The sequence below is a fragment of the Amblyraja radiata genome, chromosome 6, assembly GCF_010909765.2.
Source record: "Amblyraja radiata isolate CabotCenter1 chromosome 6, sAmbRad1.1.pri, whole genome shotgun sequence".
In the NCBI taxonomy this organism is placed as follows: domain Eukaryota; kingdom Metazoa; phylum Chordata; class Chondrichthyes; order Rajiformes; family Rajidae; genus Amblyraja; species Amblyraja radiata.
Window position 1 is genome coordinate 27,646,706 of NC_045961.1, and position 144,179 is coordinate 27,790,884.

Here is a 144,179-nt window from a genome sequence, read left to right on the forward strand (position 1 = left end):
CAAACCATCCGCAGTCAGGGCGATTGAAGCTCCCGCGTCAGGGCGGTCGAAGCTCCTGCGCCTTGGAGCTCCCAAAGTTGGTCCGTAACCTGGGACCACGAGCTCCACAATGTTAAAGTCCGCAGGCTCCCGTAGTTGGAGCATCAGATGTCGATCCCCGACAGGGACCGCCAGCTCCACGATGTTAAGTCCTGCCGGCTCCTACAGCTGGAGCTCCCGAAGTTGATCCCCAGCACGGGACCGCCAGCTCCTCGATGTTAGGTCGCAGTGCGGACGGAGATGCAATACGGGAATAAATAAATAAATAAAAATAAATCGCTTCTCCGTCGAGGTAAGAGATTAAAAAAAGTTTCCCCCAATCCCCTCCACCCCACATAAAACAAGCTAAAGAAAACTAAAACATTAAAAAAAATAACAAAGAAGGAAAAGGACGAGGCAGACTGTTGGCGAGGCAGCCACTACGGCGAACACCCGGTGAGAAAATCAACAATGAGTAAAGCTGCAATGTAATTACTCCAATTAACTTTAGCCCGTGGAGCGGGTGAAGTACTGGATAACTTCATGAAATTGAATTTAAAGTTTTAATCAAACATACAATTTATTTATGTGATTGTATAACAGAGGCTTTTTTCCATAAATCTTTGAAATATTAGGAATTTTACTTTTCCTGTGGAATTTAGTCTAGAAGGGTTAGTAATTGAAATAGATTAGTCTATTGAAAATCAAAAACTACAGATGCTGGAAATCTGTAATTTAAATGGAAAATAGTGGATACACTCAGCAGGCCAGGCAGCATCAATGGAAATGGAAACATTTGTTTCCAGTCAAAGACTTCACCAGAACTGACATTAGCAGAAAGAGAAACAGTTAACATTTCAGATCAAAGACCCTGCATCGGATCATCTCAGCTAATTCAACTTGAAATATGAACCTTTTTCATTCTATAGATGTGTTCTGAGGGATTCCAAAATATTTTGTTTGAATGCGTCAATAGCTCTCATTGTTAGCTATTTCACTTTTTAGATAGATTAACAGCTGAAAAGTTTACTTACTGGATTCCATATTTTACAAACATTTCAGTATAAATTACAAATTTAGCACTGATTGCTTTGCACGCTGTTTGTGATTGACTGTGTTGCATTCTTTGTCCTCAACTGAGATGCAACCTTGCAAAAGCTAAACTGTGTGTATATACACATAATAATAATAATAATATATTTTATTGTCATTGCACGTCAGTGCAACGAGATTTAGTATGCAGCTCCAACCGATGAAAAAGAAAAGTAAAATAAATAAAGAAGCTGTGTGTCGTGACCATCCAAGGGAGACAGTCCGGGGGGGGGGGGGGGGGTGGGGGGCACTCAGCAGGGCCGGTTCAGAGCCGCTATAGCTCTTGGAATAAAGCTGTTGCATAGATACATACACAATAGGTGCAGGAGTAGGCCATTCAGCCCTTCAACCCAGCACCGCCATTCAATGTGATCATGGCTGATCATCCACAATCAGTACCCCGTTCCTACCTTCTCCCCATATCCCTTGATTGCGCTAGCCCCAAGAGCTCTATCCAACTCTTTTGAATGCGTCGTCAATAAATGAAAAAATATGTAAATTACTTTTGTTTTTGCTTGAATTCAGTTGTCAATATACCCTCATTTAATGTACACCTTATTTATGACTGGAAAATATTCAAAATCTCAAAGTTTTATCTACAAAGTGCAGTGAAAAGAAACAGCGAAACATTTTAATGAGCTTGTAGTTTAAATATTTGACTGCGTAACTTGCATGTGCAGTGCCAATTCCATGTACACAATTGACCACAGTGGTTTGCATCTAATATCTGCTGATAAACTATGGTGGCTCAGTGGTTAAGTTACTGCGATAGATAAAGGTTTGAACTATTGACTAAAGGGCATGAATTTGAATAATATCAAAGCTGATAATTCAAATTCAATTCATTAAGTTCAGTTGGGTGACCAAAACAATGTATTCTTGGTATTGTTGAGCCACTGTTTTTGTTAAATTCTGGTTCACTAGCATCTTTCAGAGAGGCCAGCACTTGCAAAGATTTGTCTGTCTCCACCACAAATGCTTCCAAGATTAACTTTTCCAATCCCCACCTCTTTTTTCCATGTGCTTTAACTGGATGCACGCTCTGTCCCCTTACTCCTTTCCACTGACATCTATATTCCTTCCTCAGACTTCACATACCATGCCTCTTCTATACTGGCCTCCTTAACTCGCAATATATGTATTTTCATTTCTGGCCTTCGTCCAACCATCTACCAATCCAAACACCCCCTCACTTGTATCCATCCATCATTTGCCTGCCATTGTTCTGCCCCACCACTCTTTCAGCTTTTTTCTACCCCTCCTCCACGACAATCAGTCTGATGGAGGATCGCAACCCTAAACGTTGAATGGGAAAAGATAGGTTAGCCATGATTGAATGACGGAGGGGTAGACTTCTGCTCCTATGACTTATGAACTCATAAAACCTCACCTATCAATGTTCTCTAGAAATGCAGCCTGGCCCAGAGTTACTCCAGCACTTTGCGTCTTTTGCTACAGCCCGCCTACTCCACCCTGCCCCAGGTAGCAGCCCCCATGGCTTTACCTTGCACTTAACGTAATTCCCTAATCCTGTATCTGTATACTGCAAGTGGCTCGATTGTATATCTTTCCACTGGCTGGTTAGCAGGCAACAAAAGCCTTTCATTGTACCTCGGTACACATGACAATAAATTAAAACCACAGTCTGCTCTCACCATCCTGCCCCTGGGACCACCGCCCACGGCCTGCCCTTGCTATCCTGCCGGAGGGAGCAGTTGGTGCAGCGCCCAAGGCCTGTTCTGTACACCCTGCCCAGGGTAGAGCAGGTGCAGAGGCCATGGCCTGCTCTCGCCACCCTGCCTCTTGCACTCAACAGTATTCCCCTATCCTGAAGATAGACACAAAATGCTAGTAATTCAGTGGGACAGGCAGCATCTCGGGAGAGAAGGAATGGGTGATGTTTCGGGTCCAGACAATTCTTCAGATAAAACCTGAAACGTCACCTATTTGTTCTGTCCAGAGATGCTGCCTGTCCCGCTGAGTTACTGCAACATTTGTGTCTATCTTTGGTGTAAACCAGCATCTGCAGTTCCTTCCTGCACATTCCCTTATCCTGTATCTGTACACTGTGGATGGCTGGATTGTAATCATGTACTGTCTTTCTGCTGTCTGGTCAACTGAAACCACTACCTGCTCACACCTCCCTACCCCTGGGAGCATGACCCAAGGCCTCCCTGCCACAGAGAGCCGCCGGTACATCACCCACGGCCCACTCTCACCACCCTGCCCTGGGGAGCAGCACCAACGGCTTTACCTTGCACTAAACATTATTCCCTTATCCTGTATCTGTACACTGAATCGTTTAATCTTTCCGCTGACTGGCTGCACTCAACAAAAGCTTTTCACCGTACCTCGGTACACGAGACAATAAACTAAAACTGAAACCACAGCTTGCTCTCGTCACTGTCCCAGGAGCAGCACCCACAGCTTGCTCTCATCACCCTACCCCAGGAGCAGCACCCATAGCTTACTCTCATCACGCTGCCCCAGGAGCAGCACCCATAGCTTACTCTCAGCACCCTGCCCCAGGAGCAACACCCACAGCATGCTCTCAGCACCCTGCCCTAGGAGCAGCACCCAGCCCCAGGAGCAGCACCCATAGCTTACTCTCAGCACCCTGCCTGCCCCAGGAGCAGTACCCCCAGCTTGCTCTCAGCACCCTGCCCCAGGAGCAGCACCCATAGCTTACTCTCAGCACCCTGCCTGCCCCAGGAGCAACAACCACAGCTTGCTCTCAGCATCCTGCCCCAGGAGCAGCACCCATAGCTTACTCTCAGCACCCTGCCTGCCCCAGGAGCAGCACTCCCAGCTTGCTCTCAGCACCCTGCCCCAGGAGCAGCACCCATAGCTTACTCTCAGCACCCTGCCTGCCCCAGGAGCAACAACCACAGCTTGCTCTCAGCATCCTGCCCCAGGAGCAGCACCCATAGCTTACTCTCAGCACCCTGCCTGCCCCAGGAGCAGCACTCCCAGCTTGCTCTCAGCACCCTGCCCCAGGAGCAACACCCACAGCTTGCTCTCAGCACCCTGCCCCAAGAGCAGCACCCACAGCTTGCTCTCATCACCCTGCCCCAGGAGCAGCACCCATAGCTTACTCTCATCACCCTGCCCCAGGAGCAGCACCCATAGCTTACTCTCAGCACCCTGCCCCAGGAGCAACACCCACAGCTTGCTCTCAGCACCCTGCCCCAGGAGCAACACCCATAGCTTACTCTCAGCACCCTGCCTGCCCCAGGAGCAACACCCACAGCTTGCTCTCAGCACCCTGCCCCAGGAGCAGCACCCATAGCTTACTCTCAGCACCCTGCCTGCCTCAGGAGCAACACCCACAGCTTGCTCTCAGCACCCTGCCCCAGGAGCAGCACCCATAGCTTACTCTCAGCACCCTGCCTGCCCCAGGAGCAGCACCCAGCCCCAGGAGCAGCACCCATAGCTTACTCTCAGCACCCTGCCCCAGGAGCAACACCCATAGCTTACTCTCAGCACCCTGCCTGCCCCAGGAGCAACACCCACAGCTTGCTCTCAGCACCCTGCCCCAGGAGCAGCACCCATAGCTTACTCTCAGCACCCTGCCTGCCCCAGGAGCAGCACCCATAGCTTACTCTCAGCACCCTGCCTGCCCCAGGAGCAGCACCCATAGCTTACTCTCAGCACCCTGCCTGCCCCAGGAGCAGCACTCCCAGCTTGCTCTCAGCACCCTGCCCCAGGAGCAGCACCCATAGCTTACTCTCAGCACCCTGCCCCAGGAGCAGCACCCATAGCTTACTCTCAGCACCCTGCCTGCCCCAGGAGCAGCACCCATAGCTTACTCTCAGCACCCTGCCTGCCCCAGGAGCAACACCCACAGCTTCCTCTCAGCATCCTGCCCCAGGAAGCATCACCCACAGCTTGCTCTCAGCATCCTGCCCCAGGAAGCATCACCCATGGCTTTAACTTGTACTATCTGTACACGGTGAATCATGCATAGTCTAGCCGCTGTGTGGTTATTAGCACGCAACAAATGTTTTTCACTGTAACTGGCCACAGAACTCAACTGAAACTGAAACTACGGCTTGTTCTCCACAACCTGCCCCTGGGAGCAACAGCAACAGCAACAGTAACAGCCTCCCTGTCCCGGGGTGTAGTCGGTGCAGAGGCCTAGGCCTAGGCCCGCTCTCACCTCCCTGTCCCGGGCAGCAACGCCCACGGCGGCTTCACTTCATTTCACCGCCTCTGACTTCAAATTCAAAGTGGGCGTCAAGTTGTGATGATGACGGGCAGCGGCTCAGTGTTGACCCGGCGCTGAGAGCGGCGGCGGGAAAGAAGGAAGGAAGGAAGTCCTGGCCAAAGATCGCTCCTCTATGATCTTTGGTCCTGGCCCAGCGACCCCGAACAACAGCCGTCAGTCCGTCCGTCAGCCCGGTGAGTTCAGGCTGTTCCCGCCAACCAACAACTCAGCTTCTTAACTTTACTCAGTGACTGTCAGTGATCCCCCTCCCCTCCCGTAACACCGACCAGTTGCGTTATGCTCACCCCCGCCAACAACATCCACCTCATGAAGAGGAAAGGGATTGAGCAGAGTCAGAGTGCATCTATTAAAAAGGGAAATCACTTCCAACCAATCTATTTTTCTTTCGAGAATATTATCAATGCAGTTTACTCCTCGTCCTTATGTGCAACCTGTTGCCAATTTAGTTTAATCCCTCTTGCACCACACCAGGTGGATATTAGTCTGTAAGTAGCAATGTTACAAAATTTTGAGATTTAAAAAAATCAAGTCTGCAATTTATCCCACCAGATAATGCATAAAAAGAAGTTTAATTTGACACCTAATTCACTTTCATATCTTCAGTATTAAAAAAGTTATGGCCATTTTCATACTCGGAAATTAGCATCTTCCCTATTGCTTTTCCATTGACTTAACTCAAAAGCTGTGATCGAGGACAGTCAAAAAGCCTATAACTTTCTTAAAAATCAAGAGAACTGAATGACATTTTCATTTATTATAGATTGAAGCATTCTGAAACAAATATAAAACATCTTACTTGGATGACCTGAAATTAAAGCATATAATTAGTTAATTACCTAATTGTAGTTAATTACAAAATTGACCTTTGTGACGGAAAGAGTAATAAATACCCAGACTGCCGTGAAAATTCAAAAATGTGATATTCTCAAGATCAGAACTTTAATATTATTGTATTATGTGCTGTCAGTCCGTAACAGATAGGTAAATAAATTACAATTTCTAGCAATAGACCAAGTCTTTATGGAGAAGATCAGTTGCTAGCTGGTACATTGGCATATCATAATCTGTAGCATCATCATACTCCTCAGATTGTAACCAATAAGCATCTCTGTACACCTTGTTTTTCCTCAACTTTTCTATTTTAGCATTGTAAACTACGTTTTTGCTCATCAAACCACGAATTACATGCCTTTCTGCCCACTCCCATTAAGAATGTCCTGTAGATTCCATTTCTTAAGAAAATGATATATTTTTTAAATAGCCTAAGTATTCAAATAACAAACTAATCCCATTCACACAGGAATTCACAATATAACATGATTTTTAAATCTCTCTGTCATGAATTTATGTGCCCGATGGAAGGAATTTAATGTTTAATTCCCATAAATTAATCTAGAAACATCCACTCAATATAATTAAAATTATTATTTTTTTGCACAATACATGGGACTAAAACTGATATGTAGTATAAAAATATTGACTATGGATAGACAATAACACAAAATATAGACGATTTAGATGCTCTTATGACATGATTGTCCAAAAAAAAAGAGCATTTAAATAATCTTGCAAGTGGGTGTTTCTGGAACGTGATCAATTCAATTCAATTCAATTCAACTTTATTGTCATTGCACAAATACGAGTACAGGTACAACGAAATGCAGTTTAGCGTCTGGTCATAGTGCAAGATAGTAGAAATAAAAATACTGGTTAACAATGTGTGGACTGTGGATGAATTAAGCTGGTACATAGGCAGATAAATGTACACAAATGGGAGAGTCTAAAGATAGCTAGCGACGGGACTGTGAGTTCAGCAGTGTAATCGTGTTATTGAAAAAACTGTTCCTCAGCCTGCTTGTGCGAGACCTGAGGCTCCTGTACCGCCTCCCTGATGGGAGGAGGGCAAATAGTCCATGGTTAGGGTGAGAGGGGTCCTTGATGATTTTCCCGGCCCGTCTCAGACACCGTTTGCGGTGGAGGGCATCCATGGCAGGGAGCGGGGCACCGATGATGTGCTGAGCGGTTTGCACCACCCGTTGCAGTGCCTTCCTGTCAGCTGTGGTACAGCTGCTGTACCATACCGTGAAGCAGGTGGTCAGGATGCTTTTGATGGTACAGCGGTAGAAGTTGGACAGGATCTGGGGGGCAGGTGAGCTTTCTTAAGCCTCCTCAGAAAGTAAAGGCGCTGCTGCGCCTTTTTGATCAGTTTGGTGGTATTGAGGGACCAGGACAGATCCTCTAAGATGTGTACCCCGAGGAATTTGTAGTTGGAGACGCGCTCCACCTCAGTCCCGTTTATGTGGATGGGGGTATTTCTGCCACCTCTGGTCTTCCTGAAGTCAACAATGATTTCCTTCATCTTCTTAGAGTTGAGGACGAGGTTATTATTGGTACACCAGGCTGCCAGGTTCTGGACCTCCTCCCTATAGGCTGATTCGTTGTTGTCCCTGATCAGTCCTACCACCGTGGTGACGTCGGCAAATTTTATGATGGCGTTGGAGCCATACTTAGGGACGCAGTCATGGGTGAAGAGGGAGTAGAAGAAAGGGCTGAGCACACAGCCCTGTGGCACGCCGGTGTGTTCAGTGTTAGAGTGGAGGAGGTGAGGTTGTTGATCCTAACAGACTGTGGTCTGTTGGTGAGGAAATCCAGTGTCTAATTGCAGAGGGAGGTGGTGATGCCAAGTCCAGAACTATACTAAATCCAGAATATTGTCTCCTCTGGAAGGACAGGAGACATGTTGATGGAACCTGGGGAGTACAGTTTTAAGGTTGGAGTGGTTAAAATCACCCGCAACAATAAAAGCCCCCTCTGGGTGTGCAGTTAGTTGTTTGCTGATAGCAGCTTGCAGCTCTTCCATTGCTAGTCTGGCATTAGCGTCCGGAGGTACATAAACTGCAGTGATAACAATCAATGTAAATTCTCTGGGCAGATAGAAGGGCCTGCACTTTATCATCAGGTATTCCAGGTCAGCAGAGCAGTGACTACCAATTCTAACAACGTCCGTACACCATGAATTGTTCACATAAATGCACATCCCGCCGCCCTTGGTCTTACCGGAGTCCTCCGCTGTTCTGTCGGCCCTGAAGACAGTGCGCCCATCCAACTCGATGGCGTTGTCCGGGATGTTGTCGTTAAGCCATGTTTCGGTAAAGACCATGGCGTTGCAGTTAGCGATCCGTTTATGTGAGGTGATCTGCAGCTGTAGTTCATCGATTTTATTCACCAGGGACCGAACATTGGCGAGGAAAATGCTTGGCAGAGCTGGCTGGTGAGGGTTTAGCTTTAGCCTAGCCCGATAGCCTCCCCACTTCCCACGTCTTTGTTTGCGGTCTCTGTGCCGCCTCCGGGCACTTCCTGTCGGAGGAGCTGGCACACTAGACCGCGGTGTCCTGGTGATCTCCGGCGGTAGTTGGAAGTTGCTTGGTGTACTGGTTGTATAGAGAAGACCGAGATCCAGTAGTTCTTGACGGCCATAAGAAGTCTTCGCTCGACTGTTCCGAGCGAAAACTACGGTAATTATTAACCAGAAAATAACTAACTTGCAAAAACTGTGGAGACGCAGAGCCTCGCGTTGTGCACGCGACGCCATCTTGGATCCCATTGGAACGATTGGAACGTTGCATTTGGTGTGAATTTGAACCCCATATCGGCAGGAAAAACGCACGTAAATTTTCGCAACGTAAAATTTGATTAAAGCCATCCCAAGAAACAAGTTTATATGTAAAATAAACGACTTACATTTTGTTTTGTCCCGTTCATGCAATCCGTCACATTGTAGGCGTTGAGGGCGTTAGAAGTCGCGTTTTATTTTAATGTAATTATTAAATTGTCTTGCGTTTAATTAAAAAAATCGGGAACAGAAGTCCAATCGATTTTTCTTCAGCAGCTGGCAGCCCAAGGAAATCCCTCTCCGATAAGCAGTATGAAAACGGCATTTTAATCCCGCCCCACCCCCCTCAAAGGCGCCAAAGTCGCGCACACGGCCAGTGGCAGAACTGCAGCGCCGCTGAAGGTAAGTTTTGTAACATCGCTACTGTAAGGACATTGGTTCCAGTCCTGAGGAGATATTTACCTATCCCATTCAAATAGGTGTCTTATGCACTAAAACCAGTCCTAACACCGCAGTAATCGGAAGTCAACCCTTCCGCAACATGCTTCAAACCTCAATTATTATCCTAATTCCCCCCTCCTTGGCATAAAGCACTCTGAGTAATCTAGATATTACAGACTTGACTGGGAGGGAGGGAGGGAGGGGTGGTGGTGTACTTTTATCTTCTTTACATCCTTACATGTGGAATGCATTGACATTTTGGCCTATTAAACCATAGAATAAATGTTAAATATCGTAACAAAGTTACCTCTTTTAGGCATCCTGTTCTAGAATGTTTTGAAGCTATTGGTGACTTCTGATGTTGATGGAAGTTTTGTTTATTGTCATGTGTACCGAGGTACAGTGAAAAGCTTTTGTGTGCCAACCAGTCAGTAGAAAGGCAATACATGGAAGGTCTGACATCTATCTTCTAATTCTTGTCAAGAGGTAGGTATATACCTAGGTTGTCCCAGGTGAAAGGCCCATTACAGGAAATTTAGGTGCAAGGGATTCAGGTGCCTGTTGCTGGATTGGAGAAGCACACTACAGGTGTAATCTTTCCACCCTGAATGGAAATGAGCAGGAAAATCAACCTAGCAAATTCAAATTGTTTTTTTTATATGAGGGTAGTACATAAAATTCTAAAAAGAGGTAATCACAGAGGCTAAATAAAAATTTGGATCAATTATTATCGCGTTTGTGGAAGTCTTCACAAATTCATCATTGGCTAACTTCTAATCAATTTTCCCACTCTTGTTCCATCCATACAATTCTAATTTCAAGTTTTTTGTATTGAACTTATTGACCATGCGAGATAATAAAAAATATAGTGTTTTTTTTAATTTCCCATCGAATCAAGAGCATTGTCTATAATAATCCATAATTATCCATAATAATAGATATATATTTTATTGTACTGGTTCTAATAGATTGATAATTTAATGCCTTTCCTCTGTTATGTTCAATCAGATACAATGGCCGCTACAATCAGTAAGTACAGAACAAGAGCAAGAACAAACACATCTGAAGGTTTTTCTAAATCACGTATTGACCGAAAGCGCACACGGATGGATTCAGTTTCTCAGATGTATGATGCAGACGAGGATGAAGAGTCTTCAAGTGAAAAGAGTGAGAATGAAGAGTCAATGAGTAGTACCTCTGAGGATGAGGAAGAGCAAAACCCACTCAACAAAGCAACAGATAGTTCAGATGAAGAACCGGTTATTCAAAAGAAGCGTTTACGTTTTGATCCATTCATCGAGAGTGAGAGCAGCTCAGATAGTGAGATTTGCAGCAAGCCAATAAGGAAGATAAAATGCAATTCGCGCCATATTTGTGTACAGGATGAAGAAGAAGGAAGCGGTGAGGAAACAACTACGAACACTAATCTGCATGTAAAAATTGAAGAGGGCCCTCAGTTAGAGAAAGAACTAACAATTGCTCGAAAAAGGAAACGGCAATTGGAGCTTAAGCGTTTATCACAGAGGAGAAGAACCCAAATCTCAACTCGCAGTAGCTTTCAGTTAATTGAGGTTAGTTTCTTTCAATAATTAATTATTCAGATAATTCTGATCAATTTTTTTTATTCCCCATCATTTCCAAATATTTCATTCATCCACATAAATTTCATGCCGAGATTGTTCACACTCTTGAATTTCTGTTCAAAGTCAGGTTTTCCTTCAGACCTCATATCTTCACATATTACCAAAAATGTATAACACCAACTTCACAAGTATTTACCAAAACAAAATGTGTAAATAGGCTAAACCATCGTCTTCAGTAACTATTTTGCACAGAGTACACTTGGAACCTGAAGAAGGGTCTCGACTCGAAACGTCACCTATTCTTTCGCTCCATGGATGCTGCCTCACCCGCTGAGTTTCTCCAGCACTTTTGTCTACCTTTGATTTTTCTGGCATCTGCAGTTCTTTCTTAAACACTTGGAGTTCAGATACATTGTCATTTTTTTCTGGAAGAGACTGCCTGGTTGGCTCTATGAACACCATAAAAGGGTTGGATTGTTCTGCACTCAATCCAAAGGCCAAACCTGCCTACGGTGGTAACCACCTCGTTAACTAAGCTGTCAACAGCGGGTTAAATTGACCCGTCAATGGTTCCATGGCCTTAAGGGATGTAAGATGAAGCTCTGACCAAGAGTCTCCTATTGACAGCATTTCATTGAACTGTTTCTAAATATGTTTGATCATCATTACCAATAGATTTAAATTAAATTAAATATTTAATACATTTCAAAAAAGAAACATTTGTAATTAAAATACTTCACAGTATTAGAAGTTAGTTGAGATAAACTACGGTAATGAACATTTTTACTTGGTTTCTTTCGAATGAATGGGGTTGCATTTCTTAAATCAGCCATCCCTGGCATAAAGCTGAGAAGCCAGATAAAAGGTAGACCCAGCACTTATATCTATTAAATTTGGGCACTTCCACTGAACTCAGTGTTATTATTAGATCTTGGTGCAGAGCTGTAATGGCATTTTTTTCTTGTCATGTTCTTTCTGGAAAAGCCCACTTTTGGTTGGGGTACATTCCACCCACTACATATCCATTTTGTCAATCTGCAGCCAGGTACTATCATTCAAGGCAATGCTCAATCAAAAGTTAAAGTCAATTCTATTCATCACATGCACATCACATGCAGTGAAATGAATTTGCCAGCAACGATACACTTAAAAAAGAACACACAATACACAATAAAATTTAACACAAACATCCACCACAGCATTCTTCACTGGTAGAAGGCAACAAAGTTCAGCCAGTCTTCCTCCTTTGTTCACCCATGGTTGGGGCCATAGACCCTCTGTAGTTACCATTTACTCAATTTACTATGAGGCACAGCAATGTTGTCAACCTCAATCCAAAAAGATAAATCCTATGGATGGTTTATTGGCAATTAAAGCCATTCTTCAGTCCTTACAAAAGACCATCGCTGAGCTGGACTGTAAAGATAGATGAACAAATTGTGTTCTGCTTAAATTGTTTTAGCATCAGATGGATATTTTTCATTCCATTGGTATTACATATTGTTATAGCCCCATCTGACATTGTAGCCCCATCTGACAAGATATGACATTAATCTGTATCTGTTTCTCAGAATTCAGATGAAGAGTCTGAGGCAACATCTTTCTCCCAGGAGGAAAATAGCTCAGGAACCGAATGGGAAAATGACAGTTTAAAAGACTTCATTGTATCTGATGAAGAGGATCTGTATACAACATCAAACCACAGCGAATTATCACCATCTTTCCTGGCAAAACATCTTCCAAACTGTAAGTATTAATACGCTTTTAGATTGAAATTGTCTCTAGTAATCAAGCATAATTGGGATGCAGGAGGCAACTATTAACTAAAATTAACAGGTGCAAATGTAAATTTGAGTTTTTACCTCTATAACGATTAGAATTTTGGAAAATAAAATTAAATGAATAGTTCCACCCTCGATACTATTTTTTAAATGTTACTTTATGTAAAATTTATTTCATTAAAAGATTTGAGTAATCTGTTTTGCAGGAGACGACTTTAAAAAAAAAAAAAAAAATACAATTTTTTTAAATGGCGCGGCCCTGTCCAGTCGCCGTTGTGGCAGCTCCGCGAAAATTGTGTGTGTTTTTAACTTTTATGTTCCTTTTTAACATTTCTAAGTTCTAACTCCCTAGTACTAACAAAGTATGACAAGGAAACCCTCTTAAATCTAAACTCCAGGGCAAACGGAGACTTTTTAAACTCTGTACCTACTGATCCAGCATGGCCAGCAGAGATCAGCAGAAGCTGTTGCAGCAACAATGGGAGCTCGGCTGCAAGGAAAACCCGGAGAAAACATCGAGGGAAGCGGGGGGGGATTCGGAATAGGCTGAGAGCCCAAGCCTTTCGTCCCCCTCTGCCCAGCATTCTTCTGGCGAATGTCCAGTCCCTGGAAAACAAGCTGGATGACCTCAGGGCGAGGAACAGATTCCAGCGGGACATAAGGGACTGCAACATCCTCTGCCTGACTGAAACATGGCTGACCTCGCTGATTCCGGATCAGGTAATCTGCCCAACCGAGTCCTTCACTGTCCACCGTGCTGACAGAACAGAAGCATCTGGGAAATCCAAGGGTGGAGGAGTCTGCTTCATGACCAATAACAACTGGTGCAACCCTGGAAATATCAAGATGCTTTCCCGTTCCTGCTCGCCGGACCTGGAGCACCTGACGATCTCATGCCGCCCATTCTACCTTCCCCGGGAGTTCGGCGCAGTGCTCGTCACAGCCGTCTACATTCCACCGCAGGTGGACACCGATTTGGCACTATCGGCCCTACACGATGTGCTATGTCGACATCAAAACAAGTACCCGGATGCGGCTATGGTGGTGGCTGGAGATTTTAATAAATCAAATCTCAAGAAGGTCATGCCGAACTTCTACCAACACATCACGTGTGCCACCAGGGGGGAGAGAACTTTGGACCACTGCTACACGCCGTTCAGGAAAGGCTACAAGGCCGTTTCACTCCCTCCCCTAGGAAAATCTGACCACGCTGCCATTTTCCTGTTGCCGGAGTATAAACAGAGGATAGTTCGGGAAGCGGTAGAGACGAGGGACGTAAAGCGGTGGTCCGACCAGTCAGAGACCATGCTGCAAGATGCACTGAGCGATGTCGACTGGAATATGTTCGAAGCAAGTTCCAGTGACGTCAGTGAGTTCGCGGAAGCAGTCACGGACTTAATCGCAACAGTAACCGACAACATCGTCCCCACGGTAAGGGTAAGCACCTTTCCGAACCAAAAACCCTGGGTAGACAGGTCTGTTCGTGTGGCCTTGAATGCTCGCACCGCTGCCTACAACTCGGGCCTGGCATCAGGAAACATGGACGTCTACAAGGCAGAGTCCTACCGACTGCGAAGGGCGGTGAAGGACGCAAAGAGGAGGTACAGAGACAAGATGGAGTTACAGATGGAGCAGCAGGACACCAGAAGCCTGTGGCAGAGGCTACGGATTGTAACCAACTACCGGAGCACCCCTCCCTCATCCGCAATGCCGGCACCTCCCTAGCTGATGACCTGAACTCCTTTTACGCTCGTTTCGAGAGGGGCAACACCACCCCAGGTCTGCCGACTATCGACAATACCGCCAGCGGGCTGGCTACCGAAGCTGAAGGGAGGAATGTGCACACTCGCTGTCCGAGCACGACGTGAGGAGGGCTCTGACACGGGTGAACACGAGGAAAGCTGCAGGCCCCGATGGCATCTCGGGGCGAGTACTCAAGTCCTGTGCTACGCAGCTAGCTCCGGTGCTCGCTACATTATTCAACCTCTCCCTGGACAAGTCCGTGGTCCCTGCCTGCTTCAAAAAATCCATCATTGTACCGGTACCAAAAAATGCCTCCCCAGCCTGTCTGAATGACTACCGTCCGGTGGCCCTTACCTCGGTAGTCATGAAATGCTTTGAGAGGCTGGTGAAGAAACACATAATAATATATAATAATATATCTTTTATTGTCATTGCACGTCAGTGCAACGAGATTTAGTGTGCAGCTCCACTGATGTCCAGGAAAGGTAAATAAATACAATACATAAATAAACAAGCTGGATTGATTGACGTGACCATCTGAGGGAGACTGTCCAAAGGGGGTGGGTGGGGGGGCACTCATTAGGGCCGGTTCAGAGCCGCTATAGCTCTTGGGATGAAACTGTTCCTGAGTCTGGAGGTTCGGGCGTAGAAGGCCTTGTAACGTCTGCCGGAGGGAAGTAGTTGAAACAGACCGTGGCAGGGGTGTGATGAGTCCTTATGGATGCTGAGGGCCTTCCTGAGGCACCGCGTGTGGTAGATGCCCTCCAAGGCTGGTAGCTCTGTCCCGATGATCCTCTGCGCTCTGTTGACGACGCGCTGAAGAGCTCTCCTCTCCGCCTCCGTGCAGCTGAGATACCACACAGAGATGCCATACGTTAGTATGCTCTCTGTGGTGCAGCGGTAGAACGTTGTCAGCAGCTGTTGGGGCAGACCAGTCTTTTTTAATGTCCTCAGGAAGAACAGTCGTTGCTGTGCCTTCTTGACCAGCACGGCGGTGTTTGTGGACCATGTGAGGTCTTCTGAAATGTGAGTGCCCAGAAACTTAAAGCTGGACACTCTCTCCACACTTTCCCCATAAATGGAGATTGGGTCGTATTCTCCAGAATGGGACCTCCTGAAGTCAATGATCAGCTCCTTGGTCTTGGAGGTGTTTAGTGCCAAGTTGTTATTGGCGCACCAGTCCGCCAGGTTCTGCACCTCCGCTCTGTATTTTGTTTCATCACCGTTGGTGATCAGCCCAATCACTGTTGTGTCGTCTGCAAACTTCACGATGGTGTTGGTGTCGAATGCAGGGACACAGTCGTGAGTGAAGAGGGAATAGAGCATGGGGCTTAGTACACAACCCTGTGGTGTGCCGGTGCTCAGGGTGATGGTGGAGGACAGGTGCGGGCCCAGTCTCACTGCCTGCGGTCGCTCCGTGAGAAAGTTCAGGATCCAAGCGCATATAGGTGAGCTGAGGCCTAGCTGGTGAAGTTTGGTGGTGAGCTTGGTGGGGATGACCGTATTGAATGCAGAGCTATAGTCAATGAAGAGCATCCTCACATACGTGCCCTGTCTGTCCAGGTGAGTCAGGACAGTGTGAAGGGCCAGAGAGATGGCATCCTCTGTCGATCTATTTGCCCTGTATGCAAATTGATGGGAGTCCAGTGAGGCAGGGATGCTGGATTTAATATGGGAGAGGACCAGCCTTTCGAAGCACTTCATGGGGATTGGAGTCAGGGCAACCGGCCGGTAGTCGTTGAGGTTGGTGATTTTGGACTTTTTCGGCACCGGCACTATGGTGGCTGTTTTCAGGCACTTGGGGACCGTTGCCAGAGATAGAGAGAGATTGAAGATTCTCGTGAATACCTCCGCCAGCTGACCAGCACAGTCCTTTAATACTCTTCCCTGTACACCATCCGGGCCTGCAGCCTTGCGTGGATTGATCCTACGCAGAGCGCACTGTACCTCCTGAATGCTCAGTGTTAAGGCCTGTCCCTCCGCTATGGCCGGGGTTATTTCACACCTGGTGGTGTTGCCAGTATCGAACCGGGCAAAGAAGGTGTTTAGTTCGTTGGCCAGTGTGATATCACCGTGGGGGCAGGCGGGGCTGCTCTTGTAGTCAGTGATGTCCCTGACACCCTGCCACATGCTTCTGGTGTCCGCGGTATTGAAGTGGTCTTCCACCCTTTGCCTGTGGATGACTTTGGCCTTTTTTATGCCTCTGTTCAGGTTCGCCCTGGCCGCACTGTAAGCAGAAGTGTCCCTGGATTTAAAGGCGTTGTTGCGTGGATGTGTACTCCTCCAAGTCTGCCTCTGTGCCACTGGTAGCCTGTTGTGCAAACAGGTCCCAGTCGGTGCGATCAAAGCAGTCCTGGAGTTGTAGGGTTGCGTCCTCGGGCCATATTTTGACCGTCCTTATTGCAGGTTTGGTCTTGCGGATGAGGGGTCTGTATGCAGGCAGTAGAAACAGTGAGAGGTGATCGGATTGTCCCAGGGGAGAGCTCTGTATGCGTCCTTGATGTTGGTGTACACTTTATCCAACGTGTTTGAGCCCCTGGTAGGGCACTGCACATGCTGGTGGAATTTGCGGAGTGTGGCACGCAGGTCGACCTGGTTAAAGTCCCCTGCAACAATGAAGGCACCGTCGGGGTGAGCATCCTGCTGCTTACTGATGGCCGAGTGCAGCTGTGCTAGTGCTAGCTGGACATCTGGACAGTGTCCATCTGGACATCTGCGCCTTCCTCCCTCGGAACATGGATCCGTTGCAGTTCGCATACTGTCTGAACAGATCCACGGACAATGCGGTCTCCCAGGTCTTGCACACCGCTCTCTCCCATCTGGACAGCCAGAAGGGGGGCTACGTGAGGATGCTGTTCATAGACTACAGTTCAGCCTTCAACACGATAGTCCCCACCAGACTGGCCGGGAAGCTAATGGAATTGTGGCTCAACACCTCCCTGTGTGCCTGGGTCCTGGACTTTCTCACCGCCAGGCCCCAGGTAGTCAAGATGGGAGGGAATACATCGAAGTCCCTCACCCTGAGCACAGGATCGCCCCAGGGTTGCGTCCTCAGCCCCCTATTATACTCCCTGTACACACATGACTGTGTGGCTAGGTTCAGCTCCAACTCAATAATTAAGTTTGCTGATGACACTGTGGTGGTGGGCCTGATCTCAGACAACGACGAGAAGGCCTACCGGGAGGAGGTGGCTGATCTAGCACTCTGGTGCCAGGATAACAGCCTCCTCTTGAACATCAAAAAAACGAAGGAGCTGATCATGGACTTTAGGAGGGCACATCATCCGAAGACGTACACACCATTGAGGATAAATGGGGATCCTGTGGATAGGGTGAACTGTTTTAAATATCTGGGAGTCCACATCTCCGAGGATATGACATGGGCATCACACACCTCAGCACTCGTGAGTAAGGCAAGGCAGCGCCTTTACCACCTCAGGCAATTGAGGAAATTCAGAGTGTCTCCGAGGATCCTCCAGTGCTTCTACGCAGCGGCGGTGGAAAGCATCTTGTCCGGGAATATTACCATCTGGTTTGGGAATTGCTCTGCCAAGGACAAGAAGGCTCTGCAGAGAGTACTGCGTTCGGCCGAACACACAATGGGAACTTCACTTGCCCCCCTGCAGGAACTATACATCAGGAGGTGCAACTCCAGAGCCAACAATATCATGAGAGACCCCTTCCACCCCTGCAACGGACTGTTCCAGCTGCTACGGTCAGGCAAACGCCTCTGTTGCCATGCGGTGAGAACGGAGAGGTTGAGAAGGAGTTTCTTCCCAGAGGCCATTCGGACTGTAAACGCCTATCTCACCAGGGACTAACTCTACTGAACGTTTTTCCTTCCATTATTTATTATGTAAAAGAATATGTGTGTTTATGATTGTGGTTATAGTTTGTTTGGTTGTTTGGTTGTTTATCTTTTTGCACAAAAGTCCGCGAGCATTGCCACTTTCATTTCACTGCACATCTCGTATGTGTATGTGACAAATAAACTTGACTTGACTTGACTTTAGGCAAGGTGTAGAACAAATTCATTTGTTGTACTTGCAAACAAATTGTTTTAAAAAGTAGTTCACCTGATCCCATGTTAAAAATGCTATTTAAAAATATAACCTCTTGTTGCAAAGTCAATTAAATTATCTAAATCTTCCTGCAAAATCCCTCATTTTACTTTTCTGTTTTTCAGGTTATTCTTTACTCTCATTTTCTCTCATGAGCTCTCATCTTAAGAATTTAAGTGTCTATTTGTCATGTTCACTGGATATGAGCCAGAACAATGAAATGATTACTTGCTGCAACTTTATCAGCACATTAGATGCAACAACACCATAATAAATATGCAATAAATGATCAGTTATTCTAAATGTGGAGCTTTTGTGTTTGCATTGGAATTGCAATGTTGTGACAGGTGCACAAAGAAATTCCACGTAGAAATACTGGCATTTGTGTTCAAAAAGATCCAGTTGAAAGATATCAGTTTGTCTTCCATTCTCCTGGGCCCCACCATTACAAATCTGTTACTATGCATCAACACATTTAGTGAGTTCCCTAGTCTTTGTAACCACCATCCCTAATGCACCAAATACTGAAGAGAGAATCCAGCACTCACCTCTCCATCCATCTCTTCTACGCATTTCCTGCAATTCTTGACTTTGCAAGCTGTGTAACATTTGCGGATACCGAGATAACATTCTGTTCTATCCCAGAACTAACCCAATACTTTTTTATCCTGGTCCTAAATCCAGACTCGTGATTTACGATATTGTGCCTGGAGTATCTGATTGCAAAGTTTGAATGCTTGCCATTATCATTACTCACAGGAATCCATGCATGCTGTACCTCTATTCAAACTCTTAAACTCTTCTTGAATCTCTGGGGCCTTTTGCAAAACTACTCGAATCGGTATCCAGGGATTACACAGGTCAAGAGATTTTTCCAGTGTTCTTACATTAATCCATCTACTTAGCCTAATAATGTTCTTCCTAGTCTACTTGAAATCTGTCGGCACTAAAGTAAGGTTAGAAAATACAGAACAATGTAAATATATCTTTCTATTTATATTTGCAGTTCTCATCCGTGACCTCCACTCACATTTCCAAAGCGTTGTTAAAGCTTTGTTGATCAATGCATTTGATGTCGCTTTCCTTAAATCCTTATATGGTGAGTATAGCTATATAATGAAAAGAGGAAGTGCCTCAATATTTCAATGGATAACAGAGCTGTGTAGTATGGTAAGACAACAAATTTGGGCCAACTTATGCTCGCCCTCATTTTTAGAAAGTATGTAATCATTCTTCCTTGTTTTACTCACTTCCACTGTTGCACTGAAGTCGACAGGTGTATTGACATGGCGGGGTGTTTGCTCTCTTTATGCAATACTGTGAACAAAAAGAGCAAATAAATATATGGAGTCTTAATCCTATGTTTTAAATTCAAAACAATTTGAATTATGTGTAGACACAATAAACTGCAGATGCTGGAATCTTGAGCAAAAAAACAAAAGACTGGAGGAACTCAGATTGAAGAAGTGTCCTAACCTGAAAAGTTGTCTCTCCATTCCTTTTACAGATGCTACCTGACCTGCTGAGTTCCTCTAGCCTTTTATTTTTTACTCTTGCATTCTGTGTTATCCATCCATCCGTCCGTCCGTCCGTCCGTCCGTCCGTCCGTCCATCCATCCATCCATCCGTCCATCTGCTCTTGACTGGTTTTGGCCATCTGTGCTGCGATTTCCGAGAGAACGCCGCCACCTACGGCCGTCATTTTTGGCCACCTTGCTCAGAGCCCCCCTCCGCCGCATGTGTGCCGAGGATTTTTCCCGTCGATTAAAAATGACAGAGATATTAATGTTTTTACAAAATTCCCCATTCTCTCTGCTGCCCCCGCTGGCGGCAGGGGGGAGAGACTATAAAACCAGGAAGTGGTGTGCCACACAGTCTCTTCAAGATGGAGGAAGGCAGAGGGTCACGTTTCTCTGAGCTGTGAATAACACTGAACACATGTCTACTCAAATGTAAGTGCCCTTAGTGGTTCTAAAATGCTTGCAGAATGTGTCTATTGGTTCTAAAGCTTGCAAAAAAATGTCTATTGGTTCTAAAGCTTGCAAAAAAAAGTCTATTGGTTCAAAAGCTTGCAAAATGTGTCTCTATTGGTTCTAAAGCTTGCAAAAAGTGTCTGTATTCTAAAGCTTGCAAAAGGTGTCTACTGGTTCTAAAGCTTGCAAAAAAATGACTATTGGTTCTAAAGCTTGCAAAAAAATGTATATTGGCTCTCAAGCTTGCAAAAAAAATGTCTATTGGTTCTCAAGCTTGCAAAAAAAATGTCTATTGGTTCTAAAGCTTGCAAAAAAAATGTCTATTGGTTCTCAAGCTTGCAAAAAAAATGTCTATTGGTTCTCAAGCTTGCAAAAAAATGTCTATTGGTTCTAAAGCTTGCAAAAAATGTCTATTGGTTCTAAAGCTTGCAAAAAAAATGTCTATTGGTTCTAAAATGGTTCATACTAGCGCTCCAGAAAGCGCCCCCCCTCCCCTCCCCTCCTCTGGTCGGCTTGGCTTGGGTGTGTCTTGAAATTGAAAGGCACTACTTACTGCAAATGGTGGCATGAAGTTGAAAGGCACTACTTACTGCAAATGGTGGCTTGGGAGCTTTGGCTTGAAGTTGAAAGGCACTATTACTGCAAATGGTGGCATGAAGTTGAAAGGCACTACTTACTGCAAATGGTGGCATGATGTTGAAAGGCACTACTTACTGCAAATGGTGGATTGGTTGCTTTGGCTTGAAGTTGAAAGGCACTATTTACTGCAAATGGTGGCTTGGGAGCTTTGACGAAGTTGAAACGCACTACTTCCTGCAAATGATGGCGTGGGTGTGGCTTGAAGTTGAAAGGCACTACTTACTGCAAATGGTGGCATGAAGTTGAAAGGCACTACTTACTGCAAATGGTGGCTTGTGTGCTTTGGCTTGCAGTTGAAAGGCAGTACTTACTGCAAATGGTGGCTTGGGTGCAATGGCTTGAAGTTGAAAGGCATTTCTTACTGCAAATGGTGGCATGAAGTTGAAAGGCACTACTTACGGCAAATGGTGGCATGAAGTTGAAATGCACTACTTACTGCAAATGGAGGCTTGGGAGCTTTGGCTTGAAGTTGAAAGGCACTATTACTGCGAATGGTGGCTTGGTTGCTTTGGCTTGAAGTTGAAAGGCACTACTTACTGCAAATGATGGCTTGGGTGTGGCTTGAAGTTGAAAGGCACTACTTACTGCAAATGATGGCTTAGGTGTGGCTTGGTTGTGGCTTGAGGTTGAAATGCACTACTTATTGCAAATGGTGGCATGAAGTTGAAAGGCCCTACTTACTGCAAATGGTGGCTTGGGTGCAATGGCTTGAAGTTGAAAGGCATTACTTACTGCAAATGGAGGCTTGGGAGCTTTGGCTTGAAGTTGAAAGGCACTACTTATTGCAAATGGTGGCATGAAGTTGAAAGGCACTACTTACTGCAAATGATGGCTTGGGTGTGGCTTGAAGTTGAAAGGCACCACTTACTGCAAATGGTGGCATGAAGTTGAAATGCACTACTTACTGCAAATGGTGGCTTGGGTGATTTGGCTTGAAGTTAAAAGGCACTACTGTAAATGCACTTACTTCCTGTTTGCACTGTATATTGATTTTAGATAAAACGCTACCACTTACGGCTGTGATTTTGGCCATCTTACTCAGTCCCCCTCCGCTGAGCAGGTGCAGAGAATTCTTCCCATCAATGAAAAATAAAAGTGTTATTAGTTTTTTTTTAAATGTTGAGAATCTCTCTCCTGTCAATCACTCCATGAAAGCCACGCCTTTTCCGGTGGGGGGGGAGGGGTTATAAAACCCGGAAATGTGGGTGTGGCTCAGTCTCTGCAAGATGGAGGAGGGAGAGGTCACGACTCGCTGTCTTTAGTGGCTTTGCACCTTACTTCAAATGGTATGAAACTGCACTTGAATTTGGTGGCCTTGCACCCTGCTAGAAGTGGTAAGGAACTGCACTTGAATTTGGTGGCCTTATACCCTGCTTGAAATAGAATTTCAAGGATTGGCCGTGAGTCAACTACCAGCCCACCAGCCTTGAGTGAGTGAGTTGCCAGCACAACAAGCTTGATTGAATGAGACGCCAGCCCAAGAATCCATTTGGCGCACAATTTGCATACTAGCCCTCTCGAAACCAGACCCTTCAGCCCACAACACCCATACTAGCGCTCCAGAAAGCCACCCCCCCCCCCCCCCCCCCCCCCAACTGGCCACCAATATTAGAATTGGTGGAGAGGTGGAATATTGCGTTGGATGACCAGCCCTCCTGTGTGATGCTGGGACCCAACAGAATGTTGCCTGGGTTTCAGCAACTAAGTTACAGAGAAAGGTTGAACAAGTTAGGGCTTTATTCTTTGGAGCGCAGAAGGTTAAGGGGGGACATGATAGAGGTCTTTAAAATGATGAGAGGGATAGACAGAGTTGACGTGGATAAGCTTTTCCCACTGAGAGTAGGGAAGCTTCAAACAAGGGGACATGACTTGAGAATTAAGGGACAGAAGTTTTGGGGTAACATGAGGGGGAACTTCTTTACTCAGAGAGTGGTGGCTGTGTGGAATGAGCTTCCAGTGAAGGTGGTGGAGGCAGGTTTGTTTTATCATTTAAAAATAAATTGATAGTTATATGGACGGGAAAGGAATGGAGGGTTATGGTCTGAGCGCAGGTATATGGGACTAGGGGAGAATACGTGTTCGGCACGGACTAGAATGATCGAGATGGCCTGTTTCCGTGCTGTAATTGTTATATGGTTATATGGGTCCCACTTAGTCTAGTTCTATATATAAATGAGTCGGAGAGAGGTTGCACAAGGCACAGTTAAGTCATCAAATATGATATCCTTGTCATCTGGTGGTGGCTTAATTGAACAGAAGATGTGATGAATAAATTAATAAAGATTCAGCAGTGCCTTATGTTAATTGTTGGCCAAATAACTGGTGTTGTTTGGTTGTCCTTATAGTTCCACCAAACCAACTTACAAATAATTGTAATGTAGAACATGCTAGGAACAGTTATGTTTTCAGGCAAAAGAGCAAGAGTTAACATTTCAAGTCACAAATAGCTGAATGTACTTATTTCAAGGACTTCTATCCGACTTGAAATGTGCTCCCACCTTTCTGTTATCATTAAGTTAAAGCACTGACATTCTTTGCCTGAACCATTATCGGGGTACTATCAGCACAAGAACTACACACGGATTGAGTAGCAGCTCTCATCATTATCTTATCAGAGGAACAAGGGATGGGTGATAAATGGGGCTCTGCTATCATCCAAGTCCTATGAATCTTTCTTTGAAAACGATCCACCGTGCCAATACATAGTGGTGGTGAAGTTCTCACTGATAGTCCATTAGCTCTATCCCATTTGGACATTAGGTTACTAGGATAATGGGAATTGAATAAGATGAATCCCAATTCCTAATGCAGGGCTCGAAATTAGCGGTTTCCCGGGTGCCATTGACCACCCAAAGTGCCGCCGGGCAACCTAAATGCCAAGTCATTTTGCCCGGCATGGCACTGCAGATACTGGTTTATACCGATAGACACAAAAAACGGAAGAAACTCAGCAGGTCAGGCAGCATCACTGGAGAATAGGAACGTGACGTTTCGTGTCGGCGGTGGCTGTATTGCGGGGCAAAGATACTAAGTGAGTGGCGACGAAGGGTCGGAGCGAATGACGGGCCCCGAACAGCGGCAGCAGCGGCTGTGATAACGGCTCCACCGCCTCCTCCCGCACCCCGCCCGCCCTGACAGTGCTTGCAAATCCGCCAACGGCGTTTTCAAAACAAACCCTCAGCACGCCGAGGCTGGGAGGAGGGAGGGAGGGGGAGGCCTCCTTCCGCCGTCTGAAGCAGCTGCACCAAAGATCCTATAGCTATAGCTATAGGATCTTTGAGCTGCACCGCTCGGCCCCCACCTGTCGGCTGGCAGAGGAGGGGAGGCGGTGGCGAGGAGATCCCAACTACCTCCCCCTTTGGCGGCGGCACTTGGCGTTGGACAGGGACGGCCAAGGCAGCGGGGCGCTGTTGTCCGAGTAGCGCTGACCTTCCTTTCTCCACACCTCCTCTGCCCCTTCCCCTCTCTCTCTCTCTCTTTTGTACACCCCGCTCCACCCTCCTTATCCTGAGACCCCTCCTCTCCATCCCGCACTGATCCCCATTCCTGCCTCTATTCAGTTCTCACTGACATCCCCTGTGCTCCCCTCCCCATCTACCCCCCCCCCCCAATCAATTCATCACCCTCCCACCTCGCATTGATTCTCCTGCCACCCCCCCATCCATCCTACACCGGTCCACCAATTCATCCTGTACTGACCCCCCTTCCCATCCATCCTGCACTTCTCCCCCCATTCATACTGCACTGATCCTCCCATTCATCCCATACTGACCCACCCTCCATTTACCCCACACCGATTCCCCCATCCATCCTGTAGTGATCTCCCCATTCATCTTTTACTGATCCTCCATTCATCCTGTACTGATCCCCTCATTCATCCTGTACTGATCCCCTCATTCATCCCGTATTGATCACCCATTCATCCTATACTGATCCCCTCATTCATACTGTAGTGATCCCCCATTCATCCCGTACTGATACTCCATTCATCCAGTACTGATCACCCCAGTGGCATGAACATTGCCTTCTCTAACTTCAAGTAACCCTTGCTTTCCCTCTCGCTCCATCCCCTCCCCTTTCCCAGTTCCCTGATCAGTCTGACTGTCTAAAACTACATTTTATCTCAGTTTGCTTTGTTGTTACCGTCTCCCAACCATCAATGATCTGTTCTACAATTTCCTTGATCTACATTCCCTTTGTCATGTTTTCACACCTTACACTTCCTTATATATACACTTCCTTATCGATGTACCCTCCACTGCCCTGACATCAGTCTGAAGAAGGGTCTCGACCCGAAACGTCACCGATTCCTTCTCTCAAGAGATGCTGCCTGTCCCGCTGTGTTACTCCAGCATTTTGTAACTATCTTAGGTATTTATAAACATCTGGCAACTTCATAATCATTATTACCAACACTAGTTTAATAATTCCAGATTTATTTAATGAGCTGAATATATTATTAATCGCTATGGTGGGATTTGAGCTAATGTCTTTGAATTAGGATGTGAGGTTTCAGGATTTCTAGTCCAGTAACTTAACTTCTGCTATACTCTAATGAGCCTGTCCCACTTATGCGACTTTTTCAGCGACTACTGCCACCCGTCATAGGTCGTTGCAGGTCGTCAAAATTTTTCAACATGTTGAAAATCCAGCGGCGACCAGAACAAGGTACGACTCTTTGGGCAACTACTCATGACCATATAGGCTTCACCCCGCGACATAGAAAATAGGTGCAGGAGGAGGCCATTCGGCCCTTTCGAGCCAGCACCACAACATGTCGCCTGTATGATCGTGAGCAGTCTCCTCAGTCGCCCAAAGAGTCGTAGCGTCTTTCTGGACGCCGCTGGATTTTCAACATGTTGAACATTTTCGGCGACCTGCAACGACCTATGACGGGTGCCGGCAGTCGCCGAAAAAGTCGCGTAAGTGGGACAGGTCCATCACTTTGATGGTTCGTCAACAACTAACTGCACATTTGCCTTGTTCCAAAATTTCATATTTTATCACTATTTTCTTCTCCTTATGTGGATTCCAACAGAAGGAAGCAGGGAGAAAAAATATGCAAAAGAAATGTTGAACTCTCTAAAGCATGTAGATGAACGCCATATTCAGATGCGTCTTACAAATTTAAGGACAACAAGTCGGTGGAGAGATCGCTACAAGGTGAGTTTTATGAATGTGATTCTGTTACTTATTTCTTATTGGAAGTGAGGTGAGGGCAAGATTCATCTTGAATGTGCTATCAAATTACCCATCTCAGACTGTCTTCCTGTTCAAACTGCTTACTGAAATAGTTTGCAGTTGGAACAGGAAGATAGTCAGATCATCACTAACTGCAGAAATTTGTGCTAATAAGCACGAGTCCTGAAATATTGTGAGGGCACAAGAGATTGTAGTTGCTTAAGTCTGGAATAGAAAACATGGCACTGAGTTCCTTCAGCAGTTTGTCTTTTGCTTGAAATATTGTGCCTATTGTTGCCTTACAGGGAACAGAGATAACGAGACACAAATAGAGTGCATTTCCCCTGTCCCAAATATAACATTTATCATCAGAATTTGTTGTATTCCCATTTTGCAGGTTCTAGTTCACCCTAGTCTTAACAAATTGACAGAACAAAGTGCCTTATTTATAAAACCTGGCCAGTTGATAGTGGTATTAGGACTATGAGGCAGCTTGACAGCAGCTAAATGATAATTCTGTCAAAGGAAAGTAGAAATATCATCAATAGCATTAGCGCGGTATTCTGTTGCTTAGCAACCCAGAGAGCATTGAAGTCTTCATTCAAAGGCTTTCAATTTAAATGCATGGTTCCAGGGTATCATTGAGAACATCATCAAGATAGGGTGCACCTGGTGGAGAATTGTGAATTCTACATTCTGTGTTGTTCTACAACTAATGACATATTTGTGTAGTGTTTATGTTGTTGAACTCTGAGAGTTATATTCTGGAACAGGTATTATTCAACATATTTAACATTTGAAAGAGAAAGTGAATTTAATATCGGATGGTCTGTGAAATCTGGACTAGAATGGCACCACCAAAGTCGTAAATGTGTCAGATTGATGGTTTCTTACTGCAGTGGGTGGATTTTGTTGAAAAGGTAGCTGCTTGTGAACAGCACACACAACTATTAGTGTGCAAATCCACCTGTGATTTGTGGAAAGAAGAGATATCATAAACATTGTGAATTGCTTCGAACTGCTGTTCTGTTAGCCTGCAAAAGCATCTGTACACTTCAAACTTATCATGAATTTATAATGCAGGCAAGTTAATAATATTATTCTCACACCAGAAAGCTGTTTAGCTATTAATTACACAAGTCCTCTGATACCCCTGTTGATAACCACTAATCAACATCTCCCTTAGCCTCGAAAGAGAATAATTAAAACTGCTGAAGATTCATTTCCTCATATTCTGAATTGCTGCTGATGATTGTTTAAATGTTAAAACTTGTTCTCATTGTTACAAACAATAGTTTTTTTTTCCTACTCTCTTTCGTATTGCACTGTGGGCTTTTTGCGTAAGTTTCTGTCAAGGGTTCAACCCGTGCAGCATTCTCATTCAGACATCTGCGACTATTGTTTTTAATGAGATGTCCAGTCTAAACTTAGAAAGTGTCTACCAAAGTAATGAATTCAAGATCAAATCAGAAACAGAAAACTGAATAAAGGGAATAAAGAGAGCATATTTAAAAATAGAAAAATAAATGAGACTGAGGATAATAGTAAAACCATTTTTTTTTTTTGACATTTCCAATGAAGGAGACTACACATTTGTACAAGCTGATTATCAGTGCCAGGCAGGTTGGCAATATTTGAGCTTTACCTGCTATTAAAAGTGCAGGTAGTCTGGAATGTTTATATGCTTATATTATTGAAGATTTCTTTCTTAGCGTTGAGGTAAGTACTACATACAATTCTTTATATTTGAATGGTGCAAAATGCAATTCAACTTTCGTGAGAGCAGAAAATCTCAGACAGTGAAGCTTAAGTTTCTGAATCTAGCTGCACATGTGCAATCATTGGACATTGCTATTCTATTTACACCTAAGTAATAGTGAATGTGAAAAATAGGCACAGTGCTGGAGTAACTCAGACAGCTTCCCAAAAAAACATGGATAGGTCAAAAGATGAGCATGGATAGGTCTGAAGAAGGGTCTCAACCCAAAATGTCGTCCATTCCTTCCATTCAGGGATGCTTCCTGTCCCATACAGTTTGGTAAAGGCTATTTGTTTTTACAGCCAAATCCAGCTGTTAGTGTAGGAAGCGATGATGTGAGCCTAACTGTTCGCTTAGGTTTTGAATGCTCTGATGCCTTGTTTATACAATTAACGATTTGAAACTCCTAACTAAAAGAATAAAAGTATTTAAGTGAATGTAATCAGGGGGAAGTCTGACCAGACTTGCTCCAAATTGTCCTACTGCATCGAACTTTCCTCCAAGTATACGCTTTCCTCACACATACTGTAAAACATGCAGGTCGTAGGTTAACTGGCCACTGTAAATTGTGTTGTAGCAGTTCATTGAGTGGATGAATGTGCCAAAAAAATGACTCGTGCAGAGTTAGAGTAAGTGGATGCTTTATGATCAGCAAGGTTGTGGTGAGTAAAGGACATGGTTCTGTACTGTATGATTGTGATTCCGTGACCCTAAATTCTGGCTTTTATTTCTTATTCATATGTCTTACATAAACAGAATAATTTCTTTATTCAGAGTATGAGTTTCAATTTGATGAGAACAATTCTGAAAACAGCAGCTTCATCAACCAGTATGTGAAATAATCTAATAGACACTGAACTCATCCATGTTTCTTGCCGTTTTCTCATTCTGATTTATTTTTGGTTAATATAATGTTGGAATGGACCCTGATCTCTTTGAAATAATTGCTTAAATATCTTAGTACTTTTATGCTATTTTTACAGGAACGTGTGGATTGTTATCCTGATCTTTGTGTGAAAGGGCATCAACCAATCGAAACCTCTTGTCAAGCCTGTGAGCTGAAACGCACCTGTAGGTTCACAGTTATCCTGTCGGGGCAGCTGTATGACTCCAAGAGCTTGGAACAAGACAGCTTCATGTCGAATGACAAGCAGGTAAAGCAAAGTAAACCAGAATACAGACACAAAAAGCTGGAGTAACTCAGTGGGACAGGCAGCATCTCTGGAGAGAAGGAATGGTTCACACTAATGGGTCAAACCAGAATACAGGGCCCAGGCTTTCTCAGGGTTGGAGTGAGAGGAGGAGGCGGCATTTGATAATGCACACAGGGATTAGGAACACATGACTGAATCGAACAAAAGTGTTGAATAAATCTACGTTCAATCACCTTCATCAGCCACAAAGCAAAACATTTTCTGGGTAATTTTGGCTTTATGTAACAGGCCAGAACACACAATGACATATCAGCGATCGACACGAAATGCTGGAGTAACTCAGCAGGACATGCAGCATCTTTGAAGAAAAGGAATAGGTGACGTTTCGTGTCGAGACCATTCTTCAGTATGAACCAGTATCACCTTTTCCTTCTCTCCAGAGATGCTGCCTGGCCCGCTGAGTTACTCTAGCATTTTGTGTCTATCTTCAGTTTAAACCAGCATCTGCAGTTCTTTGCTACACAATAACAAATAAACACTCTATTTGGCATCTTTCATTGGTTATTTTCAATAAAACCACAGATTTAGATGCTTAAAAGAAACTTTAAGCAATTAGTATCATCATATGTTTCTTTGCATAATCACCTTGTCTCACAAAATTCTTCAACGTACCACAACTTGCGGCAGTTATCTCATTCTCCTCTAAAAATAATTTCCGTCACTGTGTTAAATGTGACAGAAACATTGCTGCTGCCATTTGGCAATTTCTCAATTCCAATTGAATCCCATTATTTTGCCGAAGGATCTCGCCCTTGAAACATTAACTGTTTCATGTTCCGTAGGGGCTGCCTGACCTGCTGAGTGTCCAGCGTTTCCTTGTTTCATTTCAGATTTCCAGCATCTGCATTTTTGTTTTGATTTTAATTTACTGTTGCTTCCCATTGCGCTGAAAAAAATTGTGTAATACACTCCAATATTTAGTCTAATGCATTGATCGAACTAGTAGGAGAAAACTAAACTCTAGACCCAGGTTGAACTACATTACTGTACAATAAATAACAAGTAACCGTAATAATGGCATTTCAATTCTTAAGCTCCATTTCAAATTGAAGTCTGAAGAAGGGTCTCGACCCGAAACATCACACATTCCTTCACTCCAGAGATGCTGCCTGGCCTGCTGTTACTCCAGCATTTTGTGTCTATCTTCTGATTAATCCAGCATCTGCAGTTCCTTCCTACACATTCAGCATAGTTGGTTCACTCTGACATTTAATAGCGGACCTGTTACACTCATATTATCTTCCAGACAGGATTTATTTCTTTTGCTAATTTTTTTTTTTTGCTGGAGATAATTCTACAGTCCTTTTCAGCTTCAAGACAGTAAGTTGTGTCTGGTTTAATAGAAAGAAAACAAGGCTTCCATTTGTAATGCTTTATCACACACTCTGGAATGTCTCAAAATATTTGACAAGCAATTTGACAAGTACCTTGAAATGCCTAGAATAGTTATGTTGCTGATGTGCTGGACATATTACACAAGGCCCCAAAACAAAATGAGATAAATGACAAATTAGTCTTGGAATGTAACCCAATAAAGCTAAAGAAAAATGTGCAGATACTGGAAATCTGAAATAAATCAGAAAGTTCTGAAAGTACTCAGCAGATGGAGTAGCTTTTACAGAGAGAAACATGGTTAACGCTTCATGTTCATGTCCCTTCATCGGAGCAAGGAAAAGTTAGAATTCGAACATATTTTAACTTACAGAGTGGAAAGATCAAAGGAAGTATCCTGTGATTGTGTGGAGATCAAGGTAGACTGAATAATCAAATTTGTACTCTGGGTTGAGAAGGCTTGTTTATTGATGCTGATCTGTCTGAAGGAGGTATAAATAAAAGTGGATGGAAGAGAACAAAACGAGATAAAAAGTAAACTGTGAGGTACTAAGGTTGGGATGGAGCGATTTGTTGCATCAATACCACCCGACTTCACTTTGCAGCTTGTTACAGCATGCAAACCTTGCCGCAGTCTACGGGTGTCCGTGCCTTTGCTTCAAGACTCCATATTGGACCAGACTTCCCTTTTGGCATCCTAATGGCTTTGCGAAGATCTAGATTTATTTGACTGCTCGGGATTACTATCGCGGAGCGGGCCGATCCCTTGCCAGGGATTGCCGGAGAAGAGCTCCGATCGCCGGCCTGCGGCCTATAACATACTGAAGCAGCGGTCTCGGGTAAGGAAGTGGCCGATTCGGGAGCACCAAGCCGCGAGTGTGTTCGAGCTGTCCCGACGTCGGAGCTTCGATCATCCCGACGAGAGGGCTTGCACATTGGGCTGTCCGTAGTGGCGACTACAGAGGGTCAAGGTCCCTGACCACTTGTGAACAAAGGAGGAAGACTGACTGAACTTTATTGCCTTCCATTACAGTGAAGAATGCTGTGGTGGATGTTTATGTTAAATTCTATTGTGTATTGTGTTCTTTTTAATTGTATGGCTGCATGGTACCTCATTTCACTGTACCATAATTGGTGCATGTGAAAAAGAAATGTGAACCTTGAACCTTGAACGCTGCAGACTCGGAGATCACTTGGGAATGAAACAATGGTTCATCCATGGTTTCTAGTTTGGGAACACACGTATCATCTTCTTTGGTACACAGTCCTTTGTATAGTTGCTGATGAAGTCTGTGACAGCAGTGGTCCACACAATTTAGGTCAGTCCTTAAATATGGACTGGTCCACTGACTCAAAGCAGTCAGAAGAAGGGTTTCGGCCCGAAACGTTGCCTATTTCCTTCGCTCCATGGATGCTGCCTCACCCGCTGAGTTTCTCCAGCATTTTTGTCTACCTTCGATTTTCCAGCATCTGCAGTTCCTTCTTAAACAAAGGATCTCATCTGTTTCCTCAGACAGCAGAGAAAAATGTTGAGTTAATATAGCAGGTTAGCGTTCATACATCAGAAATTACCACTTTCAATTTGAGCAGAGTTAAAGATATTTTTCAACATGAGCATAAGTTTGGTCCAAAGAATGATGCTGGCATTGAAGCAAGACTAGTTGGAGGTGTGCTTAAGATGGGAATGGCCTTTAGGCCTTCCCAGTATAGGATGGAGGTGTAAGGGATTAAACATCTCCGGTGAGAAGGAGCCAGCATCTCGTCCTCAGCGAGATAGATCGTAGCCCGCAGGATTCAACACTGAATTATTAATAGCTCGATAACTAGCCTTTCCAGTTTGTATCACTACTGGCCACTTCCAGTGAGAGGTCATCAACTTGTAATGTTGATTTTCCTCTCTCCACAGTTGCTGCCTAGTCTGCAGTATATATCCAGCTTTTTTCTTTCAGGTTGCCAGCATCATGAGGGGATTGTATCTCACAGTCCTGATGTTTTTTTTTTCTTTCTCCGAGAACACATTGCATCTCCTCCAGGCAAACAACTCTGAACAAGCCTTCAACACCCATTCCTAGCCAGCACACTATTATTTTGTGTCATTCAGTCACTTTGGAACCTTCACCCGATCGCATACATTCATACTACATATATCAGCGGATAGGTATTTAATGAAAGTGGTGTTGCTTGGTGCAGGACGTACCCAAGGTATCTCTCAGGACCTTAGCACGTGCAGTTTACCATGGAGGGAGTGGTAATGTCTAACAATATTACTGACTAGTTCTCACAAAGAGACTCTGTCACCTCGCATTGCAGCTACTATCTGAGTTCAGTTGCACTTGGACCCTTGCGTTCAAATAGTTACATTTGGACCCTTTTCACCGCATACTGACTGGTGGTGGAGTTGGCAAATTTCTGTGTCTCACATATTTCCCACAGTGTGTTTTCGAACGGATTAGGAGTGATATTCTCAGGTATTGCCGCTGTTGCATTGAGAGGGAAGGGGTGTTGATCTCATTCAAGTTGTCAGAATGTCTGCACACTTGCACCCCTCCACCCTTATCCCCAGCCCCACCATTCAGTATCCATCATGATTCCAGCAAATTAATTGCTCCAAATATTCACAGTAGCAGCAAAAGTCAAACTGTCTCATAGACTCAAAATCCCAGAAGTTATTTCTGCACTAAACCTCCCAAGTATCTTGAAGTAAACAATGATAGCCTCCTTTAGCCTGGCCAAACTCAAGCGAGATCACCTTCTCGGAGCACTTACATGAAAGGCATTATGTTTTGACAATCAGTGGTAAATAAAGTGAAATCATGTTGCAAATTAATCAGTGTTAACACATTTGGTAATTTGGTCTACGTTGTGGTTTGGCAACAGTTTCTGACTCTGCATAATCAGTCTGTCACTGATGTACAAGACTTACAGATTTCACAGATCTTTGAGGCATGATTAATTGAATGCTGGGGGAGAAATAGAATATTGGCACAGAGGGAGTAAATTTGTATGGGAGGGAAATGAGCAAGTCTTTTGAACCAGTGAGCAGCTAACTTACCCTTGTGTCTCTTGTGGCAAGGTTTAAAAATACCCCTTCCTGTACATTGTATAACCTTTTCTCTGGTTGTCTAGATCAGAACAGGTGGTCTGTGTTCACTTAATACATTGTGGGAACGGTGCCAAAAAATCGCCTGCCATGTTTTACCACAAATAATAGTAATTGTTTAGAAAGCGGCTTGGGACATTTTCAGGTTAATTTAAAAAAAAACACAATTTAAATGTAATTATTTATTTACAATAAGAATGGAGATTTAAAAGAATGGAATGACTGTGTTAGACTGAGGTAGTACATCCTCTTCTGGGACCAGTACACAAAGAATTGTCACACATCATGTTGCACACTAGATTAATTTATTTATTACCTTTCGCTCTACAATCATCCTGCTAATCCTCTACAAAAAGGATTATCTGTTGTTTTAGTGGAGCGGCTGGTAGGTTGGCACGAGCAGAATCTTTGCATTTTTGAGTTAAAATATCCTTCGAGTCCTTATTGCATCCCAGCAGACTAATTTCACCGTGTTCATAGGCCCCACTAGCTTCTGACAGGCGATTAAGTCAACTTTCTAAACTGTGGTTAAAATAGCAAACAATAACAATGTCACTGGGAGAGATTAGTAATTATTTTCATCCATTTTAATTCCCTGCTCTATTGAAATGGGCCTTGTGCCTCAGAGCAATTAACATAATAGGACAATATAATTCAATATCCACAAATTTTGCAAGTTTGCTATTTTGTCCAAAAAATGCAAGGTGGGCTGAAAAATAAATCTGTGCTTAGAGTTTCCTATTGTTCACTCTATGCAAAGTGGAGGCAATAATGAAGTTATTATATTAAGCCTCTTTTAGAATATCTATGTTATTTGCATGAGGAAAGTGAATAACATAAGTGAAATAAGTGAAACGTAAATCAACTGTCAGATATAAGAATGATAACAGACAATGACATTATTTTAATCTTACTCTGCTGATTGGTGTTTCAAAAATTAACATGCATTATAATCTTTGATTATACTATTATGATTGTTACCTGTAATGGTCGATAGAAAAACTAATATTATGTTCTCGAGTCGTTGTGTCTCCAAAGCTCCATCAGATGGCAATATCGTACCTTGGTGCATTTGCTCAGTCATTTCACCATTAGAATCACTTTAATATTCAACTGGTGAAAGATAATTAAGATTAAATGTGTCAAGCTTTTGCTCTTTACAATTACAGTGTTTTACTGTAAGGACTGAGCTCACTAATTTAGGATCACCTTTGAGCAGGGTCTGAAACCAGTAACATGGTAAACAAAAGATAGACACAAAGTGCTGGAGTAACTCAGGGATCAGGCAAAATCAATGGAGAAAAAGGATAGGTGACATTTCAGGACGGGGTCTTTCTTCGGACATGGTAAACACCTTTGGTCTAAATCAGTAGACATTTCATAAACTATGTGAAAATATTGGAAATCAGCATGAGATGCAATGCAAAATGGCAGTTGCTTTATAGCCAGGAGGTACTTTAGACATGGTTGAATGGATTGCATTGAGTAACAGCTCTGCTTTAAAATCAACTTAAATTCTACCTTGACCTTTTCATCTAGTTCCAATATTTATGTGGCTGGTCCAGTTGAATTTCTGGTCAAAGATGACATCATCATCCTGGAGCCCAGAAACTCAATGGCACCAACCACATAAATACTGTGTCTGAAAGAGTGTGTTAGAGGGTGGGCATTCTGCAATTAATAACTCACCTCCTGGCTCCCAAAGCCTTTCCACCATCCACCAGGCACAAGACAGGAGCATGATAGGATACTCGTTACATACATGAATGAGTGCAACTCTAACAACACTACAGCAGTGAAAATTATCCAGCACATACCTTGAATGCCAACCTGAATATATACTTCACCAATATAACACCATAAGCATGGTGTATATCACTTGCAAAATACATTGCTGCTCGAACAGCAATTCCCAAGTTTGTGACCTCTACCACCAAGGGCAAGGGCAAGAGACACAAAGTAAAGCTACACCTTGCTTATTCCCATTAAGTTGCTTCTTAACCTGAAATATATAGCCATCCCTTTGACATCACTAGGTCTCATACCTGGAGCTTCCTAATTTCCCAACTGATTGTGAACGAACCTTCGCCCTGTAGCACGGCAGTAATTCAAACTCGCCTCCAGCTCCTGTTGGACAGTTGTGGATGACTTTAGGATGACATCAGCATCCTGAAAAGATAATGAAAAGTCCAGCATAAGGAAACAGACTATTTTGGCCAGTGTTCATGAATAGCACTTACGGCCACTCTATGTAGTCTACACTGAAATGTACAGATACTCACCCCACAGCAGTCTAATAGAGCAGAATTAACATAGATGCAGCTCCTGTATTGGCACCATGTCAGCTGCCTGCGTGAGTTCTTGAGGCGAACAGCAATGTCAGTTTGATCAATTGTTTCCCCTTCCGTTAAGTTGCCCAAACTCTTCAGCCCTGCCTCCCCGACCCTCCAATCCAAACACTCTGCTTTATCCAGTATGGTACTTTTAGAGACACCATCGACACACTATCTCCTTCACCTAAAATATCTCTTTATTGTTTAAACCGTGATGATGAGTTGGATAATCAGCCATGATCATATTGAATGGCGGTGCAGGCTCGTAGGGCCGAATGGCCTACTCCTGCACCTATTTTCTATGTTTCTATCACAGTGTTTGGCTAAAGAGCTGATAGAGCTCTCTGCTGTCTTTACACAACATTCACTTGGAAACACAGTCCAACACTTACGGGTGAGGAGGAGGCTGATGTTTTATCTCCCAGCCCAGGGGTACCATAGTCATCCTAATACTTCAAGACTCAAGAAAACTTAATTCTCATATGCACAGGGCCAATTATAAAATATACAATAAATTATCAGTTATATGCCATAAACCAGTAGAATAGCGCAAGCCAAAGTATGTAGTGCTACTTTAACAAGGTCCATAATAGTTTGGTGTTGAAATACGTTAGTAGTTAGGGTTGGGCAGGATGAATCTAGAAGCTGATGGTTGATGGAAAGAAAATGTACTTGAAATTGGAGGTAATGGCCTTCGGCTCCTGTAACTTCTTCCCGGTGGCAGCAGCAAAATTAGAGCTTGGGCACAGTGGTGTAAGCCTTTGATGATATTGTTGCCTATATAGATCCTGTGCCATCGTATGATGGTGAGGAGGCCAATACCCCTGATCGAGAACACCCAACACTTTTTGCAGCCTCCTTTGTTTTCGGACTTAAAATCACCGAACAAGCCCAATGCAACCAATCCGTCTGCTCTACACTGTACACTTGTGGAAGCTCGATAGAATATTCAGAAACAAAAATCAGTTTTCAACCCAGGACCCTCTTTCCTGTATGGATTATCAACCCCCACCCTTTACCACAATATCCTCAAGAAAAACTTCTCTTTTTTTGTTTAAGCAATATCATTTAAGCTTTTTAAAAAAGAATCAAGCAAATTAATCAGATTTCTTACTGCAGTTTGAATTTGAAAGGGCCGCTGATGTAAATCTCATAGATTAATGCCCCTGTCCCACTTAGGCGATTTTCTAGGCGTCTACAGGCGACTAGGCTGTCGCCACATGGTCGCCGGGGTGTCGCCTGTATAGTCTCCTCAGTTTTTCTGGTCACCGCTGGATTTTGAAATGTTTAAAACTTTTCGGCGACACTTGGCTTACCGCCAATGAGCGTAGCTTGACTTCTCCTGATGTCAATCAATCAATCAGTTTTATTCGTCACATTGCACATAAAGTGCAAGAGAAATGAATTTGCCAGCAGCGGTACAATGAGAAAGAACACACAAAAACACAATAAAATTTTTAACACAAACAATTTGTAGGTGCTGTCGTAGGTTGTCGCCAGGTGACGTAGGTTGTCGCCGGTGCTGACTTCGGTGAATTCCATTGGTGACTACCTACATCAACTGGCGACAGGTACCGATGACTGAATTGTCTTACCTTGTCGTAGCTTGTCGCTGGTGGACGTAGGTTGACATAGGTTGGCGTAGGTGTGGTCGTAGGTAGACGTCCTAATGGGTCGCCGGTTGTAGGTTGTCGGTAGCTGGACGTCGACTAGGTGGTGGGTTGTTGTAGACATTGTCGTAGACATTGTTCAGTCACCGGTTTTTCGGCGACATGCTACGACCATGGCAGTCGCCGAAAAAATCGTCTAAGTGGGACAGGCCCATGACAAATTATAAATTCATTGAAGTAACGTGGTTTGGATCTGTTCAATTTGTCTCATCTTCTTTTGAATTACTGTAGACGATGTCAATTGGTCGTGTTTGTGCAGAGAGGACGAAAGTGTACCACCGTTTAAAGCACTTTAAATATTGGTTGTATCAGGAGTGCTGTTCCATGGTGCAAAGTGAAGATATTCGTGATGAAGATGTCAAGGACGCTGTCAATCGGATCTACAAGCGCTTAGAAGAACAAAACTGGATAGAGGAGGTAAATCTTTAGCAGATATATAGCTTGTCATTTCCATGTTCTTGCCATTATCTGAGATGTGCTCCATTATCAGTAGCATACCGTTCAAAATAGAGTGATAACAGAAGTCAGAGAGGCTGGACGTGTCAGAATGTCTCTATTGTGTGCAAGTAAGTCCCGTATCCGATTCCTCCCCTTTCCTCCATGCCCAGAGGCACCTTCTGCATTCACATCATACTTCAGATGTACTAGAATTTGCAACCCATTGTTCCTTAAGTAGTAGATCTGACTTTGTATACCAATAAAAAACAAACTTCGATCTAATGCAGGATGCATTGTGAGAATGGTTCATGGCACAACTGAGTTCCCTTGACTGCTCTTGTTGAGAAGGTGTACTAAATTACTGATAGAACTTCACGATTCCCACATTAAATTATGCCAGCACCGAAATCACACTGCTGCTGTCAATTTCATGGTGTAATATAATGATCACCAATGGTTTGTCATTGGTCTGTATTTTACTTTGCTAACAATGTGTTTTATAGTGATATTGGTCAAGTCTCCGCTCCTCAATAGTGCCATAGGGCATTGGTTTGGTCTTTTTGCACTATTTTTGAGTCGGTGTAGAAAGTGTGGAAACAGGCCCTTTGGCCCTTTAGAGTCCAGTGTGGAAACAGGCCCTTCGGCCCAACTCACCCACACCGGCCAACAATGTCCCAGCTACACTAGCCCCACTTGCCTGCATTTGGACAATATCCCTCCTAACCTGTCCTATCCATGTACCTGTTTAACTGTTTCTTAAAAGATGGGATAGTCCCAGCCTCAACCATCTCCTCTTGTTCTTGTGGCAGCTTCTCAGGATCTTTTGCACCTCCATAAGATCACCCATTATCCTCCAGCACTCCATGGAATAGAGACCTAGCCGACTCAACGTCTCCTATAGCTCACACCCTCTAGTCCTGGCAGCATCCTCGTAAATCTTTTCTGAACCCTTTCAAGCTTGACAATATCTTTCTTATAACATGGTGCCCAGAACTGAACACAATATTCTAAATGCGGTCTCATCAACGTCTTATACAACTACAACATGAACTCCCAACTTTTATACTCAATACTCTGACTGATGAAGGCCAAAGTGCCAAAAGCCTTTTTGACCACCTTGTCTACCTGCGACTCGACCTTCAAGGAACCATGCACCTGCACTCCTAGATCCCTCTGCTCTACAACACTACCCAGAGGCCTAGCATTTACTGTGTATCTGCCCTTGTTCGACTTCCCAAAATGCAACACCTCACACTTCTCTGCATTCAATTCCATCAACCATTCCTCCCTCCACCTGGCCAATCGATCCAGATCCTGCTGCAATCGTTCACAACCATCTTCACTATCTGCAAAACCACTAACTTTTGTATCATCAGCAAACTTGCTAATCTTGCCCCGTATGTTCTCATCCAAATCATTGATGTAGATGACAAACAGTAACGGGCCCAGCACTGAATCCTGAGGCATACCTCTAGTCACAGGCATCCAGTCTGAGAAGCAACCTTCCACCACTACACTCTGCTTCCTTCTATGAAGCCAATTTGCTATCCATTCAGCTATCTCTCCTTGGATTCCATGCGATCTAACTTTCCAGAGCAGCCTACCATGCGGAACCTTGACGAATGCCTTACTGAAGTCCATGTCCATGTACACAACATCTACAGCTCTGCCTTCATCAACCTTTTTGGTTATGTCTTAAAAAAAAAATCAATCAGATTTGTGAGACATGACCATCCACGTACAAAACCATGCGGACTATCCCTAATCAGCCCTTGCCCATCCAAATACCTGTATATCCTTTGGGCGGTCACGGTAGAGTTGCTGCCTTACAGCCAATGCAGCGTCAGAGACCCAGGTATGATCCCGACTACGGGTGCTGTCTGTACGGAGTTTGTGAATTCTCCCCGTGGGTTCTCTCCGAGATCTTTGGTTTCCTCCCATACTGCAAAGACGTACAAGTTTGTAGGTTAATTGGCTTGGGAAATGTAAAAATTGTCCCTAGTGGGTGTAGGATAGTGTTAATGTGCGGGGATCGCTGGTCGGCGCGGACCCGGTGGGCTGAAGGGTCTGTTTCCGCGCCGTATCTCTAAACTAAAAAAAATGCTATCCCTCAGAATACTGTCCAGTAACTTATCAACTACAGATGTTAAGCTCACCGGCCTATATATAGTTCCCAGCATTTTCCCTGCAATCCTTCTTGAAAAGAACAACAACATTTGCCACCCTCCAGTCTTCCGGCACCTGTCTTGTATTTAAGGACGATTCATAAAATTTAAACCTGGGCCTCCGCAATTTCCTCTTTAGTTTCCCACAATGTCCTCGGATATATCAGATCAGGCCCTGGAGATTTGTCTACCTTCAAACACGACAATACCTTCAGTACTTCTTCGACAGTAACCCTGCCTACTCTCAAGACACTTCCAGTGACTGCTCAAATTTCCTCGGTCCTTTTCCGGAAATTTCCGGAATATAAAATGTCATTATTTGCGGATGATGTTATGCTGTATGTGAGCAATCCTATTTCCTCAGTGCCTCGCCTAATGCAAGTTTTAAAGGAATATGTAGTAGTATCTGGTTATAAAATAAATGATTCAAAATCGGAAGCAATGATACTGTCAGGTAGATGGCCTTCGCAACTAAATTATCAGGTTAGGTTTCATTGGTCTAGGGAGGGTATCAGATACCTAGGCATGGTTTCAGATACCTAGGCATTGTCATCACCCCCTCCATTTCAACACTGTATGAAGCTAACTATGGAAAGCTACTAAAGGGGATAAAGGCAGATATGCTCAGATGGGAGATTCTCCCTCTATCTCTAATTGGTAGAATTGAAGTTGTTCGAATGAATATTTTGCCCCGACTGCTTTTTTTATTTCAATCTTTGCCAGTAGGGGTCCCTGGGGTGGCATTTAAAGCGTTGGACAAAGAGCTATCAAGATTTGTGTGGCAAAAGAAGAAACCTAGTTAGACTCAAGATACTGTTACTACCAAAACAAAAAGGGGGCCTAAATTTGCCCAACATTAAATACTATTACTGGGCAGCGCAGCTGAGGACCCTGATAGCATGGATAACAAATGATAAGGAAACGGGGTGGGTGAGAATCGAGCAAAATTCATGTCCCAGTACTGCCCTGGTAGGACTCCCATTCCCAAGTCAAGCAAACTGGAAGAAATTAAAAACAGATAATGAATGGATTAAATTCACAATGAAAACTTGGCTGGTTATAAGAATGCAACTAAATCTCTTCAATTCTATATCTAGAGTACTGAAGATAGCTGCTATTCCTGATTTTTTACCCAGTTAAATTGTGGATCGGCTTTTTTGTGGGGGAGTTTTGAAATCATATGAGCATCTTCAGAAAGAATTTAGTTTGTCAGGGACGGCCTTTTTTTAAATTTCTCCAAATACGGCATTACCTGCAGACACACGTAGATTGGGAGCAGATATGTAAATTACCTTCTAATTTGGAAAAGATCTTCCTGTTTACTATGGAGGGAGCGATAAAAAATAATCTGCTATCCCACTTATATAAAGGACTTTAAGATTATGTAAAAGGAAACACTATAGAAACAAAACAGAAATGGGAATTGGAAATGAATATTATTATTACTGATGAAACGTGGGAAAAGACATGTCTTTTGGGTCATAAGTTAACAAACAGCCCCGCCTGCAGGGAGTTTGAATGGAAAACTAGAATGAGAGTATTTAAGACTCCTGTTATGTTAGCAAGATACAGCAACACCTCAGATTTATGCTGGAGACAATGCGGGAAGATTGGCGATCATACCCATATTTTTTGGGATTATCCCAAATTGTATCAATATTGGAGAGATATTCAAGCTAATTTTGGGGGTGGATCTACCTCTGGAGCCGGCATGCTTCATACTAGGAGAGACTCCAGAAAATATAACCAAAAATTAGACATACTTGCTTGGGGTGTTGCTGTTGATTGCAAAGAAGATGATTACAGTGTCATGGAGAAATGTAAAGCCACCAAATGTTCAACAGTGGAGAGAAAGACTGAAAAGTATATATTGATGGAAAGTATAACAGCTAAACTCCAGTTAAGGACTGATGCTTTCAACATCATGTGGACACCGGTATTACTACAACTGCCAAGACTGATTAAGGACACGATTTCTCTATAGCCCCAGTGGAAGGGAGGAGTTCGATTGGTACTTTATACGCGTATTTAGAACTATAAGCACAGACATGATTGTGACTGTGTATAAATCCATACATAGGGGCGATCAATGACAAAATAAGTCCTTTACGAGGCATACAAGTGTTTGGTTTAACATAACGGGTGACTATATATTAAGTAGGATTATATATGATGAGCTTGCGTGTGAATGTGATGCTTCTGCGACAGAACTCTAGGATGATCTGATGTGATGCTGACAGCTGCTGTGTGATTTGTATATTTTGTTTGTATGTGTACTTTGTCTTGTTAATAAATGTTGAGTGCAAGAAAAAAAAAATAACCTAATCGAAATGTGGTCACTGGTCCCACAAGGCTCCTCCACACACACTTCATTAACTTGCCTTTCCCAATTTCCTAATACTAGATCCAGCGTTGCCCTTTCACATGTGGGGGCCTCCACATACTGCTGAAGAAATCTCCTGAACACTTTTGAGGAATTGCACCCCATCTGAACCCATCACGCTATAATTTTCCCAGTCTATATTGGGACAGTTAAATCCCCTACTACAACAACCTTATTTGACCTGCATCTGTCTGCAATCTCCTGGCACGTTTGTTCTTCTAATTCCAGTTGACTATTCGGAGGTCTGCAGTTCACACCCAACAAGGTGATCATTCCTATCTTGTTCCTCAGCTCCACCCATATAGCCTCACAAGTCGAACCGTCCGTAATGTCACCTCTGAACACAGCCGTGACATCCTCCTTAACGAACGATGCAACCCCCCCTCCTCTTTTTCCCCACCCCTGTCTCTCCGGAACCTCCTGTACCCTGGAACATTGAGCTGCCAGTCCTGCCCCTCCCTTAACCAGATTTCAGTCATGGCTACAACATCCCAGTCACTCGTACCTATCCATGCCCTGAGCTCATCTGCCTTACCCGTCAGGCCCCTTGCATTAAAATACGTGCAGTTTAAACCAACCCTCCTTCTTCACTCTCCGCCTTTCACCTGCCTATTCTGTCCACTAACCTTTTGCACACCATCCTCCATACCAACTTCTATCCTCTCACCTGCTCTGTCCTGCACGAGATCCCACAATATATACACAATTATATACATAAACCAACAAACAATAATAGTGTGTGTGTGTGTGTATATATGTGTGTGTGTGTGTGTGTGTTCTATGTGCGTTCTATGTGCGTGTATATATATATACACACATACACACACACTAAACTTTTTTTTGTTCATTATATTGTTTACAGTGTACTATATTTACATATTCAGTTGTGCTGCTGCAAGTAAGAATTTCAATGTTCTGTCTGGGACATATGCCAATAAGGCATTCCTGACTCTTGACTCTTGATAGGGCAGCTGGTGCCTTTAACATTAATGGAAGAAATGTGCAATGCAAAAATGGAATAAATGATATGCCTGTGTCATTTTTGTGCCAGCATTGAAATGCCGCAGGTGAAAATGCATTGAAGGAGAGGGCACAAAAACGACAAATACATTTGTTTTGAATTTAGAAATACACTAGCAGGTACTTGTGGCCATATTTTAAAATCAACATATATTGCTGCATATACTCTTTGAACAACCAACCATTACAATAAATACATGCATTGTTCCAATAAGTGAGAAATGTATTGGCTAAAACACTGACAATATTTATTATTCAGCAGCTGTTGTCCCACATCTCCGCAAATGTTCTAAAATGTAGCTATTATCACTCATGTAGCCATTATCTTAAAAGACGTAACTTCCACTGTTACGCCATCTGTTTGGCTTCCTTCTTCCTGTAGTCAGACTGCAGTATTGTCATTTGTTGGAACTGTGCCATATATTTGAAATTCTCTTCAGTTTCAGCGTTTTCTCTTTTCATTTTGTTTTAAGAGGCAAAATTGCCAGTGCAGAAGTCTCACAAGTCAGTTTAAATGACTGCTTCATTATCTAGTGGGTGAAATGCTAACAGTACTGTATTAAAGGATACCAGTTTACTAATATAACATCAATGTAGTTTTCTGCATTGTAAGTGTTTTTATATTGTAGCTTTAATGTATGATGCAGCAACTTTTGGAATAGACGTGAGGATTGTCAAGGTGTCGGGCGGGGGGTTTAGGGGGGGGGGGGGGGGGGGGGGGGGGGGGGGGTTATTAGTGAGTGGCTGTTAAAGGAGTTGAAGCTGCTCAAAGTTCTCATTAATAACATTGTCAAAGCTGTGGTTTGTTGACTCCTGTTGTGGCTGCTTTGTTAATTGGTGCCATGCACAAGCATGTAGCATGTTGAAATGATTCCAGCGCTCGGCATATTGCGTCTCTCAATGCATTTTACACTTGTCAGTAATTTGAAGAATACATTATTTATATTAATAAGACATTATCAGAGGAAAGAAGAGTCAGAGTTGTGTTACTACCATTGTTGATATGCTTTGAATTTTATATTTTTCATTGCCCATTTTTCAAAGGGGAAATGCTGAACCAGGTTTACTGGTTTAAAAGAGAGTGCACTTCCTCCCCTTTGTTCTTTTTCCATTGCCCGACGCAGATTGAAGGACAGGCATCATTATGCCTATTACTCTTCATCACTCTGATTGAAGCAACCATGAGAGGTAACATTTCATTTAAGAAAGCAAGAGCAAAAGAAATCGAAACAGGCTCCATCAATCAATAAGATCATGACTGGTACTACATTCATTCATTTTCTCACCTGTCCCATACCTTTTGATTGCTTGAGAGATGGGCGATATAGTGGCACACCCGGTAGAGCTGCTGCCGCACCGCACCAGAAACCTAGGCTCGATCCTGAACTCAGGTGCTGTCTGTGTGGAGCTTGCACGTTCTCCCTGTGACTGGGTGTGTTTTTTCTGGGTGCCCCGGTCTCCACCCACACCCTGAAGATGTGCGGATTTGTAGGTTAATTGGCCTCTGTATAATTGTCCCTAATACAGGTGAGGAGGGATTTTTGATAGGCAGATGGTTGGAGAAAGGCCAGCGATGAAAAGAACCAAAAGGATTGATTTGCCAGTTGTGCAGATTAGAGGAAGGAATGAAAATGTGAGGAGGGATAGACGAAAATAGGCACAAGTCCAGGTGGGGCCCAGGGGAGGGGGGGGGGGTGGGGCAGAGGTATGTGGGGGAAGAAAAAGAAGGGTTACGTAGTTTCCTAAGATTGTAGAATTCAATGTTCATACCATTGGGTTGTTAGCTACTCAAGCGGGATATGAGTTGTTCCTCCAGTTTGCGCATGGTCTGACTCTGGCAATAGAAGAAATTGCCCCCAGTGTGTAGAGAGTGGATGGAAAAGCAAGATACATAGAACATCAACGGTCGGTGTGGAGACAGTGGGCCGAAGGGCCTGTTTTCATGCTGTACTTTTAAACCAAAGTAAACTGATCTAAAAGACTATTTATCTCGGCCGTAGGAAATCTTGGTCACCCACGATATTACACCGTTATGCAAAGCCAAAGCTTTGCCTCCAGCAAGATCCTGAATGATTTGGGTTTGAATTAGGAATGGTGTGACTCACTTCCAGAAGAACCAGCCTTTATTTTTGCCAAAGGCTTTAATTGAATGACAGCCAACCACATCTCTCCTGTATTCTTTGGCAGAGTTTTATACAGCTCTGGCAAACAAATCTTGACCAGACTGATCCAAACCGGGTTCCCAATTGCCACTGATAGGTACAAAAAGCTGGAGAAACTCAACGGGTCAGACAGCATCTCTGGTGAAAAGGAATATGTGACATTTTGGGTTGAGACCCTTCTTCAGACGCAAGAATTCGTCACATATTCCTTTTCACCAGAGATGCTGTCTGACCCGCTGAGTTACTCCAGCTCTTTGTGTCTATCTTTGGTTTAAACTAGCATCTGCAGTTCCTTCCTCTATACTCCCAATCATCACTTCCTGGGTGGCTTCAGCAAGAACCTCCTCAACAATAAGCATCCAGAAATACCAATTTAAAAGACCTTGCAAATAAAGAAGTTCATAAGACATCAGAGACACTGTAAACCCTTCCATGTTTCCTCTCAGCCATGATCTTAGGAAGTGGCTATTAAAAGGTCAACCCCATCATGCAATCAGCTATTGGGGATGTCTGCTATCAGTGTGTGCCTGCTGCAAGATGGAAATCCTCCAAGGGGTGTGGGCTTCTGAAAAAACTCTGTACAGGTGCCAAATTCTACATGATAGAAAGTTGTGAGTGCCCTTTATGAGAGCTCACATTGCATGCAGTTCAGCCAAATACCATCTGGGTTTTATTGCAAAAATGACATTAACCATAATCAAAGGTTTCACATTGCCAGTTGAGAGTCCTAGATACAACACATAACAGACCCTTCGGCCTACCAAGTCTGTGCCAACCTTCTACACATTAACAGCAATCCTACATTGATTGCATTTTTAATTCTCCCCACACACTCTCCCTCCCAGATTATACCACACACCTGCATACTTGGGGCAATTTTACAGTGGCCAATTAACCTGCCAACCCACACGCCGTTGGGATGTAAGAAGAAACCAATGCATTCTCGGGGAGAACATGCAAACTCCAAGCAGACATCTCCCAATGGCAGAATTTAACCCAGATCTCTGGCTCTCCTAGTTTTGCCACCATGTTGAATTTTTCTCTCCCTTAGGGAGAGATCTCCCTTGGGAGACCAGCAAAATGGCAAATCTTTGGAGTTTGGCTGAGAACAGTGCGAGCATCTGAATTAGTTTGTGACCTCTGAAAGGCACAGGCATAAGGTCGTGCAAGTCCCTGCACTGCTCTCAAAGTCAAAATCAGTCGATCTCACCATACCTCATGAACATTGCAGTTTGTCTCTGGTGGCCTATGCCCATCTGACCATTTCAACGTCTGCGTGACTTCAGTGACCATTCCTTTACATGCATCTTTTTTAATAAAGAGACTGTCTCTAGAGTGTGCTGTTCTTCAGAAACCTGTGCAGGCTTCCCTGTCGTCTTTAGGCAACTCTGTCCCCCAGCACACAACATTGTAGCTTGCATTCAATCTTTGTCAACACTCCTCAATCATTTAGTTTAGTGGAAACAAGCCCTTCGGCCCACTGAGTGGTGAATTTGTGAAATTCTCTGCCACAGAAGGCAGTGGAGGCCAATTCACTGGATGAATTTAAAAGAGCGTTAGATAGAGCTCTAGGGGCTAGCGGAATCAAGGGATATGGGGAGAAGGCAGGCACGGGTAATTGTTTGTGGTTGATCAGCCATGATCACAATGAATGGCAGCGCTGGCTCGAAGGGTCAAATGGCTTCCTCCTGCACCTATTTTCTATGTTTCTAATTGTTACCCGTACACTAGTTCTATCCTACATACTAGGGGCCAATTAACCTACAAACCTGTGGGAGGCAACCAGTGCGCCCCAGAAAACCCACACAGTCACAGGGAGAACATGCAAACTCCGTACAGACAGCACTTGAGGAAGGATCGAACCTGGGTCTCTGATGTGTTAGGCAGCAGCTCTACCACTGCGTCACTATAACCGAAGGTCTGCTAGTTGTATTGTGGTTTGAACCTTTCTGTGGATAGAGCTGTGAGGAAAATGATCCCAATGCAGGATAGTAAGCCACTAACACCTGTTGTTCCTGAATCACAATGGAATTATGGAAAGGATTCCATCAATGCTTTCTGGAACCGGCGTTATTGATTTTCGTGAGATTTTTAAAAATAGTTTCCAAACTGTGTTAGGGAGATTGTTAACATCGGATAATGCCAGAAAAAAATCAGTACCTAAGTTTCTGGGCTTTGTTTTGTTTAGAAAGTAAATCCAGAAATAAAATATTGAGATTCCAGGAGAAGAAAGTTTTTAGACTATATTATTATTTGTTATTTGCACTATATTTGTTATTTATTGAACTTTTTCTTTTTTTCTCTTCCCCCGTTATATACTATATTTACACATTCACATATTCTGTTGTGCTGCAGCAAGTAAGAATTGTATTGTCCCATCTGGGACATATGGCAATAAAACTCTCTTGACTCTTGACTTGACTCTTGAGAATTGGTAGTGATTCATGGGTTTAGGTGAGAATAAGACAAGTTATATTTAGAAAAGTACAGGCTTGACGATAGATTAAAAGATTACATTCTAATTGGGGATTTACTTCTTTGGTACACTAAAATATAATGTAGAGATTAATGTTTGTTCAGGAGTCAGAAGTCAGAATATTCTAAACATAAACCAAGCAGGAAGAAAGGCAAAATATTGTAACTTTTAAAGGATGATCTCTGCCACTCATTGTAGTTTATGAACCAAGAAAAACAATGTTTGTGAGATGCTTTATAGCCCTGTCCCACGGTATGAGTTCATTGAGTTCATGAGTTCTCCCGTGTTTGCCCTGATTCGAACTCGGACATTTACGGTAATGGCCACTCGTCGGTACTCGGGGCTCTCGTGGACATTTTTCATCATGTTGAAAAATCTTCACGAGTCTTCCCGGGCTTACCTGCCGTTAGCGAGTCTCCCCAAGTACCTGCCGTTAGCGCTAAGAGACGTCCCCAAGCTCCGACGTACCCGCTACGTTCATTCTCAGTGCTCAGCATGAGTCTGATTTTTTTTAAACTCGGGAGAGCTCTTGGAATTAACTCGTACAGTGGGACAGGGCTATTAGTCAAATAACATGATCTTCTATAAGGTTACAAACAGCAGTTGTTTCCAATACCTCAGTACAATTCTTCTTCTTATCGAGTCCACACACAGGATTAGAAGTTGTTCAGCCAGAGCTGAACACACCTCTCGGCATCTGCATACAATGGTGTCTGTCTTGTCGCTTCTTGTGCTTCTTGTGCGTGGTGGTGGAAAGATTGGTGGAAACATGGCCGCGACGTGAACGCTCTTTCCTTGACCCCTCGGTACAATTGAACAGGTATTAGACAGTAAACCAAAGGAGTCTGAAGAAGGGTCTTGACCTGAAACGTCACCCATTCCTTCTCTCCAGAGATGCTGCCTGTCTCGCTGAGTTACTCCAGCATTTTGTATCTATCTTGGTTTAAACCAACATCTGCACTTCCTTCCTACAACAAGCCAAACAAAATGATGTGTGTCTAAATCATTCAGTTCCACTGAAACATTGAAAGATCACCTTAGAAAAATACTAATCCTGTCAGCAATGAAATGATTATTCACAGGTATTAGTCCAAAGGTTTTGAAGATCTTTACCTGAGGGTCAAAGAGTTAATCAGATTATGAAGAGAGGTCTGGTAATACGCACATTCTCGTTAACTGTTTGAGATGACAGCAAATTTACCTGACTATTTTCCTTTCTTATTGAACAAATGCTGTGTAAGTTGACAATCATTGCTTGAATAGCAAAGTATATTTTACGTAAGCACAGTAAGTAATTTTAAGCTTTTTCTGTCAAGTTTGGAGTCTGAAACTTGCTCTGATTTACCTTTGAATGTAATTGCTGGGTTTTTCATTTCTATGCTGGTCACCCTGTGATTTGTTCACTTTAATGAGCAGACAGACTAGCAAATGTAAAAGGAGAAAATCTCAGACAGTTTGATAAGCAGTGCTTTCATCTGAGTGCCATATCTGTAAAGCAAGACTGTGTAGAAACATTAATCAATCTGCACCTTGAATATTAACTAATTGTTATACAACCTAGTTGGTCAATTCCAATGCCAGATCTTGTCATAAGGAATAGGAGTAGAATTAGGCCATTCGGCCCATCAAGTCTACTCCGCCATTCAATCATGTCTGATCTATCTTTCCCTCCCAACCCCATTCTCCTGCCTTCTCCCCATAATCTCTGACACCTGTACTAACCAAGAATCTATCTATCCCTGCCTTAAAAATATCCGCTGATGGCCTCCACAGCCTTCTGTGGTGAAGATTTCCACAGATTCACCACCCTCTGACTAAATACATTTCTCTTCATCTCCTTCCTAGTCTTTAATTCTGAGGCTATGACCTCTAGTCCTAGACTCTCCCACTAGTGGAAACATCCTCTCCACATCCACTCTATCCAGGCCTTTCACTATTCTGCAGTTTACAATGAGGTCCCACCTCTTTCTTCTCAACTCCAGCGAGTACAGGCCCAGTGCCGACAAATGCACCTTTCCTAGAAGGATTGCAGGTGTTCACTAAGATGAATCACTACCCTCATCTCAAGAATGGCAATAAATGCTGGCCTAGTCAGTGACACCTGCAGCCTGGAAAATGAGTAATAAAAGTTTCAAAGGTCTTATATTGTCACATGTACCTATTAAGGTGCAGTGATATGCAAATTACCATACAGCCATACAAAAAAAAAAGCAACAAGACACACAAATACATAAAAGTTAACATAAACATCCACCGCAGCGCATTTCTCACTGTGATGGAAGGCAAAAAAGTCCAACCTTCTTCCTCTTTATTTTCCCATGGTCGGGGCAGTCGAACCATCTGTGGGAGCAATCAAAGCTCCCGCAGCCAGTGGTCAAAACTCCCGCGTGGGGGCGGCTTGGAGTTCCCGATGTCGTTCTCTGACCAAAGACTGCGGGCTCCGCGCTGTTAAAGTCCCGTAGGCACCCGCGGTGGAGCTCTCAAACGTCAGTCTCCAGCAAAGGCCACCAACTCCTCAATGTTAGGCCGCAGTGCGGACGGAGATATGATATGGAAAAACAATTGCATCTCCATCGAGGTAAGAGATTAGAAAAAGTTTCCCCAACCCCCCACATAAAATAAGCTAAAGAACACTAAAAACATACATTTAACACATACTATTTAAGAATAAAGAAGGAAAGGACAGACAGATTGTTGGCGAGGCAGCCTTTGCTGGCGCCGCCCGGTAATAATAAAACCAAATAAAATGTTCTGACAATTGGATAGGATTTGCCAGACACTGGACAAACAAGCACTGTGAATAGTGTAGCAAGACCTCAAAAACTAAATTGAAATGTGTTCCATAATATGTTAGAGGATATTTCTGCATGAGAAGAGACCCAGTGTAAGTTTCATGTTCTTAATGGTTTACAAAGGGAAGAATGGGGTTGAATAAAGGCTGTGCACTTTCAAAGTAAAGTCAATTCTCTGCACTGACAATCATAATCATAATTATCATATCATAATAGTGCTTTATTAGCCAAGTTTTGCAACATACGAGGAATTTGATTTGCCATATGGTCATACCAATAAAGAGCAACATGACACCCATATAAATGTTTAACATGAATATCCACCACAGCGACTCCACATTCCTCACTGTGATGGAAGGCCAAAAAAAGTTCAAACTTCTTCCCTTCTTGTTCTCCCGCGATCGGGGCCTCGAACCTTGCGTTGACGGGACGATCTTTGCTCCTGCAGCCGGCGGTCGAGCCCTCCGCTTCGGGGGGGATCTCAGCTCTCCCGCACCAGGCGATCGGACCCCGGCTCGGGGCTGGTCGAACCTCCTGCAACTTTGGAGCTTCCCGACATTAGTCTCTACCCGAGACTGAGAGCTCCTTGATGGTGAAATCTGCAGGCCGCGGTTGGAGCATCGATCCCAGGCAAGGGATCGCAGGCTCCGATGGTCAGCCCACGGCCCCGCGGTGGGGCTCAAAGTCAGTCTCGAGCAAGGCCGCCAGCTCCATGATGTTAGGCTGCAGAGCGACCGGAGATACGATCCGGAAAAAAATCGCATCTCCGGCAAGGTCAGTTGGACAGTGTGGGCAGGTTGGGCTGAAGGGTTTCCACTATGTGACTAGAACTACTATTGGATTTGTGGAAGAGTGATTAATGCCATAAATCTCTCAAGCTATGCAACTGTGTGGAAATGAGTAGGAAAGAATGGTAGATGCTGATTTAAATTGAAGGTAGACACAGAATGCCGGAGTAACTCAGCGGGACAGGCAGCATCACTGGAAAGAAGGAATGGGTGACGTTTCGGGTCGAATCCCTTCTTTAGTTCCTTCTTACACATACTGCACTTTTTGTAAATGCATTGTGCATTTTTATTTCAGCAAACCTTTAAAACTAACATGTTCATTTGCCATTACATTAATCACCTGTTACATCAACAATGCTATGTTAATTGACATTAATCCAGGGTGCTGGAAGAATTCCTATGCTCTTCTTGAATAACTCCCTTGAGACTTTATACATCCACCTTCAGACCAATAAAATCATGCCAGTAGAATAACTGAATCTACTGAAGCAGTGCAAGAAAGAACTGCAGATGCTGGCTTAAATCGAAGGTAGACACAAAATGCTGGAGTAACTTCTTCAGTCTGAAGAAGGGTCTCGACCCAAAACGTTGCCCATTCATTCCTTCTCTCCAGAGATGCTGCCTGTCCCGCTGAGTTACTCCAGCTTTTTGTGTCTATCGTCGGTTTAAACCAGCATCTGCAGTTCCTTCCACACAGTAACTCTGAGGGTCAGGCAGCATCTCTGGATTAGGTTTATCTACTGATATCCCAGGTGCTACTAGTTTAAGACTGTGTTCCATTTTGTGTCCTTGGACAAAGTTGTCCATGTTCGTCTGCACCATTCCTTTTAGAGCAGTGCGTGAGGAATGATGTCACCACAAGTGTCCCTGATGCAGACGGTGCTTGGAGTTGCCATAGTGGTCCAACACCCGAAGAGCCTGACGAAATTTCACAATGGTGTGGTTTGACCCAGAGGTCATCACACGGTTTACGTCAGTTCAATTCAACTTTTAATTACGTCATGCGGATAAAAGTAGTGATATGTGATCAAATTACTTGGCATTATAAATTTGAGATACCCACAAGTAATTGTTTTGAATATCTTCCCATTGCAAATTGACAGCAGAATGCAAAGATTTTCATCACAATCAATAACTTCAGGACATTAACCTGTGTGGAAGTTGGCTACATTTTTGATCAGGAAAGCTGCAAATTAATTTATTGTCGGTGAAACTCCTTGGATTGCCTAATAGCGGAACAATTTTAAAAATAAGTACAGTTCTTATCTCTGATCTCCATGGGGAATAACCTCACTGAAATCCACCAACTAGTTAAGTCACAACTGTAAACCTAGAACTGCTCAAAGACTGAATTGCTAATATCTGTCAAGGTGCCAGCAGTGGTATGTCTGTGTCCTTTAGGCTGGAGATGGCTATATTGGCAATATTATGCATTATTCAGTATTTATACAGGGTATCAAACCTCTTGCACCATTGCATCCACATTCCAGGGGTTGACCACAGATTCCCGCAGCTCACTACTACCACTATTTTCTCAGGACCATTCTGAAGACCTCGTGACCCTACGAGAACGTAGATGTTTTCTCACCTGCTCAATCAAAGCTTCCAGTAACACATCTAGAAAACTGGGGCCTGCAGTCACCTGAAATGTGCCATTTCCCCTGATCATTTTCCATTGTAGAACAGTCACTGTAAGTGTTGCAGGCTGACTGTAAGTACTGGAGATTAATTTCAACTGCCTCTTTAACAACATTAGCCCCCCCTGATAATGTGTTTAAACAATCAATAGTGGTTGATGCTGGTGGACGATGAAATCTTTCTAATCAGCAGGCAGCATGAAGTTGCCAGGCTGCCTACCTTGCAATCAACAACACAGGTTAATCAGACATTACAATCCCCCTGCTTACTATCAGAGCTCTTCCCCCACCCCCATACCCACAGCCATCGAACTGAAGATAATATGATCAGTCAATATTAAAATTAACTTTAAACTGGGAGGCAGTGCGCAATTCAGTCTAACAAACAAGTCATACCACAACTGCACCTGTACGACAAGGTTACTTAGCAATGCAAATCTTTTAAACAAAAATCATTCACCAGAAACAAAATACCACTAAAAGGGGAAAAGAAAAACTGACTGCTCTTTGCAGAGAAAAAGCATGTCTTGAAATTCCCTATACTAGTAAACCACGGGACTAAATCAATTCTTGACAAAGAAGTTTGTGTGGAAATAGACCCTGGTCTCAAGAAACATTGCAGCAGGTCAAATTATCAATGCTTCGTCACGAACCAAAGTAAGAAATAATATGCCTTTCAGCAATGGCTGCCTGATAAATTGTTATAACAGGTTGTAAAAGTGAAATTACAGCAGCAGTTTAATCAAGATGGAGATTATTCCTGATGTTAGATGGTAAATTAAGAAAGTTTGTGGCATCTGGAGAATATGAATGCAATGAAAGAGGCAGTAGGTAATAAACAGTTAATCAGAATTAGATATGCATCACTCCTAAAGTTTTAAAATGCCATCATTTATAAAGAACACTACAAATGCTAACTATTATCGTTGACTTCTCCCAGCCTTGTTGCTGTTATGTATATAATATCCCAGCCCCTCGAGCCAATCTACACCCTGTGTTCATCCACTTCACCTGTTAAATCTCTTGGATTTAAATAATTGCAGTTTAAACTCCCAGTCATTGCTCTCATTTCGTTTGTACATTCCGGTCCTGTCTGCTAATCTTGCTCTCTTTGATTACAGTAATTGAGTCCAATTTCTCATCTGCTCTAGGGCCCTGTTCTCACCTCACTAGTTAAACTCTCCCAAGTAGCACTAACAGATCTCACTCCCAGGATATTGTCCCCGAGATCCCAGTGACCCAAGAACCTGAATCCCTTTCAACTGAACCAGCTGCTCAGCATTGATATGACCTAGTTCTGTCCTCACTACCATGTGGCACTGGGAATAATCTCGAGACTGCTACCCTTGAGGGCCTGCTTTTAAATCTCTTTCCTAACTTCCTGCAGTCACCCACGGAACCCCATCCCCTCTTATCCCCACGTCTCACTGATCCCTAGGACTCGATGGCTGCTCACCCTGCCCCCGGAGAATGTTCTGCAACTGCTCAGAAACATCCTTGATCCTGGCACCAGGGAGACTACACACCATCTATGAATCTCGTTTATGGCCATAGAACCACCTTTTATCAGAAACCCCTGTTCTGTCTGCAAGCATAACCCATCGTCTGTCACTTTAACACTACTTCTCAGTCTCACTCTGACCTCTCAGCCCTTGGACTCCTGCACTGTTCTGAAGAAGGTCAAACAGTTCAAGAATCAACATTGTCCCACCAGGTATCTCACAGCATTCCATATTCCACATGAAGTTTAACAATGTCAGATAATCACATTTATAATTCAGATTTCCAGCATACCTTCCACTTTGCTTTGGTTTATGTATCTGCATTTAGACTGCCTCTGCACTATGAGCAGTTTGCATTATCTCTTTTATCATTTAATCACTCATCTTTCTACCTAATCCTAGACCATCCCCCGTTCTCGAACCTGCCCTATTCCGTTCTTTGAATATTACAATATATTTATCTCTCGCTTTTCGGATGAAACATTGCCATTTCTCCCCATACAGATGCTGCCTTCCAGTATCCCCAGTGTTTTGCTCTTACGTTTGATGAAATCAGGCAGCAACAGGTCTATTTATTATGAAACTAGTTTAGTTTAGTTTAGAGATACAGCGCGGAAACAGGCCCTTCGGCCCACCGCGTCCGTGCCAACCACCGAACCTTAATCACATTAACACGCACTAGTGACAATTTACACCTATACTAAGTAGACAAACGCAAGCCAATCAACCTACAAACCTGTACGCCCTTGGAGTGTGGGAGGAAACTGAAGATCTCGGAGAAAATCCACGCTGTCACGGAGAGAAAGTACAAACTCCGTACAGACAGCACCTGTAGTTGGGACCGAACCTGGATCCCTGGCGCTACAAGCTCTATAAGACAGTTACTCTACCGCTGCGCCACTGTGCCGTCTGGTTTGATGAACTATTATTTTATTATTTGATAAAGTTCCCTTGTAAAAAAATCTGGGCATTTCCTTTTGTTGTGTTTTGTGCACTCAACCCCATTGCGTGGGTCATTGAATTGCGAGTACCATGACTCCCAGGTGGCCGAAGTCGAATGATCGGGGAAAACCATGCTGTGGGTTGGGAATGCAGATTTGGCAGCGACTGATAGCATTGTTTCCCAGGATCCTGCTCTTCTCAGCTATTCTGGAATCAACAGCTATACCCCCTTTCCTTTTGCCTTATCAACATTCCAGAGTGATTTGGTTTCAAGCTGAGTTGAAGCCTGTGCAGTTTAATGAGAAGCATTTACTGGTACCAGAGCTGCCTTGTCTAATTTCACTTGGAAACTTGAAAGCCAGCTTCAATCTCTTGTCTCCCAGTAAATACCAGATCTGGAGTTTTGGCCATCAACCACTCGCCAATAACTTGCTCATGTTACTAGTTCTGGGACAGTGAGTGTGGGAGATTCATCTGTTCATTTACGAGCATTTCAATTGCTCAGAATTTAATTCTCATCCACTGCTCACATGCATGTTAACAGTGAGGGGGCAGGCACCTGAGATTAACGTTTTCCCTCTTGCTAACACAAGAGCTGAAGGAAATTGTAGAACCGTATAGCATTTCAAATGTGACACCTTGTGGACAATATGGTTTGGGCTTTAGCCACCATCTTATCTGGGAACAAAGGGCTCTCAGCCAAGTAAGAAAATGTGCTAATTCACTCTGACAGCTGATCTTTACAATGAGCTTCAATGCTAGGAAAATACTGTCTTAATGCTCTATCGGATATCAAGCTTGTATCGATTAAACCTGGGTTTATTGTGCATGTTTTATCGGTTAAACCTGAGTTTATTGTGCATGTGGTGAGCTCCTAATCTCAATGTTACTAATAGGAAAGATGCCAGGTTCATGCCAAATATTTACCCAGTGGGAAGGAGGGGAAATCAGTGTTCAATCACCCAAAGCCATCTTGAGTGTTTCCTTTAACAGCTGTTTAAAAGAGGGAAATTCTGAGCATGTTTACCTGCTTGGCCCACTCAGCCAGATGGAAGTATCAAGCTTGTCATCTCTCTTTAATCTGAAAATCTCCACTGGTAACAACTGCAATATCATGATTACTTTGTACTGTCTGTTTTATCCACAACCTAACTCACACTATGCCATTTGAGTTCTCCTCACTTTTGTAGCATTGAGGAAATTTGCAGTAAGTCGTCACCTATACTTGTTGACAGAGTATTTTGCTAAGTTTGGGCAATGACAGAAATGTTCTTGCTTTTATCTATGATAATATCAAATGTACATGAACATATATATCCAGGCCTATGTAATTGGTTCCATGTGTAAAACGTAATAACATGTCTTTTTAGACTTGCAACTGTGCTTGTGCTAGCAGGTGATACTGCGATCATTAGTTCTCAGAACAATTATTGGCTTAGTTGTTCAAAGCTATCTAGGGCAAGTATGCAGTGAACTTCCTTATTAATCATGTTCTTCCCCTGATTTTGAATATAAAGCCTATTTTAATGTAACTTCCTTTTCTTGCTTTTCAGCAATATAAGCATCTTGAAACAATTCTCAATGATGCTGACAAATTCTGCGAAGAGAAGCATTATGACTAAGAGAAAAAGAAGAAAATGAAAAAAGGATGTTATATTTTATGTTACACTTTCCAGCACTTGCATTCCCTCTCCGTTTTGGATTTTTGGACCAATCCATGCCACATGCTGCTCCATCGCTTTGCTAAAAGCAATTGGCCGATTAAAAGGTCATCTGCGGGACATAACTTCACCATTGCCTTGTTATGAAACAGAGTCCTCGTGGCAGTGTTTCTGACCTATTTTGTAATATAATGCAGATATGCTTTTTCTTTTCAAAACGAACACATAGACCTTTGACTGGTTTAATCTGAGTGTTCAGTAGATGCGGTTGAAGACAATTATGTGTGTGGTATACATTGCAATCACAGAAAAAGATTCTATGTCAATCATTTGTAGTTATTGAGAAATACATCTACAGTTAAAATAAAAACCTTTTAAGTCAACAATCAACAGTTTTCTGCATTCAGCACAGACCTCCTCTTAGGTGTGGGAATCATAATCAGCAGCTGTGTTCAAGGAAAGAGCTACAGAGTCAATGGTAGATAATTCCCCAACTGCAAAAGAGACATTCTGAGGGCTAATCACCTACCACTATGTAATTTCTACAGTGTGTGCAGGGACTTGTAGGTGTAATTCCTTGCAAAATGGGACAGATATTCTGAAGAGGATGAGATAAATGGCCATTGTTCCCGGGAGAGGAAGCCCGAAGACCAGGGACTCGCCCGCTGGGAGTGAGAACCCACCCTGTGGGCCCAGCTCATCTGCCGCCGACCGAGGACTCGCCTGCCACGGACAGAGGACTTGCCCCGCATACCGTAACCTATCCGGAAGCCCCAGCTCACCTACCGCAGACTGGGGACGTGGGACACACCCGGTAGTCCTGCCGCATCCACCGCAGATCGTGGACCCGCTCCACGGACTGAGAACCCGCCTAGAAGGCCCAGCTCGCCCGCCCAGTGGAAAGAGTCAGATGGAGGGCCGGTAAGCAGACTGCGGGAGGCAGCACAGTACATCGGCAGTGGAATGGGTCCCTCAACAGCCTGGGGCTTGGCCAGACCAGGTGTCTTTCCAAGATGCTGAACACATGGACCGGACGTGGCCTACAGCAGCGGAGGACACCACGGCTACGCTTGGCCAGGCCAACCCTGCAAAGCCACCAGGACAACAGGCCTTCATGGTCAGGTCAAGAACCCTGCACGTACAACAACTGGGACTTAAAAATGGTGCCAAACTGGCGACTCTGTATGCTGTGTCAGTGTGCTACTGCAAAACATAGAAACATAGAAATTAGGTGCAGGAGTAGGCCATTCGGCCCTTCGAGCCTGCACCGCCATTCAATATGATCATGGCTGATCATCCAACTCAGTATCCTGTACCTGCCTTCTCTCCATACCCTCTGATCCCCTTAGCCACAAGGGCCACATCTAACTCCCTCTTAAATATAGCCAATGAACTGGCCTCGACTACCCTCTGTGGCAGGGAGTTCCAGAGATTCACCACTCTCTGTGTGAAAAAAGTTCTTCTCATCTCGGTTTTAAAGGATTTCCCCCTTATCCTTAAGCTGTGACCCCTTGTCCTGGACTTCCCCAACATCGGGAGCAATCTTCCTGCATCTAGCCTGTCCAACCCCTTAAGAATTTTGTAAGTTTCTATAAGATCCCCTCTCAATCTCCTAAATTCTAGAGAGTATAAACCAAGTCTATCCAGTCTTTCTTCATAAGACAGTCCTGCTATCCCAGGAATCAGTCTGGTGAACCTTCTCTGCACTCCCTCTATGGCAATAATGTCCTTCCTCAGATTTGGAGACCAAAACTGTACGCAATACTCCAGGTGTGGTCTCACCAAGACCCTGTACAACTGCAGTAGAACCTCCCTGCTCCTATACTCAAATCCTTTTGCTATGAAAACACTTGTACTGTATCGGAGATGCTTATCTAATATGTATCGAAGTACTTATGTATAATGATACTTGTACTGAACTGTATACAAAAATGAATTTCACTGTACCTCAGTACATGTGACAATATACCATACCATATTAAGATTTTTTAAATCTGTACTAAAATTCTGGACTGATTACATTTGCTTCATATAACTAGCTGCACTGAGATAATGGTGGTAGGATTACCCTTTGAACCGCTGTGGTCCTTGTGGTGATGGTCTCACAGAATGTACAAGTGAACAATTCAAGGCTCGTCACCCAGCGGCAGTGGAAGAACGATGACATCATGTGCAAGAAAGAACTGCAAACGCTGGTTTACATCGAAGGTAGACACAAAATGCTGGAGTAACTCAGCGGGTCAGGTAGCAACTCTGAAGAGAAGGCATGGGGTAACGTTTCTTTAGAAATGTCGACCTGAAATGTCACCCATTCCTTCTCTACAGAGATGCTGCCTGTCCCATTGAATCACCCCAGCATTTAGTGTCTAGGTTTAAACCAGCGTCTGCAGTTCCTTCCTGCACAAAATGCACTGTCGGTGGAGGAGATGAATAATAAGCCCAGAGGCTGAGATGTCAAATAGTTGTCCTGAATCAAATTACGTTTCATCACTGTTGTTGCGGTTGCACTAATCTCGTTGAGTGGTATGTATCGTATCATCCTCTCCAAGATTTCAGTGGGGTACATACAATATGGAAACTTAGCAATGGTAGAACTTTAATCAAGTGAAATATTATGACATTGTCTTATTCAGGCTGGTCACTGATAACTATTAGGCACAAATGTTTCCTGTGTCCCGTTTTGTCTGGCATGACCAGGATAAATAATGAATGGATCTGAATACTGTGGAATCATTGTTAAATGACCACAGACCTGTAGCCTTAAGGACCTGCCCCACTTAGGAGACCTCCACCGCGACCTTAAGAGACTTTTAAAAAAAAATCAAGGTTGCAGTGACCTATGACCTCCTTCAACCTTCCACGACTATATGTACGATCTCCTACGACTATGTTGAAGACCTCCCTCGACTATGAAGAAGACCTGCTTCAACTATGTTGAAGACTGGCTTCGACCATGTGCGTTTTACTCGAGGATGGTCTGGCAAATTAGTCCGTGAATGAGCACGACCCCCTTCCACCTCAGAGGACCACACCGAAAACCACCAACGACCAGTGACTAGTGTCTACAGCTCAAATGATCACCTGATAAAATGATGTCATGTCTGCATTTTTTTCTCACTAAAAAAATGCCTCCCAGGTTTTTTTTTTTAATCATTCTGAACCATGCATGCAAGGAAGGAAATAGTTTGGAGGATGTTAGTAAAAATACAACTACTGCTGTTTGCAGTAGCCTTTTTGCTTCAGCAGCCTTTTAAGAAAGGCAGAAGGGGAAGAACAAGGGTGAAGAGGAAGCACAAGAAGAGGTCTCAATGGGTGAATGGAGATGATGTGATGGACTGTCGCAGTACACCAGATGACTGGAGAGTGGCTCTGGACTTTGACAAAAGATGGAACTTTAAGCACACATGTGGGGCAGTGGATGGCAAGCATGCCATTCTTGTCCCTGTCCCCATCCCCCTCATTTTCCTTTTCGTACAGGATGGCATTCTGCTGGAACCATTCCTCAAGGTCCCCCTCCTGCTGCCTGGTGAAGGTGTAGGGCATAAACTTCCTCCAGCCCTCCTCCTAGCTGAAGCCTCGACTACGCGGAGGCCACTCTCGACCATGAAGGAGAGTGACGAAGATCTCCTACGACCTCGTGGCGACCTTGCCGTGACTATGGGTCGCGGGCAAACTCGCCAGAGGTCGCGGTGGAGGTCACCCGTGGGACAGGGGCTTAACAGGCTACACAATGCCAAATGCATCCCTTCGAGTTTCTTTTATCCATACATTAAATCACTAGCTTTATGAAATTTGTTGCTGGGTTATTTTGTGTAGAGGTGAAAAACCTGTTATTAAGTTGAACAATGTGAATGTTTATAATGTAAAGACAACCGATCTTGACGTATCTTCTTTATTTTTGTTGTTAAAAATCTGAAAATAACTTTAAATTCCTAATGTATTTTTTTATAATAACTGCTAAACCTATTGCTAGATTAGCAGCATTTGATAGCAAGTCCATTGGATAGGCTAATTTGCATATGCTATTTGTTTCCTGAATTTGTACAACTTTGTCTTTAGGAACTTGTGCAACATTGAGATGGCAGGTCCTCTATGTGTCTGTACAATTGGATTGCCTGGTCTGGTTTCATTCGCTTCACTCGGAAGTGATCATTTCTGAGCTAGATGGCTTAACTTTTCCCTTCACTGATCTCAAACAACTTGTAAAAGTAAGCAATACATTTATCTCAGTTACTGATTTCAAAGACATAGAATTTGACTTCCATAACCCTTACTGCTTGGAATAAGCCTTATACTGGTCAAAGCAGTGTTTTACATTTGCTGGGTAAAGATTATTGCATAGGATCGTATAAATAAATCTCACAAAACAAGATTTTTTTTCTCTGAACAAAATATGTTTACTTATGTATGCCTAGCAACCACTTTTCTCAAATAATATATCAATCTTATTCACTGATGTGCATATAGTAAGTTTATTTCCAGAATCCTCAGTCTTTTGTTGAACAAAGGATCTTACTAATGACTCAATAAACCTTGATATATTTATATCTGATGGGTGACAAAATAAGCTTTCTGTGATGAGTCATGTACATTATATTTGTATACATCAGTTTTAGAAATCTCCATTAACCCTGCAGTCATTTCCTCTGTGATTTGTTTGTCCCTCCATTTTTGACATAATAAAGACAAAACTCAGTTGTGAGAGTAAGTTCTGAGATATTGTGGTTGTTTTTGCCTCAAGGTATCATTAATATTTAAAAAACTATATTCAGATAGTGTACCTACAATTAGATCATAAGAAATTAGGTACACAACAGAAACAGGTCAGACACAAAGTGCTGGAGTAACTCAGCGGGTCAGACAGTATCTCTGGTGCAAAAGGATAGGCGATGTTTCGGGTCGGGGCCATTTTTCAGACCATTTCTAGTAACTGTAACAGGAGTTACGTCCCATTATAGTCCCATAGGCCTGCTCCAGTATTCTCAAAGACTGGCCAAAACCGCTCCATTCCATTAAGCAAAATAGCATTTCTGTGCAAGGAAAGGTGGAATCATATTTCTACACTCCAAATTTGAGAGCATCTCTGTATTTCTATATAATTGAACCAGATCTATAATTATTATCCAAAACACTGATTTCAATGTCATGCGAATGAATAATTTGAAGGAAGAAATGTCTTCATCGGGAATAATGGAAAAGCCATTGAAATTATTGTCATCTAGTGTAAGGCATATATGGAATGCAAGATAGCTGGTAGAGAGCTTTATCATTGTAGCTTAATATTTCTGATAACAGTCTATGAAAGGGAAGCCTGAGAATGTACAAAATTGAATTAGTGATGTTTGCCGTCGGCTCCGTTTTCTTAAATGATGTCTGATTTTGTGCCTGATCTGTACATGATCTGCTTCATACATTTAAGGTGACGTGATTGCTGAGTCATAAAGATGTGAATGATGTCAAAGTGTTCATTACTTGACAGCATGATCCAGTCCGCATCATAGTAGCCAACTGTTGCTGGTGATGCACCAAGGTAAAGCACCAGCAATGCATGAAAATAAAATATAGAACAAGCTGATGGTGTGATGGCCAATGCTGTACCATATACTGAACCAGCTGTCGACGATCTGCATCAGAGGTTTTGCTATTTGGCCTGAAATGTTAACAATTTCTCTTTGTACTGATGCTGCCTGGCCGACTGGGTGCCTCCAGCATTTTCTGTTTCAGTTTGTAAAGGGCCTGTCCCACCAGCATGCGATCATGCGGCGAGCGCGACCAAACCAGAAGCGGGGGCCGCGCGGAGGTCGAGTGAGTGACGTGAAGCTCGACCGAAGTCCGCGGGAAGTTCGCGTGTGACATACGGCGCCAAGACGCAGCGTATGGCGTCAAGTACGCCCGTCGAGGCAGTGCGTACGGCCTCAATGCGGCTGCGGACCAACAGGCCGTTGCCGCGCGGAATTTTTGAACACTCAGTTTTCCGAAGCCCCGTGCGATGTCGGGACCAGCTCCGCACAACTCCATACGGCTCCGGCGATCGAAGTGGGACCGGCCCCGCGTGGCCGTACGGCTCAAGCGACCACGTTAGGTCGCGCTTGCCGCATGCAGTCGCATGCTCGTGGGACAGGCCCTTTATTCTGCCTACATTTTGAAGGCTTTCCTTTGCACCACATATGTTGACACAGTATATTATTCCTCCTTCTCCCCCCCCCTTTCTAGGAACAATAGTAATACTCAACAAGGAAAAACAAGGATAATACAAAAAAAAATGTAATGCATCAGGAAGAATAAAAATGATGGATTTTATTTAGGTAGAGGGAGCCAAATGTCATAACATGGGTTAAAGTGTATTGTAGATTAGTGCATGTTAGAGTGCCGTGCTGAGGATAAGCAATGAGTCCATTTTATTAGGCAGGTGTAGACTTAACTATATTGAGTTAACAATAACTATTATTAACAATAATATAAATATATATTCTGAACTGAAAATATTTCAGTAGTTAGAGGGGGTTGTCTTCTGCTACTGGGAACAGCAGGTAAACCTCCTGGCATAGTATGTCCTGGATCACACACAACAATGACCTTTGTGATATTTTTGAGATAATCTCTTGAAATAAAGCTATGACAAATTGTGATACCCAGCACTTTGTTTATTTTCCCATCGATTTCCCTCTCTCTGGTTTAGTTCCCATTTCCCCAAGTCCCCCATAAGCAGGAAGATTAATTTATTTTTAATCCCCTTTACTATTTTAAGAATCTTCATCAGATCACCTCTTAACATCTTCAAAATCAGAAAGTGCAGCTTCTAAGTTTAAACTATTTTATGGGTGACGTTTCGGGTCAAGCCCCTTCTTCAGACTCTCGACTTGAAAGGTCACCCATTCCTTCTCTCCAGAGATGCTGCCTGCCCCGCTGAGTTACTCCAGCATATTGTGTCTACCTTTGATTTAAACCAGCATCTGCAGTTCTTTCCTACACATTAAACCATTTTATATCAGCTTATAACTCAAACTACCCATGATTAGGAACCAATTAGAAACCTTATCCAGAGTGATTGCAGCATATCTGGTTTGGGAGGCAGGATAAAAATTTGGTGCTCTTCTGTGATTTGAGTGAGAAGGATGGGGTGGAAGATTGCAACCTTCACGTGGTCCGCCCTGTTTCGACGAATGCAATCAACCCGGCGTGCACAATCAAATAGAACAAGTTGTCCTACAACTTTAGGCTGTGCACGCCATACGCAAGAAGAAGAAGAAGTGCGAAGGATGCTGTAAATTCTTGGATACGATGATTAACTGTGTCAGGAATTGTTTTAAGATAATTCCCTCTGGTTGCAAATCAGCCAAAAATACAGTCTCCTGAAGAAGGGTCTCGACCCAATACGTCACCTACTACTTTTCTCCCGAGATGCTGCCTGACCTGCTGAGTTACTCCAGCATTTTGTGTCTATCTTCGGCCAAAAATAAAAGCCGGTTCCAAAGCTCTTGGCAGTCCAATTTCTTTATCAAAACAATAAGAGCAAGGCTAATGGAACTAGCCATTATTCAAGTGCAAATGTCACAATAACTACTAAACATGGATATCTAGTTGTGGTTGGAAATGTGCCATTCTGTCAATAAAACGGTATATCTCTGGTTATCTATTCAAAAGGAGCATAAAGTTCCTGCACATTTTACAATAGTACTTTGGAAGTAAATTCAGCAGAGATATTTAGTTAATTTAAGCCTTCATACCCGTAAAGAAAGAGTGAAAGGCTTACAACTTTATAATGTCTTTCATGTCCTGTTCAATAAGAGTCAAACAACTCTACAGCCAACAAAGTACCTTGACTGAAGTTTTTAAGAAGGAACTGCATATGCTGGAAAATCGAAGGTAGACAAAAATGCTGGAGAAACTCAGTGGGTGAGGCAGCATCTATGGAGGGAAGGAAATAGGTGACGTTTTGGGTCGAGACCTTTCTTCAGACTGATGTGAGTGTGTGTGGGGGGGGGGGGGGTGGGAAGAAGAAAGGAAGAGGCAGACACAGTCGGCTGTAGGAGAGCTGGGAAGGGGAAGGGAAAGAAGGAGAAACCAGGGACTACATGAAATTGGAGAAGTCAATGTTAATACGCTGAGGTGTAAACTACCCAAGCGATATAAGAGGTGCTGCTCCTCCAATGTAAGGTGGGCCTCACTCTGGCCATGGAGGAGGCCCAGGACAGAAAGGTTGGATTCGGAATGGGAGGCAGATTTGAAGTGCTGAGCCACTGTGAGATCAGATTGGTTATTGCGAACCAATCGGAGGTGTTGGGCGAAGCGAGCCCCAAGCCGACGCTTGGTCTCACCGATGTAGAGCAGCTGACACCTAGAGCAGCGGATGCAATAGATGAGGTTGGAGGAGGTGCAGGTGAACCTCTGCCGCACCTGGAAAGACTGCTTGGGTCCTTGGATGGAGTCAAGGGGGGAGGTAAAGCGGCAAGTGTAGCATTTCTTGCGGTTGCAAGGGAAAGTGCCAGGAGAGGGGGTGGTTTGGGTGGGAAGGGACGACTTGACCAGGGAGTTACGGAAGGAGCGGTTTCTGTGGAAAGCCGAAAGGGGAGGAGATGGGAAGATGTGGCCAGTGGTGGGATCCCGTTGGAGGTGGCTAAAATGTCAGAGGATTATTTGTTGTATGTGACTGGGGGCTCTGCCCTTGTTACGAGTGGGGGATGGGGAGTGAGAGCAGAGTTACAGGGTATGGAAGAGACCCTGGTGAGAGCCTCATCTATAGTATGGGGAACTTCCGTTCCCTGAAGAATGAGGACATCTCCGATGCCCTGGTGTGGAACATCTCATCCTGGGTGCAGATGTAGCGCAGACGGAGGAGTTGGGAGTAGGGGATGGAGTTCCTACAGGAAGCAGGGTGGAAAGAAGTGTAGTCCAGATAGCCATGGGAGTCAGTAGGTTTATAGTAGATGCCGGTCAGTAGTCTGTCACCTGCAATGGAGATAGTGAGGTCTAGAAATGGTAGAGATATGTCGGAAATGGTCCAGGTGTATTTGAGTGCCGGATGGAAGTTAGTGGTGAAATGGATGAAGTCAGTGAGTTCTGTATAAGTGCAGGAGGTAGCACCAATGCAATCATCTATGTAGCGGAGGTAGAGTTCGGAAATAGGGCCATGGTACGTGTTGAACAAGGATTCGAACAACGTGTCGAACGTGTCAACAGAGGGGAGGAGCCATCTTGGTGAACGGCTGCTAGCCAGCAGCCGTCCGTTTTAATTCGTTTTTTTATAGTTTTTAATGAGTCCTGTTTTTTGTTTGTAGGGGATATGGACTTTTTAATGTGGGGGGTAGGTGTCAACTTTATTTCTAGGTCCCTACCTGGTCGGTGTGGCAGCCTTTTCTCCAGGCTGCCCGTCGACCCGTCCTCGTGGCCTACCAGCGGGCTTGGAGCGCCGTTTCCTGGCGGGGACCGCCCAGCACCTCAGCCTCGGTGGCGGCACAGCGCTGGAGCGCTATCGCGGAGCGGAGTGGAGCGGGCGATGCCTTGCCTGGGTCGCCGCGCTGGAGCGACGCGCTGGAGCTCTGGTGAGCTGGACTGCCGAGAGCAACATCTCCGGGCTGCGGGTCTGTGGAGCGGAGAGGCGGCAGTGCGGAGAGGCGGCGGTGCGGAGAGGCGGCAGTGCGGAGAGGCGGCGCCGACTTTATCATCGGGAGCCTGGGAGCTCCTAACCGGCGCGGCCTTGTCGGCTTCGGTAGCCGCGGTCTCCAACCAGGAAGCGGCCGTTCCAGGTGGCCCAGCCGCCGAGAGGACTCTCCCGACGCCGGGGCAAGACCACCCGGTGAGAACGGCCAGGGACATCGGGCCTCCGTAGAGGCAATTGCGGTGGCCTCAATAGGCCTGACTTTGGGGTGAACTTGGGGTGGGGACTGGACATTGTGCCTTCCTCCACAGTGGTGTTCATTGTGGGGGGATGATTTTTTTTTGTCTAATTGTAATCCTGTAAGTCTATGTCGAAGATGGCTGCCGTGAAGAGAGAGTGGACGCTGGCGTGCTTTGGCTGCCGCTGCTCTCTCTTCACACTGTGTTTTTGATTTTCTGTTTTTGGATTGAATTATGTTTTTAATTTGTGTCTCTGTGATGTCTTTATTACTTATTTTATTCCGATTATATGTTTTTATTCCGATTATCTATGTAAGGTGTCCTTGAGATGTCTGAAAGGCGCCCATTAAATAAAATGTATTATTATTATTATACCCTACAAAGAGGCAGGCATAGCTGGGGCCCAGGCACTTGCCCATTGCAACACCTTGGATTTGGAGGAAATGGGAGGAGTCAAACGAAAAGTTGTTAAGAGTAAGGACCAGCTCCGCTAGGTGGAGGAGAGTATCTGTAGACGGGGATTGGTTGGTTCTGCGGTCGAGGAAGAAACGGAGGGCTTTGAGACCTTCCTGATGGGGGATGGAGGTGTAGAGTAACTGGACATCCATGGTGAAGATGAGGGAATGGGGGCCTGGAAAATGGAAGTCATGGAGTAGACAAAGTGTGTGAGGTATCTTGAACATAGGCAGGTAGGGATTTAACCAGGATGGAGTCGAGGTATGTGGAAATAAGTCGGTGGGACACGGACAGGCAGAAACAATGGGTCTGCCAGGACAGTCAGGTTTGTGGATTTTGGGGAGAAGGTAAAATCGGGCCGTGCGAGGCTGGGGAACGATGAGGTTGGAGGCTTGGGAGGGCAGGGAGCCGGAAGTGATGAAGCCAGTGATAGTGTTAGAGATAGTGGCCTGGTGCTCGTCTGAGGGGTCATGGTCCAAGGATAAGTAGGAGGAGGTGTCTGAGAGTTGGCGCGTGGCCTCAGACTTGTAGCGATCAGCGCGCCGGTCTACCACTGCATCTCCCTTGTCGGCAGGTTTGATCACCCAGTCTGGGTTGTTGCAGAGTGAGTGGAGGGCTGTATGTTCGGGGGGGGAGAGGTTAGAGTGAGACAGGGGAGTGGAGAGTGGAGACGGTTGATGTCCCGCTGGCAGTTTAAAATAAAAAGGTCTACAGCCGGTAGATGGCCATGAGGGGGAGTCTAAGAGGAGGAGGTCATTGGAGACGGGAGAAGGGATCATCACTGACTCCTTCCCATGGAAAACGGTTTGATGCGGAGGTGACGGAAGAAGCGCTCCACATCGTGGCGGACGCGGAACTCATTGAGATGGAGACGGAGGGGAACAAAGATGAGGCCTCTGCTGAGGACAGACCATTCGGAATCTGAGAGGGGGAAGTCGGAAGGGATGGTGAGCACACGGCAAGGATGGGGGTTGGGGTCAGAGGAAGGCAGGTGAGTGGACGGAGGCCGAGGCGATGTCTGGTAGGGGGTGGTGGGTGGTCAGGGAGGAGGGGGGTGAAGTATTCTCATTCACGCAAACTGTACCAATATGAAAAACACAACAACTAATTTGCACACGGCTGTCTCCCTCAAACGGGCAATGTTATAATGATCAGGTACCGACATGATAAATGTCAGTTATAGCCACTAGACCGATTGGCAACTAAATACGACGAATGTAGATTCCCCAATCTTGAGGTTCAATTTGTGAGAAAGATGGAAATTGTAGAGGTATTGTCTACAGTATTCAAATTCTCCTTCAATGTGGGGAATGGTGCCAGTACTTGCTCATCAAAAGGAGAGAGGATAAACCCGATCATCAACCTTGCCAGGCAAATTTCTAGAAATGATTATTCAGGAAAAATGTTTGAGGGTAGAAAACTAAAGGAAAGCCAGCATAGATGTATTAAAGTCAAATATAGTTTAACTAACCTGATTAAGTGTTCCAATATGTTAATGGCTGATCAGTCAGCTACCTGTGCTACATGACAATGTGGGAAATAGATAGGATCATTATGAGATCAGCTTATGCAGCAGAGGGAATGAGTGAATAATTGCTTTTCAAACTGTAGGAAGTGGTGTTGTTCATCGTTCAATATTGGGATCTTTTTTTATATATTAATGACTGGTAGCGCAGTGGTTTAGAGTTGTGGCCTTATATCATCAGAGACCTGTTCATTAGCGACTATGGGAGCTATCTGTACAGTGCTTGTACGTTCTCCCCGTGACCGCGTGGGTTTTCCCCGGGTGCCCCGGTTTCCTCTCACACTCCAAAGACGTACAGGTTTGTAGGTTAATTGACCGGAAAAGATTGCAAATTGTCCCTAGTGTGAATGATAGTGTTAGTGTACGGGGATCACTAGTCAGCACAAACTCAGTGAGCTGAAGGGCCTGTTTCCGCGCTGTATCTCTAACACTTAAACTAAAAGAAAGATTTAGATTTAGTCATATGGAGCACAATTAAAAAAATCTGTTCAAGTTTCAAAATTGGAAGTGTGGAAACCAGTGGAAAGGTTGTTGATAGACATCAGAAGGAAGCATACAAGTTGCCATAAACTAATGTAGCCATGTTCAAAGTTTTGATGCATTTTGATAGGATAAATGAGGTGACTATAGAACACACACACACAAAGAATCGAGACATCTGGGGTAAATATATTGGAAAATAGCACAGTTGGCGCAGTGGTCGCTACAGCACATGGATCCTGGATTTTTTCCCCCACACGTAGAGAACAAAAGCAAGTTGAAGCTTTATAAAATACTGGGTCATTCATAAACAATGCATTTCATCATTTCTGCGCACAAATTCAATAGGAATAATGTGAATTTTTAGACAAGTTATGGAAAAGATGGTGCCAGAGATGAGGTTCCACTGGATAAGTCGTGATTGTTCTTCTTTGAGCAGAGAAGATTGAGAAAAGTGTTCAAAATCATGAATGACCTATACAAAGAGAAACCGTCAATTGGTGGAAGAATGAAAATCAGGGGACACAAACTGAAAGTGACTGGTAAAAGAACCAAAGCAAAAACCTTTACACAAGAACATAGATAGGAGCTAAATGCCCCTTTGATTGTACTCCACTGTTCATCAGAATGCTGCCGATCTTCTCACTCTTCACCATTTTCCTGCACCATCCCCCCAAAACGTGATTCTCTTAATGTCCAGAAGTCTATTGATCTTGTTTTCAATTAACACAATGACCAAATGTCACAGGGGTAGAGAGTTCCAAAGGTTCACAATTCAAGATGAAGAATCTTCTCCTCTGGTCAGGCATGAAGTCGTTGGATCATACAGCATAGAAACAGGTCCTTCAGCCCATCAAGTGCCATAATAATCAGCTGTTGATCCATTGGGTTTTATTCCACACCTTAAATCTATGCCCTTTAGTTTAATCATCTCCGTCATGGGGAAAAGTTGTCCTTCCATCTACCCTATCAGTGTCACAATGTCACTCACAATTCTGCTCAGCTCTATAAGGTAACTCTTCACCTTCCGTCACTCCAAGGACAACAAACCCACACCTATCCAATCTATCTTCATAATGGAAATATTCTCTCCTTTGCACCAACTATATCTTTCCTATACTGTAGTGTGCTGACTAGAACTGCACACACAACTTCAGTTGTGGCCTTTCCATAGTTTTTCTTTTCTTCTATACCACCCTTACTTCATTAACTTAGTTGCCTTGAAACTTCAAGAGTTATGATTATCATCCCCAAAATACCTCAATCTCAGACACTTCAACTGCTTGCCTTATTTAATTCCCTCAGATTTGATCCAGTACTTTCCATTGTATTGTTAGACTATCTGCATACCGACTCAAAAAACTGCCTTGGAAGCATTTGGAAAAATTGCACCCCACCTATGCTTTTCACACAAAAATGACCCCATTTAGAATCCCTTGTTACTATAACCCATTTCTCCAACACAGCTCTGTCAACTAAACTTACACCATTATTTCCCACTGATTGTTGGCAGGCACGTGATATAACCCCGGCAGAATGATTTCCCCTTGTTTTTAAGCTCTACCCGTATTGACTCATTGGAAGAGCCTTGTAGGAAATTTTCCCTCAAGTCAAACATGATTTTCTTTCATTAATCTGTGTTGGCTGTGCTCAATTCAGCTACTCTTTTCAAGCTATTCTTGTACTTTTTCCTTCATTGTGGATTCGAGCATTTTCCCTTCCATTGATGTCAGCCTAACAGGCAAGTAATTCCTTTCCTTACATAAACAGTGTGACCATAGGTTCTGCCCTCCAATCCTCAGGACAAGATATGACCTGGAATGTAATCTCTGCAATTAAAGTGGGTATAGTTCAATCATGGCTTTCAAAATAATTGGATTATTACCTGAAACAAGTAAAACATACAGTTTGGCAGGAGGAGTTGAACAGAATGCAACAGTCCAGGTGAACCAGTAAAGGTAAGAGGCAGGTACACAAAAATGCTGGAGAAACTCAGCGTGTGCAGCAGCATCTATGGAGCGAAGGAAATAGTCAATGTTTCGGGCCGAAACCCTTCTCCAGACTTCGCTCCATAGATGCTGCTGCACCCACTGAGTTTCTCCAGCATTTTTGTGTACCTTCGATTTTCCAGCATCTGCAGTTCCTTCTTAAACAAAAGGTAAGAGGCAGGCCAATTTAAAGCAAATAAAGGCATTTTAAGGGTAACCATTGGACTGGTTGCAGCATCAAATTAGTTAATTGAGTCGTAAATTAAAATAAGTTGAGGTAATGTAGAGAAGCTTATTGGGAGTGAGGTTGTGAAGTGCTGTGGAGAGATAAAGTGTGAGTCTTTGGTGAATAGGCTGAGGCAAGATGGCTATCAGCAGTAGATAGGAGTATAAGGTTCAATCAGCTCTGTGAGTGAGTCTTGTTATTTAATTATTGATTTGGCCGCAGTGGTAATGGCAGGCAAGTTGTTGCAGTGTGTCCATTACAGGGTGTGGGAAATCAGGGAAACTGATGACTACACCTGTGGGAATTGTGTCCAGGTGTAAGTCCTTGATTACTGAGTTAGGGAACTGGAGCAGTAGCTGGATGATCTCAGGACTATCTGGATAAATGAGAGTGTCTTGGTTGCACTGAAGGTCCAGGAGAAGGTGGGTGACTGTGAGGAAGAGAATTAAATGTGGAGTGCAGGTGACCCTTGGTGGTTGTACCTCTTTGAAACAGGTACACACTCTTGGGAGCTGTTGGGGGAGACGATACTTCAAAGTTGACTTCAAGCACGCAGGGATGTGACACCAACTCTGACACCAAATTCGGGTTTGGTGCTGGGCCCGTTGCTATTTGTCATCTATATCAATGATTTGGATGAGAACATACATGGCATGATTAGCAAGTTTGCAGATGACACAAAAGAGGGTGGTATTATAGATAGTGAAGATGGTTGTCAAAAATTGCAGCAGATCCTGATTGCTTTGACAGGTGGGCTGAGGAATGGTTGATGGAATTTAATGCAGAGAAATGTGAAGTGTTGCACTTTTTGGGAGTACTAACATGGGCAGCACCTACATAGTGAATGGTAGGGCTCTGGGGAGTGTTGTAGTACAGAGGGATCTAGGAATACAGGTACATAGTTAATTGAAAGTGGCATTACAGATAGATAGGGTGGTTACAAAGGCTTTTGGTGCATTGGCCTTCATCTGTCACAGCATTGTGTATAGAAGTTGGGAGGTTATGTTGCAGTTGTATAACATTTTTGTAAGGCAGCATTTAGTTTGGGCACCATATTATAGAAAAGATGGTGTCATGCTAGAAAGGGAGCAGAGAGGATTACAAGCATACTGCCAGGACTTGAGAGCCTGAGCTATATGGTTGAGCAGTCTGGGACGCTATTCCTTGGAGTACAGGGGGATGAGGGGTGATCTTTGAGGTGTACAAAATCATGTGAGGAATAGATCGGGTAAACGCACAGCGCCTCTTGCCCCGAGTAAGAGAATCAAAAACCAGAGGACATAGGTTTAAGGTGAGGGAGGGAAACTTTAATAGGAACCTCAGATGTAACATTTTCATGCAAAGGGTGGTAGGTGTATGGAATGAGCTGCAGGATGAGGTAGTTGAAACTAGTACTATCCTAATGTTTAAGAAACATTTAGACAGGTATATGGATAGGACTGGTTTAGAGGGATATGGGTCAAATGCAGGAAAGGACCAATTGGTGACAAAAAATTAACGTGTGAGATAGTGGGTAAAGTTTTTAATGAATACTTGGCAACTATCATCAAAGTAGGGAATAAAGCCAGTTTTAATTCAAGAAAATGAGTGTGAAATATTGGATGGTATAAATATTGGATGGTATAAACAAACCACTTTTTAAGTGGTTTAAAATCTTTGAAAGTGGATGAATCAACATGCGTAGATGAAATATATCCCAGGCTATTAAAAGGGGGAAATTGCAGAAGTTGTAATAATTATACATCAATCCATCATGGCTGTCCAAGTGGTTTTGGAGGATTGCTAACTTTGTGCCACTGTTTAAAAAGAGGGGTAGGGACAACCCAAGTAGTTGGTTTCATTTAAATTTTATTCAGATTATTGACTTTCATTCTAAGAGACAGCATGCACCATCATTAGCAAGATGCAAATTAAGTAAGGACAGTCAGACCATACCTGTTTAATGACTGAATATTTTGACAAAGTAACGGGGGATCAGTAAGGACAGTGTAGGGACACAAAAAATCTGGAGAAACTCAGCGGGTGCAGCAGCATCTATGGAGTGAAGGAAAAAGGCAATGTTTTGGGCCGAAACCCTTCTTCTACAGAGTAAGGACAGTGTGTTGGTTGTAATCGATACATTTACCCCCTCTGAAATCTCTCTGTGGCAAGTCCCTTAGAGTTGTGGTTGATGGGCATATTTATGAATGGAAGACTATTACCGGAGAGGTTCTAGAGATTTCAGTTTGTAATCTATAAAAATTATTTAGACTGAAATGTAAGGATATGATAAAGTCGCTGCCTCAAAAAGGCTGGCAGTATCATCAAAGACCCACACCATCCTGGCCACACACTCATCTCCCTGCTACCTTCAGGTAGAAGGTACAGGAGCCTGAAGACTGCAACAACCAGGTTCAGGAATAGCTACTTCCCCACAGCCATCAGGCTATTAAACCTGGCTCGGACAAAACTCTGATTATTATGAATCAATTTTCTGTTATTTGCACTTTATCAGTATTTATTCATGTGTGTATATATTTATATTATGGTATATGGACACACTTATCCGTTTTGTAGTAAATGCCTACTATGTTCTGTGTGCTTAAGCAAAGCAAGAATTTAATTGTCCTATACAGGGACACATGACAATAAACTCACTTGAACTTGAACTTAAAGAAATTAACAGATGTGAAAATTAACCATGTGATTAAAATGAAGAAGAAATACTAGACACGACTTTACAAGGATGTTGCCAGGATTTGAGGGCCTGAGCTATAGGAAGAGGATGGGCAGGCTAGGACTTTATCCTCTGGAATGCAGGAGTCTGAGGGGTGATCTTATAGTGTATAAGATCATGAATGGAAAAGATAGGGTAAATGCAGTCTTTTACCGAGAGTTGGGAATCCAGAACCAGAGGATGTAGGTTTAAGTTGATAGGGGAAAGTTTTAAAAATAATCCGAATGGCAACTTTTTCACACACTATGGAAAAGTTGCCTGAGGAAGTTGTTGAGGCAGGTACTATAACAACATGAAAATGACATTTGGAAGGGTGCATGGATAGGAAATGTTTAGAGGGATCTGGGCCAAACACAAGCAGATGGGATGAGTGCAGATGGGGCACTTTGGTTGGCACGGGCAAGTTAGGCTGAAGGGCCTGTTTCTATGCTGTATGACTTTATGACTCTGTGTCTATGACTCTAAATTATTAAATCGCAGGATCATACAGTCAGTTGGACTGAGAAGTGACAAGTGGCATTCAACCCAGAGAAATATGAGATGGTGCACCGTCTACAGGAAATGGGTTCATACTGAGAGGTATGGATAAATCATTGAAGTGTATATCACAGATTCTTCAAGGTCATGGTATAACATAATAATGTGATTAAAAAGGCACACAGAATGCTTTATTTTATTAGCTAGAGCAGGAAGGTTATGCCAGAACTATATACAACATCAGTAACAGATTGATGAAATTCAGTCACAAATATACAGGAAAGATATGATGGCATTGGAGTGCAAAGGAGGATGCTACCATGATTGGCAAATGTTAGTTAGAAAAAAAGATCAGATGCACGTCTGTGGGCAAAGGAAGAGGGCAAAAGTGGGACAAATTTTCCACCGTAGAAGGAGGAAAATAAATTGCATTATTAGTAGGATTAGATGGGGGGGGGGGGGGGGGAGGGGGGGGACTGTTTTTCTCAAAGTGGTGGCATGTATCTGAAATTCATTGTGGTAGAGGTTATTAAAGTCCATGGATGTGTACCTGAAGATCCATACGGACCCAGTTGTGGAAGTTTGAATATGGATCTTCAATGACTGGCAGGGACCCAAAGGGCCAAATTGTCTCCTTCTGGGTTATACATTTTCTGTGATTCTGTGATTCTGCAACCCATTTCGCAAAGGAACAACTAGCTGAGGTGACATATGTAAAATGTTCCACGCTAAGAATGGAAAAAATGTACTTGTGGGTAGTTTTCGAACAACCATTCATCTACATTAGTATTTGGCAGATTTGGAGATTTAAGTTAAAACCACATTGAACAACTCAGAAAAAAATGTATAAAGATAAAGGTTGGGATTTCCATATTAGTTCCTGTTCTTTAGTAACCTTAATATGTGGATTTTTAATTTGTAAACTGTTAAAACACATTCACGATAGGATGTTTCGAGAAAGCTGCTGGCCATGTGCAAGCACATTCTCTGCATTCTCTGGCAGCTGCTTTAGTGAAGTTGGGAGACTGCACATTTGTTGAAATAATTCTGGTTTTACTGCCAGTTCCATGTTTTTGGTGGGCCAGTGCTTTCCAGGTGCAGAAAGTGGCTGGCAGTGCTAATAAAGCTCTGTTGCAAACTCTAAAGTAACAAAATATGGCAGGTTTTCATTCCACCAGCCAGACATTACATTCACAAACCAGTTTCTGTAATGTGATTCCAAAACTTCTAGGGCTGTTCTTATAGTGCAAAAATGAAAATGAATTTTGTGTCAATAAATCTTGTCTTCTGACTATGGTGGAGTGAATTATTTTGTGTGGGTTTTAAGGAAAACTTTTTGTGTTAAACCTGTTGCATACAAGCGATACTTTAACATTGATAATTATAGTCATTTACAGTATATGCATGCTAAGGTAAAATAAAGCTTTGAAGCAGATGCTTCACATTTCAGTTTAATTTGGAAGTCTCTTCCTTCTGACAAAAATTCCTTCTGTCTGAAAACTAAGATTTTTATTTTGCAAATATTGTAATGTTTGATGTTAATAATTACGTTTTCAATATTTTGATTTGAGGTGCATTGTTATGTATAAATGGTGCTGATCCTGGTATCTTGTGCAAATATTTGCCATGCAGGTGCATGTGGTGCAGCTGCTAGAGTCACTGCCTCACAATGCAAGAGACATGGGTTCAATCCTTACCTCGGGTGCTGTCTGTGTCTGTCGAGTTCACTTGTTCTTGCTGTTGGGTTTCCTCCCTCATCCCAAAGATGTGTGTGTCGGTAGATTCAACGATTAATATGTTTGAACACATTTTAACATGCGATAAGCACAACATAGTGGACAATTGTCCAATTGTGTAGTGATTGTTAATTTATTGTATTGTTGATTATATATTTATTTGTTGGATTTTTACATTAATAAGCCTGTAAAGCTGCAGTGAGTAAGAATTTAATTGTTGCGTTCTTGGTGCAGATAAAAATTAAACACTTTTGACTCATCTCTTACTCAATACAAAAGATTTTGGATGAACTGTTGCCTTTTTTTTTCGAACATGGGAGCAGCATTGCCATTAGGGTGTTAAATACCAGTATTTTCTGCCTCTTTATCAGTTTGTGAATCTCTCGGGGTCCTCGACTAAAAAGAAAGCCAGGTAATACTTAATTGAATCATGCCTTCCTAAAGGATTTAACAACTAAAAATGGTTCAGTGCTTTTGCAAGAATTCTTAACCAAGGTGCAAAAACAGTAAGTAGCTCTGGTCACCTCAAGTTTCCTTTTGGCGTGAAGGAATGTTCAATTCCAAGCAGGAAATCCACTCATTTGTTCCACGTACAATCTTTTAAAGGCTTGCCGATTCCCATATCCTAATGCTCTAAACTTCCCGTCATAACCCCAGAATAATGGTCACTTGAGTTCGACGAGGCTGCAACCATTTCTGCACAGTCCTAAAGATGAATTCAAATATAATTTATTTCCTTCAGGACCCTTTGCTCTGTCCCATTTGATTTTCACCAAGGCCTCAATTACATGATCTCTATCCATTCTTGATCCAACTCTGCCATAGATTTTTCTATTGGCAAAATCTACCCTTTAAAAAGCATTAATGACTAACTTTATTCCATCTGCAGAGCGTGCAAGGACTGCATTTTGAATAGTGTTTCCTAGTGTAATTAAACAGTTCCCTGATTGTACTTTGGATTGTTTTCCTCTGTTAGCTCAGAGTTGGAGTCGTATCGAAGAGCTTCAGCACCTGACCCCTGATCTTCTAAAGTGCCAAAATCTTTGGCTGCTTCTCAATTTGATGATGACCAATGGAATTACATTGCTTTATTTTCAAATTCTATTAACAATGTTTGAGAAATGCATGTGATGTTTCGAGTTGGGACCCTTCTTCAGGCAGATTGTGGAGGGGAGGGAAACGAGAAGTGGAATAGGTGCATTCAGGTGAGGGGGATTTTTGAGAGGCAGATGGTTGGTCAAAGACCGGAGATAAAAGGCAAAAGATGTGGGATAAGGATAGAAGGGGTACAAATAGTGAACCCAGAGGATGGAAAATGGGTGAAGGAGAAAAGGAGAGAAATGGGTGCATGTCCATTTGGGCACAAGGAAGAGCGAGGGTAGGGGAAAATATGTGTGGAGGGGGTGGTTTGGGTAGGAAAGGATGAGTGAGCCAAGGTGTTGCCTTATTATAATAGAGACACAGCGCGGAAACAGGCCCTTCGGCCCACATTGACCAGCGATCCCCGCACATTAACCCTATCCTACACACACTAGGGACAATTTGCACTTATACCAAACCAATTTACCTAGATACCTGTACATCTTTGGAGTGTGGGAGGAAACCAAAGATCTTGGAGAAAACCCACGCGGTCACGTGGAGAACTTACGAACTCCGTCCAGACAGCACCCGTAGTCGGGATCGAACCTGGGTCTCCGGTGCTGCATGTGCTTTAAGGCAGCACCTCTACCGCTGTATCACCATGCTGCCCTTTCTGCTCTCGAAATGCCTGACTATAAACCTAGCCGACGTTATAACAGACAGCGTGGAATTATCAGTGAACCTCATGATGTACGTCTTGTATGTTCCCATTTTCTACCAGAAATGTCTTCCCCCTTACATTTACAAAACAATTGGCAGCTTAGGTACCAAATGGTATTGTTACTTGGTTCTTCAAGTCATTTTGTACGTATTCCTTTGCTGTTTCTCTTTTCCTCATTAACACTATCCCCATATCAAAACAAATTGTCACAATAACACATTACTGACCATTAACTCTGCTTGGACACTGCTACTCCAGCATCCCTGTGAGACTTTAAGTACAAACACCAAATATCCTGTCCTATATCTCTGGTGGCTGATCCTCACCTACTGTTAAGTTCTTCCCATTTTCCCTGCAGATCCATCTTTGCTGCAAGCAGCATGAAAAGAGGAAAGTGTCAGGACTGGGGAAGGGTGTGATCGACCACCGCTCATTGTGAAAAGCACTGGCCACCCCTTCCCCGAGCACTAATCCTGTGGACAGTGGGAATAAACGCCCGGCTGCCAAGGAGCGAGTGGATATAGGACAAGTGCTGCAGGCTTTTCACAGACTCTACAGCCAGCTCTCTCCCAAGATCCTGGATTTCAGCTAACACACGAGTAGGTTTCCATCAGGAATCCCCACTGAAGAGGCCTTGAAGTGAATATAAATAATTATTTAGCTGAGCGTGAAAATCTACCGGTGGTCTGGCCTTGTGAAAAGCAATGGAAATAAGTCGGGATAATAGCAGTGGAAAAAAAACACTTTTTTAAAAATAAATTTCTTTCCATTGATATTTGAATTTTGAAGATATCCATTTCAAGAGCTCATCACTTCTGCCTTGAGCAGCTGATGCTGACAGCTGCAGTTCCTCGCTGCGCTGTGGCAGGCTGACCGCAGGCAGAGCGGGAGTCCATCTTGAGGCAACTCGGAGGTGTTTCACCACCGGCCCTCACTGACATTTTGAAATGCAGCCAGTGGTGTTTCTGTGAGCTGAAGGCAGCCAAGCGGCAGGGTTGTGAGGAAAATCATGTAATAAAAAAAAAAAAAGCTTAAACACAGACTGGGTGGAAACCTTTCCACCTAACCTTCTTTGCACAAAAGGTTTCCAGCACCACTCTTGTGCAGTAAATGCACCGGAACCTGTAGGAGGCTTACCCTTGAAATCTTTCCACCATGTGCCATTGTGAGCCTCTGATCCAAAACGCTGCACCTCCCCACTGTTAGTGAGCGCAGGCTTTTGTTCATGGAATTAATAATTCAACACATTTTAATTCAGCTAATATGTCAATGGTAGATAATGCGATGGTTTACTGCTTTCCACTTTTAACAAATGCCATAGAGTGGGAGGATGTGGCTTTGTGTTCGTTATTTCCCAAATTACAAGTTGCAGGTTCTGATCTGCCATCTGGCGAAGTAGAAAATAGTGACTGGGTATTTCCGCACAGCGAGAAAGTAATGAAAGATAATTGAGCCACTGGTGCACACCTTCTTGTGCCCAGGAAACGAAAAGGGGAAAGAAAAGCCCTTTACAAAAATTATAACATTTCCAACAATAATGCAAATGTTAGTTACTTTTGTCTTTCTGAATTTCATTGGTGTAACGGATTAATTCAAGAAAGTAATTCTTCAGTAACCAGGGCATTGTTTCCAAACTGCCTTTCAAAAATCTATTTAATAATGAATAAAAATCATCCATGAAGAACAACTGACTACCAGCCTTCTTTCCAATTTTTATATTATATAACGAGAGAATAAAGGAGTTCATTCATTCTTTGTTCTCATTTCCTGTTTAAATTTCAACCAGTGGTTTGATCACACTGTTCCAAGATTTGTGGGCATGGTTTTGGATCCGATTCTTCTCCGATGTGGTGTTTCCAGTTCAGATTGTTGCATAATGGTAAGGACAGGAGATTCCCCACTGAGTGAAAAGCTAACAGCCAGTATTACCTTAGACTGTTCCATGGTACCAGCCAAAATGTGTAGGAAGGAACTGCAGATGCTGGATTAAACCGAAGATAGACACAAAGCTGCAGTAACTCAGTGGGACAGGCAGCATCTCCGGAGAGAAGAAATGGATGACGTTTCGGGTCGAGACCCTTTTTCAGATTGGTTAGGGATAAGGGAAACGAGAGATATAGATGATGATGTAGAGAGATAATGAGCAATGAATGAAAGATATGCAAAAAAGTAACGATGAAGGAAACAGGCCATTGTTAGCTGTTTGTATGGTGAAAACGAGAAGCTAGTGCGACTTGGGTAGGGGACAGATGGAGAGAGGGGGAATGCCGGGGTTACTTGAAGTGAGAGAAATCAATATTCATACCACTAGGCTATAAGCTGCCCAAGCGAAATATGAGGTGCTGTTCATCCAATTTGCATGTAGTCTCACTCTGACAGTCGAGGAGACCGAGGACACAAAGGTCTGTGTGGGAATGGGAAGGAGAACCAGTTTACTGACATACTCACTGCCATGTCTTGGAAACTGTGAGAATTGGTAATTACTAGCCCTATCAATATTTGTGCTATGTGAAAAAATCCTCATTCATAATGGAAAAGAGAAACAAAATTTGCAGCATTTGTTTTATGGAGTTATTGTATGAGCTTTATGGATGTATTGGTTTATTATTGCCACGTACTGGTCTGCCACTGATTTTCCGGCACCCTTTGTTCCAGAACCTTTCTGGATTATCCATTTTGCTGGAACAACAGGTCATGCCCTCTGAAAGGAGTCCAACGGGACTGGAAGGTACTGCCTAACCAATGAGGTTGAGATCAGCTGCTTTATCTGTCCTAGGCGTCACATTTACTGGGGGGGGGTAATTTTGTCCATATTAAAAAAGGTGCTAGATCACCAGTTGCCAAAATGCAATGAAAACTGTTTCCAAGCTGTTTGTTCCAATCATACCATACTTGAATATAATTAAGCTATTACTTAACTATAACAAAGAATAGTTGCAGTTGCAGAGAAAGCGCAGATAAAAAAAACATACAAGGGTCGCAATGAGATACATTAGAAGATTCAAAGTACACACTTGGCTTATAAGAGCAGGGAAAGAACTGTTCCTGAATCAGGTGGTAGGTGCCGAGGTTGACAATTGAGTGCCCAAGTCACACATGCAAAGATGGAACATAGGTTGTATGAGACAATGTGTTGCAAGCAGCTAAAACAGATAGTGCTCACACCCACTAGAAAGATGCAATGTGGGTAAATGGGGATGTCCATCAGCTGATTAGATTCTAGTGCTGGCAACTTAAAGGACCTGTCCCACCAGCATGCGATAGCATGCGTCTAGCAAGACCAAACGTGGTCGCTTAGGGCGTACGGCCTCGCGGGGCCGGTCCCACTTTGATTGAGGGAGGCTTGTGTAGTTGTGCGGGGCTGGTCCCGACATCGCGCGAGGCTCCAAAAATCTTGCACTGTCCGAAAATCCCGCACGACAACGGCCTGTCGGCCCGCAGGCGCATTGAGGCCATATGCAGCGTCTTGACGTCGTACGCAGCGTCTTGACATTGTAAGCAGCGTCTTGACGGCGTACGCCTAGTGCGTGGTGTTGCACGATGACGTCACCGCCCGGCGTGCCGTTGCGTGATGACATCACCGCCCGACGCCGTGCGACGTCCAAATTCAGTCGGCCCGCCTCCTGCCCAGCTGATTGGTGAGTATGATGTCGGAACCAGCCCCGCACAACTCCATGCGCCTCCACGGTTCGAATTGGGACCGGCCCCGCGTGGCCGTATGCCTCAAGCGACCACATTTGGTCGCGCTAGACGCCTGCAATCGCATGCTGGTGGGACAGGCCCTTAAAGCTCACAATATATGCATTAAATTCATGCAATGGTAACCTTGTACAGCATCTGTCCTCTCTTCCATTTGAGCATCATTACCAAATGAAAGGATTGTTATGAGGTGGCAAGTTTTATCCAATTGCTAAATGGGCATTGGTTCCGTTTCACAATCCATACAAATGAGGCGACTACAGGCGACTAGGCTGTCGCCACATGGTTGCCGGGGTGTCGCCTGTATTGTCGTGAGTAGCCTCCTCAGTCGCCCAAAGAACTATGGCGTCTTTCTGGTCGCCCCTGGATGTTGAAATGTTCAAACCTTTTTGGCGACAGTTGGCTTGACGCCAATGAGCGTAGCTTGACTTCTCCTGATGTAGGTACTGTCATAGGTTGTTGCCAGGATGACGTAGGTTGTCGCCGGTGCTGACTTCGTTATTTTTGTTGTTGTTAAAGTAATGATTCTATTTCAAATTTTATGTCGTAAGGGTGTCCAGTCGCCGGTTTTTCGGCGACCTACTACGACTAGAGGGAGTGCAGAGAACCCTAGAGGGAGTGCAGAGAAGGTTCACCAGACTGATTCCTGGGATGTCAGGACTGTCTTATGAAGAAAGACTGGATAGACTTGGTTTATACTCTCTAGAATTTAGGAGATTGAGAGGGGATCTTATAGAAACTTATAAAATTCTTAAGGGGTTGGACAGGCTAGATGCAGGAAAATTGCTCCCGATGTTGGGGAAGTCCAGGACAAGGGGTCACAGCTTAATGATAAGGGGGAAATCCTTTATAACCGAGATGAGAAGAACTTTTTTCGCACAGAAAGTGGTGAATCTCTGGAACTCTCTGCCACAGAGGGTAGTCGAGGCCAGTTCATTGGCTATATTTAAGAGGGAGTTAGATGTGGTTCTTGTGGCTAAGGGGATCAGAGGGTATGGAGAGAAGGCAGGTACGGGATACTGAGTTGAATGATCAGCCATGATCATATTGAATGGCGGTGCAGGCTCGAAGGGCCGAATGGCCTACTCCTGCACTTAATTTCTATGTTTCTATGACTATGACAGTCGCCTAAAAATAGCCTAAGTGGGACGGGCCCATTACAATTCATGCCACCACAAGGACAGCCCAAAGCAAAACCTATAATTTGTTTCAGTCTCTTCTATGTTGAAGGGCTCAATAATCAGGAGTGCTTAGCCCTTTTCATTACAAGGGAAGCAACGGTGGTGCAGTGGTAGAGTTGCTGCCTTACAGCATTTGCAGCGCCGGAGACCCAGGTTCAATCCCGACAATGGGTGCTGTCCGTATGGAGTTTGTACGTTCTCCCCGTAACCGCGTGGGTTTTCTCCCAGATCTTCGGTTTCCTCCCACATTCCAAAGACCTACAGGTTTGTAGGTTAATTGGCTTGGGTTTGTATACTTGGAATAAGTGTAAATTGTCCCTAGTGTGTGTATAGGCTTGTGTTAATGTGCAGGGACCACTGGTCGGTGTGGGCTGAAGGGCCTGTTTCTGCGCTGTTCCTCTAAACTAAACTAAAACAATTAAGCAGGATGAGAAGGGTGAAAAGATTGAGGAGGTATTGTTAAATTTGGTTCCAGGTAATAAATGAGTTGGGTCAAGCAGACCACATATTAGTGGGCGAAAACTGAGGGGACAATGATAATAAGAATCACAAGGTCTAGGTTAATAATGGAGAGGAGAAAGTGGAAATCAATGCAGAACTTTGACAATGGAAAAGAGCACACTTCAATGAGAGGTAAACAACCCTTGACAGGATAAATGGAACTAAATATTGAAAGGTGACTAGGACTGGAACAATGTGTGACTTTTAAACTGCAGCTGTTTCGAGTAAGGCAGGTTACATAGAAACATAGAAAATAGGTGCATGAGTAGGCCATTTGGCCCTTTGAGCCAATTCAATATGATCATATCAAATCAGTACCCCGTTCCTTCTTTCTCCCCTAATCCCTTGATTCTGTTAGCCCAAAGACCTATACATAACTCTTTAATACATCCAGTGAATTGGCCTCCACTGCCTTTTGTGGCAGAGAATTCTCTGGGTGAAAATGTTTTTTCTTGGTGAAGATTCACAATTCTCTGGGTGAAAATGTTTTTTCCTCATCTCAGTCCTAAGTGGCCTACCCCTTATTCTTAAACTGTGATCCCTGGTTCTGGACTCCCCCAACATCGGGAACATTTGTCTTGCCTGTCCAATCCTTTAAGAATTGTATATGTTTCTATAAGATCCCCTCTCATTCTCCAATAAATATAAGCCCAGTCGATCCACTCTATACGTACTCGAAATGAGGATATGTAAGGACACCCCACCTAAAGCAGAGCAAGAAGATAATAAAATAATAAAGGGTGATGTAGGATGTAGGTCAAGTGAAGTTGGGAAGAGCCAGGTGAATCTAATAAACTACGTGCAGAAGTGAAAGGAAATATGAAATAAAGAGATAGTATGAGAAGGAGATGAAGATACTGGGGTACAAATAAATCTGTAGACTAGTAATTAGTAGGTAGGCAGTAAGAGGAAAAGTGGTAAAGATTAAGGATAATCGGTGCTGGGACCGCAGCTATTTACAATATACATTAATGATTTAGATGAAGGGATTAAAAGTAACATTAGCAAATTTGCAGATGACACAAAGCTGCTGTGAGGAGGATGTAATGAGGATGCAGGGTGACTTGGACATTTTGGGTGACTGGGCAGATGCATGGTAGATGCAGTTTAATGTGGATAAATGTGAGGTTATCCACTTTGATGGCAAAAACAGGAAGGCAGATTATTATCTGATTGGTGTCAAGTTGGGAAGAGTGGAAGTACAATGAGATCTGGGGGTCCTTGTTCATCAGTCACTGAAAGTAAGCATGCAGGTACAGCAGGCATTGAAGAAAGCGAATGGCATGGTGGCCTTCATAACAAGAGGAGTTGAGTATAGGAGCAGAGAGGTCCTTCTGCAGTTGTACAGAGCCCTAGTGAGACCACACCTGGAGTATTGTGTGCAGTTTTTGTCCCCAAATTTGAGAAAGGACATTCTTGCTATTGAGGGAGTGCAACGTAGGTTCACAAAGTTAATTCCCGGGATGTCGTGACTGTCATATGTTGATGGAATGGAGTGGCTGCGCTTGCATACCCTGGAATTTAGAAGGATGAGAGGTTTTTATTGAAACATATAAGATTATTAAGGGTTTGGAAACGCTAGAGGCAGGAAACATGTTCCCGATGTTGGGGGAGTCCAGAACCAGAGGCCACACTTTAAGAATAAGGGGCAAGCTATTTAGAATGGAGATGAGGATAAACGTTTTCACACAGAGGGTTGCGAATCTGTGGAATTCTCTGCCTCAGAAGGCAGTGGAGGTTAATTCTCCGGATGCTTTCAAGAGAGAGTTAGATAGAGCTCTTAATGATGGCTGAGTCGGGGGATATGGGGAGAAGGCAGGAACGGGTTACTGATTGTGAATGATCAGCCATGATCACAGTGAACGGCGCTGCTGGCTCAAAGGGCCAAATGGCCTACTCCTGCACCGATTGTCGATTGTCGATTGTCTATTGATAAAGAAGGTAACCTGTGCAGAGGCAGAAAACATGGTTGGAATATGAAATGAGTACTCTACATCCGTCTTTGCTAAACATGCAGCCAAAATCTAAGTAGAAAGATAAGTGTTAGAAATAATGGATGGGGTGAAAATTGATAAAATGTTGGAAAGGTTAGCTAGGTTTAAAGTAAACAATTTGCCACATCCAGATGGAATACATCTTAGGCTGCTGTTGAGGTGGGTGGGCATGGAGATTTCAGAAGAACTTGGCATCATTTTCCAGTGCCACTGTAAACAACAGAGGTGCCAGAGGACTGGAACAAGGCAAATGTAACACAGGTTTTCAAAAATAAATGTCAATACAGCACATGCCTCTAACATCAGGCCAATCAGTTTAACCCACAATGTGGGCATTCTTTTAGAAACAACAATTAGAGATAACATTTGGAGATGTTTGATCTAGATTTTTTTTTTTTGGCGGCGCGACCGACGTTGCAGCGGCCTCTGCAGTCCGTCTGTCTTTTTAAATGTTTTTTGTCTCGTTAAGTGTAGTTTGTAGTGTTTTTTTAAAAATTGTTTTTAACTGTGTATGTGTGGGGGGGGGGGGGGGGGGGGGGGGCGGGGGGGGGGGGAAACTTTTAAATCTCTTCCCAGTACGGGGGACCCGACCTCCAACCGGAACGACCTGGGGTCTCCAGTCGCGGAGCCTGCTGACCTACCATCGTGCAGCTGGCCGGCTTCGGAGTGTGGGGAGCTGTGGTGACACGCTGCTGCGGCCCGACATCGGAGCTCCAGCCGCAGGCCCCGTGGACGGTGACATCGGGAGCTCGCGTGTCCCTGGTGGGAGACCGCTTTTCGGAGCTCCCGCAACTTCTCCCGCCCGAATTGCGGGTTTGAAAATGACCTGGAGCGGGGCCTTACATCGCCCCGCATGGCTTTAACGGCCGCGGGACTTGCTAGCGCCCGCCGGTGGTTCCAACATCAAGACTCGGAGCGAGGCCTTGCATCGCACGGCGCGGCCTTAATGGTCGCGGGACTTACCATCGCTGCCGGGGGCTTTGACATCGGGAGAAGAATGGAGAGCAGGGGAGAGACAAGACTTTACTTTCCATCACAGTGAGGAGGAGATTCACTGTGATGGATGTTTGTGTAAATTGTGTTGGTTGTGTGTCTTGGTTCTTTTCTTGTTGTATGACTGCAGAAACCAAATTTCGTTTGAACTTCATTTGAGGTTCAGATGACAACGGTATTGTATTGTAGATTTGTTAAGGACAGATTGAGTTGGATTAATGTGAGTGAGCTTTTAATGAAGCCACAGAAGCGGTTGTTAAAAGAATGCTGGGACTGTGGTGTACATGGGTCTTCAGAGGTTTTAATAAAGACCAAAATATATGTTTGTTTGTGGAATTGATGGCCATGGAATTCAAGGGCTGGTAGAATCAATGACTGAAAATTGGCTTGAAGGTAGAAAATGGAGATTAGTGGTAAAAGTTATTTTTCAACGGGAGAATAGTGGATTTAGATGTTCCATTGGCATTGGTGTTGGGACTGTCGCTACATTTTGATATATGTTACTGACTTAGACATGGATGTGAAGGGTAACATTTCCAGGTGAGTATTAGGTCACCAAGATGGAAATTTGCAGAGAAAAAAATAAAATTTGTCTAAGTCGGTGCTTGATGGTTGTTAGGACCCAGTGGGTAGAAGGACCTGTTTCCAGACTGTACTACTCCATATCTTTTCCTGTTTGATGATGCTGATGCCAATTACGCATCGTTGTGTGTGTATGAAGGCCAGAAGTGTGCGTGAGTGTCAGACATTGTGATGAGTGGTGTGTCAATCATGACTATGGTTGGCAGGAGATGGATGTTAGGACTTGAGTAGTACTTGTGGAGCATGTGGAAGAGAGATTCATGACCTGGTCAGAGGAAGAACATGCAAACCTCATAAAGAGATTAATGTGGAATCCTGGTCACTGGATCTGTGAGGGAGCAGCTCTTCTCGCTTGTGCTACTGTGCTGCCCGATGGATAACAATGGTGCAGAATGTATGGCTTAACCCTGAAGTGGTGTCTTCAAGAATGTGGAGGAGGGGTGGAGAATGAAGACTACAAATGGCGCAAGTTGAATCAGGAGTTAAAATTGGCATGTAATGCTACGGTTGTTATGGGAGATTTCAACATACAGGTTGTCTGGGCCCCAAGAAAGGGAGTTTGCATTGTGCCTCCGTGATGGATTCTTAGCCTACCAGGGAGAAGGCAATTCTGGATTTAGTGTTATGTAATGAACCGGATTTGATAAAGGAACGAGGTTAAGGAGCCATGAGGAGGTAGTGACCATAATATGGTCAAGTTTAATCTACAATTGAAGAGGGAGAAGGGTAGATCGGAGGTGTCAGTGTTACAGTTGAATAAAGGGGACTATGGGGTCATGAGGGAGGAGCTGGCCAATGTTGACTGGAAAGATACCCTAGCAGGGTTGACAGTGGAACAACAATGGCAGGTATTTCTGGGAATAATACAGAAGGTGCAGGATTAGTTCATTCCAAACAGGAAGAAAGATTCCAAGCAGAGTAAGGGATGACCGTGGCTGACAAGCGACATCAGGGACAGTATAAAAATAAAAGAGAAGAAGTACAACGTAGCAAAGATGAGCGGGAAACAAGAGGATTGGGTAATGTTTAAATAGCAACAGAATAAAAAGGCAATACGGGGAGAAAAGATGAGGTGCGAAGGTACGCTAGCCAATATAAAGGAGGATAGTAAAAGCTTCTTTAGGTACGTGAAGAGGAAAATAAATAGTGAAGACCAAAGATGGACCCTTGAAGACTGAAAAAGGTGAATTTATTATGGGGAACAAGGAAATGGCAGATGAGTTAAACAGGTACTTTGGATCTGTCTTCACTAAGGAGAACACAAACAATCTTCCTGATATAGTAGTGGCCAGAGGATCTGGGGTGACGGAGGAATGGAAGGAAATCCACATTAGGCAGGAAATGGTGTTGGATAGACTGATGGGACTGAAGGCTGATAAATCCCCAGGGCCTGATGGTCTGCATCCCAGGGTACTTAAGGAAGTGGCTCTAGAAATCGTGGACGTCTTGGTGATAATTTTCCAATGTTCTATAGATTCAGGAGCAGTTCCTGTGGATTGGAGGGTAGCTAATGTTATCCCACTTTTAAAGAAAGGCTGGAGAGAGAAAACAGGGAATTATAGACCAGTTAGCCTGACATCGGTGGTGGGAAAGATGCTGGAGTCAATTATAAAAGATGAAATAGCGGCACATTTGGATAGCAGTAACAGGATCGGTCCGAGTCAGCATGGATTTACAAAGGGGAAATCATGCTTGACTAATCTACTGGAATTTTTTGAGGATGTAACTAGGAAAATGGACAAGGGAGAGCCAGTGGATGTAGTATACCTGGACTTTCAGAAAGCATTCAATAAGGTCCCACATAGGAGATTATTGGGCAAAATTAGAGTACGTGGTATTGGGGGGGGTAGACGCGCGGGCACAGACACGCACACAGAGACTCGCGCGCACAGACACACACACAGAGACGCGCGCGCAAGCGCACACACACACACACACACACACTCGGGCGTGTGCGTGCACACACAGGCACGCGCGCGCACACACAGGCGTGCGCTCGCCCACGCCCAGAGACGCGCACACGCGCACACACACGCCATTCTAATGACTGTTATATTATTGGACTGCTGGATCCTTCAAAATAAAATATTTTTCACATAATTCCAGTTAGATGGTTCAAATTGCCATCCATATTTAAAATTTATGGTTCTACATTTCATTTTTAATAATAAATATCAGTAAAGAAAATGTGATTATACACAGCACAATTGTGAATTGTGAATATATTAATAAAACTAAAATATCATGTTTACTGTACCAAGCACATTAATTGCTTGCTGAGTGTTATTACAGATTGAGACCATTTCCTGTGGCAAGTGTATTTTTGTAGTTCGCATGTTTGACTGCTTGGATTATATTTCATTTTTCAAGACCTGTTCCTCTGTTCCTATTCTTGGTCGTTTCCTGTTTTAAATTGTGCACTGCTGCCTGCCACTGTCTCATTTCAGTTATGGCACCATCTCAGATTGACTAACAGGTGATGGACTTCAAAATAAACTGATGCCTCTGCTTCTGGCTGGTGTAGCACTCCACGCAATCTACTGTTCAATCAGTTGACATCTCCAAGGACTATTCAATTACTGCTGCTAATTTTAAATGGAGACACAAGAAACCACATATGCTGGATTCTTGAACAATCTGAGAAAGGGTCCTCACCCAAAACATCGTCTGTCCATTCCCTCCACAGATGCTGCTTGACCCAATGAGTTCCTCCAGCACTTTGTGTTTTGTTAATTTTAAATGTCCCTTTTCCTATCTGATATTTACATTCCACTTCCAAAGGGAAGGATTCAAGATCTTTCTTCAATGCTCTCGCGGTAATATACTATCCAACCCCACAAGATTGCATGGAATAAGACCGGGAAGAATTGGCTTCATTACAACTCTTGGAGTCATCTTTTACTCTCTGCCTGCTACTTTCACTTGGAGTCACCTTACAGCCAAGGACTATATATTGAATCTCTCCATTAGCTTTAACTCTGTGGCACCTCTGTCATATCAGAAATGTTTTCAATATTTCTGAAGAGCTATCATTTAAACAGCTGAAATCTATATTATTATTATTTTATCATTATATAACTAAAACTCTCTTGTTATCTTCAGGTTTATGTTGTATCTCTGTGCAAAAACGGTACATGATAGCACTACGATTTTGGCCCACCTTACTCATCATTGTCCTGTGCTGTAAATGAAACAAGTTTTGTTCAAATTGATGGTATATTTTAAAAGTTATTAACGTTTTTTTTTTAAATAACTTAAAACAGCGCCTCCACCTGCGCATGCGCAGTTGGGAGAGAGTTCCTGTGCGCATCTTTACTGGAGTTGTAAAGGGCACCCAACGGGTCCTCAGCCACGCCTGCGCAGTTGAGGCCTTTCCAGAATTGAGATCGACATTTTTTTTCACAACGGGACACGGGTAAGATTACTTCCATTTTAATTTCTACCGCTCCGGGCCTGCGGGGATCTGCCGACTTGCTGTTGAGGTTGGGGCTGAGTTTGCGGGCGCCAGCGACTGCCGGCTCCAGGGGTGGGGAGAGGCCGCACCAATGATCTGGGCACTGAGGCCGACAGCTGCTGCAGCTGCTGCTTCGGGCCCGCACAGCAGCCTGAGGATCAGAGGCCTGGGCGCTGAGCCTGGCTCTGAGTCCGACAGCTGGGCACGCAAGGAGGGAAAGGAACGGCACCCTCGAGATCCTGGTGAGGTGGGAGAGGAGGGGTAATAGAGGGAGAAGAGTGGGCAAGGTATGGTGGGGAATAGGGGGAGGTGGGGGATAGAGGGATGGGAGGGGCGTAAGGACGGGAGCGGAGTTATGTAGGGGGGGAATGACTGATGGTAGGGGAAAGGAGAGATGAGGGAGGGATTGTGGAGGGGAGGAGGAGAAGGGAAAGAAGAGGGAGGGTGAAGATGAGGGGGGAGGGAGTGCTGCGGAATGAGGGAATTGAGCTGCGCCTGCGCAGTTGGGGGCTCTGCATGAATGGCGGAATATTGCATTGGGGGATCGGATTGCGTTGGGGAACGGGTTGCATTGGGGGACCAGGCCACCCGTGTGACAGGGACCCAACAGACAGTTACTGTATGTACTTTGGTTGAATTGATCTTGCTTCATGTCAATGGATTAATAATGTGTTTGCTGGTCTGGCACAGATTAACCTGGGTGCAGTGGCGGAAATCCCGGGGGGGCCAGGGGGGACACGTTCCCCCCCCCCCCCCCCTCTGTTTTGAGAGGTGGGGGGCGTTCCCCCCCATTTTTTATAATCCGGATTTTAAAACCCGGTGAAATCTCCACTCTCCGCGAAACAGTGGGGGTGGGACTGCTGATCGAGGGCGCTGATTGGACGAGAGAGATGTCGGTCAGCAGGCAATGAGGGCGGGATTTGATGATTCAGCACGAAGATTGGAGGATGGAGGTGTCGGTCAGAGGCGGAAGTAGGGGAGTGGGACTGAGGATAGAGTGCGGTGAATGGAGGAGGGAGACGTGCCCAGGTCATAGGGTCTCAACGGCAGCCCTGGACACAGACCTGCGCCTCATCCGCAGCCAGGATCGATCCCGGCCGGCTCTCCGGTGCTGCAATCGCTGCCAAACTGCCACTGGACCATCCCCATCCTCACCCGAGTGCCCCCCCCCACACCCGGAGGTGGCCAGAGACGTTGAGAATCAGACGGGCGCAGTGCCCCCAGGCCCACAGCCAGCGCAGAGAAGCAGCGCTAAAACCAGCTCAACTCTGCCTCTCTTGCCGGGTTAACCTACCTGGACTTATGGGGAAATATGGCCCAGGCTTACAGCCAGCACGGAGAAGCAGCGCTAGCTCCACGGCTCCGGTCTGGTATTCCGTCAGTCCAGGCAGGGCTGTAGGTTAACCCGGCGAGCCAGACAGAGTTGAGCTGTATTTAGCGCTGCTTCTCTGCGCTGGCTGTAAGCCTGGGCCATATTTCTCTTAAGTCCAGGTAGGTTAACCCGGCGGGAGAGGCAGAGTTGAGCTGGTTTTAGCGTTGCTTCTCTGCGCATGGTTGAAGCCTTCGAAGCCTCGCGTGTGTGTGTGTGTGTATATATATATGTGTGTGTGTGTGTGTGTGTGTGTGTGTGTGTGTGTGTGTGTGTGTGTGTGTGTGTGTGTGTGCGCGCATGCGCGCGCGGCCAGCAATAAATTGTGTGTCCCCCGGTCCCCTCCATATTTTGATAGCGATTTCCGTCACTGCCTGGGTGAGAGTTGAATATGCTATACCTAACAAATGGAGAATGGGAATTCTTAATTGAAATATGACCAAAGATTTTGCCCACACAGTTAACGTAATGGTTGCAAAAGATATGGTGAGAGAAATGTAATCGAGGACCTGTGAAAGGGACTACAGAGTGTGTATTGACTTTGTTTAGTCAATGACATTTAAAGGTTAAGAAATGACTGGCAGATGACTGAGGAGTGCATTAATGTGAGTGAATTGAGAAAAAAACCCAACTTCATAACATTCAGTGCAAACCAGTGGTGATGCGGCGTGTGGGCGGCGCGACTCTCGTCAGCAGCGGCCTCTGCAGTCCGTCTGTCTTTTTATTATTTTCTGTTTTGTTTCAATGTAGTTTTTAATTATTTTTGTCGGGGTATGTGTGTAGGGGGCGGGGGGCGGGAGGTGGGGGGGGAAACTCTAAAATCTTTCCCCTGCACGGGAGACCCGACCTTTTCTTTGTCGGGTCTCCGTTGTCGTTGGGGCTGCAACGTGGAGCGGCCTCCAACAGGAATGACCTGGGGCTCCAGTCGCGGAGCTGCCGACTACTCACCATCACGGAGCTGGCCGAGTCCGGAGCGGGTGGAACTGTGGTGGAGCGCTGCTGTGACCCGACCCCCGGAGATTCGGAAGCTCCTACCGCAGGTCTGTGGACAGTAATACCGGAAGCCCGCGGGTCCCTGGTGGGAGACCGCTTTTCGGGGCTTCCGCAACGGCGACTTCTTCCGCCCGAGTTGCGGGGTTGAAGATTACCTGGAGCGGGGCCTTACATCACCGCCCCGCGCGGCTTGGAATGGCCGTGGGACTTTGTGAGCGCCCGCCGGGGCTCCAACACCAAGAGCCCACCGGGGCTCCAACACCGAGACCCGGTGCGTGGCCTTGCATCACCCGGCGTGGCTTTAATGGCTGCGGGACATTTAACATCGCCCGCCGGGGGCTTTGACTCTGTCTTTGACTCTGACATGGGGGGAGAGGGGAGTGCAGGGGAGAGATATGGTTTTTTTTTGCCTTCCTTCACAGCGAGGAGAAGATGCGCTGTGAAGGATGTTTGTGTAAATTGTGTTGTGTCTTGGGCCTTTTTCGTTTTGTATGTATGACTGCAGAAACGACATTTCGTTTGGACCTCAACGAGGTCCAAATGACAAATAAATTGTATTGTATTGTATATATACTGAGATGCTGTTCTTGCAAAGCAAACACTAAGATAGCACAACCCAGACAATGGCACTTGATTATTACCATTTATTTTCTCTTTGCCTGAAATTGCTGTCAAATTTACACATAAATGCTATTTGCTTCATTATTTTGACATTAAAATCTAAGCCTTTGATGCCAGACACTGCTTGTTTGATTGTCTTCGTGATTTAGCAAGGAATATCTTAAACAAATTTTTTTTCCATGTTTTATTTGTCTCTCTCACTGAAAATTGTGCGACAGCATAAGAGGATTGGACAAATGGCGGGGGGTTGTGTGTGGTTGGGTTTTGGTGGGAGAATGTCAAGGAATGTGGGTGGCTGGACTGTCTTCTTATGGTTCATGTGGCTAATTAATTTGCCCTGTAGCTGATCTCGAGGTTGTACATCTCTTGTGTAAAACAAAAATATAGCACGAAGGGTAGGAGGATGCTGGCAGGAGATTGTTCCCCCTGCCTTCAATTTCACACAGCAACTGAAAACGGAAGTGTCAGAAGAAGGTGTAAGTAAATATTATTGCTACTAATTGTTCAATTGCATTTCAAGTTTAGTGGGCAGAAAGTATACCAGAATATTCCATTATTAACTCCGAGCAGACGAGTGAATGCAAGAAAAGATGGCCATCTCTGCGAGGAAGTTACAAAAACGGGATTGTGACTTTCAGATTTTCTTTATATATCAAGTGTCAGCAATAGACTGTGTTCTTATAATGCACTAAATGGCTCCTTGATTTTGTAGATTGGACTGGATGGATGTAATTAGTGGACTATCACATGGATCAGCTTTTGGCCCTCAATTATTAGTTATCTCTGTTAATGACCCTCAAATAAGGAGTAAAATTAGGAGGGGTAACTTGGCTACGTGTAAAATTATCTTCTCATGATTAAAGTTTGAGCCACTCGTCTCTCTGCCTGTAGTAATTCAGCTCCCGGTCAGTTGACCTCACAAACTTCAAGCCCTGATGAGGCTGGTATTGATTATTTAAGCAGAAAGTATCTGAACGGAAGCAGGAGAGAGGAGTGGGGAGAAATAAAATCATTCTTAGCATCTTCAGGATGAGTTTCTCGTGTTAGAATGCTGCAGTTCATTCACAGTGGCTGCAAAGCTGTTTTTGAAAGAGTTGGATCAGAAATCCCAGTCAAATCAGAAATCAGTTTTATCTCCACACTGTTCTGTATGTGAAATGTCTGATGCTGTAGCAAGTTCACAGAAAATCTTCCTTGTGTGTTAAATCTGAGTGGAAGTTCCAGAGAATTTGATTTTTTCACATAATGGACTCGTGTGACATATATGTGGGTGTTTTATGGTTACACATAATTAATAGTATTTAGGGTAAAACATCAACTTTCAAGTGAGCAGTTCTTTATTGAAAGAAAATATATTATGGACAGGGTGTGTGACTGGAACCACATGTTCAGAATGGAGCATCTGACATCAGAGAAAATAAAATCATTATTTTACCTGAGAGCAAATGTAGTTCCTGCAGACAAAGTACTGTTAAGTTTGGAGGTTATGTCTGGGAAAGTTTGTAGTCCACTTCATACAGTGGGTCATGCAGTTGAACAAATGAATTAAATCGCCTCTCAGTCTGTCCATTGACAAAATAAGTGGATAAGTTGAGATGGATCGTTTTGCAGATAAAATTGTGATGTACGAGTTAACCTAGCGCACAAATAGCTTAGATGACCGAGCTAAGGAGGAAGCAACTTGTGGATAATAATTCCTTCTGGCACTTTCACCAACGCTCTGTGTGTTTTATTGGTAAAAGTGAACTATTGGTGCATGTTGACTTTCATCTTGTTCCGTAAACAAAATAACTGTTGGGTGTCAACCTTACAGTGCATGTTTAATGAGATTCACCAACTCCATTTCAAAGCCATGTTTCTAAGAATTTTAATACTATGTGCAAAAGTAGTGATTCTTTTCTTCCTGTTAGAGCCATATTGTTTAGCATTGCCGTTTATCTGTCAGATTGTAACACCTTGATTGTAACACCTTGATCTAGCCTTTTACAAGGAGGATATCATTGATTACTTTACAAGTAGTATATCTATATATTTGAAAAAAGTTAGGCACAAAATTCTGATGTAAATCATGTTGAGAGATGCTGCCTGTCCCGCTAAATTAATCCAGCATTATGTGTCTATCTTTGGTTTAAACCAGCATCTGCAGGATAGATAGGTAGATAGATAGATAGATAGATAGATAGATAGATAGATAGATAGATAGATAGATAGATAGATAGATAGATAGATAGATAGATAATATATATAACATTAATCAGAGATAAAATATCTCTCATTTTCACATTGATTGTTAGTATGTTATGTGATTGCACAGATTGACCTAATGTCAGTAGATCAAGCCAGTGAGCCTTGAGCTTGGTCTGAGTCTGCTAATGAGCACAAGTGCTGAGCGCTGACCTGTGCCAAGGCTGTGGGCTAAGACAAACGGGGATTGTACTTCCCATGCAATTCTTTCAATAAGCCTTTAAAATGTGAATAGATTCAAAGCAGTGGTGCATAACCTTTATTGCTGGGTGGCTCAGACTGACAATCCAAAACATTTCTCAGGGCTACTCAGAAGAAATGCTGTTTTATTTTTGTTACACAGAACTATAAACTCGTAGAATGGTTCCAGTGCAGAATGAGACTATTCAACCCATCATGTCTCTGCCAGCTCTCTCCAAGAGTAGATGCCTCGTCCCATCCACTGCCCTTTCTCTGCAGCCTTGCAGTTTTTTCCAACATATATTTATCTAATTCTCTCTTGAAAGCCACAATGGGTGCTGCCTCCAACACATCTGCAGACAATCTATTCCAGATTCCAACCGCACACTACATAAAAAGTTTCCTTGTGTCACTCTTAATTCTCTTCCCCTTTAGTTTACATCTGTGACCTCTCGGCCTCAACTACTCCAATGACAGGAGCAGCCTCCCACTGACTACTCTGTCCTGACCATTCAACATTGTATATATTTTCTGTGATCTCTCCTAGCCCTGTCTTCTCCAAAAAAAACTCTTCCAGTCTTTCCAATCTGCCCTTGCAACTGTAGTCCCTCATCCCAGGAACACATCAATCTTTTCTAAAGTCTCCCCATTGCTTCTTCATCCTTTTATAATACAGCAACCAGAATCAAATCCAACACTCCGTATCGGGCAGATTAGTGCTTTCATAAACATTCAGCGTAATCTCCCTGCTTTTATATTCTGATAAGGCCCAGATTGTGCAAGTCTTGATGGCTTTCTCAACCTGCCCTATGGGTGGCACAGTGGCGCAGCAGTAGAGCCACTACCTTACATCGCCAGAGACCTGGGTTCAATCCTGACTACGGGTGCTGTCTGTACAGAGTTTGTACGTTCTCCCCATGACCTGCATGGGTTTTCTCTGAGATCTTCGTTTTCCTTCCACTCTCAAGTCGTATAGGTTTGTAGGTTAATTGGCTTGGTATAAATGTAAATTGTCCCTAGTGTGTGTAGGGTAATGTCAGTGCACGGGGATCACTGGTCGGTGCGGACTCGGTGGGCCAAAGGGCCTGTTTCCGCGGAGTATCTCTAAACTAAACTAAATCTATGACCCCATACCTTGGGGTTTCTGCTTCTCGCCCCTTTTAGATCGTAATTCTTTATTCTATATTGTCTCCCCTCATTCTTCCTACCAAAATACATTATCTCACATTTCTCTGCATTCAACAACTTCTGCCATGCGTCCATGCATTTCAGCAGCTGGTTTATATCCTGCTGTAATGCAAGTCAATATTCTTCACTGGTCACAATGGCAGCAGGTTTTGTACTATCAGAAGATATGGACATTTTAGCGTGTGTCCTAAGTCATTAAGATTGATCAAATCAAGTATTGGCCCACCACAATCCGTGAGAAAAGGGTAGGAACGGTTTAGAGGGATATGGGCAATACATAGGCAAATGGGGCTAGCTTAGATGGGACATTTTGGTCGGCATGGTCATGTTGGGCTGAAGGGCATGTTTCCATGCTGTATGACTCTATGAATGCCATTATTGATCTTATTACCTTGCTCTCTGATTCTATCAATACTGTTGTTTCCCTTTCTTTAGTCTGAAAACTACCATTCACGTCAACTCTCTGCCATCTGTTACCAGCTTTGTATTCAAGCTACCAATGTGACATCATATCAAAAGCCTTCTGAAAGTCCACGTACGTTACACCAACTGTATTACCCTCATCAACACCATCCATGACTACATCAAAAAATGTGATCAAATTAGTTGAACATGTTTTGCCCATTTCAAATCCATGCTGCCTTGTTTTATTTAAGCCACTTCCCTCCAGCAGACTATTAATCCTATCCCAATCAAAGTTTCCAATTGTTTTCCCACAACTGTGGTGTGGCCAACTAAACTGCAGTTGCTGGCCTTATTTTTACTGCCTTTCTTGAACTCTCCAGTCCTTTGACACAACCTCTGCACCAAACTGTATTGAAAGATTATGATCAGTGCCCCTTAATATCCTCCCTTACTTACTCGTCTAGAATCCTTGGATTCATCACATCTGACTCTGCCAAATTTCCTGATACCTTCATGCCATGAATTTTTACCTTCACGCCACAACTATGTCTGCCTTCATTATTACTTTGGACACATCTGCTTCCCTGGCAAACATAGATATGATTCAGTACCATAATACCACGCACCATATGATTCAGTGATTTAGTACCACGCACCATATGATTCAGTACCATAATACCACCCTCAGCATCCATGCGTGAATTCCATTTTTAATATGCTCCACTCCTCCATAAACTTCACAATGCCCCCCTTTGCTATTTATACACTATAACACCTTTCTATTCACATTTTGCTGGCAATTATTCGTATCTCACATGCTCTCTCTGAGAATATTGTGTTCAGTTTTGGTCACCATGTCTTAGGAAAGATGTTGCCAAGCTGGAAAAGGTACAGCAAAGATTTATGAGGATGTTGCCAGGACTCAAAGGGCTGAGCTACAGGGAGAGGTTGAGCAGGCTAAAACTTTATTCCTTGGAGCGCAGGAGGATGAGGGGTTATCTTATAGAGGTGCACATATTCAAGAGAGGAATAAATCGGGTAAATGCACAAAATCTTTGGGCCAGTGTAGGGGAATCGAGAATCTGAGGACATAGGTTTAAGCTGAGGGGGGAAAGATCTAATGGGGAACCTGAGGGGTGACGTTATTACACAAAGGGTGGTAGGTCTATGGAACGAGCTGCCAGAGGAGGTAATTGAGGCAGGTACTATCGCAACATTTAAGAAACATTTGGACAGGTACAAAGATAGAATAGGATTAGCAGGATATGGGCCAAACGCAGGCAGGTGGAACTAGTGTAGATGGGGTATGTTGGTTGGCGTGGGCAAGTTGGGCCGAAGGGGCTGTTTCCACTCAATGACTCTATGACTCTGCCTCACTTAATTCTCACTACATGGGGCCACTACTGAAAATTATTGCACATGATTTGCTTCATTCCTTTGAGCCAGATCCAGCAATTCCTCTTTAGTTTATAGGATATTATGTTTTTCAATAAATTGGAAATGAAAGAACTGCAGATGCTGTAACTCTGAAATTAGGAAAAGAGACTTCGCTGGAAAAATTCAGCACATCTGATGCTTCAGGTCAAAGTTCCGATTAAGGTCTTCAAAATGAAATCTTTCACAGCTGAGTGTGCTCAGCATTTTTTTAACTATTAATTTTAGTCATGTTTATGAAAACGCAAATGTCGTTTGTTAAATTTTAAGTATTCACAGCTTTGCAACACATGGACTTTATTCATTGGGGCGCAGGAGGACGAGGGGTGATATTATGAAGGTGTATAAGGTCATGTGGGGAATAGATACAGTAAACCCAGAGTAGGGAAATCAAGAGCCAGAAGACATAGGATTAAGCTGAAAGGCAAAAAACTTAGTAGGAACATGTGGAACATCTTTTTTAACACAGATGGTGTTGGGTAAATGGAACAAGCAACCAGAAGAGGTGGTTGAGACAGGTGATATAACAAAATTTAAAAGATATTTGGACAGGTACATGGATTGGAAAAGTTTAAAGTATATGGGCATCATGTGGGCAGGTATGACTATGTCGATGGGGCATCTTGGACTGTGTTGTGCCAAATGGGCCTGTTTCCGTCCTGCATGGCTCTATGACGCTAAACATATTTTTGTTATTTAAATCAAACAACATCAAGCCTGCTCCCTCGTTGTCCTATCCTGCTTGTTCCTGCTTCTTGACACCTCTGACTCCCATGCTCTTTTTGAAACTTTTAAGCCTTCTTCTGGTCGAGAGTCTCTATTTGAATGCTGCATTCAAATGACACCAAGAGGGTCACTAGGACCCAGCGGAAGCCGAGTGGCCATGTGCTGTGTGCCCTGCGGTTTCACAGAACTGATTTGGGCTGCAAAGGAAACCCTCATTCTCCTCGACCGCCGCTGTAAAGTTAACCCGAGAAGCAGAAGCACCTAATGGAGCAGCTGAGCCGGACGCAGGCAAATGTGGTGAAGCACTGAACACCCTTGAGCAGGATGGAGCCCTCACACATTACAAATATCACGTTTCATCGCCTCATGTGCTCAGCCATGGGAGAGCACTAAAGTTTCTCCACATCAACTTAAAATGTGCTCCACTCTAAATCCCCCAATGGGCAATGTAGAGACTGCACATCATGTCAGTGTTAACTGTAGGATTTGCTTTTAAATCCACTTAATGCATCCCTTTTTATTTTCAGTTATGGCCCAGTCTTTACATTTTGTGGATTTTCTAGTGGCCTTATATTGCAGTGTGGGCATTGTCACAGCTGCAACGCAAGTTCCCACAACCACAATTCTGCAGTTCGGCAGCTCTTTCAATGCAGATCACTGATGTGAAATGCCAGAGAGTGAGAGAGGCATCTACAGCTGATGCAATCCCACTTCAGATCCTCCTGGGTCACCCGTGCATAAGGAATTGATCTAGACCAGTCTAGATAGATGCAAAATGCTGGACAGGCAGCATCTCTGGAGAGAAGGGATTGCTGATGTTTTGGGTTGAGACCCTTATTCAGGCTGTCTTTACCATTGGCATTTTTAATCTGTTGTTGGCTATTAAAAGCCCCATCTCCTTGGATGAAGTTCTTGGGTAGAATTGGTTTGATGCTGTCTCCCAAGGTCACTGCACCCTTGAAGGCCTTTGTTGCTAGATTCTGTTAAAACAACAGTAAGTGAGATGTTTGCCAGATTCCACTGCCACTGATGCATCAAACAGGTGACAGATGCTTTGTTGACCAAATAGAACAACTACAACTTGATTTTACGTGGGACATGATGAAATGCCTCAAGCAGTCACGAAAGGAGCGTTATCACTTCCAATTTGACACAAAATCACATCTGAAAGGAACCAAAAACTTTCTTCAAGGGTGTCTTTAAGAATGAGTACGTTTATTGGCCAAGTATGTACACATACAAGGAATTTGCCTTGGTGCTCCGCTCGCAAGTAACAACATGACATACAGTAAACAACCAAGAATAAAACATTAAAACATAGGTGAGAAAGGTAGAGTTTTCAGGAGGACGGTCCAGGCCCAGAGTTAACCCCTTTGCCCGTTTGTTTGTATAAAGAAGCCAGAGGTGCAAGAGAAGGTTGTAGCTTTTTTTTTTCAAAAGTGGACAGTATTGACAGTTCGTCTATGACCAAATGGGTTCCTACACACAATCTCAGAGCTTCAATGCACAAAAACACAAGGAAATAGACCACATTATGTTATTTTAAAAAACAATTCCTTATGCGTTCCTCAAATTCCTCTTTCACACTACCCTAGCCAGTTTTGTTTAGGATTGTACTTCATGAATTAGCTAGCTTATTATAATAGACTCAAAACTATCAAACAAAAATCTTGTTATGTTGATACCACAGAGTCATACAGCACGGAAACAGGCCCTTTGGCCCAACTTGCCTATGCTGACCGAGCTGCACATCTATACTAGTCCCACCTGCCTGCCTTTGACCCATATATCCATCCAAACCTTTCCTGTCCATGTAACTGTTCAAATGCTTTTTAAATTCCTTCATATTTTGGCAGCCAGTAGAGGTCCCATTATTTGTCCTGAGAAGCAATTGGTCAGGTGGTATTAGGTCCACATCCAGTAGCTGGACCCTTGTGGGTTTATTCCTATTAATTCTATGAGTAATCCAACTAGTGTCAAATAGAGCAGAAGTGCTCATCACTTAAATTGAAACAACTCTATTAGCACAAATACATCAGGATAAGAAGATGTGCTTGAGTATGTTTGTTTATCAAATATGCATTGTGCTTTTTATTTTAAATACAGATATAGACTAGTTAGGAAATTGTTCCCTTTATTGTCTCATCCCTCCATAGAGAGCTTGCTGGAAGACAATATTCTATATACCACATGTAGGGAAGAACTGCAGATGCTAAAAGGAATGGGTGACGTTTCGGGTCGAGACCCTTCTTCAGATCTGAAACGTCATCCATTCCTTCTCTCCAGAGATGCTGCCTGTCCCGCTGATTTACTCCAGCATTTTGTGGCTACCTTCAAGTCTAAATATCATTTCGATTTTGTCTAAGTCTAATGTCACGTTAGCCTTTTTTTGTGTGATTTTATGAAAGAAATTCAAAACCATAATGATTGGGCTAAAGCTGGACACAAAGGGCAATAATACTTTTCTCAAGAAAACAAAAAAAATTACTAAGCGAGACACCAGTGAATGATACTCAGTATGAGATTAAACAGATTTCCTGACTGCTGCTATATGAACTGGAGTTAATGGATGTCACAAGAATTAGGCTAACATGTCTTATCTGACATGTAATTTTCAAACTTTACTACAAATTGCTACCATTAAAATGAACAAAGTGATCATTAACAAAATCATCTTATCTAAATCATCATCGTGCATAATATTAGAAATCTAATGTCTTGATCTTTGAAGAAGACTGCACTGTGATGCAGCAGTAGACTTGCTGCCTTACAGCGCCAGGGACCTGGGGTCGATCCTAACTACGGGTGCTGTCCATGCAGAGTTTGTACATTCTCTCTGTGACCACAAGGGTTTCCTCTACCTGCTCCAATTTCCTCCAACATTCCAAAGACGTGCAGGTTTCTGTAAATAGTTCAGTGTGTAGGATAGAACTAGCGTACGGGTGTTCGCCGATCAGCACAGACTTAGTGGGCCAAAGGGCCTGTTTCCTTGCTGTAGCTCTAAACCAAACTAAACTAAACCATTTTGATAGCTTTGAAACCAGCCTCAACTGTGGAAGATGAAAACTAAGTGTACCTTCTACAAGTACTGAAGTCCAACATTCACATTGGTCATTTGATTTACCAACCATTAATGCAACCATTCCCATAATGAGTTAATATATTTCATTTGCTTTTCATGTTATGGATGCATGAAGAATCGGTTAATAGGAGGATAAAAGATATGTCATTGTCATAATCCAATTTTCTAGGTCTCTGAAGCAAAACAGACAAGATTCAGCCATTCACAGAGTGATAGCGTCTTCACAGGGAGCTGATGTAAAGAATCTTATTGCAATAGATCTCATGCTTGTATACGCAACAGCTGAGTCATGGATTCATGCAATCAGGTCACACCCATGGGAAAATGGTTCACTCCCAGTCCAGAATTAAGCCCAAATGAGCTGTGTTCAGCTATAAAACAATTTTCTTTGCACAATTGCAGTGGAATTGACTGCAAGACTATTTTCACCAGATATTCTTAAATTCCATTTCCCTGAGCATCTTGTCATTATGTCAAATAATTTATTAGGTTAGTTAAATTTGAGTTACAATTCAGATTTGGCACTCTACGGGCAGTACAGGCTGACCCTTACCAAAAGGCTCAAGGAAAAGCTGAAATTGGACTTGGGGCCCCATTAATGTAACATGTATGAGCTGATGGTCAATGTTCCAATGAGATGACATTTGGTCTTATTGCCTTGCCACGGAAGGCCACATTCAAGCCACAAGCGAGTAAACATAAAAACATAGAAAACAGGTGCAGGAGTAGGCCATTCGGCCCTTCAATCCAACACATCCATTCAATATGATCATGGCTGATCATCCAAAATCAGTACCCCGATCCTGCTTTCTCCCGCATGCAACAAATTACAGAATTTACGGGCTCCCCTGCTACTCACAGTTCTAGGGGCAAACCTTTAGATATACTTGTATTGCAATAATTATCTTCATTCAATGGCAGCTGAAGAGCTATGAATTTGAAAGTTTGGCGCCTGGTCTGTATTGATGGCCCAGTTTCAGTGAGAGTGCCTGAAACAGAAGTCGGGTCCTGTACATGTAAGTAATGGCTTGACAGTCAGCTGGTTAACAGGGTGTGCTGTTGATGTAATGATCAGATCACTGGTTTACTCATCCATACACCTGAATTCAAATCCCATCAAGGCAATTTAAAATTTTAATTTAGCTAATAATCTAGCACTTTAAAAAAACATTTCTAGTCATCATAGAAAAACTAATCAGAAAAAAAGCTGGAAATTTGAAATGAAGACAGAAAAAGCTGGGAAATTCCAGCCAGTCAGGCAGCATCTGTGGAAAGAAAAACAGTTAATGTGTGAGATCAAATGCCTAATAACCGTAATATATGTGAAGCAGGTGTATAACGTTACGGACATATTTGCCGCCTGACATACTGATTTTTCCACCAACTTCTGTTTTAATTTATGACTACAATGCTGTTGGTTTTTAGTAACTATCCTCGCAGGGAGGTTGACTTGTGCTACTTGGGTTTATCTCGGATCCCTCGGATTATCCCTTGGACTATCCTTGATCGGACTTGGCTGCTTTTACCTTGCACTGAATGTTATTCCCTTATCATGTATCTGTACACTGTAAATGGATTGATGGTAATCATGTATTGTTTTTCTGCTGACTGTTTGGCACGCAACAAAAAGCTTTTCACTGCACCTCAGTACACGTGACAATAAACTATACTGAATTTATAGTGGCAGGGATTGGGAAGCAGAGTAGCAAGTAGAGTGACTGAAGGGAAAGTGAAGGGCCTGTCCCACCAGCATGCGGCGAGCGCGACCTAACGTGGTCGCTTGAGCCGTACGGCCTCGCGGGGCCGGTCCCACTTCGATCGCCGGAGCCGTATGGAGTTGTGCGGGGCTGGTCCCGACATCGCGTGGGGCTCCGAAAAACTGACACTGTCCAAATATTTCGCGCGGCAACGGCCTATCGGCCCGCAGCCGCATTGAGGTCGTATGCAGCGTCTCAACGCCGCATGCAGCGTCTTGACGGCGTACGCCTAGCGCGTGGCGTTGCGCGATGATGTCACCGCCCGGCGTGCCGTTGCGTGATGACATAATCATGCGACGTCCAAATTCAGTCGGCCCGCCTCCTGCCCAGCTGATCGGTGAGTATGATGTCGGGTCCAGCCCTGCACAACTCCAGATGGCTCCACGGTTGGAACTGGAACAGGCCCCATGAGGCCGTACGGCTCAAGCCACCACGTTTGGTCGCGCTAGACGCATGCAATCGCATGCTGGTGGGACTGGCCCTTAAGAAGCTATGACCTGTTGTAAGTCTTGTTGTCGGACTATAACCCTTGGTCCTGGACTGCCTCTCTTATGGGAATATCTTACCTTCATCTAAACTGTCCAGTCCGGTTGGAATTATGTAGACTTCTATGGGATCTCCAATGATTCTTCTAAAAGTAATTCAAGCCTAAATTGATCCAATCTCTCTTCATGCATGTCATGCTATCTCATGAACAAATCTGGTGATCCTCTGCTAAACTCTCACCATGGCAAGAGCATTGTTCCAGTGATAAGGAGACCAAAACTGCACTCAATATTATAAGTCTAGTCTCAGCAGGGCTCTGCACAATTGCAGCAAGAAATCCCTGCTCATTAACTCCAATCCTCTTTCTGTAAAGGCCAGCATACAATTTGCTTCTGTAATCGCCTCCAGCACCTGCATGCTTACATTGTGATTGATGTGCCAGGACATCTCGGCCTCATTACACCTCCCCTTTGTCCATGTTATCACATTCTGTCTTCCTGTTATTGACACCAAAATGGATAACTGTACAGTTATTCACTTCATACTGCATCTGCCATATATGTTAAATCTAATCTACAGTATATTTAATGTGCTGTGCATGGATTCTAGGAAACTCAGGGAAGTTAATACCGTACTGAGAGAAACAAAGAACTGCAGATGCTGGTTTATACCAAAGATAGAGACAAAGTGCTGAAGTAACTCAGCGGGTCAGGCAGCAGCTCTGGAGAAAAAGGACAGGTGACATTTCAGGACGAGACCTTTATTTCAGACAGTCTGAAGAAAGGTCCCATCCCGAAACGTTACCTGTCCTTTTTCTCCGGAGATGCTGCCTGACCTGCAGAGTTACTCCAGCACTTTCTGTCTAAGTTAATAGTGATATCTGGAAGAGTCCACCTTACAGAGAGGAGGTGCTGGAGGTCTTAAAACATATTCAGATAGATTAATCTCAGGAGCTGTTCAGATGTATCGTAGGACGGTGGGAAGCTCGGGAAGAAATTTCAAAGCCCCTGGCAGAGATATTTGTCTTCCTCCCTCCCGTGCTCTCTTTTTTTTTTTTTTTTTTTTTTTTTTTTTTTTTTTTTTTTTTTTTATATTTTTTATTGGAGATAGGTACATAACCAAAATACATCATTACATGTCAATTATTATTACATTGTCTCCAATACTTTTAACCTTTTTTTTTTTTTTAAACTAGATAGAACTAAAGAGATAGATGAAGTAAAGAAAGAAAAGAAAGAGAAGAAAAACAAAAAACAAAAACAACAAACAAAAAAAAAAAAAACAAAAAAAAGGTAGTTAAAGAAGAATGGAAAAATTTGTTAAAATAAAAAAGACTTCATTCGAGATATATTCGTACATTTCAGAGTATAATATTTCATCCATTCTTTAGCCCGCGTGCTAGTCAGGTTCCTGTGCTGAACCATTCTGACCCTTTAAGTAATCAATAAAAGGAGACCATGTTCCAACGAATGATTCCTGTTTATCCAACAGGGAAAATCTGATTCTTTCCACGTTTAAGGTCTCCGTCATTTCTATAATCCACATTTTGATTGTGGGGGCCGTAGGGCCTTTCCAAAATTTTAGAATTAATTTTTTTCCTGTTATTAAACTATAATCAATAAAGTTTCTTTGTGTTGTTCTAAGTGTTTGATTTAATTCTAATATTCCGAGTATTATTAATTTTGGATCTGGGTCCAATTGTATGCTGGTTACTTTAGATATTATACTAAAAATATTTACCCAGAATTTTTTTATTTTTATACAGTTTGCAAACATATGAGATAATGTAGCTTCTAAATGTTGACATTTATCACATATAGGTGAGATATGTTGAAAAATTTTATGTAGTTTTGTTTTTGAATAATGTAACCTATGTATTACTTTAAATTGTATTAGAGAATGTCTGGCGTTTAGTGAACACTGCTCTCGTGCTCTCTAAAGGACTTACCGTACTCTGTGGCAGCCGTTTACCTTCCTCTTCATCGTGCAGACAGCGCTCCTCCGCTGTCCCTGGCCCCCACCTTCACGATGTGTTTGTGTGTGTGTGCGGTCGGTAGCAAAGATCCTGTTGGATCTTTGGTCAGTAGATGCAGCTCACTCTTCGGTCTTGGCTTTCCAGGCAAGTGACCAAAACCTCTGTCGACTCATGGAAACCTTGGGTGGGGCGCAAGGTCACCAGAATTTTCCGTTCAGGTTTCCTAAGTGGGACAGGGGCATTAGTCTTCAATGTGAGAGGTGTACGGAGTAAGTTTTGAAAATGAAGAAAGTCACAAAAAACTGGTGTAACTCAGCGGGACAGGCGGCATCTCTGGATAGAAGGAATGAGTGACATTTCGGGTCGAGACCCTTCTTCAGATGTCTCAACCCGAAACGTCACGCATTCCTTCTCTCCAGAGATAATGCCTGTCCCGCTGAGTTAAGCCCCTGTCCCACTTAAGAAACCTGAACGGAAACCTCTGGTGACCTTGCGCCCCAACCAAGGTTTCCATGAGTCGCCAGAGGTTTTGATCACTCGCCTGGAAAGCCTCGACCGAAGCGTGAGCTACATCTACTGATCAAAGATCTTACAGGATCTTTGCTACCAACCGCATGCACACACATCGCAAAGATGGGGGCCAGGGACAGCGGAGGTGCGCTGTCTGCACGATGAAAGGAGGAAGGGAAACGGCTGCCACAGAGCACGGTAAGTCCTTTAGAGAGCGCGGGAGGGAGGGAGAGAAGTGGAAAGAAGGGCAGAGAGAAAAGGGGGGAAGAAGGAGTGGTGACAGTTTTAAGAAGTTTAATAAAGTTAGCGGGCATTTTACCTTCCGGCGGATCTTCTAGGTCCTGAAAACCAAAGATCCTATATGATCTTTCCTGAAAACTCCAATGAGCCAATCAAAATGGCCGATCAGTGAAGGAGATTGCCTTCGACTGCCTGTGAGTAAATAGCGACCCCACTCCACTGGCTTCGACCAAACGGCAACCTATTTTAAGTCGAGGCCGGTTTTGGTTTTGTTGAAATAATCGCAGGAACATAGAAGAAGCCTCGACTACGCGGAAACCACTTTTGACCATTAGGGAGAGTGGCCAAAACCTCCGGGAACCTCACGGAAGCCTTGGGTGGGTCTCCAGAGGTTTCCGTTCAGTTTAAACCAGCATCTGCTGTTCCTTCCTACACGCCAACACACAAGTTTTGAAAATGATCTGGCTAGGAAAACAGACCAATCAGCATGACTAAAAGCTGGAGTGAACAGTAGATTGCTGGCTTTGATTTGTTCTTTTCATACCTTTCATTCATTTGTTCTTTGTACCTTTTCATAAATCTTGTTTCCCTCTCCCCTGACTCTCATTCTGAACAAGGGTCTCAACCCAAAATTTCACCTATTGCCTTTTCTCCGGAGATGCCGCCTGTCGCGCTGAGTTACTCCAGCATTTTGTGTCTATCTTCAGTGTAAACCAGCATATGCATTTCCTTCCTACACGCCATTGTTGTTTTGATGAATGTAATCGAAAGTCCAGCTCCTTGATTGTGTGGCTGCACCGGGAAAGCAAATTCCACTGTATCTTAATTGGTGCATGTGGCAATAAATGTAGACTTGAACTTGAATTTTTAATTGGTGTGAAATCTCTTACAACGATATCAATAAACATGCAATGACCAAATGACACCAAGAGCTGGACTTCCTTGTTATCAAACATGCTAGTTACTTTGTCAAAGAAGTCATCAATTTCCACCCTCTCCCTTGAGCCTCACATCCGCCATGTCATTAAAACCTCCTTCTTTCATCTCCGCAACATCGCCAAACTCAGACCCTCTCTCACACCGCCTGCTGCTGAAAGACTCATCCATGCCTTCATCTCCTCCCGACTGGACTATTGCAACTCACTTCTCCTTGGCATCAGCTCCACCTACATCAACCGACTCCAACTGGTCCAGAACGCAGCCGCCCGACTCATCACCCACACCAAATCCTGGCATCACATCACTCCAGTCCTCAAAAAACTTCACTGGCTTCCCATCTCCCACCGGATCACCTACAAAATCCTGGTCCTCACCTACAAAGCCCTCCACCATCTGGCCCCCACATATCTCATTGACCTCCTCTCCCCCTACCAACCCTCACGGTCCCTCAGATCCACATCAGCCGGTCTCCTCTCCATCCACAAGTCCAACCTCCGCAGTTTTGGGGACAGAGCCTTCTCCAGGGCAGCTCCCAGGCTCTGGAACTCCCTCCCCCAACTGATCCGCAATTCCGTGTCCCTCCCCATCTTCCAGTCCCGCCTCAAGACCCATCTCTTCACCTCTGCCTATCCTTAGCCCCACGTCCCCGTCCCTTTTCATCTGTGCATTAATTGCCTCATGCTGTGTTTTGTATTGAATTCTGTCTTTACTTTGTGTACTAGTCATGTCTCTACTATTTATTTCATTCCCCTTACATGTTTTTCCTATACATGCTCAATTTTTGTAAGGTGTCCTTGAGACTCTTGAAAGGCGCCCATAAATAAAATGTATTATTATTATTATTATTATCAATTAGTTGAACACAACTTCTCATCCATAAAATTATACTCACTCAGTTGTATAAATATTATGTTAGCATTTCTTTCATTTTTCTAACAAACTGTCCTGAAGTCATTTTCACCCCCAATATTTTCAGTATTTTGCTGTCTTCCTCTCAGCTGGGACTTTTCCGAAATGCAAAGTCCAATAACTATATATTTAAGCAATAATATTCTATTTAATGTGATGTAATTGAGAGTACATAATATTTTCTGTGGTATTCATAACATAACAATGATAAAAAGATCTTTGTTTCGATTGCACCTATCAACATGCATACATTATTATATTACAGTTAATATGTACCAAGGGCAAATTTTTGTTCCAATGCTCCCCTTCCCCAATTACTTTTACATCAAAGTGATTGAAATCCAAGTGAAGTTTAAATGGCATCAGAAAAATGAAACCTCCGGAATGGATGATATTCATTATGTGGTTGGTTGGAGTCAGTATCAGCACAATTACTATATTAAACTTTGAATCTTCAGATGTCCTGGTTCAATCTAAAACTAAAGACAAATAATAACCTCCTCACACATTCCCCTGCTGGTATATCTGTCACTCCTTTAAAATATGCCCCTTCTTTGAACAAGCTCTTAAAATCGCATCTAAATCAGTTTCCATCTGATTACACTCTTTGAGGATGTTCATCTACGTGTTCAATTAATAAAACAATGGGATTGGGGACATTTCTATTCAACCTGTCAAAGGAATTTGGGGAGGGGGGTGTTTAGAACCCCCCCCCCGGCACTCCCTCGCCTGCCCCCACACTACAAAGTCTCCCCCCCTCCTATGCCCCTCTCCCGCTGCCCCGGGCCGCGCACCCTCTCTCCCCGGGCTGCACACTCCCTCGCCCTGGGCCGCACACTCCCTCTCCCCGGGCCGCTCACTCCCTTTCCCCGCTGCCCCGATCCACGCACCCCCTCTCCCCGTGCCGCACAATCCCTCGCCCCACTGCCCCGGGCCCCACACTCCCTCTCCCCGGGCCCCACACTCCCTCTCCCCGGGCCCCACACTCCCTCTCCCCGGGCCCCACACTCCCTCGCCCCGCTGCGGAAACAATGATCCGATCTTTGGCCGGAAGCAAGATGGCGGAACAAGATGGCGGAGGCTGGTTGCTAAAATGGGTCCTATAATCACCCATGAATCTGCCCATGAGCGTACTACACGTTTGCGTGAGAGTAACCCATCTTGCTCTGCTCTAAGATCTTTGATTACTACATTATACCTCCACCATGCATGAATGCTTCAAAATCTAGTGATCGACTTTTATTGCAGTATACTCAAGCATAGAAACATAGAAAATAGGTGTTGGAATAGGCCATTTGGCCCTTCGAGCCAGCACTGCCTTCAATATGATCATGGCTGTTCATCTAAAATCAGTACCACTCTCCTATTTTTTTCTCCCCATATCCCTGATTTCGTTAGCCCCAAGAACTAAATGTAACTCTCTCTTGAAAACATCCAATGAATTGGCCTGCACTGCCTTCTGTGGCAGAGAATTCCACAGATTCATAACTCTCTGCATGAAGAAAGTTTGTCCTCATCTCAGACTTAACTGGCCTACCCTTTATTCTTAAACTGTGACCCCTGGTTCTGAACTCCCCCAACATTGGGAACATTTTTCTTGCAGTTACAATAAGTGAAAATCTAGCAGACAAGCAGGATGCTTTCCCCAACCACTCCCATTTGAAGTCCACTATCTTCCACCGTTTCTACCCAGTGCTTGGAACTTACATCCAGCAGCCACTGGTTGTCCTCCAGGATGCACCGAGCCGCAGCCTGATGCATGCCGGTCACCTGGGCGAATTTGGCACAGAGACTCTCACGGCAGCGGCGCAACGCTTCCGACGCCTCCGACAGCCCGGGACTCTTGCACAAACACTCACCAGCCCCACTCCCCGTCCGCGCCGCTGCTTCTGCTTCTGCTTCCAACACCCGTGGCCCATGCAGTTGATATGAGTTTTGAAATTTTCGTTGTTCACAGAATTTCTCACGACAGAACGTGAGAAATTTGTGATCAGCGTGAGAATTTGGCGAAATGCGTGATTCTCATGCTCAATGCATGAGAGTTGGCAGCCCTGCCTCTCTGTTACATGCCACCGCCATGTGCAACACTCTCCACCCCAGGTCCCCGATGTAAAGGGGGAGGACGCCCTTATAGAGAGACCTCCACTGAGGGCCACTCCCGCCATCAGGTGGTAACATGGACCACCAGGGCGTGTCTGGACGGAAGACAAGGGCGAGGATGTGCAGAATGTGCAGGAGCAGCCTGTACGGAACGGCACGATGGGCATCTCGGAAATGGGAGGTAGAATTGAAGCAGTGAACCAAAGAAAGATCAGAATCGTTTGAGAAGGCAGGTGATAAATTATTCAGCAGATGCAGGATTGTCCAGTGTGTAGGAGATCACTGCTGCATTAAATTCAGTGTAATGGTTTAGAGCCAGTTTCTCACATCTTCAAATCCCCTATGATTTCTGAAGTATTTGCACGCACTGCCACCTTGCATATCTGCGTCTGTTCTTGCCAGAATGTCATGTTTGAGTTTTCACACGCAGGTTTGTGTCCCTGCCATAGGCTCGGGACATCCAGTGTGATTCTAACAGTATTGTAATTTATCCTTCTTGCACCTTCTCAATCTGTTTATGCATTTGATGCGGGTTGTCAACAATCCACGTTCTCCAATGCCTTGCTACTGCTGTTCAGCCAAAGGAGCCTGTATTCATCTAGTTCTAATCTTATCCATCCAATTACAGCTAGAAAATGTTCAAATCCAATGATGAGAGCTGTGTAATTTAAGATAGGGTGATAATTTGGAACTGAAGAAAGTATCTTGTCCTGGTGATGATTGTGTCAAAATCTATCTGGTTCACTAATACCCCTCGGGGGAGAAAATCTACCATCCTGACCTGTTCTTGCCGAAATGTGACTCCAGCACCACCAAATGTGGCTGACCCAGTAACTGTCCTCTGAAGTGGCCCATTGTGCCACTCAGTTCAAGGGATTTAGGAGATAATCAATAAATGCTGTTCTTGCCAGCGATACCCAGATCATAAAGTATGATATATTTTTTTTAAAGCTGCAATGGCTTTCCAGCGGCATGACTTCTATTCAATGTCTATATGGAAATAACTTTTGCTATCCATTTTGGTGGTGGATGAGACAAGCTTTCTTCCAAAAAGGAATGCTGGAAAGCCTTCAGTCCATTCCAAAAATTGCATCCTTTGGGCGATGATGATATCCCTTAACCTCGCAATAGCCTGAGTCCGAACCAGATTGTTCTTGACAAGAACCCACATTACATATCCACAACATCACCAAGTCCCTTCACTTCTATGTGTATAACGCTGTAGGACTTCTTAAGACCTTAAGGCCATAAGTGATAGGAGCAGAATTAGGCCATTCGGCCCATCAAGTCTACTCTGCCATTCAATCATGGATGATCTATATCTCCCTCCTAACCCATTCTCCTGCCTTCTCCCCATAACCTCTGACACCCTTACTAATCAAGAATCTATCTATCTCTGCCTTAAATATACCCACTGGCTTGGCCTCCACAGCTTTCTGTGGCAAAGAATTCCACAGATTCACCACCCTCTGACTAAAGAAATCCCTCCTCATCTCCTTCCTAAAAGAACATCCTATAATTCTGAGGCTATGACCTCTAGTCCAAGTCTCTCCCGCTCATCTGTGAGCTTTTCATTTGTTACCTCTATATTTTACCATTGCATGGGATTTTGAATTGGCCTTAAAACCTACAACCCTGTTGTGGGTCGGGTGCTTTTCGGCGCCGCCGTTTCGGCGCCGCTGTTTTGGCGCCTCCGTTTATAATATTTGTACTCATCAGAACCCTAACCCTAACCCTGACCCTAACCCTAACACCCCGAAGCCCTAACCCTAACACCCCGAAAAGACGAAACGGCGGTGCCTAAACAGCGGCGCCGAAACGCCATTCCGCCTGTGGGTCGGGTACTTTTCGCCTGTTGTAACTGAAATCCTCACAAGCCCTTCTAGCTGTGTCCTGGCTCATGCTAAACTCCTACTCCAACAAGAACCATGAACAAGGGAAAAGTCAATATCCTTAGATATTTCCAAACCTGTACTTGTCATGCAGTAACAAAATATGTCAACAGTGTGGAGCAAACAAAATATGCAAATCATGGTTGTTGACAGTAAATTATTTAATTGTTGTTTCCACCTGCAAGCTGTTGCACAACTGCAGTTAATAAATGTTAATCTAATATTGTTGGATGCTTCAAGACATTTGTTAAACTGGCAGTCCATAGCATGCCATTAATTGTTATTGTGTATGGTTTCCCACTGCAATGCTCTGTTATGCATCATGTTCAAGGGATTGTGCACGCACTGGAATACATTTAGTTTAGTTTAGAGATTCAGCGCAGAAACAGGCCCTTTGGCTCATCGAGTCTGCACCGACCAGCGATCCCCGCACATTAATACTATGCTAACACATGAGAGGGGCATGGTGGTGCAGCGGGAGAGTTGCTGCCTTACAGCATCAGAGACCCAGGTTCAATCCTGGCTACGGGTGCCGTCTGTACGGAGTTTGTAAGTTCTCCCCGTGACTGCGTGGGTTTTCTCTGAGATCTTCGTTTTCCTCCCACACTCCAAAAACAACCAGGTTTGAAGGTTAATTGGCTTGGTATACAGTAAATGTAAATGGTCCCTAGTGTGTGTAAGAGTGTTAATGTGCGGGGATAGAAACATAGAAAATAGGTGCAGGTGTAGGCCATTCGGCCCTTTGAGCCAGCACCGCCATTTCAATATGATGATGGCAGATCATCCAAAATCAGTCCCCCGATCCTGTGTTTTCCCCATATCCCTTGATTCCCTTAACCCTAAGAGCTAAATCTAACTCTCTCTTAAAAACTCTGGTTTGAAAACGCTGGTCGGTGCGGCTCGATGGGCCGAAGGGCGTATTTCCACGTGGCATCTCTAAACTAAACTATACTAGACTAAACTAAATTATCACACACAAGGGACGATTTTACATTTTTGGTGAATTTGGGGAACGCACCAGTAAATGGGGAATTAGAGGAGCGCACCAGTAAATGGGGAATTAGGGGAGGGGACCAGTAAATGGTGAATTTGGGGAACGCACCAGTAAATGGTGAATTTGGGGAACGCACCAGTAAATGGGGAATTAGAGGAGCGCACCAGTAAATGGGGAATTAGAGGAGCGCACCAGTAAATGAGGAATTAGAGGAGCGCACCAGTAAATGGGGAATTAGAGGAGCGCACCAGTAAATGGGGAATTAGAGGAGCGCACCAGTAAATGGGGAATTGCGGGGGTAAATGGGGAATTAGGACAGCAGCAGTGATAGTCATTGATTGTGTTATGTTATGCACGGATATTACACTGGTGTGAACTTGTATAATACGCTGTGCAGCAAAACTGGACCATGAATTTAAGATCAAAGATTTGCGTGTAAATTGATATGACTGATAGACACAAAATGGACCCTTCTTCAGACTCTCTCCAGAGATGCTGCCTGTCCCGCTGAGGTACTCCAGCTTTTTGTGTCAATCTTCGACAGATTGGGTTTGCTGTAAATGTCTGTATGTTAATATGTGTGTCTTTTCCTCTTGGACATTACTTTGTTTCTGTTGGTGGCTCCACATTTTATGATAGCCTGAAGTGTGATAAAGCTTTTACCTCCGCAGTTTGATTGTCAGTGCTTGTTTACCTCATTGTTAAATAAATATATTTCTTACTAACAGCTTGATGTCTGCAATTCTTCATTAACACATCACTACAAGATGAATGTCTCTAATGTTATAATCCCTCTCATGCTGAAACACAAAATAGTTGAAGGGAGGTGATATAATCACATTTTCATTAAGTTTCATTTTTGAGTGTTCAGGTCCATCAATTGTTGAGCTATTTTAACGTTTGAAAGTTTCACCTCTCGGTAGAAAATAAAATAAGCCAATCAGCACGGTAAATGTGAGACAAAGTCTTTATTCCTATTTGACAATATAAAAAGACGACTTCTTGCACATATTGAGAGAAGGTGCATCACACCAAACATTTGTCTATAAAAGGGCCTCGCAAACACGAAAATCAACAAATGAGGCACGATAGATTATTTTAAACACATTATATTCATTAACCTCCGCAACAAGCCTAAACTCAGGCATTAAAAGGGACAATGCAATGTGCTAAATGGCAGGTTTTGCGGACGAACATCTTATAGGAAGCACTTTTCAGAGGACAACACTAGAAAGTCAGCTTATTTGCTATGCATTTCTGCTAACATGCAGTAGTGTTCCTGTGGTCGGCAACCCATCAATATAGCTGTCCTGCCACGGCACACTCCCCAATTGTGAATTGTAGTAAGCGCAGAGATGGCCTCTTTGCTCTTTCACACCCAGTGAGACTTCCTCTTAATTCTCTTTTTAATTAATCTCTCCCTTCTGCCTTCACGCAAGCGTCCTCGATGCACATAGTGGGCTGCTGCATACAGCGCGTCAATGAAAAAACCCACCATCCTGTACTCGAAACTACTTAGTACAGGCATGTCTCCAAATGAGCCAATTCAACCAAGGGAGGATATTTATAGTGTGTGGGAAAAAAAGTGACATCATTTGTGTCACGTGTAGTTCACAATGTTCATTCAAGATTTAACGGGAAAGCTCGGGAGACGGACAAGTCACTCGCACAAATAACGGAAATGCCGAATGCCGTGGGAACTCTTTATCTACACCCCGTTATATCGTGTGATATCGTGCTTGACCACGACCACTTCACTCTGGTTACATCTTGCGTCAAGTCGCCCCGTGAAAAAGCGCCATAAGACCAGGTAACCTGTCCATGATGTTGCAAAGTCGAAATTTGCAGTGAAACCAAAACAAAGCCTACAGTACTTCATGGTTGCGATTATCGTGGTGCATTGTTGAAGGGCCTGATGGAAGTAGCTGTTCTTGAACCTGATGGTCAAGCACACACACACGCACACGCACGCACACGCGCGCACACACACTGTCTGAGTGAAATTCACACGGTGCAAAGCCAAGGTGACAGACACAAACCGCGATGAACAGGAAGGTTGGTGCTGTAATTAAGACGGCTAAAGCACAGTGTATGGCAAGTACTTTATAAGAGGGGGAAGAGGTGGGGAGAAGGGGGGGGGGGAGGAGGAGGGAGAAGGAGGGAGAAGGAGTGGAGACAACTTTTAAGAAGCCAGAGATACATGGCTGTGAAACTCGGCGGACATTTAACATTACCGGTCGGTTATCCTTGGTTCTGAAAACTACTGCTTACCTTTTTTATCCCAACGAGCCAATGAAATTCACCGGTCAGCATCGGCTACAACCTACGAGAACCTTCGACCTCCTGGCAACCCACTAGGACCTCCTGGCGACCTACCTACAGCAGGCAAATTCTTGCTACTCTCCATGGCGGCTTCATTCTGGTCACCGCTATTTTTTCAACGTTGAAAAATTCACGGCAACCATAATGAGGCTGCGACTGGTTCCCAGAATACGGGAACTCCTCACGACCATGAAGGCAAACATATGGCGACCATGTGGCGACTGCATCTACTGACACCCTCTCCTCTCATCTTGCAATCCAATAGACAATAGACAATAGGCGCAGGAGTAGGCCATTTGGCCCTTCGAGCCAGCACCGCCATTCAATATGATCATGGCTGATCATCCCCAATCAGTACCCCGTTCCTGCCTTCTCCCCATATCCCCTGACTCCGCTATTTTTAAGAGCCCTATCTAGCTCTCTCTTGAAAGCATCCAGAGAACCTGCCTCCACCACCCTCTGAGGCAGAGAATTCCACAGACTCACCACTCTTTGTGAGAAAAAGTGTTTCCTCGTCTCCGTTCTAAATGGCTTACTCCTTATTCATAAACTGTGGCCCCTGGTTCTGGACTCCCCCAACATCGGGAACATGTTTCCTGCCTCTAGCGTGTCCAAGCCCTTAACAATCTTATATGTTTCAATGAGATTCTCTCAGCATATGACAGTCCCGCCATCCCGGGAATTAACCTTGTAAACTTACACTGCACTCCCTCAATAGCAAGAATGTCCTTCCTCAAATTATGGGACCAAAACTGCACACGATACTCCAGATGTGGTCTCACTAGGGCTCTGTACAACTGCAGAAGGACCTCTTTGCTCCTATATTCGATTCCTCTTGTTATAAAGGCCAACATGCCATTCGATTTCTTCACTGCCTGCTGTACCTGCATGCTTACTTTCATAGCCTGATGTACAAGGACCCCCAGATCCCATTGTACTAATACTGATAGTAATCTGCCTTCCTGTTTTTGCTACCAAAGTGGATAACCTCACATTTATCCGCATTAAAATACATCTGCCATGCATCTGCCCATTCCGCCAACCTGTCCAAGTCACCCTGCATTCTCATAGCATCCTCCTCACAGTTCACACTGCCACCCAGCTTTGTGCCATCTGCAAATTTGCTAATGTTGCTTTGAATCCCTTCATTCAAATCATTGATGTATATTGTAAATAGCTGCGGTCCCAGCGCCGAGCCTTGCGGTACCCCACTAGTCACTACCTGCCATTCTGAAATTGACCCGTTAATCCCTACTCTTTGTTTCCTGTCTGCCAACCACTTCTCTATCCATGTCACCACTCTACCTCCAATACCATGTACCCTAATTTTGCCCACTATTCTCCTATGTGGGATCTTATCAAATGCTTTCTGAAAGTCCAGATACACTACATCCAATGGATCTCACTTGTCCATTTTCCTAGTTACATCTTCAAAAAATTACAGAAGATTAGCCAAGCATGATTTCCCCTTCGTAAATCCATGCTGACTCGGACCGATCCTGTTACTGCTATCCAAATGTGTGACTCATATTTTATAATTGACTCCAGCATCTTCCTCACCACCGATGTCAGGCTAACTGGTCTATAATTCCCCGTTTTCTCTCTCTCGCCTTTCTTAATAAGTGGGATAACATTAGCTACCCTCCAATCCACAGGAACTGCTAATGAATCTATAGAACATTGGAAAATTATCACCAAGACGTCTACGATTTCTAGATCCACTTCCTTAAGTACCCTGGGATGCCGACCATCAGGCCCTGGGGATTTATCAGCCTTCAGTCCCACCAGTCTATCCAACACCATTTCCTGCCTAATGTGGATTTCCTTCAGTTCCTCCGTCACCCCAGATCCTCCGGCCACTACTATATCAGGAAGATTGTTTGTGTCCTCCTTAGTGAAGACAGATCCAAAGTACCTGTTCAACTCATCTGCCATTTCCTTGATCCCCATAATAAATTCACCTTTTTCGGTCTTCAAGGGTCCAACTTTGGTCTTAACTAATTTTTTCCTCTTCACATACCTAAAGAAGCTTTTACTATCCTGCTTTATATTCTTGGCAAGCTTACCCTCGTACCTCATCTTTTCTCCCCGTATTGTCTTTCTAGTTATCTTCTGTTGTACTTTAAATATTACCCAATCCTCTTGCTTCCCGCTCATCTTTGCTACTTTGTACTTCTTCGCTTTAATTTTTATACTGTCCCTGACGTCCCTTGTCAGCCATGGTCATCCCTTTCTCCCCTTGGAATCTTTCTTCCTCCTAGGAATGAACTGATCCTGCACCTTCTGTATTATTCCTAGAAACACCTGCCATATTTGTTCCACTGTCATCCCTGCTAGTGTATCTTTCCAGTCAACTTTGGCCAGCTCCTCCCTCATGGCCCCATAGTCCCCTTTATTCAACTGCAACACTGAAACTTCCGATCTACTCTTCTCCCTCTCCAATTGTAGATTAAACCTGACCATGTTATGGTCACTGCCTCCTAATGGCTCATTAACCTCGAGGTCCTTTATCAAATCCGGTTCATTACATAACACTAAGTCCAGAATTGCCTTCTCCCTGGTCGGCTCCAATACAAGCTGTTCAAAGAATCCATCATGAAGGCACTCTATAAAGTCCCTTTCTTGGGGTCCAGTACCAACCTGATTTTCCCAGTCTACCTGCATGTTGAAATCTCCCATAACAACTACAGCATTACTTTTACTACATGCCAATTTTAACTCCCGATTCAACTTGCAGTGGGAAACCATACACAATAACAATCAATGGCATGCTATGGACTGCCAGTTTAACAAATGGCTTGAAGCATCCAACAACCTGAAACCACTATCTATGACCCACCATTTGCAATCTCTGCACTCCTCAGCCAACTGACATACAGTAGAGTTAGTGGGGAAAAGCCCTCTGCGTCTACTCCAAAGCCGTACTGGTACTGGTTTTGGGTGATCAGCCATGATCATAGTGAATGGCGCTGCTGGCTCGGAGGGCCAAATGGTCTACTCCTGCACCTGTTTTCTATGTTTCTAAAGCCACACCATCATCTCTCATGGATGGACGGATGCTAGCCACAAGGTAACCTCTAACAACCTCTCTCTCCTCCCATTTCTTACCCTTCCCTCGCCCGCACCCCACCCCACCCACCCCACTGTGGCCCATCTAGACTCGCACCTCTTTCAGCCCTCCCCTCACCCCTCTCACCCCCCCCTCACCCCCCCCCCCCCCCCCTCCTCCCCCCCCCCCCCCAAAGACATTCCTTCCCCATGCTTCACAATCCTATCTTACAGACTATGCTTTAATCTAGGGTCTTTGTTCAAACTATCTGCCCCCTCGCCCGTGTCCATCTATTACCTGAGATAGACACAGAATGCTGGAGTAACTCAGAGGAACAGGCAGCATCTCTGGAGAGAAAGAATGGGTTTAAGGAATGGGTGAGTTTGGGAAACCCATTCCTTCCATCCAGAGATCAAAATGCTGGAGTAACTCGCTGAGTTACTCCAGCATTTTGTGTATCTTCGATTTAAAGCAGCATCTGCAGTTCCTTCCGACACCTGCCACGCTTGATCCTGCCTCCTCTTTCCCAGCTGGAACCGAAACGTCACCTATCCATGTTCTCCAGAGATGCTTCCTGCCTGAGTTATTCAAGCATTTTGTGTCGAAAAGTGGAACTTGCTACGAAAAGTGGAATCAGATACAATCAGCAGGTTTGAGAGACATTTGATTTGAAGTTTGAAATTTCCAAACACTTTTTAATCAACTCGCACCGAACGACTAGTTCCAAAGTTTTCGCCAGTTAAAGGATATTGAGAACACTTTTTTTACTCACCTTCTGTCCCCTCTGTCCAGCTTCCGGGTTTACCATTCGCAGGAGTTCCCACGGTAACCGCAAGAGTTATTACGGATATCGCACGGATATCGCACTGGCCACTACGTTCATATAAAGTTGCAATGCTCAACCACACGTGTACAAATCACTCTTGGAGAAATTCAAGCTTGCTTGAATTTTCTCCCGAGTCACCAAGTTACATGATTACCTGCCGCTAGCGCCACGGTGGTCCACGGTGGTCCACGAATGCCGTACTGTTATCGCACGAGGTTCCCACGATGTTAAACTCTGGTTAACTCTTGCGTCAAGTCGCCCCGTGAAAAAGCTGCTTTACTGATTATTAGTTTATTGTATGATTGATTATTGTACATGTATTTGCCTGTCACAGTGTTAAAGAGTATGTGAAGCGATGGAATAAGAATTTCATTGTTCCATTGCTAAACATATGACAATTAAACACTCGTGACTCTTGAATAGTGATAAGGATTTCAGTTAAGGAGGGATAACGGAACCACTGGGCACTTGGCTTTCCAGCAGAGATGATGAAGGAAAGATTGAATAAAGGTGTTCAAAATGTTGAAGTGTTTTGAAGTAAGAAAGAGAGACTGATTTCATTGTCAGGAGGAATAGCAATTTGACATCAAAGATTTAAGGTGACTGTCAAAAGAATCAGAGGAAGGATGAGGAAGGAAACGTTTCATTGAGGATATTTTTAACCCCAGTGAGATGTTGTGTGCTGGAGGCTGTTGTCTGAAAGGATAGAAAGGATGTCCTCATCTATCTACATCTCGTACAACACTACCTGCTTCCACAGAAATATCAGGGGCTGGACTTTGCAATGAAAATTCTTTCTTGGGGTGATACGAGTTCTGCCCTATAATCTTCTATTCTATCCTTGTTGTGAAATGTTCACTATTCCAAAATAATTGTTGAAAAGGTAAAAATAAAATGACCATTTTGCCCTGAAGTTGGCTGGAAGACAACATTTTGTGACTCCTCCCACCCCCACACCATAATTGACATGGAATTGGCTAGTATCTTGTGAAGAGGAAGAGATACTCAGAGATAACTTTAATATTTCACAATTTGCTGGGTAATTGGTGCTACCTGCCATTTGTGTTACAGTTTTTGGTCTCACGCCCTTATCTCCCTTGTGAGTGTCACTAAGTTGCTGCTCTTGTACGTTAACTGTTTAGTTTATTTATTGTCGCGTACCGAGATACAGTGAAAAGCTTTTGTTGCGTGCTATCCAGTCAGCAGAAAGACAATACATGATTACGATTAACCCATTTTCAGTGTATGGATACATGATAAGGGAATAACGTTAAGTGCAAGGTAAAGCCAGTAAAGTCCGATCAAAGATAGACCGAGGGTCACCAATGAGGGAGATAGAAGTTCAGGACTGCTCTCTAGTTGTGGTGGGATGATTCAGTTGCCTGACTGCTTGTTCACCTTGTAAGAGAAAATAAAGCCCGGTAAATTACAACATAAATACCTGTGTAACAATATGATGATTGTTAATGAGTGTCCCTCCCTGCACAATTATCAGCTTGAACGGAGAGCAACTTAAGCTGAGGTTATATGGGCTGCAAACTGGAGGAACAAACCTAAGGGCCTGTTCCACTTGGCGATTTTTTTTTTGGCTACTGCCAGCATCATTGACTGACGTATCAGGTAACCGAAAAATTTGCGGCGTGATGAGGTATTGAAGCGCGGTGTTTTTTCAAGTGTCACGACATTTTTGTTTGTCGCCGCTGGATTTTTAAATGTTCTTTTGGCGACCTTGATATGACACCGGCAGTCGCCGATAAAATCGCCAAGTGGGACAGGCCCTTAACAGTATAGGCATGAGACATATGATGAGCATTTGACGGCACTGCGCCTCTACTCGCAGGAGTTTAGGATGAGGGGAGACCTCATTGAAACTTACCGAATTGTGAAAGGCTTGGACAGAGTGGATGTGGGGAGGATGTTTCCACTTGTGGGAGAGTCCAGGACTAGACGTCATAGCCTCAGAATTAAAGGACGTTCTTTAATAAGGAGATGAGGAGGAATTTATTTAGTCAGAAGGTGGTGAATCTGTGGAATTCATTCCCACAGAAGGTTGTTGAAGAAAAGTGAATGGATATTTTTAAGGCAGAGATAGATAGATTCTTGATTAGTACGGGTGTCAGGGGTTATGGGGAGACGCAGGAGAAATGGGTTAGGAGGGAGAGATAGATCAGTCAAGATTGAATGGTGGATCAGTCAATGATTGATGGGCTGAATGGCCTAATTTTGCTCCTATCACTTATGACCTTATGAGATCTCTTCGCAAATTCTAAATGATCAGTTTCAACAGCACTAATGTATGGAGGGAGAAAATGTATCTGTTCCCAAATCTACACAAGCCATCTGAGTATTGAATGATCCAAGTATATCTAATGGAATTGACAATGAGTGATTTTTTATTATTCTGGAGTAACACAGAATGCATAAACCTGTCTGGTGGCAATTATGTCTGCATTTTTAAAGATAATTATGCAACGTAAGTGAATCTGTAGCTTGCTGTGCAGAATAAATGCAGATGGTAACTTATTGTTGTTTGATGTGAAATGAAAAAGCTGTGGAAAAGGTCTGAAAATAAAGCCAACTCTCCTGATAAACCAACTAAATCTACCAATTGGTGCACATATCGTAAGATCCTCACCTTCAGATAACAGAAGGGGGAGGCTGAGGGGGAGGGGGGGGGGGTGGTGACATTGTGATTGAGTGACTGGATTGAATTACAGAGGCCTGAAACATTAATCTGTGCAAACGAGTTTCACTACCACTGTGGTTAGAGTGAGTGGGTTGTCTGGGCTTTTATTCACTGGAATAAAAGAATGAGAGGGAACTAATAGAAACACATAACATTCTTAAGGGATTGGACAGGCTAGATGCAGGAAAATTGTTCCCGATGTTGGGAGAATCCAGAACCAGGGAGTCACAGTTGAAGAATAAGGGGTAGGCCATTTAGGACTGAAATGAGGAAAAACTTTTTCACCCAAAGAGTTGTGAATCTGTGGCATTCTCTGCCACAGAAGGCAGTGGAGGCCAATTCACTGGATGTATTCCAGAGAGAATTAGATATAGCTCTAAGAGCTAACGGAGTCAGGGGATATGGGGAGAAAGCAGGAACGGGGAACTGATTGTGGATGATCAGCCATGATCATATTAAATGGCGGAGCAGACATGAAGGGCCGAATGGACTACTCCTGCGCTTTCTTTCTATGTTTCTAATTCAAATATAAGCTATTCAGTACAACTTTTTATCAGTCATGTTAACCACAGAACTACCAGTTCTGTAAAAATCTGAAATGAAATGTATAATCCTTACCCTAAATGTAACTCCAGACCCAACTCGTCTTAACTATCTTTGTGATTTAAAGGCAATAACTGCAGGCCTTGCCAGCGTTATCAAAATCCAGTGACTATATTCACTGAATAAACCTTGGAGTATGAAGATAGACAATAGACAAGATCCCTGGGCATATTCGAAGAGTCATAGTCATTGAGTCATGGAGCACAAAAACAAACCTTTCAGCCCAACTCGCCCATGCCAAACAAGAATCCCCCCACAACAAAACATCCCATTTGCTTGCATTTCAAAGGTTCAATGGTTCAAAGGTATTTTATTGTCACGTGTACCAATTAAGGTACAGTGATATGCGAATTACCATACAGCCATAAGGAGAAAAAAAAGCTACAGGACACACAACTACGTTAACAGAAACATCCACCACAACAGATTCCCCACATTCCTCACCTCTCCAGCCTCTCCCTATAGCTCAAGCCCTTAAGCCCTGGCAACATCCTCATAAATATTCTCTGCACTTTTTCCAGCCTAACACCATCCATTTTATAGGATGGTAACCAAAACTGAATACAATACTCCAAATGTGGCCTCACCAACATCTTGTACAACTGTAACATAACATTCCCAATTTCTGAAGTAATTGTCAGTTTGAAGAAGGGTCTCAACCCAAAACTTTGCCCATTCCTTCTCTCCAGAGATGCTGCCTGTCCCGCTGAGTTACTTTGGTGTAAACCAGCATCTGCAGTTTCTTCCTACACGTCCCAATTTCTATACTCAATACCCTGATGCATTAAACTCCATTAACCATTCGTCAGCCCACTTGCCCAACTGATCAAGAGAACCATCTTGATTTTTGATAACCATCTATGTTCTCGATGATACGACCCACTTTAGTGTCATCTGCAAACTTACTAATCATGCCTTCAACATTCTCATCCAAATCATTGATATAAACTTCAACCACCAATGGACCCAAATTTGTGAGCAAATTCTTTACGATCTAATAGTTTTATTCCACTTGCTATCAAAATGTAGACATGATTAAAAGTTGCTTGGATGAGGTAACATCACATCTTAATTTTGTCCTTCTTCACCTCTGTGTAACCTTTGGACATTTCACAATATTTCCAGGTTTCCTGCTGATGCAAAGCAGAGTAGTATTGTGGGGTGGGAGAAGAACATACTGAATAGTGAGGACATGATGGATCACTCTATAAAATGGAAGAGTATGAAGTTATTCACTTTCATTGGAAAATTAGTTTTTTTTTAAAAAGGTGCGAGATTGATAATTGTTTGAGTGTCGGGAGAACTGGGTGAGCAGGTGCTGCAACCAGTTGGAAAGGCTAATGGCATGTTCGCCTTCAATGCGAGAGAGTTTTGCTTAAAGTATCTTATTACAATCATGTGGTGCTCTAGAGAGAGCATACCTGGAATATTGTGTACAAGTATGGTCTCCATACCTAAAGACTTGCAGATGTAGTGAGGGACAGAATGATTATTCAGATGTTTATGCAGACCCCTCTATAAAACTAATCCAGCAAGTCCCATTCCATCTGCTTTTCCCCTTGCAAATTATTCATTTTCAATCTTGTTAACTTGTTCAGTTTTTTTTTAAGCTACAGATGACTGTAAAGCAGTGCTTTTTTAGACATAAACGCATGGTCACATATAACATTTCACACAATGCTATTGGCTGCTGTACATCAATATAGTTTTAAACTTTTTTAGAGGTGCCGGCACACAAAACTAGCACATACCATCACAATAAAGCACTGTTGTAAGGTCAATGCCTAATGACAGAATTCAATGAAAATTCAGTTCTCTGGATACTTTCAAGAGAGAGCTAGATAGGGCTCTTAAAGATAGCGAAGTCAGGGGATATGGGGAGAAGGCAGGAACGGGTTACTGATTGTGGATGATCAGCCATGATCACATTAATGGCTCGAAGGGCCGAATGGCCTACTCCTGCACCTATTGTCTATTGTTTCTTATCTCAAATTAATTGGATTGATTCCTGGGGTGGTAGAATTGTCCTGTGAGGTTAAGCAAGTTGGAACTCTATTCCCTTAAGTTTAAAGAGTTGAGAGGTGGTCGCATTGAAATGTACAAACATTTAAGTTATGGAATAGTATTTCCTGTCTCTGGGATGTTAAACCCCCTGAGCTAAAATTTCAAACTAGATTTGGCCTTTCCGGCCTGAGATGAGAAGTTTAGTCACCCAAATCTTGGTGAATTTTTTTTTGAACTCTCCACCCAAAGAGGTAATGGAGGCTCAGTCACTGAGTCACCTCAAGACAAAGCTTGATGGATTTTAGTATTTTGTGTTTTGCACAGAAATACGGTACTGAGGTAGTAGATAATACAGAATGGTGGAACAGATGTGCGGAGTCAAATGATCTATTCCTTCTGCAACATTTTACACCTATTATTGTTAGTTGTACCATCCTCCTCCATTGCCTCTGACATCATCCATCTGTATTGGATCAGACTCTCCTTGATCTCTTCTTATCCATCCAGTTACTGCATCACCAAAGCCACTCTGCCCCCCTCAGATCTTTACCTTTGTTTGTAAATATGCTCTTCTAAAGCTTACCCCCCTAGTCTAGTTCAGTAACAAGCACAGAGTCAAGCACTGGACCAACTAAACTTTATTTTTTGATTGAACAGCAAATTCCCCTGTACGATGCCTAAACCACTGCGGGATCGATCCTTGTCTCAGCCTGGCCAAGCCCTTCAGCCTCGTGCAAGCAGACACACTCCAAAAGGTCACGCAGTCCCAAGCTTTCCTCCAGAAGATCGACATCGATCTAAGATGGAGCTACCTTTTATAGGTCCATGAACCTTGAGGGGCCGAACTACATCGGGATGGTCTCTTTACAGTCCAATCAAACATTAATTACATTTTTGGCAGTTCTACAAACCAATTACAGAGTCTCCCATACATTGTTTCTTGGAGAAGCTTCTGGAAGGAAGCTAACTATTTGAATAATGCAACATTTACCCTGGAAATCAAAACAATCCTGCCAGGGCTTAACACTTTGCCCAATCAACAAACAGCAGGGTAACTGTCTTGCAACATTATTTACATTATTTACAATTTATTTGCAGCAATCAAACTCATGCATTTACAATACTTTGGAGGTCCTCTGCAAGAATCTCATTCATACTGACAATCAAAGAGATACTCATACATTTCTTATCTGCAACATTGATCTGGGACCTAGACTTCCTAGCACCAGCCAGCAGCTTGTGGCTTTTTATATACAGAAATACAGACTTGACCAAAATGGCCTTGCAATGCATGTATCCTCTGCTAAATTTTGGTTCTATTCTGGCTCCATTTTGGCCAGGATTTACATGATGACTGAAAGAACAATCATTTGCCTGTTTTACATCGACACTCTGGTCCTCTGCAACATCCTCCGGAAACAAGGGTACTCTCCACAACTCTCTTGATCTTACCATCATCCCTAAATTGTCAGACTTTGTCAACAATCAGTGCCAAACAAGCAGAATTATTTTCTCACTAAATATTGTTAAGACTGAACCCAAAATCTTTGGTCCCTGTCATAATCTCCCCATACTAGGCACCCTGGAGGCAACAGTGAAACAACATTGGTTAGCTTGCAGCCTAAATGCCATAGTTGATCCTTGGGAAAACATGAGAAGGCACATATTTTTCACTTCCAAAACATTGTCCACCTCCATCCCTCAGTTCACCTGCTACTGAAACATTCATTCATGATATTAGTACTTCTGGATTTCTCTGACGCATTCCTGGCCAATCCTCTTTGTTTTTTTTCTCTGTGAAAGTGAATCATTCTAATCTCCGCCACTCATATCCTAACTCAGACCAAAGATAGACACAAAATGCAAGAGTAACTGCGGGACAGGCAGGATCTCACCAGAGAAGGAATGGGTGACGTTTCGGGTTGAGACCTTTCTTCAGATCTGAAACTACACCCATTTCTTCTCCAGAGATGCTGCCTGTCCCGCTGAGTTACTCCAGCATCTGCAGTTCCTTGCTACACTAAATCAGACCAAGTTCTGTTCACCCATCATTGAACATAGAACAGTACAGCGCAGCAACAGGACCTTCAGCCTACAACATGAGAGCTGAACATGATGCCAAAGTAACAAATCTCCTCCACCTGCATCAACAATTTGGATTTTTAATTTCTCAGTCCAGAATCCTCTATTATATGTCTTTTCCAACCTCATCCTCGTCAACCCTATGAATCCCCAATCTATCTCTGCTCCTCAAACTTCATACTCTCGCATATCACCAAATGTAACCGTCTGAAATTTGTAAATGCTTCTCCTCTCTACCTCTCTTTCTATCTTGAAGCAGCTCTTTAAACATATTTAAATCCTAATTTTTTTGTCATTTGGTTTCAAGATTTTGTTTAGTAATAATATTTTGAAGCTTCATTGTTTCTTTAGTCGTATAGATCTCTACTCTGCATTTAGAACCACATAGAAACATAGAAACATAGAAAATAGGTGCAGGAGTAGGCCATTCGGCCCTTCGAGCCTGCACCGCCATTCATATGATCATGGCTGATTATCCAACTCAGTATCCTGTACCTGCCTTCTCTCTATACCCCCTGATCCCTTTAGCCACAAGGGCCACATCTAACTCCCTCTTAAATATAGCCAATGAACTGGCCTCAACTGCAACTACAATATAGAGACAAACTGCAAAACAAGCCTGTTTGGCGATTGTCCCTGAGTCCAGTTACTGTATAAAGAGCATGAAGACTGGCACATTAGTATAAGAACCATTTCAGTGAAAGAAAATTATAATATAACTGGAATGTTGGATATGACTACTTTCAAATAATTCCTAAATGTGTCTTAGGAACATTGGAAACATGAACAATAGTTACAAAAATTTTTTTTAGAGTGATGATAACAAAGGATATAGAAATCCTTCAGGAATACCTGAAATGTAATCAAAAATATATTTGTGCAAACTGTGCAAAACTATTGTTAAAATGGTGATAACATTTAAAAATATTTTGTCTATAAGATGTTCTTTAGACAAAATCTAAGACTTGGGCGAGTCCATGAACTACTCCCCTGTTCTTACCCAGTCAAATGAAAGTCCAGTCCCAGAGTTTAACACTCCAAGCACATGTGAGTGATCTTAGACAATAGACAATAATTCCCGCCAATCCGGGAATTAACCTCGTGAACCTATGCTCACTCAATAGCAAGAATGTCCTTCCTCAAATTTGGGGACCATAACTGCACACAATACTCCAGGTGTGGTCTCACCTTTTCACTGTACAACTGGGACCCTCATAGCCATTTAGTTATCGTTTTGTTTATTGTCACGTGTACCGAGGCATAGTGAAAAGCTTTTGTTGCATGCTAACCAGTCAGCGGAAAGTCAACCTAATTTAGTAGGCCAGATCTTACTGGTAGGTTAATGGCTTGTGGATGATGCACACTGCCCTTAACACTGGCAAAATTAACATCCGGTTCAATTAAGCTGCAAGTTTCATAACCTGTAGTTAAAGTGTAATCAACTCCACAAAGGTCCAGAGTGCATATGCTGCACTCTTGAGCAAAACACAAAGTGCTATAGGATCTCAGTAGGTTAGGTAGCATCTGTAAAGGGAATTATTCTATAAGTACTTTCCTTATTTGATTAATGACTGATAACTGGTACCATTTGATATATTCCAGCATTTTGGCAAAAATAAATAGATATTTGCTACTGGCTGGAATCATGCGAATCGCAAACGAAGACGCATCTGTAGAAACAGGAACTGCAGATGCTAGTTCACGTTTCCTCTCTCTTCCTTTCCATTCACAGAAGTCCAGGTTCCCTTGCTCCATTAAACGTATCTGATTCATTGGAAAATTCATCATAATGCTGCTTAACATTTAAAAAAAGTGAATTAAAAGCATGTTGGGCCATTAATCGAATAGCCCAGAAAATCTGCCAGTCCAGCACTACCAAATTTCTGGATATAAGAATTGTATTATTTCATCAAGACTTATATTGTTTTACTGAATGTTCAACCAAAACTACGAAGCACAGTGACTCTTTGTGCCCTTTGTCCCAGAAGAGAATCTACTATCATCCACTACATTGTTCCACTCTGGTAAATCTCTATTACCTGTTATACTTACATAGGCTTGATGTATTCATGTATATTATGAGTTGATTGGATAGCACACAAACAAACTCTACTTTCTCTGTATCTCGGTACACGTCACCATAATAAAGCAAAACCAATACCATAGGCCAAGTGATGGAGCAAGTCAGCGTGTCAGGCAGCATCTGTGGAGGGAATGGATCGACAATGTTTCATGTCAGGACTCTTTTTCAGGGTGATTGTAATTTGAGGGGGAGGGGGTGGAAGGATGGAAGAGAGGTGGGGGCGCAACAAATCCTGGCAAGAGATAGGTGAATGCACCTTTTTGAGGGATTTGATTCGCAGGTTGGTGTTGTGACAAAGGCTCGAGGTGAAAAGGAGACAAAAGGGTGTCAGAGGAGGAGTGAAATGTAAAGCCAGACAGAGGGATATAGGCGGAAGAGGACAAAGAGGAAGGAAAGGAGGGGGAACAAAATGGAACTGAGGGACTCGGGAATAGGAGACGAGTGTACAACGGAATGGAAAGGGGCAGGGTGACTCCTATTTTTTCCACTTCCCTTAATGAACCCTGGAACAGCATGAGAGGCTGGGGTAAACAGGGAAGCATGGACAAAAGCTCATCAGGAGCGACCCCTTGCATAAGGCACAGAGCATAAAAAGAAGCCGAAAGGCAAACTGGGACTGACACCTCATGGCTTGACAAGCAGTATGTTGCGCAAGGTGTGAGTGCTTGAATGCTTGTGAGTGGTCATTGAAATTTAAATAAAGCTATGTTTACCTTTCACAAATTATCAGCAATATGACTTCAATACAAGTGTTCATTAGGCATAACATGATGAAGCCACCTTTCAGGATCTTGTCTTGAGAGAGAGAGAAGGATGTTTCTTCTGGGCTGAGAGCAACATCAACACATTCAAATCCCAGGTCTTCAGCCAACACATGTTTGATGCCTATGCTACTTGTTCATGAGTGTATAAGGGTTGACAAAGCCAAGGTCTGTTGCCAGCAGTGTTCAAGGCAGGGTCTCCACTTATCCATCTGTCATGTGGCAACAGCAATTTGCAGGGGGAGGTTGCCAGCTCTCTTGTGTTGCTGAACAAGCTGCAATTGCATGCTTCCTCTGATCCTGATCTCCCACTACTGAAACCAGCAGATGGAGAGGGAAGAGCAGCAAGGATATCCAGTATGTGATACAAATGCACTGAATTAGGCTCTGCCTAAAAATCACCTCCTTCCTTGTGATGTGATGCACAACCACAATTAACCGTTTCGCCGAACACCTCCGCTCGGTCCACATTAACCAACCTGATCTCCCTGTGGCTCAGCACTTCAACTCCTCCTCCCATTCCGAATCCGACCTTTCTGTCCTGGGCCTCCTCCATGGCCAGAGTGAGCACCACCGGAAATTGGAGGAACAGCACCTCATATTCCGCTTGGGCAGTCTGCACCCCAGCTGCTTGAACATTGGCTTCTCCAATTTCCGGTAGCCCTTGCTGTCACCTCCCCTTCTCAGCTCTCCCTCAGCCCTCTGGCTCCTCCTCTTCCTTTCTTCCCCCCTCCCCCCCCCCCCCCCCCCCCCCCCCCCCCAACCTACATCAGTCTGAGGAAGAGTTTCGGCCCGTAACGTTGCCTATTTCCTTCATCCCTAGATGATGTCTCACCCGCTGAGTTTCTCCAGCACTTTTGTCTACCACAATTATGATGCCAATTGCTTCCATAAACGATAAGCAACAACGTTTTCAATGGTTTCTTGAGCCTGACACCCCATAGAACGTATCATGGAGCAGGAGGAAGATGTAGGGACCAACAAACGAGCCTTTAGATTTTCAGAGCGGGACGGGCATTTTGATGAATGAGATCAATCCTTTGTACCAGAGAAGCAGTAAACAATTAAGATCAGCCAGGAGGATAGCAGGAGATGTACTGTGGGTCATGGGCTGATTTAGAGAAAGTTAATTGCACTCACTGGGAATGCCTACACTAGCAATGTACACATCCACCCATATACAGACCTGCTCCCACCTTCAACAAAATGTGTACATGCATCGCTACTCCCCTCCTACTAACAAGCACATACACCCCTCACACACACACACACACCCCACTCACATATATAAACACACACACAAACATCCCACTAATATCATTTAACCTGGCACTTCAGTGCAGTATTGATGGTGTGCTGCACTGCCCTTTAGCAGATGAGACTTTCTGAATCGACATATATAATTCAGACCTATCTGCAGAACAGTCGGGGCGTTCTTCCCATGTTCTGGCTATTATTTAGCTCTTAATCAATGTCTAAAACTGTTTGGTGCATGGGAAGGGGAAGCTAATTGAAATGACTGCTCACCAAAAAGAGACAGACACTTTTCCTATCTACTCGCCTGCTGGGGTCAGGAATTTCTTTACATACATGGCACTCGGTAGATGGCTTGAGCTCTGACACAGAGCAGTGTGATCAAATATACTGAAAATAATAAATGGACCAGTGGAACACTAATCTATCATTATGTTTGGAGAGTTTAATATTGGCTTTCCCATCTAATAACAACAATTTGCACTCAAACAGAACCTTGTAACATTGAAAAACATCCCAAAATGCTTTTCCTATCATTTTAAGTGAATATTTAGGTGAGCTTTCATATGATTTCCAGACAATAAAATAACGCCATTGATATTTACAAATGTTTCTTTGATAGGTGTAGTTAGCAGATGACTAAGAACAAGGGGTCACAGTTTAAGGATAAGGGGGAAGTCTTTTAGGACCGAGATGCGAAAAACATTTTTCACACAGAGAGTGGTGAATCTGTGGAATTCTCTGCCACAGAAGGTAGTTGAGGCCAGTTCATTGGCTATATTTAAGAGGGAGTTAGATGTGGCCCTTGTGGCTAAAGGGATCAGGGGGTATGGAGAGAAGGCAGGTACAGGATACTGAGTTGGATGATCAGCCATGATCATATTGAATGGCGGTGCAGGCTCGAAGGGCCGAATGGCCTACTCCTGCACCTATTTTCTATGTCTATGTTTCTATGATGCAGGCAGGTGAAGGGTCCTGTTCAATGGTTAGATGGGATGTTTAAATAGCTTTTTACAACAATAACAAAATAAGTACAGAACATATTTAATGCTTTTTAGATTTGTTTTTCTCTTATTCTTCAGAAGTTCACATCACAGTACAAGGCCATAGAAGTCAGCACCTTCTTTGAATATGCCTTTGGTTGGTGGATCATAAATTGTCTGGTCTTCCCAGTTCCTAGTCAAGGAAGCCTCCAGCTGACTGCCAGCTCAGTTGACATAACCAACTTAGCAAAGAGAAAGGACCGTCCCTGGAGCAATCATAGCTCAATCACGTGGTAGAATATTTCCCAATTAATCCAATTTAAGCTTTTTCTCTGGATTTCAAAATCCAGCATGAAACATCTTGCCTTAAGATACCATTAAGCTTAATAAGGAAGCTTCCTGATGGAACTGATGAGAATCATTTCCCTAAATAAGTCAATAAGCGGACTTAGCATCGCCCGCCTGGGGCTTGGACATCGGGAGAGAAATGGAGAACAGGGGAGAGAAAATACTTTGCCTTCCATCACAGTGGGTTCACTGTGATGGATGTTTGTGTGAATTAAATTGTGTGTATGTCTGTAGGAAATTGTCTTTGTTTGTATGGCTGTGGAAACGGAATTTCGTTTGATCCTCACTGAGGCTCAAATGACAATAAATGGTATTGTATTGTATTATATTGTATTATAAAAACTTGCAGCATCTTGTACAGAACACAAAACATAGGCTGTAGAACTGTTCAGCACAGGAATAGGTCCTCAGCCTACAATGTCTGTGCTGAACACGATGACAAGATAAACTAATCTCATCTGCCTGCACATCTCCCTCCATTCCCTGCAAATCCATGTGCCGATCTTAAATTGAACTCCCAATAAATGACTCAATTGCCTCATTCTAAGCGATGGTGATCATTTACATGAGTACATTAAACCAAAGTGAAAATACACTGAGACATAATTCTTAAGCACTCAGATCAAATAATTTGTCTGATGTTAAGTAGTCAAATTTTGCTTTCATTATTTTATTTGACTGAATCTGTTTTCCTTTCCTGTTCTTTGGCATGTCATGCCTTGGATATATTTTCAACCCCACGCGTTCCCTCATGGGAGATATAATGAAGGATGACTGTCAGGAAAACTAGGATACCGTGTAATCTCGTTAATCTACAAATTGTGATTTAAGGAAAAGGTCCTGCAGGGTTTTTTTTATAAATATCCCACGTGTGGATTTACTTCCTAATTAATCTTTAATATCATATTCTTCCAAAACATTGTAAAGGTGATTTGTAAATGTACAAAGGCAAAAGCCTTTATAAATATGGCATAAACAGGGCAGATGCAGGTTGGTATTATTTTGGCATAAGTGTATTAATCTCTTGTGTTTAGCTTTTTCAAGTATCCTGATGGGAGCATTAATGTGGTGACTCCATTGCTGTTGTGGCAATATAGAAGCCTGGGAAGCAAATCATGAGAACTATTCAAAGTATAACCACTTTGAAGAACAATCCAGAGACACAGGTTCAAATTCCACCATGATCACTGGGGAGAGAATAGGTTCCTTTAATGAAAGACAGCATTTTGAAAATTGGGAAACTGTCAAGCAACAACCTGTCCAAACCTCACAAAATAAGAATCAAATGTCACAGCCAAAGTGTCACACTCTTCCTCTCAACCAGACCACACTGTAATGCCACTTCGCATGTGTCAGTCCCACATATTGAACAAGAACTATTGTCATAAGTTCATAAGTGATAGGAGTAGAATTAGGCCATTCAGCCCATCGTCTACTCCGCCATTCAATCATTGCTGATCTATCTCTCCCTCCTAACCCCATTCTCCTGCCTTCTCCCCATAACCTCTGACACCCGTACTAATCAAGAATCTATCTATCTCTGCCTTAAAAATATTCACTGACTTGGCCTCCACAGCCTTCTGTGACAAAGAATTCCACAGATTCAACATCCTCTGACTAAAGACATTTTTCCTCACCACCTCCAAAATAATTCTGAGTCTATGACCTCTAGTCCTAGACTCTCCCACTAGTGGAAACATTCTCTCCACATCCACTTTATCCCAGCAGTTCACTATTCTGTCTGTTTCAATGAGGTCCCCTCTCATTCTTCTAAACTCCAGCGAGTACAGGCCTAGTGCCGACAAACGCTCATCATAGGTTAACCAACTCATTCCTGGGATCATTCTTGTAAACCTCCTCTGGAGCCTCTCCAGAGCCAGCACATCCTTCCTCAGATATGGTGCCCAATTTGTGAGGGGAATGACCACAAGAATCTTACAGATTGTCCAGACTTCACAGACAGTGCCTCCTGATCACCACCCACCATCTTCCCTCAGCTGATAAACATAACCTCACATCCCTCACTCAACCATTGTATTCAAGTTTGGGACATGGCCAGTTTCAATGGGGAATGCTTAAGGGCAAGTCAAGAGCAGTCACAAGTGTGTGAAAGTCGAGGTAGAAATACTAAGGGTAGCAGGAATAGTGAGTGTGCTCCAGGTGGAGACTTTATTATCCATCGCCAAGACTGGCTCAGTAGAATCACCACCAACAGAGCTGGACATCCTGAAGGAGAGAGCTCGTAGGTAAACACAAAATGCTGGAGAAACTCAGTGGGACAGGCTGCAGCTCTGGAGAGAAGGAATGGGCGACGTTTCGGGTCAAGACCCTTTTTCAGACTGATTCGGGTCTCGACCCTAAACATCGCCCATTCCTTCTCTCCAGAGATGCTGCCTGTCCCGCTGAGTTACTCCAGCATTTTGTGTCTACCTTCGAATTAAACCAGTATCTGCAGTTCTTTCCTACACGAGATAGCTCGTAGACTTGGTTAAGGCAACTGATGAGTGAACCTACAAGAAGAGCAACCTACTTAATCTCGTCCTCTACCTTTTAGATGTGGCCCTTGTGACTAAAGGGATCAGGGGGTATGGAGAGAAGGCAGGTACAGGATACTGAGTTGGATGATCAGCCATGATCATATTGAATGGTGGTGCAGGCTCGAACCTGCACATATTTTCTATGTTTCTATGTTTCTATGTTTTGCAAATGGATCCATTCATGATAACTTTAGTAGGATTGATTGCTGCCCTGTCCACCCTCACACCGAGGACATCTTCCATTGTGTCGTGTGGCACTTCACATGTGCTGAATGAGCTCAACTCAAAATAGATTTAACAGCCCAGATGTCTGCATCCACGAGACATTATGGAAATTGGATTCCATCACAATCTGTAGCCTCACATCTCTCACTATACCATGACTATCAAATTGAGGGTTTAGACTTGGTTCAATGATGGTTGCAGAAGGATACGCTGCAAATTGGCTGCAAATATATCACAAACCAAGATGCCAGACAGACAAAGCTGCCACGCAGGAATACATGTGCACTAAGCAGCAAAGGCTTCATGCAATAGATTGAGCTAAGCATTGAATCAGGTCAAAGCTCCACAGTCCCATCCCATCAAGTTGTGAATAATGATGGGCAACCAAAGATCAAAAAGAGGGGAAAGGCTCCAAGGACATTGTAGTGAACAGCTTTAAAGTGGGAGGGGCAAAGTATAAAGGAGACGTATGGTGCAAGTTATTTGCACAGAGAGTGGTGAATGCTTGAATGCACTGCCAGGATTGGTGGTGGAGGCAGATCCAATAGTGGTGTTTAAGAGGTTTGTAGATACACAGGGAATGGAGGGGTATGCTTCGTGTAGGCAGATGAGTTTAGATTATCTTGGCATTTTGGTTGGCATGGCCAAAGGGCCTGTTCCTGTGCTGTACCTTTTCTACGTTCTATGTAACACTGCTGTTCTTGATGATGGGAGAGCCCAGGACATGAATGCTAAGACTATCTTCTGCTGGAAGAATAGAGTTGATGATCCATCTGTGCTACTTCCCAGCATCCATATTATTGGAGAACCCAGTCTTCAGAAAACCGACTTTCTCCTTATGCTGTCAAGAGGTGACTGTCAGATGTAACAAAGGCCACAGGATAAGGCAACATTTTGAATATCGTCTGTATTTATAGAACCAAAGGGTTTCTTCGTCCAAGCAATTTCAGTCGAAGTTCAACACTAGAACCTTTTCAATAATGTGCAAAATTGCCCAGGTTTGTCCCATCTACAAAAAGTGGGAAAATTCCAGTTTGTGTACTTATTGCCCAACAGCTAAGTCTCAATGAAGAGCAAAACAAGAAATGGTTTCATCAGTGTCAACAAGTGTTAATTACCAAAAATGTGTATTGTAATATCTGGTCTGGGGACGGTACAAAACTTCATCAAAGCAGTGGTCAAAAAATGGACCAAAGAGCAGAATTCTGGAAGTGAGGTAAAAGGACCTGCTCTTGATGTCAAGGCAACAGTAGGAAAGAGCCATAGTAAAAATGAAATCATTGCACATCAAGGAAAACATTCTCTAATAGTTGTCTGCAATATCATGCATAAAGGAAGATGAATATTAACACCGTCATAGCCTCAAGAGTACCATCCTCAGCTGATTTATAATGGCCAATCTTCTATCATGTCAGAAGTCCGGATTTTCAATGATGATTGGACACTATTCTATTCTGTTCCTAACTGCTCCAAAAATGAAGCTGTCTGAGCCTGCACAGAGGAAACCTTAGATAACGTTCAGGCTTATTGATAAGTGGCAAGTAACATTCTTGCCACATGAGCTGCAGGCATGTCTGACTATGTATCTTTGACATTCAATTACATTATTGCCATACAGTCTTACACCGAGTCCTGGGACTGCTGTCTACAAGAACATTAACTGGACCTGTCACTGAAATGCTATTGCTGCAAATGCAGGGCAGAGGTTGAGTAACGTGTGGTAAATGACTCGCCACTCAACTCCCTAAAGCTTCTGCAAGGGACAAGTCAAGGGTGCAATGGAATAGTCTTCACTTGCCAGGATCAGTGCAATTCTGACAACTCTCAAGAAACTCAACACCATCCAGGATAGAGGTGCCCACTTGATCAACGAGCATGGAAAGATGATTCTTCCACTCAGGATCTGGGATAAGACACTGGGGTCTTATTACCATAAGTACATAAGGTGGAGTGGTTGAATTTAGACATCCGTAAACTAATAATTATTTTCTGGCTTCCAAACAGGACAAATGGAGAGCTGGTGACAAATATGTCCTGTGTACAATTACAAAAGGCTGGGTCGAGTGAATATATTGCACACTCTCAAGTGAAACTATTTAACTGGGGAATGTAGGGAGCGGGAGGGAGTGATTAATTTCCTATCAAGAAGGTCACTTGTATATCTGGATTATTGAACTATTATTTACTCCACCTTGTACGGGTAATCAATTCATTTTGTATGGTTGGTAAAAATGTCCTAAAGATACACATTCTGCACAAGTTTAAATCACTTTAGCCATACAAGCCATTTTAAAAATAGCCAGATGTTTAAAATGTATACTGCTTGCATGTTACAGTTGTGCAATTGCCATTTCTGTATAAATTTGGTAATGTTGTAAGCAAATACATCTGAAAGCCTGTTATCTGTTTCAAGTTGCTTCATGTAAAATACCTCTTCAGTTAGTTTTCGCAACCTATCTACCACACCCTTCCCAAAGTTAGTGTCGTCAAAGCACTTCATGGTGTAGATCAGGTTAATCCTTTCATTGAATATTTCAGGAAAGTCCAGCCAAGTGTACAGTATTAAGTATCGTACAGCAACAGGGTGAGATATTTGTAATTTTTGCAATGACATCCTCCTCATGATAGAATTAGATGGCATTTCACTATAGTTAATCAGCTCAACATCTCAAAACAATTGTCCTCATTGACAGCGATCACAATACTTTAAATAATTAGCACATTATGTTTTTCAGTTTGGTTTAAAATAATGTAGAAATTACTCAATAACTTTAAAAACAGCTCCACCATAAACGTTTAGTTAAAAGAATAGTAAAATCAAATGCCATTTTTCAGAATTAAATATCAATCAATTGGGTTTTAGCAAATGTCTGTTTGCAAACCAGATTAAAATGAAGGGAAGAGATATTGCTTTAGTGCATGGAAGTTCCGTTGAGGTAAAAGAGCTTATTTAATGGTACAACAAGCAAGGAGGTCCGAATGATCTACTCTCATCTGTTAACCATCATTCCTTCAGCTAAAGACCGCCATGCCTTACATTACACACAGAAGACTGGGCTACAAGCTGTATTGGAGTTTTGTTGATATGCAGTAGAAGACAATTTGATATCAGGGCAAATTACAAAATTCTTTGCCAGCAGAGATTAAAAGAGCTAGACAAGTTTTGGGAGGGTATGGCAGTACTGGAGACACAAAGAGTTGAAGGAATGGTGGCAGGAAAGGGGTGAGAATCAGGGTGGAGTTGGTGTCAATGTGAGAGAGAATAGTTATAGAGGGTAAAAAGCCAGGGGAATGGGGTTGGTTTAACAGCCAGAATAGGGGTGGAAGATTACAACCTTCACGTGGTCCGCCCTGTTTCGACTAATGCAATCAACTCGACGTGCACAAACGGAAGATCAAATAGAACAAGTTGTCCACAACTTTAGGTTGTGCACGCCACACGAAAGAAGAAGAAGAACAGCCAGAATACACTCAATGAGCTGAATGGCCTTCTTTAATGTTGTAAAGAAGAATGAAAATGAATATGAAATGAATGGGCAGACTGAATCTTTGAGAGTGACTGCTAAGCTGCATCAGCTCTGGTATCCACAAACTGTTATCAAAAATTAAGATGGTCATTCAATGGAAATCAAGGTAGTGTAGTGCAGAAATGTATGTCTGACTGCTTTTGGGAGGGCATGTACGAATTATTATCAAATGACCATATTATTAGTGTATTATTAAATTATTATCAATAATTTATTAAGAATAAATCAATTATTAAATTATTGATAATAATTTAATATTAGACATTAATTTAATTTTAGTCTATGTTGAATTTCATGTCTAATTTAATGTTATTGAACAAGAGTGTTGAGTATTGTGAATTTTTATTAAAAATAAAATAATTAGATAATATTTCACAATAGTGGATCTGCTCAACACCATAAAACAAGTATCTTCATTGATAGTGATCTCAATACTTTAAATCATTAACACATTATTCATTTTAGTTTGGTCAAAAGTAATGTAAAAATTACTCAATAACTTTAAAAGACGATTCTAAAAAAAGTACTGGTATGTCCATAACCTCTCCTCATAGATATAGTTCAGATGATTATGAGAGCAGTGTAATTGCCTGTTGCCCTATACATTGTGCACACTCTGCCAAGGTGGGTATTTGACCCAGAGGCCTTCACCACACAGCAGTGCAAAATTTCCGACAGGTTTTCAAAACATCATAAAGTGACTCTCTCTTCCGGGCACAGGTTTGGGCAATGAATGAATTATTAAATCCAGCAAAACTGCCGTGCATAGAAAACAAGAGACAACTGTGTTAAATTCGAGTGGGCTATTGCAACCAAGAGCCAAGAGTCAAGAGAGAGTTGAGAGTGTTTAATTGTTATTTGTACCGACAGTGGAACAATTAAATTCTTACTTGCTGCAGTTGAACTGGCTTGCAAATGCAATAACACAGATAAATATAATAATCAAAAATGTAATAAATTAGTACAACCCATTAATGCCAGGTAACCATAATAGTTCAAAAACACCAAAGTTCAAAGAACAACCATAGACACAGTCTATTTAAGATCATAGTTGCTGTGGTCAGCGTTGTGTAGAGTTCAATATCCTGATCGTTGCTGGGAAGAAATTGTTCACGATTTACCTTATTTACCTCCTTTACCTTATTCCTGATGGTAGTTGCAAAATGAAAGTGTGGCCAAGGTGGTATGAATCTTTGATGATATTGGCTGCCTTTTTAAGGCAGCGCTTTCTATAGATCTCGTTAATGGTGGGGAGGTCAGTATCTGTGATGGATCAGGCAGCCTCTGAGACTACTGCCCTCTGTAGCCACCCTCATTCCTGGGTCTTCGAGTTGCCAAACCAGGGCGGTGATGCAACGAGTCAGTATGCTCCCCACTGCACACCTGTGATAAAGTATTTGGCAACATACCAAACCTCCTCCATCTTCTAAGGAAGTAGAGCTGTTGAGGCACTGTCTTTGTGTTTGCATCAATGTACTGGGCCCAGGATAGATCTTCAGAGATATGTATACCCAGGAATTGGGTTCAATCTCTCCCTCTTCGTCCTGTCAACGAAGTCGGGTTCGTGCAGCCCGCGTGAACCAACCTGATCTTCCGGTTGCCGGACACTTTAATTCTCCGTCCCACTCCTGCACAGACCTTTCTCTGTCCTCGATCTCCTCTATTGTCAGAGTGAGGCTAAACGCAAATTGGAGGAACAGCACCTCATATTTCACTTGGGCAGCTTGGTTTGAATTGTGATTTCTCTCACTTCAGGTAGGCCCGGCAGTCCCTCTCTCTCTCTCTCTCTCTCTCTCTCTCTCTCTCTCTATCCCTCCCTCACCCAAGTCACACTAGCTTCTCATTTTCACCCTACAAACAGCTTACAATGGCCTGTTTCTTTTATCATCATTACTTTTTTGCATATCTTTCATTCTTTGTTCTTTATCTCTCAACATCACCATCTATATCTCTTGTTTCCCTTATCTGAAGAAGGGTCTCGATCCGAAATGTCACCCATTCATTCTCTCCAGAGATGCTGCCTGTCCCGCTGAGTTACTCCAGCTTTTTGTGTCTATCGTGGATCTTTTGCTTTCCCCTCGAAAATCCACTCTGGGAGATGCAGGTTGCCTACTAAAGTTACTCAACGGAGAGATATTTCAGAAGTCTATTGTCACAGCCACAGGGTTCTGGGCATCATAATATGTGTCATTAAGAGCAGGGTGTTACAGCAACAGTAATTGAGTGTGTTGGTTAAATCCCATGGAAGTATCACGACAAGTATTCCATGCTCACAGGTGCCTTCAGTATTTAGTGGGAGAGAATTTATTCATTTTCCTTCTGCTGACAGTTTACTTACTGCACAGGAAGCTTTCTGAATCACATCAAGATGTGTTGGCCTAGACAACGCTCCATACCGTTTTTTTTATTACCATTCATGCCGAATTTTGTAACACACGAATACTGTCTGTGAAGGTCATATAAAGAATGGGAACCAAGTACAAGGTTGAGCTGACACTGTAGGTTCCATGTCAGTGTTCCCCGTGGATGTGTTGCATGTGCTACAATGTAACACAACATGCACACAGTTTCCAGATAGTTTTTAAAGGATTATGGTTGTGCCCAAGCACCATTCTTCTGGTCACAAGTGAGTGTTGCTAGTGAGTGAATGGGTGCTCTAATGGTGGAAGGCAGATGAGAAGGTGCCTCCAGGTGGTCAGAGGTACATGTGCAGTGAACTAGTGCCTGTAAGAAACATGTCATTTGTGCGGTAGGCCATGGAGACCCATAGGGTCACATCCAGGTGCCAGAGATAGGAGGTTGCCAGATACATCAGTGTAACGATTTGACAACCGAATGCTTGTGTTTTGGAAGCAAATTTGATTCCTATTCTGTCTGTTCTTGACGGTTAAAGGAAAAGTCAATGGGCTCGTGTCCTTGATCTGGAGTTTGAGTAACTCCTCCAATAGAGATGTGGCAATGAATGGAATGATCCCGGGAATTGAAAACTGACAACAATTCTTGTGGGGAGATGGGAAAATTGGAGCAGCTGGTGGAAACCGGAATGGTCATGAGAAAAACATGCAAGCTTCACTCAGGGAGAGGCTGGAGTCAGGATCAAACTCGCAGTTACTTGGAGTTGTGCGGCAGCAGCAATTGCAACTGCACCACTGTGCCACCTTAATAAAATCAGAAACAAAGGGAACGACTGGTCGGCCAACATCAATGCAGAGAGTAAACTTGAGTTTGTGCTTCAGGTATCAAAGTAGCAATGTTACAAAATGTTGAGGTTTTAAAAATCAAGTCTGCAATTTATCCCATCAGATAAAACATAAAAATAAGTTTAATTTGACACCTAATTCACTTTCATATCTTCAGTATTAAAAAAATTATGGCCATTTTCATACTCGGAAATTAGTACCTTGTTCCCTATTGCTTTTCCATTGACTTAACTCAAAAGCTGTGATCAAGGACAGTCAAAAGCCCATAACTT

At 43.6% G+C, this 144,179-nt stretch overlaps 1 protein-coding gene and 1 long non-coding RNA gene across 3 annotated transcripts; both read left to right on the top strand.

Moving 5' to 3' along the window:
- The first annotated feature begins 5,468 nt into the window (after positions 1-5,468).
- Positions 5,469-58,110, top strand: ccdc82 (coiled-coil domain containing 82). Of its 2 annotated transcripts, none has more exons than XM_033022372.1 (8): positions 5,469-5,511; positions 10,401-10,963; positions 12,547-12,721; positions 19,567-19,659; positions 26,211-26,335; positions 29,096-29,268; positions 37,995-38,178; positions 57,620-58,110. In XM_033022372.1, the coding sequence occupies exons 2-8, from the start codon at positions 10,406-10,408 to the stop codon at positions 57,686-57,688; spliced, it is 1,377 nt and encodes a 458-aa protein (XP_032878263.1). In that variant the 5' UTR covers positions 5,469-5,511; positions 10,401-10,405; the 3' UTR covers positions 57,689-58,110. The 2 variants fall into 2 exon arrangements, with proteins under 2 accessions (XP_032878263.1, XP_032878264.1); XM_033022373.1 differs by having other exon boundaries at positions 26,214-26,335.
- A 23,598-nt stretch (positions 58,111-81,708) lies between these two features.
- LOC116973979 lies at positions 81,709-87,559 on the top strand. The gene is made up of 3 exons (XR_004412230.1): positions 81,709-81,767; positions 82,007-82,010; positions 87,548-87,559. It is a non-coding gene; the product is annotated as an uncharacterized LOC116973979 (long non-coding RNA).
- The last annotated feature ends 56,620 nt before the right edge of the window (positions 87,560-144,179 follow it).

What these genes read in the sequence shown, in the direction of transcription:
- ccdc82 (XM_033022372.1), top strand. Translation starts at nt 10,406, where the DNA reads ATGGCCGCTACAATCAGTAAGTACAGAACAAGAGCAAGAACAAACACA. An exon ending in TTTCCTTAAATCCTTATATG is followed by an intron (nt 19,660 to 26,210) that starts GTGAGTATAGCT and finishes GGATTCCAACAG; the next exon opens with AAGGAAGCAGGGAGAAAAAA. An exon ending in GGTGGAGAGATCGCTACAAG is followed by an intron (nt 26,336 to 29,095) that starts GTGAGTTTTATG and finishes CTATTTTTACAG; the next exon opens with GAACGTGTGGATTGTTATCC.